The sequence below is a fragment of the Tubulanus polymorphus genome, chromosome 1, assembly GCF_964204645.1.
Source record: "Tubulanus polymorphus chromosome 1, tnTubPoly1.2, whole genome shotgun sequence".
In the NCBI taxonomy this organism is placed as follows: Eukaryota; Metazoa; Nemertea; class Palaeonemertea; order Tubulaniformes; family Tubulanidae; genus Tubulanus; species Tubulanus polymorphus.
This window is the reverse complement of record NC_134025.1, coordinates 17,310,629-17,429,126: the sequence shown is the minus strand read 5'-3', so window position 1 is coordinate 17,429,126 and position 118,498 is coordinate 17,310,629. Positions and strand designations below refer to the sequence as shown.

The 118,498-nt window shown below is 36.4% G+C and overlaps 1 protein-coding gene across 2 annotated transcripts; it reads left to right on the top strand.

Moving 5' to 3' along the window:
- Window positions 1-13,586: 13,586 nt before the first annotated feature.
- On the top strand, window positions 13,587-90,197 carry LOC141905046 (ras-related protein Rab-21-like). Of its 2 annotated transcripts, none has more exons than XM_074793784.1 (7): window positions 13,587-13,822; window positions 29,409-29,592; window positions 60,851-60,910; window positions 63,261-63,368; window positions 77,060-77,178; window positions 89,579-89,667; window positions 89,789-90,197. In XM_074793784.1, the coding sequence occupies exons 2-7, from the start codon at window positions 29,443-29,445 to the stop codon at window positions 89,914-89,916; spliced, it is 654 nt and encodes a 217-aa protein (XP_074649885.1). In that variant the 5' UTR covers window positions 13,587-13,822; window positions 29,409-29,442; the 3' UTR covers window positions 89,917-90,197. The 2 variants fall into 2 exon arrangements, with proteins under 2 accessions (XP_074649885.1, XP_074649877.1); XM_074793776.1 differs by having other exon boundaries at window positions 13,587-13,851.
- The last annotated feature ends 28,301 nt before the right edge of the window (window positions 90,198-118,498 follow it).

Here is a 118,498-nt window from a genome sequence, read left to right as displayed (position 1 = left end):
ATCTCTACACAAACTCCAACTTGTTGAACAGTCCACATTAAAATTAGGGACCACTATTCTTGCTCATCTCTGGCTACCAATCTAACAAAGGATTGAATTGAGTGTTTGATGTTATAACAAATTCAAAATTCAAATTCAAAATAACTTTATTGATCCTTAATGTTCAACATATACATCATTCATTATGAGAATGCCGGTTTGCTAGCGTATCTATTTAACACCCGTATTGCTCGGGTTAGTTTTACTATCAACGGGTGGCGCTGTATGTAAATTTCACATAAATCAACGACTTTCGGCTATTAGCGGTACTTAAGACCACTTGAAAACATCATAGTCAATTACGGTAGTAGTGAACATAAAAAGATACAGTACAAATATACAGTACGGTGTACAGTTAAGGACATGATTCCATAGCACCCATACCAGAGACATTTTGTTCAGACAATGACTATTAGTTAAACACTAATCTTCATTTTCAGCAATTAACGATCTGGTGAATTAATTAGTGATTCGGTCTTTCGGTGGTTCGAGATAAAATGCCCGCAAAATAAGAACCTAACGAACCAGGGCTGACCACAAATTGCCCAACAGATAAATTTTCGAAACGACACAATCCAATCATGTTTGGTAACAAATGTGGCGTGGACCATGGTCTTTTAACTGACCAATGCATGACCAGTACTGACCATATAGTAAATTATTTGTTTGCAAACAATTAAGTTGTTTGGTGTCAAATAACTAGATATGATGTGGGCATTAATCTAAAAATTGTTTAACTGACCAATGCTTGACCAGTACTGACCAGTTACCAGTGCTAACCAGAACCCCCATAAGTAATTTATATGTTTAGTGAATCCTTCGTTGGTACTACTAGCTCTTACATTTAAATGTGTCGCTTGAAAAAGTCTTGTCCGATTTTGTTGTATGTAGCGAGCTAACTTTGAAATTCCGCTAAAATGCTTAAGATTTTTACGTAGGGTTTTGAACGAACAACGTTTCCATTTGTAATTGTAACGTGCGCATTTGAGCCTGTAACGTGCACATTTCACTCGCGTGAACGTGCGTATCGGTACCAACATGCGAGACTTGTCAAACTTTTACGATCAAGAATTTTAAACTGAACAAAGAAGATATCATATCATATTATATATACATGAATAGATGGAATGATAATGTAGTAGTTTTAAATGTTTCGTAGCTGCTGTCCACTGACCACAGATCAATGCTAATTGCCTGATATGAAATATATTTTTGTTATAGAGATGTAGTAGATCAGTGAGAATTCAAACTTATGGTTAATTTTGAGTGATCACAACGCTAACCAATAGAGAAAGCTAAGGCCTAAGAAAAGATGCATTAAGTATAACATATCTTTCAATATAATGATGAAGTATTCAACTGGCCATCACAACAATAGTTTGACTTATCTTATTGAAAAAACCGGAGTGTTAATGGGAAAACCGTGAATTCAAAACAATTCCACACTCAATCGTTTACTTTGAAAACACAATTTGCATTTTGTGGACATGTATTTTTTTCTGCACCAAAAGCATGAAGTATATTATCTTTGCTTGTAAAAATTTGAAATTTTGGGGAAGATTTTTGGCCTCGTTAACCTGTGAACACGTCCTTCGTATATTTTCTAAGACCGACCCTTGAAATAATGCTGAGAGTTCCGAGGATAATTTTGGTAGGATGTAAACTTAGGCTGCTTCGTATCCGTGGAGGGTTGCTAATACACAATAATCATAAGTACCATGAGATTCGATAGAATATCGTTTTTCAATCATACGTACACGAATTATCGCGATATAAAGATAAATAATATGTTCATATACTTTTTACGTCTTATACTGTATATTTCTTTAGTAGTATAAATAAAGAGTGGATCAGCAGGTCACCTGAGACCATTCCACGATCTAAGGTCAGTTGCCAAAAGTTAGTAAGTTTACCAGTGCGACAAACAGCTAGTGCAAATAGCTAGAAAAGGTAACAATAGTGCATTGGCAAACTTAGAGCAAGCGTACATTGGTTGTTTAGGTTTTTCGAAGGGCAGAATTTGTGGGAAAATTAATCATTACTGAGATATATCCGTGGCGAGCTTTTCCAGGGATTTAAAAAGTTGAGCTGTACACAAGGAATTTTGTGTAGTCCAATATCCGTGATTACCTCTGGCGTGGAGAGATACAATCTAAAACCAACCCTAGAGTCAAATATTTTACCACAATTTTTTATGATCAATAAAAAGATTGAGTAATAGACATTCAAACAGTATTATCTAAATTCCACTCCATTTTAAACTCATTCATCTCTTCACAAACTCCAACTTGTTGAACAGTCCACATTAAAATTAGGGACCACTATTCTTGCTCATCTACACTGGCTACCAATCTAACGAAGGATTAAATTCGAGTGTTTGATGTTATAACAATATCAGACTGAAGTATGGATTCGGTTTCTACTTTTTAATTGAACATTTATATCACATATTGGGCATCATTTTTACCAGTATATATTGAATAACCTATCCATATATCATCTTCAATTTTATAAAATCTGACTTTTGAGATGTCATTCAATCAATGCATTCACATGCGGTCGTCGCTTTCAATAGCCACCACGGACTGGCTCCTTATTATTTCTTTGGTGATACCATTGGCGGACGATCCCACACGTTTCTTGCTCCAGCCCTAGAATGCTCAATATTCGTCATGAACCCCGATTTGAGTTTAAATTCAAAATACTCCTAAAACACACCTGTTAACTAGATTACTCTAAAACACCTTTATGTGCAAGAATCAGTGAAATTGGCGCTTTATCAGTTGTATTCATCATTCGTACCCACGAATCTCGTATCGTATCCTATTAATGTGGAGACCCATCCTCGTAAAGAGAATGAATAGGCTCTGTTGCGTTCATATCATTTGATATGAGGCTACGTGTCATCTTCAATTGAAATCACGTTGTTTTTTTAAAGGGTGGGCGAGAATATATTCTTATGTTTTTGTTTTTCTGAATGTTGCTATTTAAGAGTTCAATAATTTCAGTCTACCAAACAAAGGATTTTCCGTATGTTTCGTGACATGTTTTTCCATAACCCTAGGAGAGCATTTTAGGTATTTTTTTGCGGATGACCGAAAGCTGCTGTCCCTTTCTAGTAATTTGATGATATCCGTCGAAATCTAAATTCTAAAAAGGAATCAGGCATATCTTCTTTATTGACTAAATATGAACTCAACAACAAGTGACACTCCCTTCGAAGGCGCCGAAGTAAAATCATGTGTCGAGTGGAGATGATATTGTGTCAGAATTTCTTCAAAATCGGAGAAAATTGAATATTTTAAAAATAATCATTTTACATGTATGTTTAAATCCGTTATAACTGGAGCAATTTTCATGAAAAAATATCTATGGAATCAGCGAAATGTAATTAAGAGGAATACTATGTTTAAAAAGTTATCAAAGACATTTGAAAAAAGTTTTCTGAATTCGTCAACTGTTAAACTAGTAACAACCAGATGTGTTCCCATTAAACCACCGACCGCGAGCCGAGTCGATGTGAGATGTGCCCTACACTGAAAATCTCAAGTGCTATACAACCGGTTTTTTAGGTGCCTCTGAATGTCGGCCGTTAAAGAACTGAACAATTCCCATTTGGAAAGGGCCTACGTAGTTAGAGAAAATTCAAGATGTGTATATCGTGTGAGATACAGGCTCCATATTTCATGTGCGTTTGGAATTTAACCTTGTTTATAACGAAACACGCATGTATTTATGCTATTTTAGATTTAAAAAGAGCGCACGAAAGTGTTTCATGAGACCCGCAAATAACGTCAAGTTATTTATGCATTTTTGATTTATATGAATAAATTTCGCTTCGAAATCTTTAAATTTCTCAGGTGGATTATTCAATAAATTCACAACAGTCCATTATGGATTAGTTTGACGCCAATCGTTCTTTTAAAGATCTTTCTTTCTCGAAGAAAGATTTTCTTAAAAACTTTGATTATGGCGAATCTTTTATGTGTCCGATAGTTAAACCTTCGAGTATTATACTAGAACACAAATTTTTAAAGATATTCATAACATACTGAAGGATATCACAGGTGATACCCGAACATATACAGTTGGATAGATCGTTTTGTTTCGACTCGCATGCGACAGTAAAAACGGTACTTGATATAATAAGTGAACTTCATCATTGATATTTTCACTAATCTACTTGAATTCCAAAAAAGAACTGACAATGAAAAAGGGTTACAGCTGTGACTGATATCGCTCCAAATTTCAATTCCTATGAACACTTTTAATGTAAAGACAACTATTAACGAAACAGTTTTTAGAGGCGAAGAATCCGCGTTACCATCGAATTTTCAAAACTTGAAGGAATGGTTAATGCCTCGGTGACCACTGGTCTAGTACGCGGTTTTCTGAAATGAAAGTGGCCAAGTCTAAATAACAACTATTGTATCACATGATTTCAAATATTAGGAACCCAATGCGTTTAATGATTTAATTAATTGGTATCGCGCAGATTGGTTGAAAGACGGGTGTTAGTCACCTTGTGATTTAATTGTTTTTCATGCATCGATTAATTAATCTTATTATAACTTATTTGTAGGCGCTTCCCGCAAACATTTTCTATTCGTTGAGTTTTCAAACGCAGTACTGTTCAGATGATTCGAGTCAAGTAGTAAAAAAGTTTATGTATTAGCATTACTATGCAGTGAAAATAACGCACTGCGGCAAGTGAGGTGCTGTGATCCAGATGTGTAACCCATTTATGGGTAATAAATTTCCATCATGTCAACGCCATTCAAAAACAGTAGCAAAACTTTCTGCTGGTTTCTAGAAATAGCAATACGACGACAAGCACTTTCGAATTCGACCACGATATTTGAGAAGTTTCGCTGGTGGTCAGTGATGGTCAATTTATGAATTTTAATGGCGAATCCTTTCTAGTTTCACACCAAAAGCGGTACCGGTATATCGTTCTTTCAAGAAGTTTCAATTGGTCAGTGGTGGTCAGTGATGGTCAATTTATGAATTTTCAATGGCGAATCCTTTCTAGTTTAACACCATAACGCGGTATATCGTTTTCATATTCGAGAAGTTTGAATTGGTCATTGGTGGTCAGTGATGGTCAGTGATGAATTTGCAATGATGATTCCTTAGAGGTTTGAAAACAAACATTACATGATAAATTTCCGAAATTCGAAGTCAAGTGGTCAGACTTAGGGATATCTCAATTGGTCAGTTACTGACCATCATGGTGTCACCATTGTGGTCTATAGCTCAAATGAAACATGTGGAACCGACGAAGGGGCCCAAAAGCGTTAAGTCATTTCCTGGAGTGACGTGATCCTAAAATGCCCTAACTGGAAAAGGCAGTCTCTCAATTGGATGAAACCAAATCGGACAGGACAATTAAAATTTGGGAAGGCCACAGGCAGTGGTCTTTCTACGAAGCCCACGCGGTGAGCGTATTATCATGAAATCTTTTTTTAAACCACCATGTACCACGAAGTAATAAGCATCGTTGTAAGCACTTGAAACAGCCATTAACCACTTGAAACTGTCAGATCAAACATCATACCGCATCCCCGCAAAGAGGGGTGGTTCAGCAAACCGGAGTTTTCATTAGCCTCTCTAGACTACCCCGCCAGTACGGGTAGCCGAGCAAACCGGAAAACTCATAATGTTGGATTGACATTTTCAATAAAGTGGACAGGACAAACAAGAGACATGGAGAATAGAAAAAAAACAAAAATAATACAGTATAATGGAGCAGTTTAGAAGGAAATTTTAACATAATTAATGTAACAGAGAATAGGCTATAAACATATATACAGTATCATGAATGGAGTAGGATAAGAGTATTAGACATTTATTAACTACAGCCTATATATAAACTTACAATGAATATATACATATTCATACACATACATACATACAAATATACATACATACACATATACGTATACATCCACATACACACATATACACACACATACATGTGTATCTATATAGTCCACTCAACCCAGAGTAAAGCGGTATCTGTATCCGTGTTTAATTAGAGTTGTGACGAAAGGTAGCTAGATCATTTACCAGGTTACATACAACTTTGCCTATTTCAGAATCATTGTTATAATTAAAGAGGAGGGCGAATTGTTCATCAGGGTTTAGGGTTGAGAAGGAAGGGATAATATCATTGATGTTGGTGAGATGTTTAGTACGGATTGTTGAGAGAGCAGTGCAGTCGAGAAGGAAATGTTTTTCGTCCTCAATTTGATTTGAGTTGCAGAGCTTACAGGTCCTGTTTTCAATGGGGTAATTGGGCGGATGTGACGACCAGTCTCTATGTGAAGTGAGTGGTTAGAAACTCTTAATTTTGTGAATTGCCGTCTAATGTAGAGGGGCTGGGACATAATGTAATTTTCCGTGTAGAATGCAGTTTTGAAAAGTTTATAACTACGGAGTTTAGAATTGGAGGGGTCGTTGATGAATTGGAGCCATTTGTCTGAGTAAAGGCGTTGTGACTGTAGTTTTAGAGTTCTTATTGTGCTCGGTCGGAGACTGAAGCCTTGGTTCAGCCAGGTATTCTCAAGATTGAGGCAGTCAAGTATGAATTTGATGCCCGAGCACCAGTTAACAGTTGAGTTACTCAGGCAGTCAATATATGCTTTCCTAATGAGAGTGGAGGGGGAGAGTTTGCATATACGGAACCAATAATTAATAAGCTGAGGGATGACAGACAGGAGAATGGGAAACCGGCCAAGTTCTCCTCTGGTTGCCGCATTTGAGGTTTTCCTGTTTACACCTAGAATGAATTTGTAGAAGTTTAGGGCTGTTTTTTTCTGCAGGGAGGGAATGACATATAGCGAGAAAGTTGTTTTCATCAATTTTAGAAAGAAAGAATGACCCCCATACTTCGCAACCGTAAGTGAGGATAGGTAGTACTAACATGTTGAAGAGTTTGAGGGATGTTGTGATATTATCACGAGTGTTTAGGGATTTGACACTGAATAAGGCCTTATTAGCGAGCTCGACAAGTCTGTCGCAGGCGTTCTTAAAGTTGCCAGATATACTAAATACAATACCAAGATAGCAATACGAGCTTACGTTTTCAATGGGTACGTTATTAAGGTGAAATGTTTGATTTTTTAGAAGGCGGCCGCTTTTGTTGAATACAATGACTTTGGTCTTGTTCAAGTTGATAGCAAGACCCCATTCGAGGCAGTAGGAGTGGAGTTTTGAGATGGCCGCCTGGAGGCCTGAGGCAGATTTAGATATTATGACGAGGTCATCAGCATATAAAAGGGAATTAATATCGACATCGGAGAGAGAGATTGGGTCACAGTTTTCTAAAGCTATTGGGAGATCGTGTATGAAGAGGTTAAAGAGAAGGGGGCTGAGAACGCAGCCTTGTTTAACACCGACTTCGGAGGAGATAGGGGGACTGCAGAGATTGCCATTCTTGATTGAATAAAAGATATTAGAAAATAGGCTTTCAAGTACTGATAAAAAGTTGCCGCCGACTTTTAGCTTCAACAATTTATATAGAAGGGCTTTTCCGGTGGACTGAGTCGAATGCAGCCTTGAAATCTACAAAACAGCAATACAGACGTCCTTTGCACGTTTTGCTAATATATTTGTCTATGATAGCTTTGAGAGTCAGAATGTGGTCAGCAGTGCGTGCATTTTTCCTGAAACCTATTTGGCAGGACGGGATGAGGTTATGTTATAACAATACCAGACTGAATTATGGATTCGGTTTCTACTTTTTAATTGAACATTTATATCACATATTGGGCATCATTTTTACCAGTATATATGGAATAACCTATCCATATATCATGTTCAATTTTATATAATCTGACTTTTGAGATGTCATTCAATCAATGCATTCACATGCGGTCGTCGCTTTCAATAGCCACCACGGACTGGCTCCTTATTATTTCTTCGGCGATACCATTGGCGGACGATCCCACACGTTTCTTGCTCCAGCCCTAGAATGCTCAATATTCGTCATGAACCCCGATTTGAATTTAAATTCAAAATACTCCTAAAACACACCTGTTAACTAGATTACTCTAAAACACCTTTATGTGCAAGAATCAGTGAAATTGGCGCTTAATCAGTTGTATTCATCATTCGTACCCACGAATCTCGTATCGTATCCTATGAGTGTGGAGACCCATCCTCGTAAAGAGAATGAATAGGCTCTGTTGCGTTCATATCATTTGATATGAAGCTACGTGTCATCTTCAATTGAAATCACGTTGTTTTTTAAAGGGTGGGCGAGAATATATTCTTATGTTTTTGTTTCTCTGAATGTTGCTATTTAAGACTTCAATAATTTCAGTCTACCAAACAAAGGATTTTCCGTATGTTTCGTGACATGTTTTTCCATAACCCTAGGAGAGCATTTTAGGTATTTTTTTGCGGATGACCGAAAGCTGCTGTCCCTTTCTAGTAATTTGATGATATCCGTCGAAATCTAAATTCTAAAAAGGAATCAGGCATATCTTCTTGTTTGACTAAATATGAACTCAACAACAAGTGACACTCCCTTCAAAGGCGCCGAAGTAAAATCATGTGTCGAATGGAGATGATATTGTGTCAGAATTTCTTCAAAATCGGAGAAAATAGAATATTTTGAAAATAATCATTTTACATGTATGTTTAAATCCGTTATAACTGGAGCAATTTTCATGAAAAAATATCTATGGAATCAGCGAAATGTAATTAAGAGGAATACTATGTTTAAAAAGTTATCAAAGACATTTGAAAAAAGTTTTCTGAATTCGTCAACTGTTAAACTAGTAACAACCAGATGTGTTCCCATTAAACCACCGACCGCGAGCCGAGTCGATGTGAGATGTGCCCTACACTGAAAATCTCAAGTGCTATACAACCGGTTTTTTAGGTGCCTCTGAATGTCGGCCGTTAAAAAACTGAACAATTCCCATTTGGAAAGGGCCTACGTAGTTAGAGAAAATTCAAGATGTGTATATCGTGTGATACAGGCTCCATATTTCATGTGCGTTTGGAATTTAACCTTGTTTACAACGAAACACGCATGTATTTATGCTATTTTAGATTTAAAAAGAGCGCACGAAAGTGTTTCATGAGACCCGCAAATAACGTCAAGTTATTCATACATTTTTGATTTATATGAATAAATTTCGCTTCGAAATCTTTAAATTTCTCAGGTGGATTATTCAATAAATTCACAACAGTCCATTATGGATTAGTTTGACGCCAAACGTTCTTTTAAAGATCTTTCTTTCTCGAAGAAAGATTTTCTTAAAAACTTTGATTATGGCGAATCTTTTATGTGTCCGATAGTTAAACCTTCGGATATTATACTAGAACACAAATTTTTAAAGATATTCATATCATACTGAAGGATATCACAGTTTATACCCGAAGATATATATAGTTGGATAGATCTTTTTGTTTCGACTCGCATGCGACAGTAAAAACGGTACTTGATATAATAAGTGAACTTCATCATTGATATTTTCACTAATCTACTTGAATTCCAAAAAAGAACTGACAATGAAAAAGGGTTACAGCTGTGACTGATATCACTCCAAATTTAAATTCCTATGAACACTTTTCATATAAAGAAAACTATTAACGAAACAGTTTTTAGAGGCGAAGAATCCGCGTTACCATCGAATTTTCAAAACTTGAAGGAATGGTTAATGCCTCGGTGACCACTGGTCTAGTACGCGGTTTTCTGAAATGAAAGTGGCCAAGTCTAAAGAACAACTATTGTATCACATGATTTCAAATATTAGGAACCCAATGCGTTTAATGATTTAATTAATTGGTATCGCGCAGATTGGTTGAAAGACGGGTGTTAGTCACCTTGTGATTTAATTGTTTTTCATGCATCGATTAATCAATCTTATTATAACTTATTTGTAGGCGCTTCCCGCAAACATTTTCTATTCGTTGAGTTTTCAAACGCAGTACTGTTCAGATGATTCGAGTCAAGTAGTAAAAAAGTTTATGTATTAGCATTACTATGCAGTGAAAATAACGCACTGCGGCAAGTGAGGTGCTGTGATCCAGATGTGTAACCCATTTATGGGTAATAAATTTCCATCAAGTCAATGCCATTCAAAAACAGTAGCAAAACTTTCTGCTGGTTTCTAGAAATAGCAATACGACGACAAGCACTTTCGAATTCGACCACGATGTTTGAGAAGTTTCACTTGGGCAGTGGTGGTCAGTGATGGCCAATTTATTAATTTTTAATGGCGAATCCTTTCTAGTTTCACACCAAATGCGGTACCGGTATACCGTTCTTTCAAGAAGTTTCAATTGGTCAGTGGTGGTCAGTGATGGCCAATTTATTAATTTTTAATGGCGAATCCTTTCTAGTTTCACACCAAATGCGGTACCGGTATACCGTTCTTTCAAGAAGTTTCAATTGGTCAGTGGTGGTCAGTGATGGCCAATTTATTAATTTTTAATGGCGAATCCTTTCTAGTTTCACACCAAACGCGGTACCGGTATATCGTTCTTTCAAGAAGTTTCAATTGGTCAGTGGTGGTCAGTGATGGTCAAATTATGAATTTTAATGGCGAATCCTTCCTTGTTTCACCAAATGCGGTACCGGTATATCGTTCTTTCAAAAAGTTTCAATTGGTCAGTGGTGGTCAGTGATGGCCAATTTATTAATTTTTAATGGCGAATCCTTTCTTGTTTCACCAAATGCGGTACCGGTATATCGTTCTTTCAAGAAGTTTCAATTGGTCCGTGGTCGTCAGTGATGGTCATTTTATCAATTTTCAATGGCGAATCCTTTCTAGTTTGACACCATAACGCGGTGGTCAGTGATGAATTTGCAATGATGATTCCTTAGTAGTTTGAAAACAAACATTACATGATAAATTTCCGAAGTTCGAAGTCAAGTGTTCAGACTCGGGGATATCTCAATTGGTCAGTTACTGACCATCATGGTGTCACCATTGTGGTCTATAGCTCAAATGAAACATGTGGAACCGACGAAGGGGCCCAAAAGCGTTAAGTCATTTCCTGGAGTGACGTGATCCAAAAATGCCCTAACTGGAAAAAGCAGTCTCTCAATTGGATGAAACCAAATCGGACAGGACAATTAAAATTTGGGAAGGTCACTGGTCTTTCTACGAAGCCCACGCGGTGAGCGTATTATTATGAAATCTTTTTTTAAACCACCATGTACCACGAAGTAATAAGCATCGTTGTAAGCACTTGAAACAGCCATTAACCACTTGAAACTGTCAGATCAAACATCATACCGCATCCCCGCAAAGAGGGGTGGTTCAGCAAACCGGAGTTTTCATTGGCCTCTCTTGACTACCCCGCCAGTACGGGTAGCCGAGCAAACCGGAAAACTCATAATGTTGTTTTGTTATTCACGAGGAGCCCATCACACTTAGGGCAGTAACATGGCACTTGACGACCCATTTCCTGCAAGGTGAGCTAAATTTCAATTCAACTGAAAAACGATTTTTTATGATCGTATACGTTCTTTATATTTTTTCAGCATTGTTTACTTAACATAGGTGCATCTGCCTATAAACAAACCACATAGGTCAGTATCTTCGTTTTCCTTCATGCCTTGATAATTTATATTTTTCATTTATATGTTGTTTTATTTGATAATGAATAGTTTAACAAATGAAGATGATTAAATAACGGAATTATGTTCAGTGTGTTTTGTCGGAAGCCTTTGTTCTGGGTTTGACCCATTTCCTGCAAGTTTTTAAAATTAGCTCTTAGTTAACATGTGGAGGATGTCTTACAATCGATTTCTTAGTATTGTATCACAGTGGCAGATGGCGAAGCTATGCTCATAGAAACCGGCGACAGACCACCATGATCGATATCTACAACTTAGCCCCGGGACCTTATTCGCTAACGTTACGCAAGTTTGCGTGGATGAATTGGGTTGCGAGACCATTTGCGATGAAAATCAGTGTGCGTTGCGTGTGGTATTCACGATAGTGATTCGCAATTTTTACGCAACGGGAACCAGTCCAATAGTAAAACCTCATTGCAGATTGATATATTGCGTCAATATAATACTTAAACGTCTCTATATCTGGATTCTTCCTCCTCTTATTTACGTGGATTTTAGTGTATACAGAGATTTTTTGCAAATTTGGTGGTACTCGAGGATTTGCGATGAAAATTGCGGTGCGTGGCGTTCGTGAAAACCCTAGTACCCAAACCCTAGGTAGCATCACATATTTTCATCCCTACTCATTACGTTTCAGAAGATTATTGGCAATAAGGCTTTTACATTCCAGTACCCAGGGTTCACAACCCAAAAATGCCCACAGTCGAGACTAAAAATCATAATAAGACTTGAATAATTTTTACTTTGAAAATCTTTATTAAATCATTACACATAGAATTCCCATTATTAGGCTAGGCCAGCCTATGTCACTACTAAGGTTGCTCTTTGTACTGCCATACTTTATAATTTTCTTAAGGTCCCAGTTGATTTATCTCATTTAATACGCTTCCAAGGCTCGTCGGGATTGAATTGTTGTGGCCAGGTCCTCTTACTGCGTGCGCATTCGGCAGATGTTGACCATGACAGGCTCCTGAAATCAAATCAAACTATAGAGCATTACCATACCTAATGAATCATGAGGCTCCTATGTAAAATTCCTTTTTCAAGCATAATTTCATCAAAACACAAGTGTAGATGGTGAAGGTTTTTTCGTTTGTGATAACATGATTAAAATTGTCAGGATTTCTGGATGAATTTGAGCTGAAAATGAGCTGAAATAGAAGACACTGAAATTCCAGCACATTTTCAGCTCATTTTCAGCCTTTTGTTGCCAGGCATAATTTGAGCTGAAATCTGGCTGAATTTTCAGGCACTTATAAATTCCTACATATTTCAGCTCATTTTCAGCTAGACAACAATTTTCTGCATATTTCCATCTCATTTTCAGCCCATTTTCCGCTCATAATTCAGCTATTTTTTCGCTCAAATTCAGCAACAGGCTGATAATGAAATAGACATTAGATCATCTGCATACATTAGACAGCTCAGATCTGTATCGTGTAGCCTAACTAGATCAAATTCTTGAAAAATCGAGGGCAAGTCCCGGGTAAAAGATTAGTTAGAAGAGGACTTACGACACAGCCCTGGTTTACACCAACATTGGAATTAATGAGTGCACTTAAAGCCGTTATTACATTTAACCATATATGAAACTTTAGAATACATGTTATGTAAAACGCGTAAAAAATTATCCCCAACACATCTTAAGCAGTTTAAAGATCAGTGCTTTCCGGTTCATGGTGTCAAAAGATGATTTGAAATCAACAAAACCAGTCTAATGCATGATGTATCATCTCGTGAATATATCAAATAGCATATGTTATTTGACCGAGATATTACTTCAGTTTACTCTTCTATGCAAATCGATACCGGCATATCGATAATAATCGTTTCGATTAAGAAATACCGGTACAACAGTAGTAAAACGTAGTAGGAGGCCTAATTAGACATTCCATCACCTCCGTAGCATGCGATTTTCATTTTATGCTCAGCACATGGCGTGTGAGGCCCGAATATCGTGATGATGATATGGCATCGCAATCCAAGTGCCTATGACGCCTTATGCAGCAGGTCTTAATTTATAGTGCCTGAAATATTGCCGTAGCCTACGTCCTAAAGTTGCCTGACACTAATACACCCCCAGTTGTAGCCTGCGTTGTGATTATTAAGTCAGCAGATGTTCGGTGGTCAAATTTACATTTTGAGATTAAGTGTAGGCCTACGCGGGACATTGATTGAACAGTGAGTAAGGCCTTCGGAATTTAAAAAAGGTACCAGTTTGAGTTTGAAACTAAACTTTATATGTAATTAATAGATGAAATCTAAGTGACGGACGCCTCGGTCAATGCTTTATTGAATCTTTCGTAGTAAGTAAGAAATCATGAGCGATTCGAAAAACCAGCCATTCACGGGCGCTATTGCACTTTCGTACGGCAGGGTCTGAAACACGGCCGCGGCCGCGGCCACACACGTCTTAAACACTCTTTTTTTCGTTTAAATTGTCAAATGAAAGAAAAAAGAGATTTTCTACTATCTATCTCTCTTGTTGCAAGTTTTAAGGCCATTAGTTATTCTATATGGTCACCAGGGGGCGTTGAATAATAGAATAACTTAGTATTTCCTTATTATATTGGTAGCTAGGCATATTTTGTTACCATGATCAATTGCAAAGTTGTAGTTCATGACATGTTCTATGACTGTGGTGAGTTTCGAGGTCATTGGGTTTTGAATATGGTCACCAGGGGGCGTTGAATAGTAGAATGACTTAGTATTTCCATATTAAATTGGTAACGAGGCATATTTTGTTATCACAATCAATTACAAAATCGTAGCTGTTGACATGTTCTATGATTGTGGTGAGTTTCAAGGTCATTGGTTTTTGTAAATGGTCACCAGGGGGCGTTGAATGATGAAATTGTTAGATTGTTGAGCATTTTACACCACTTCCCAAGTGGGCATGGTGTGCCTGGACCCCTAGTTTGCTGGGAAAATCAGTGGGAGTCTTAAACTTTGAAAGGTTGGCAGACAATGTCCTTGAAAGTCCTAATTTTTACATTCAGACCGAAATTATCACTAAGTTGTATGACAGTGTGGCGTGTGTTTATTCATTTACTGCAGACGTATTGCGTAGCAGCTGTTGGCGTCTAGCCATACTACGCGAGGCAAGCGTGCGCTGGCAGATAACTAGTATCTCACACTGCACATACTACAGTGACATAGTTGATGCTCGCGTTATGAATACGCGCATTTTTCATACAGTGAAATAAGTTTTTTTGAATGAAGTTAACTTCATCATAGGCTAGATTTTCATTTAAGTTATTATCGGTCACATTACTAAAGAGACTTTGAAAGTGATATACATTGGTCTGTCTATCTTTTTGTACTATAACCGGCCATAACAAATCGATCTGACGTATTTGTTCCTGCCTACCACTGTCTTGAGGCGCCCAGTTCCACCGTAGTGTCCAGGGCAGTTGTGAAGCGAACAGATGAATGATCAATGTAATATGTTTTCATTGATATTATAAAAAAAACTTTGCCTCGAGAGCACAGGATCGTTGAGGAGAGAATCCCACAATGATAATAAAAAGTCCGAAAATGAAACTTCGAGATAGTAGTTTATTTCAACGTTTCGACTATATCCTAATAGTCATCTTCAGGAATAATGAGATACTACAGAAATTATGAGATATATATACAATCCAGAGACAAAGAGACTAATTCACGTAATCAGAGATGATACAAACTAAAGGAAAATTAACGTAGAAACAGTTACACGCTAAAATAGATTAAAGGGAAGCAAACTAAGGGGTGATTATAAACAACAATAGTGAGTATAAATATAAATGAAACTTAAAGTCAGTAGTAAAAAGAAAGACAAACTAAGGGGCACTTAAATTAAAACAAAGGTGAATACAAGTTAAGTCAGAGACGAAATTGATGAGAGAACAAATAACAAATAATCAAAGGGGAAATCAAGTGTTGAGTTTAACCAGTTTACAGAGGAATTTTGATATAAGTTTATTATGGGGTGAAAAACCATTGTTAAGGTTTACAACGTTGTTCGAATTTTCAATAATTAATGCAGATTCCAAAATATGTCTTCTAGTTTTATCGCTGCAAGGGTAAACTAATTCAGCATTAGCAAAATCAAAATTGTGTGAAGTCTGAAAAACATGACTAGCAACTCCGCTTTCAGGTTTAAAGTTTTTTACATCTAATTTATGCTCTTTTATGCGTTGATTAAGATTCCGATCTATTTTAGCGTGTAACTGTTTCTATTTAATTTTCCTTTAGTTTGTATCATCTCTGATTACTTGAATTAGTCTCTTTGTCTCTGGATTGTATATATATCTCATAATTTCTGTAGTATCTCATTATTCCTGAAGATGACTATTAGGATATAGTCGAAACGTTGAAATAAACTACTATCTCGAAGTTTCATTTTCGGACTTTTTATTATCATTGTGGGATTCTCTCCTCATCGCGTCAACACGGATATTGTGTTCTACCTATCGTGATCACAGGATCGTTGGTCCTCTAGATGAATTATCTTCAGTAATTTTCGAGATATCGCAAATTGAAGTTTTAAAATTTGAGCGAAAAGTGTCTTCATGTTTCAATACGCAAAAACTGTAATCTAAGAAGGCAATATTTCATGTAAACAAACTTCAATATCTCTTAAACTAAAAGAGATACACTAGAAATTTAAAGAGCAATACACTCATAGCACTTTCAGGTGCCAGTTGAAAGACCCGAAATATTTATCCGATCCCAAATGTATATGGTTCCCATGGAAACCAGCCGAAAAATGGTAAAATGATGAAAATATCAATGTTAGATCAAAAGTTATGATGTATAAAGGGGATAGAATACCTAGTTATCAATAGTTTATGTTTGCCCTAGTTTATGTTATGGCAACGATTGCTCAGCCCCGACATGAAATAAAATCATGGGGTTTTCAGTTTTGAATTTTAAGGTCCTAAACCTTTCGATTCCTGATGATTCGTCTCTTATTCCGGGTCCCAAGCTGACGAATTTTGTTCTTGAAAAAGGGTATTTTTTCGATTTCTATTTTCTTCGACTAAAATGTGGATTTATACTCTAAACCAACCCCCAAGTGATAAAGATCGATCTTATTGGTTGATTCCAAAAGATTTTGGCTCATTTGCATTGATAGACAGGTTTTATGAATGATTTTACTACGCAATGTCAAAACGCGTAGTAAAAACATCGTCACAATCCATAGTGGCGCCCCGCGCGGACATGAACATACCTACCAGAGTTAAGGGGTGGCTGGAAAAGAAGATGGAACTGTAACTCTTGGGTTGACTCATTTCTGAAATTTGGGCTTATAAGATGAGAAAATTATGAGGAAACAGATCAAATGAAATTAAATTTTCTGCGAGAAAAAAACTTGAAAAGTGTCTTAATTAGATATAACCTACCGTATTTTCCGGTGTACAAGTCGACCTGGTGTATAAGTCGAGGTCAAATTTTCAGTTTAAAAAGTTGTGCTAGGGCTATAGTCAGTGTATAAGTCGAGTCGCTTCTTCATGTGTTTACATATGTCACATTGAAAACATTGCCGATGTCATTCTCATAGTAGTTGAGAGTCTTTACCACTGTTTGTATTATTAGATCATTTGGATCTGTTGTTTCTGATATTAAATTACTGGATTAGTGCTCATTGTTTGTATCCACGTGTTGAATGTATAGTGTATACGTTGAATGCCGCGCGCCTGTAGTCTAGTATTAGACTGACTGTGTATTGATTATTGGCACGTGCCACAGCATCGCAGCTCATATAAACACTGTACAATGAATATACACGGTTTTCTTTCTCTTTGATTTTTAACATTAGTTAATTTTGAAACATTTCCAAACTATAAGAAACTATTTTTATCAACATCCTAAATTCTAATTGGTATATGAGTGTAGCCTAACATAAATTAATATTCCATTTCATCATGGCGACCTTGAACTCGAAACATCGTCAGTTTAAAACAATATCAAAAGTGTAGCCGGTGTATAAGTCGACCTACGTTTTTTGGACATGATTTTTGGTCTCAAAAACTGAACTTATACACCAGAAAATACGGTAGGTCTCTTTACCACTGTCTGCTAAAAGATTACTAATTTGATTTAAATTAAGTGGATTAAGAATTTTCTAATGGTACGGTAAGGGAGCATCTCAAAATTTCGAAGTTACTTCAATTAGAATAACTCGCGGAAGGGGGTGGGGGTTGAGGTCTTCCGCGGATTCATCGCGACTGCCGAACTATCGATTTATTGCAGTGCAATAAAGATAACATTGAATTGCAGTTTCAAATATATATATTACAAGTAGTAGATTTTGCCGTCTCTTAGGCCTATATGCTTTGGTTGTTTAAATAGGGCCTATAGGCCTATTTGATTTTGTTTATAAAGTCTATTAGAGTTAAATAGGTTTTCCACTTTTAATTTTGCTAATTTATTTTTCTGTGGTCTCTCATAAGAAAATCAATAAAACCATTTAGACAGTTATTCTAATTGAGGGAACTATTGAAATTTTGAGATGCTCCCTAACCTTGAAACCATAATGTACTCTATGGTGAAACTGAGAGGGATTTGCAAGATAGAAGAATTTTGACCCGGTAGTAAATTTAGAAATAAGCTCCATTTGAAAATAGAAGGAAGACGAAAATATTACAACGCATTTCTTAATTACGTACATTCTAAGTGAAAAAAAATGGAATAGGCATGTACGCGGTTAAAAAAAAACCGTTGCGAAAAATATTCATTTGTTTTTAATCCTCCGGAATATCGAGTACCGGGAATCTACAGCTCAAAATAAGCAGTGCTCATCGCCAGCAGCAGTACCGAATTCCTTATTTGGTGAAAGGGGCGGAGGCTAATGTTTTTGCCGACCGTGATGTTGCTGCTGCTCGGAGCGAGACCGTGCCAATCCGGTCATTTAATTTAAACAAATAATAATTACGTATTTCAGTCCTGTGGCTGGGGTTGACTGCTGCACGCGTAATTCTCCAGGATTCGAAACTGTGGTGCGCGATGCTGAACCCGGGCGTGTTTGTTATTATGAATTTGCTCCCGTTGCTAAGGGAATTTCAGCTATTTTCAACTCGTTCGATCAACGCGGTTCATTGTTAAACTATTCATCGACCCAATCTTGTTCGAAATTTCATAAAATTAATGAACTCTGAAATAACCTGGTCCATAAATTGCCTTATTGTATAGTTAATGGGCTGCTGGATTTTAGCACGACATAGGCCTAATTCTACTTCCGATTTCACCATAAACTTCAAACCGGATGTAATCTGACGTCATTTTTAGCCCACTTGGGACTTTAGTCCCAGCGGGCTATTGCGTTCACTTTTCGTCCGTCGTCCTTCTGTTCGTCCGTCCGTCCGTCCGTAGACGGAATCCATTTATTTTGGGAAGTTTTGAAGACGCTTCAAGGTAATGTCTTGATATTTGGGTTACACATGTATCTACCCTAGACACATCTTCAGCCCAAAAACTGGCCCTGTCAGAATCAAGATGGCCGACTGGCAGCCATTGTTGTTCGCCAAAATCAGCACTTTTTACACATTTTTGAACTTTTGAGGGAAATTTTGAAGACGCTTTGATCAATTACCTTGATCTTTCGGATATATGTGAATTCCCCCAGGGCCCATCAGCATAACAAAAATTGGGTCGATCAGATTCAAGATGGCCGTCCTATGACCTTTTTAGTGCCCAAAAACGTTAATTTTGGCCCAAATTCTGAGTCCTGTAGCTTCCTACTGGTTTATCATTTCTCATTGCAATTTGTGATAGGTATTCTTTGGAAAGGGATGTTTTATACCTGAGGCAGGTATTTTTCATCAGCCAATTATGACGCAATTGGCGGCCATCTTGGTGTCAGCAGTACTCATTCGTAAGGGGAAAAAGTTTTTCGACATTATATTGATACATAAGCGTATTTTGTTACCACAATTAGTTAGAAAGTTGCAGCTCATAACGTGTTCTATGATTGTGGTGAGTTTCGAGGTCATTGGTTTTTGTTTATGGCCACCAGGGGCGTTGAATAATGCAATATCTTAGTATTTCTATATTAGGCCTATATTCGTATCAATGCATATTTTGTAACCACAATCAATTGCAAAGTTGTAGCTCATGACATCATCTATGATTGTGGCAAGTTTTAAGGCCATTAGTTATTCTATATGGTCACCAGGGGGCGTTGAATAGTAGAATAACTTAGTATTTCCTTATTATATTGGTACCTAGGCATATTTTGTTACCATGATCAATTACAAAGTTATAGTTCGTGACATGTTCTATGATTGTGGTGAGTTTCAAGGTCATTGGGTTTTGAATATGGTCACCAGGGGGCGTTGAATAGTAGAATAACTTAGTATTTCCATATTAAAGTGGTAACGAGGCATATTTTGTTATCACAATCAATTACAAAATAGTAGCTGCTGACATGTTCTATGATTGTGGTGAGTTTCAAGGTCATTGGATTCTGTATATGGTCACCAGGGGGCGTTGAATATTGAAATTGTTAGATTGTTGAGCATTTGGAACCACTTCCCAAGTGGACATGGTGTCCCTGGACCCCTAGTTTTCTGACTTCGTCAGTAAGTCAGATTCGGTAAAAAAAGACACTTTGTAGTATCCACATATACGCATTTACCAAAGGGACGTCCTCCGGGTACCTGAGGCGCCCGGCGTCCGTCTATTATTTAGGCAGTGGATATTTTGCCAATGCGGCATTATTAGGCCAGCCGTAGGCTGAGCCTATTACTATACAAATGGAGCGAATTTAAATGACATGGTTTCCACACAAAAGGCTCTTATGCTTACCAAGTGAGTTCCTTTTCGAACAAATCACTTATTTAAGCGTAATCCATTCTCGGAATCGTAGCGAGCAGAATTTTGAAATAGGGTTTCATAAAAATGTTTTCTGCATTTTTCACGAAAGTTAAATCGGGAAAATTTCAATTTTTATCAGCCAATCAGGAAGTTGTGTCTTCTCTGTGATTGGTTTATCTGAAAATATCAGCAGCTGTTCACGTGAATTATCGTGATTTCATTACTGGCGCTTTTGCGCATGGCATCATGTATCAACACGCGACAATACTTCCGCGTTCGCTACGTGTTCGCTGATTGGCCCATTTACTGGGAAATTCCACAGAAGCCTAATGTGGTTTGTTACAAGCGCTGTGATTGGCCCGACCTGATTCTGGCACGGCTTAAGCTTAGTGGGTTCGAATCCCTTGATGGGTGAAGATGATGGATCCTATCAATATCTATTGAAACAAATAAGTTTCCCCGTTGGGCAGCCGCGGATATCTACCGGAAGTGTTCCGGTTCGATATTTCGAGGTTTCTTTGAATTTTGGAGTGATATTGAAATCTGGTAAATACCGGCGGTAGATTGTGCCTTTGTGGAAACCCATTGCGTGATATTTGTATTACTTAATCAACCAAAAGCGTCGGGGCCGCGCCAGGAGTTTTCGCGATTCAAGTAGCGCAATAGCCTACTTCTTCGTGTTCGTTGACCTCAATTTTCACTCCGCCGATCTCTGACGCCGTCGGCGCTGTGATTGCACTTTCGTACCACCAAAATTTTTTATTTCTATATCGGGGAGGTCTAAATTTGGATATCACATAGGCCTGATTTCATCGAATAAGTCGACCATGGTCGTTACGTTTCCGTACTAATTACCACCTAAAACCGTCTGAACAATTTTGTCACAACCAACATTTCGTTTACAGAAATCAGGTGTTCACGTGAACCCGCGGTATCGTCTACTGTTTTACTTCCGGGTTTTATTTTAAGATTTGAAATTGTATTTCAAGATCGATTTCTATGAAATCTTTAGTTGATTTGGTGTTTGGGAGGAATTTTTTTTGCTCTACAGAAAATTCATCCTTGACAATTGCGCAAGGTTCGCGAAAAAATATGTTTTACCAAATCGGGTGTATGACCTTGATATGCTAATTAGCCATGTGCTCGAATTGCAAATTCAATCAAATTTTATTCTGCCAAAAAAATGTTAAATCCAATTCGCTTTCGAGAGTTAATGGTATGCTGTATGGAACAAAGTTGTTTTGAGATGGGTCTTGAAGCTATTGAGGTCGAGAGATAACCATCTAGATAGTTCGTGAGAGTTCCAAAGTTTTGAAGACGCTTCAAGGTAATGTCTTGATATTTGGTTTATACGTGTATCTACCCTAGACACATCTTCAGGCCAAAAACTGGCCCTGTCAGATTCAAGATGGCCGACTGGCAGCCATTGTTGTTTGCCAAAATCACTTTTTACACATTTTTGAAGTTTTCGAGGGAAATTTTGAAGACACTTTTATCAATAACCTTGATCATTCGTATATATTTGTATCCCCCAAGAGCCCATCGGCATGAGAAAAATTGGGTCGATCGGACTCAAGATGGCCGTCCTTGACCTTTTTTGTTCCCAAAAATGTCAATTTTGGCCTGAATTCTGAGTCCTGTAGCTTTCTAATGGTGTGCCATTTTTCATTGCAATTTGTAATGGGTATTCTTTGGAAAGGAATCTTTTATATCCGAGAGGGTATTTTTGACCAGGCAATTATGACGCAATTGGCGGCCATCTTGGGGTCATGAGTACTCATTCGTAGGTGGAAAAAAAGTTTTTCCACATCATATTGATACTTAAGCATATTTTGCTACCATAATCAATTGGAAAGTTGTAGCTCATGACATGTTCTATGATCGAGGTGAGTTCCAGGCTCATTAGTTTTTGTTTATGGCCACCAGGGGCGTTGAACAATACAATAACTTAGTATTTCTATATTACATTTGTACCTATGGATAATTTGCTACCACAATCAATTGGAAAGTTGTAGCTCATGCAGAGATGCTAGTTTTCCGGAAATATCCGGAATTCCGGAAATTTAGTATCGCCGATGTCAATTCCGGAAATTGGGTGAGAATTCCTCGCGGCGACCAGTAATGGCACGGACCGTAAAAGCGTTCGTTTGCTTGTACTCGTCGTCGCTTCTGTGTTATTTTATCTTGGTCCCTGTTTCCGAGGACGTTCTGCTACAATATATATATGTGTGCTTTTTGTGGTATCTGTGCGCGCGCATAGGCGGAGCGCCACTGTTGTGACGCCATTTCCAATTAATAGTCAATTATCTTTACGCGCCGTTGTACATCGTCCCGCTGACGGCCAACAATGTGAAGATGTACGTGGTACTAATTAAGATGATATCTAATAAATATCATCTTAATTATTACCACGTGCGTGCTATGTCCTGAGGCACGCAGCTTTGAAACTTTCTTTTTGCCTGCAGCTGTCAAGCGGGACGGTCTGCAAAATGAGCCCGCACAGAAAGATTGTCAGTCGGGAGTCGGCCGATATAAAGGCAATTGACAGCGGTATAACAAATAAATTTAACTGGCACTGGCTAGAGTGTAAGGACAGTAACGGGGACTACATATCGAACTACATTCGTAAGTTAGACTTAGCTGGCGTGGCGTACTGCGTCGTTTGTAAAGACCAGGTCAAATACGGTAGTGGCGGGAAAAAAAGATATTCTTCGTCACCCGGATAGCGCGGGGCATAAGCAGTGAGGGATGTGAAGCACAACGAATGCCTGCCGTCGTATTTTCAGATACCCAGATCGCTCTTGAACGCATTTCCGGCGATGCAAAAACGCAAAAACACCCCCGTTCTATATTCCGGAATTTTGGTACCTCTGCTCATGACATGGTCTATGATCTTGGTGAGTTTCAAGCTCATTTGTTTTTGTATATGGCCACCAGGGGCGTTGAACAATACATTAACTTAGTATTTCTATATTACATTCGTTCTTGCTGTCTGTGTTAACACACGATTTTACTATGTAAATGATATTGAGCAGGGAGTGTATATTGATAAATATAACCCACAGATTACATCATTTATAAAAAGCAAATCTGACAGGCTGGCCATTGTGCCCCTTGGGGCTCTTGTTCCTGTTAATGCTATTTTGCCAATGGCGTGTTCTGATTGGCTAATTGACGCCGCGCATGCGCACTGAGGTGCACAACTTTGAAAATTCAAGGAAAGTGTGGAGAACAGAGTTAGAGAAAATAGTAGCATAGAGCAGGATTCGAACCCGGAACAGAAGATTGCTAGTCGAGCGTCTTTCCACTAGACTATCGGGCTCATTGTAATTTCTTGTGACCTGAAAAGCAGCAAACTATAGGTATAGGTCGAGGTCTGAAAATTGAAGTGGGAAATTCCAGGATTTAAAATCATCCAATACTACGCCCCGTATTCCCGTCAAAAAACCTCTAGCTTTCAAGGTAAACCACACTTTGCCCATGGGCAATTTATTTATCCTTAGAGACCTATGTTGTACAGTAGGAGTCTATTTGAGTCACTGGGGAAAACCCACTGTATATTCAGGATGAATCATCATTCAGTTGGTGCGATTACTGCGTGTAGGCCTATAGCGTTTTTCACAGAGATGATGTCAATTGACTTGGACCATGGATCCCCTCTGAAATCCCGCCAAAACATCTGGTTGAAAAAAATTATTGATTTCTTAAACACACGGGGAAATCCCTGGATATTTATAGGATCTACCACTGGCAGTTCAGTATGCGCTCCCGCGAAATTATACAATTGTTGACGTATAGAGGTTACTAAGTAACTATGAGATTGTGTTTTATACAATAATTGATAGCGGTAATGAAATTGAGCGTGTGAACCTGACAGTCTCAGAAAGCCATAGTAAATAAACTCCCGATCATTTTTAGCCCACTTGGGACTTTAGTCCCAGCGGGCTATTGAACACTTGAGCGAGGCGTGTAGGACGTGCTTATAAAATCTTATCATAGAACAGCGGAGCTGTATCAGCCGACAGGCTGCTTGTTAAGAAATTTGCTATTTTTCGAGCCAGTAACCAAATGCCTACACTAAGGGCCTTTAACCCTTTCAATTGAACACTTGAGCGAGGCGTGTAGGACGTGCTTATAAAATCTTATCATAGAACAGCGGAGCTGTATTAGCCGACAGGCTGCTTGTTAAGAAATTTGCTATTTTTCGAGCCAGTAACCAAATGCCTACACTAAGGGCCTTTAACCCTTTCAATACCACACACAGAGCTGCCAACCCATACGGTTTCTCCATATTTTCATGTGGCAGTGGCCTATTGTGTACGCTCTATTTAGTATGGTCTTGAATAGAATTCTGAAAGTTGATAAAATAATTGACTCAATAGTCAATAGTGGGCCTACAATTAGTAGTGGAATGCTATCAGCTATTCATCTTATCAACAGTCATTATTCCAGTCAGTATTGTTTCATCTTTCAACACCTGTTGGCAAGCAGCCAGTGCAGTGTTCAATGCTTTTGTAATACTATAGTCTCACACACAGACACACTTCCCTGCTGTAGTTGCAGTGATCAATAGAGAACATATATGGCTTTTAATACATGCGCTGTATCGTAACACTACTGAGACATGGCGGAGAGCTCTGGCGCGCGTCTTATGATTTAATTCAAGGATAATAAAAGCTTTAAATTACGAGTAAAATAAGACCTTTATGAATCATAAACTGTAATAAGGGGCTATGAATTAATAGAGCAATTAGATTTAGAATAAGAACCGCTATCATTAGGACCAAAAACTAAAATCTTTGATGATCATAAAAACATCAAGAAAATACTGACAAACTCAAAAAATTGTACTGACAACATCTTTCTGAAGTTGGCAGCTCTGCACATAGTGTCTCCGCTGCTGTACCGGAGGGAATTTAGGGGTTTATAGGCGGTTCCTGAACTTCGCTGAAAAAGCTGAAACACTGAAAAGCTGAAACGCTGAAATAAAAACGCTGAAATTTCAGGGAATTTCCGAAAAACGCCGAAATTTCAGGGAATTCCCGAAAAACGCTGAAATCGTGCTAGGTACATACAATACACGTTTTGAAATTTTTTCCGGGCCGGTGTCCGCTGATGAGTCCTGAACCGTGTTTTATGCTCTACCTTCGGTTACAGAGACATGCCTTAAGGTCGTCGTCATGATCGACTTGATCGATTGCGGATTGCGTGGATTGTTAGATGTGTTTTTTGCCATAGTTTTATGTGCATATACCGGTACGATCTAACAATGAAGTTATCACTTCATTTGAATAAATTCTTAATCACAGTAATATTAATTCACAATATTTTTTCTTATGTTTGGTGATTTCTTGCAACTTATCATTACCAAGTCTCATACAAGTAGTAGCTGAATGAAAGTACAGTTAGGCTGAACCTGATAACCCAAATTAAGTGCTAGCATGGAACTAATGATTATTTTGATTCTATTTTCGGTGTCATTGAAATTCGTTAAGAAAGGTTCAACCGTCATAGTATACTGTACTTAGCATTGCTACAATTGGGTGCCATATTTCTACAATTTCTACAAGGAGGAAGGAATCTTTAAGTGTCTTTGTTCCCGGGTAGGGTACAGGGTAAAACCTGGTTCACTTTCTCTTTCGACTTGCCGGAGACTACTATCTGCAATGTATTGCATGCTTTGATGTGTCTGGCCTATAGGAGTCGAACGATATTTTTTTCCCATACACAGGCTTGGCTTTAGTGTAGATGAAGGCTAGGCACTGCACATTGTGGATTGACTGGAACTCTTAACTCACAAAATTAAACGAGTCAACAAGAAAGATCCAATAATTGGACATTTGTCTAACTATATTATTTAACAGCTTGAAATAAAACATAACACATTCTGCAAGAGTATACAAAGGAAATCAGTTCTTACATTATATCAGAATCAATAGTTCGCTTAACTCTGGCTAGAATTCTGGTTCCATTGCTTCATATTCTAATGAAATCCACTAGTATACCTTAGAATATCGCTTAGCTTAAGACTAAAAATTTGGTACCAGGAAACAGGGAAGAAAAGTGGGTGTACTGTACATCCGCAATTGACTTATTTCTCTCAGGTTGAATCAAGTTATTATTGAAATAGCATTCGAATAGCCATTTTATTTTTAAAAATTGTGTCGTTCAGCTATCCTGCTGCAAATTTCGCAGTTGAAGTTTACTGGTGCCATCTGATTTCTCAGTATCTCAAAAAATTTGCACATTCTAAGCCTGAATCTAAAAATAGAAAAAGGTGCATTTTAGTCGGATATAAAAGAATAGTGGCTAATACACCCTGGACTATATAGCCTATGGGGTGGGCCTAGTTTGAAAGCACTGAGGTCCGAGAGAACAGCACTTAGTAAATAAATACTGAAATTAAACTTACAAAACACCCAGTACTTGAGATGATGTACTTGACAAGAAGTGTCACCAGCTAAGCAAATCAACTTTGTCTATGACTCCTCCTTTTATAGATTCAGTAGTAGTCTAAAAATAAGAATCGGTACATTTTTCTAACAGTTGGTATGTCATTTCTTCAAAAAAACTAATTATTATCACGCCACAGCAAACAAATTATTCACAGTTGTTGAATGGTTAGCCCGATTTAGATTAATTGGTTGACGCTAATCAGTATGACCCATACGTAGGGGCCTACTGCATGCCATTGGCGTCAATCCATTCCATTCCATTCCACAGTGAATTAAAAAGAAATTTAGTTAGATCCCTTTTGTCCAAAAGCTGCATCATTTATATAACTAGCCGTCAAATTTAATTTACCTCCTTCAGAGAATACCATAGTGACATAGTCCGTCGCCCATCAACGTGTTGACAAAAGAAAAGTTGCTGCATGTTTTATACATGAACGTTCAAATAAGATATTTTGCGTCTTGCAGGGAATATTGAGCATAGTGTTTAAGTTGGCTTGCACGGTTTGTGAATGGTTTTTCCTCATTATGCTGCCTGTATGCATTAAAAATCCGGATTTCAAGCGAATTAATTTGTCCAACAAGTGGCCCTCTAGAAGTATACTCCACACATACTGTCCATGCATGTCTCTGTAACCGAAGGTAGAGACTAAAACACGGTTCAGGACTCGGCAGCGGACACCGGCCCGGAAAATATTTCAAAACGTGTATTGTTGGTACCTAGCACGATTTCAGCGTTTTTCGGGAATTCCCTGAAATTTCGGCGTTTTTCGGAAATTCCCTGAAATTTCAGCGTTTTTATTTCAGCGTTTCAGCGTTTCAGTGATTCAGCTTTTTCAGCGAAGTTCAGGAACCGGTTTATAGGGGTATATTTGAAACTTCATAGAATAGTTACCAAGGTATCTGACAAAGAAAATTTATATAGCATGTTGTTGATAACTTATGGGCCAACGATGTAGACATAAATAATTTGGATATAAGTGAACTTGAAGTTCAAGGTCACATACTCCAAGATGGCCGCCTTGAAAAAAATTCACGAAAAAGTTTCAGATAAACTGCTCTGTCTCCTAGCAAAATGCACTGATCTATTCAATTCCAACTGAAATAGTATGCCATATATCCTTACTTTATGTAGTAAAAATTTCTAAGCAATAGAACAACTAGAAAATTTATTTTTTCACTCATTTACCAACTTCTCCACCGATATGTCGGAAGGCCGGATGTAAGGGGTTTCATTGGGGTATAATTTCAGGCCTCAGAAAATTGTAACCTATGTATTTGACGCTGATACATTGTATACCATGGTGTTGATAACCATTGGGCTTACGAATAAGACAAATTATTTGGATATATGTGACCTTGAGGATGGACAGTTTCTGGTTCTTCATTATTGTTAATGGTGTCCGTTGCCATGACAACCGTATCAACAGGGTCTAAAAAAATTGTCACTGATTTCATTTTTCATCATCAAAATCATAGCCGGCACTATAAACCTATTTTCTGACTAAGTCTCATCATCTGAACTGCTGCTATCATATTCGTTGTCACTCTCAATTTGTTCACTACCAAATTCCAAGTCGCAAGCATCACTTTCAGCATCATATACGAGCGGCTGAACCGTTTCATCCAGCCAAATTGTTTTTTCCTGGCTGTTGCCATCTTGGATTTTATGCAGATGGCAGCACCGGCTGATACTGATAGATATGCCCTTCTGGAAGAAGGGTTAAGTGATACCGTATCACATAAGGTAGTGGTATTGTAAGGGTTGAATTGGTTGGAGTAGGCCTACTGATTTTACCAGCATAAATGAAAGGTTGAAGGAAAATAGAATATACAATCGTATATAAAATATATTAATTTTTAAGATCAATCAATATGGAAGTGATCATAGCTTCCTTGAGTATTTTCCAGAAAAATACAGAATGAAAATTGGATTTGATTGAATTAAATGTTTGGAGAAAACTTACTTTTTTTCAAATGATTAACCCATTAGCATGCAGGAATTGTAGTGTGGTGACCTGGGGCGTATAATAGTACTTAGTATTTCCATGGTATCTCGGTATATTTTGTTAGAACAATAAATTTCAATATTGTAGCTCATGACATGATTGTGGTGAGGTTCAAGTGAAAGGGTTTGTAGCGTATATGGTCACCAGAAGCGTTGAATAGTAGAATAATTTAGTATTATTATCTAAAATTGTGGTTACTCAAACGTCATTGATTTCAGTATATGGTCACCAGGGGGTGTTGAATAGGCCTATTGAATTCTTAGATTGTTGAGCATTTGAAACCACGATCCAAGTGGACATGGTGTTCCTGGACCCCTAGTTCAAATCTTTTTGGGGGCGAGCCGAAACCCTACTACTGGGGCTTTGCGCCTGTGGCGCTTGCTGCTATGTTTCTGTGTGACAGAGATTGAGATCTGCACTAATTATTATCTCCTGCCCCTGAGAAATCAATACAATGGAGAACACTGATAAGGTGCGTGACAGTAAACTGATTCCTTAATTTCACAGGCCTAAGTGACTAGTACTAGTAGAGAAAAGAGGTATGGCTAATGCTGCTGCCAGTTCCACGGCCAGTCGTGCGAGTTTCTCTTTCAAGGTCGTTTTACTGGGTGAAGGAGCTGTTGGCAAAACTTCTTTGGTGCTTCGTTATGTGGAAAATAAATTCAATGACAAACACCTTACAACTTTACAGGTAAGCCAAGCATAAAATCGTGGGGTGAAAGGTGTAGACTGGTACCTGGGCCTGGATCTGGGAAACAGTCTAGATCCGCTCCACTAATAAATGGTGCAATCAATTATATTTAAACTAGCTAAATACCCGTCCAATGGACGGGAGTTTGGATTGTAATGAAAGAATGAGATCTAGAAAGCAGTTCTGAAGGTAATGGAGATACGACATAAGTGTTTGAACAAAATTATTATATTGATTTTATTTAAGATTGAAACAAACTATCATTGAAAACGATGTTAATACAATGTATGCAATGGAATAATTAATCGAAATAATGCATTGCGTTGAGATGTAACACTATTTGCTAAAATTCATAGATAAAAAAATGAGGGCATTTGGGTAAACATCAGTTAAATTAACCATCTTATAGAAATATTTCTTGGTAAACGACATTTCGAGTGTAATGGCTGCTGTTAGATGTAGTCTGTGGCTGATAAACTGTTATGGCAGAAGCAGATCCTACGTGAGAAAGAGCAACATACAGCATACCATTAGAAAAGACAGGATGCGAGAGGTCTAGGCCAACATTTTCAAAAGTTTGGCCCTGAGATTTGTTTATTGTCATTGCAAATGATGAACGCACAGGAAATTGGAGACGTTTGAACTGAAATGGAAGATCACCGACTGTTGGAATAAGTGGTATTCTGGGAATGAAAGTATATGTACCAGCTGCTGGGCCTGTTATGATTGTGGCTTCTATAACATAAGGCAGTATTTGTCTCACTACACACCTAGTGCCATTAGTGGGTTCAATGACCTTAAGACAATAATTGGTGAACCTGTCTTCAGAATAAGTATGTGTGGAGGTATTCCAGGTAGATCTAGAGTGTTTAGAAACTCAACTGGAGAGTGTATTGCCTCCTCATCAGTTAATGCAGTGTCTATAGAGTCATAAGATATAGCTGTTCCTGGTAAAACTGCTGTCACTTGGGCATTAATCTCATCGACAGTTTCATTAAGAGGAGCAAGTATAGCTCTGTTGGCAAGCCAGTTTGGTTTTTAGCGAACCTATGGTTCGCTTCTTATGCCAACGGTCTAGTTGGTCTTGTGCCAATATTGCTAGAAAGTGATGTTAACAAGCCACATTTTGAAACGGTGATAGACCCGGTCGTATTTCTTGTTGCAGATGATTCAAATAGCTTAACACTCGCTATTGTGCAAATTTCGTTGCGATGTGATTGATCTAAGCTGTAAATTTTTAGATAATTAGAAAATTTCCTTAGCTTTAATATAGTTTGACTTGACCTGGAATGACCTAAGTCATGAATAATCATTAGCAGATGCGCATGCGCCTTACACTGCGTAGAATGACAGGTGGATCCTCGCTAAAATAGATCCATTTCGTAAAATATCAAGCTGTGTATTGACGATTACTGTTAAGAAAACAAATGGCGGAAAAGCACGTTACATTTTTATACTTGGTCACTGACTCATGAAATAAGAGCACCGTCGACGTCAAGATACTCGAAGAAACCGTAGTGTATTAACTTCCACCAGTCGTCGGGTATGGTACATGTACGAGGGAGGGAGGTAAGTCTTCAGTTTCTCCTGATGAATTAACGAATTACAATGTATATCCAATAAAAAGACCTTCATTTTTTCATGACTGGACCTCGTTTGTAAAAAATGCCTGCTGAATCGGAATACAAACTTCTTTCAGCTATATCGTTTGCTACTATAGGTTATTAGGAGAAAGAAATTATCTTCCACCCCTCCAATTTTTACTCAATGGATTTACTGGCCTTGCGATTGCGCAATACCGATAAATGATGGCAGCACCAGCTTGCCAATTGAGCAAATGAGAGCTCTCCACATTTTCGGCTGTCCCTGAAGCTATTTTAGCGGATGTGCAATTACTGAATTATTTCCGAAAAAAGTTATAACAACATAATTAAAGACCTGATATAGGGATATGAACGGTGGGTTGAATTGCTTTGTCTTCTTATCTGTCGCTACAATGCGTGTTAGTGCATGAAAACAGTTTCTTCAATGATTTTGATAGTAGAACATTGTACAGGCGTCTAAAACATTTCTTGAGCGAGGGTGGCCAGGCTGAAATTTCGAGATGATACGAACGAACTTAATATTTAGCGTAATTTAGCAACTCGCGATGTTTGGTCATTAGGCTAATTAGTTTGCTAGGGCAACGGAATACAGAAGCATCAGTAAAACATATATTTTCTCTTTTTTACCTTCAGGGCCTCTTGTTTAGGTAATGATCTGGCGAGTAGCAGTCATTAAACTTATAACAAAAATTACGACGTTCACGGGAAACCATAACCTAGATACATGTACAACGGAACATCTGAACTATTCAAGATTCAAGTTATTGTAAAAAAATTAGCTTGTTATCTTGCGAAAAGATAAAACATTTTATTTTATATGAAGTGTTACCTCTCCACCTCACGGTTCTTTGTCAACTAAGCTTTGATTATTACCCCCCCTCCACCCCAATTTCAAATGCAAAGTTCAATGTTGTCACAGGATTGACTGGTAAGATCAACAATGCCAGGCTAAATCTCTCGATGAGATCTTCCTGACCAATTACTTATTGGGACCAGGTCAGCAACCACTTCTTTGAAAGCATATTTCACTTTCTTCCTTTTACTTCTCAGATTATCATGTCGGTGAGCTTCTGGGCCGTTGGTCCTTTATTTGTAGTTAGCAGCCAGGTACGGATACACACTGTTGATGAAATTATCATGCGATGAAGTCACGTTGATATCAAGCCGCAAATGAATGGTGTCAGGTGGAGATGTTACTGGGTACGAACCAGATCCAATTTGTAACAGTATATTTGAAAAAGATTCAGCAGTTGCGCTGGCTGATGCATGAAGATTTGGTTCTGTTTCACGTCCATCTGGTTCTGCGTTTGGCGCTGCTGTAGACTGACGAGATTTGTTAGATGTTGGACAGTAGTTTCACAACGCGATTCTAGTGCAGGTTGTGCTATAATAATAAAGTGATCGATGTGCTTCAGAAAATCTTTGTGTATTTCGTTTTCTTCTAGAAAACAGGCATCCTCGTTGTCGATTTCGGTTTGTTCGGTCAAAGATGACATCAGTTTTTTATGGCTGCTAGTATATCTTTCCCATGCGACGACTAATTCTTCCCTATAAAGTTCGATTCTTTCCTCTTTAAGTAAAGTCTTGAGTTCGTTCCGCTTTCTGGTTACACCAGAATGCTCCGAAATTGCCTACGAAAAAACCCTAACCGGAAGTTCTCAGTCAGTAAATCTCGTCAGTATATTACTTAACCTGGCAAAAATGACGAAAATATTCAGTAATTAATGATATTCAACAACTGAAATTAGCTGTAGATCTTACTGGAAATGCGTACATGTTACACGACGAGTTATTAACGGAATTTGAAGACCACAGAATAATAATTAATTAAAGGTAAAACTTACGACACGTTATGATTTCGGGATAACAAAATTTACCAAGCAGCTCCTACCGCCACTTGCACGTAAATGAACGAGGTAAGGGACCGAAACTTCCGCTGTTACTAAAATCACATGACAAGTACAATGCGGTCTTCGAAGTGTTGTAAAGACTTGGATACATAGGTCTATAGGTATAATACAATTCCAATAACATGTGCCTGTTGAGTATTAAGTTTAATTCCATTTTCCTGCACATATTTTCTTTGTTGAATTTGATTATATGATATCTGTTGTATATAGACTCGAGGCAAAGTAGGCAATACACTGTCGGGAATGGGTAGGCCATAGTAGTTCGGACTTTTATTAGAAATGCGCAACACCAACACAGCAACATCATGCAAAGCAGCACAGTACATGTGCAATGCATAAGGGAGGCCACTGTTATTTGTTGTGTGTCGCTCCCGGTTGAGGATATCTTCGGTCATATCATCACGGAACTGCTGCCAAAGCGCATTTGCATCACTAACGTCGTAAGAAGTGACCATTACAGCAATAAGTGTACGTAGTCCTGATAATGACTTGAACGAAGTTGCCTCTCTAAAGCAGTGCACTAAATGGCTGTCACTCTCTATGAGGCCACGCTTCAAACACGTTTCACGATAGGAAGGATATGTAGTGCCGTCGTAGTATTGGAGGTCTGTGAAAGACTTAGGACCACGGACGTGATGAAGCAGCAATCGTAGGAAGTTGCATTCCTTAAGTTTAGGGCTAATGGTAAATACACGGCGGATACATGGGGCATAAAATATTCCCGGTTTAGTGGCATGGGCAATTCCGTGTTTCCTTCTAGACCATCTTTTAGTGGATTTGTTCCATGTGTAATACTGTGGAACTTCATTGTAGAGTAAGGTTTCAGCAAATTGATCATTAGAACACAGTGTGAAAAATTCTGTGAGGGTAGTATGGGGAGGTCCTTGAGTTGCAATATGTTGTGCATTTTTTTCAGTGAAGTAGACTCTCTGACCATTTTTGAGGTGAACAGCTAATTGATATACAGGTGGGAAATGCTCGTGTATTGGGTAATTGAAAATTCGCCAGGCAGCCTCAATACTACCAACATACCTTCCATGTTGGTAATTAGATATTTCATATGTAGAATTATGAAGTGAAAAAACTGCTTGGTCGCACCCTTTAGTAACGTACTTTAGAACATATTTGATACTTTTGACAGACATACAGAGTTCAACATTTACATGTGCATTGACTTGTTGCAGTAGCCAAGGATTACATGGCACCACCCATCTGTTGTCAATCTCAACTAAATGCGAGTGACTAAAAGATTTCATAGTTATATGAGCTGTGTGGCCACCTGCTTCAGGAGGAAGGCGGCGGTATTTAGGGTATTTCGGTTCCCTGTTCAGAAGCAGCAATGAAATTCTTTGGGAATTTTTTAGTGCAGCATTTGTCCGCCATACAGGGTGAACCTTGATTCAGGCTTCCACATGGCCCATGAATCATGTGCTTAATGACTATGTCGTGAAGTGAAGGATCTTGAGATTTCGAGGGTATTTCAGCTGAAACAAAAGCATCGATATCATCAGGCCGGATTTTGCTAGAGGGATGCAACCAAATTAGAATGTGAGCATGGGGTAGGCCTCGCTTTTGGTACTCAATGGAGTAAAGCCATGCATTGACTTGGCCAAAAGCGGTGGTTTTCAGATTAAGCATTACTTCTGCAATTTCAGATGGAAAAGGCGGGCAACAATATCGGGTCGATCATTTGCCGTTTGTTAAACAGGAGGTGATCTCGGGCCATTTTGGATTAGTGGTCATTGTAATAAAAAGATCTGGTTTCCCATACTTTGGCACATAAGCTATGGCGTCCATTTGGCGCTCATGCATATACCTGGGTCCACCCGTAAACGTGGCAGGTAAAATCACGTGGGCACCAACATTTCGGGGATGACCGTCAGAATGTAAAATGTTCACGGCGTAGAAATTGAAGTCGATTTTACAATAGATATCCACCAGAAATTGCTGGAACAATCTGCGACAAAGTAGGAGATGATTTAGCTGTTGATTCCCTGCCATCAAGTGGTAGCTGTAGTATTGTGATTGTGAAACCTTCCCAGATTCATTTGTAATGTTGATATTATAGCCATTCGAACCATACGGGAACAGAATTGGGTATTGAAGGGAGTTGTATGCATGGTGTAATTCAGAAATATGTTGCAGAGGTCCGGCTCTCTTACGTATTGTGATGTCTCGACAGTTGGTTGGCTCATTTGGCATTAAAATAGCGACTTCCTGGCAGGAAGCTGCATTGAACCGACGTTGATGCTCACCTGTCGGACGTTAATCTTCCCAAATAACTATACAAAATTCATCACAGAAATCAGAAGATTTAAGGTACTCATAAAACACATTATTATTCGAAAATGGAATTATTAAATTCATGGAATCAATTGTAAAGCTGAAAAAAGAAAAACGGTTATGCTTCGGTCAAAGGAATGACAGATAATTTGTTACCTAGCAGCGCGAGTTTGCGTAGAACGTGTGATTCAGCTGTTAGCACTGACTGAGGCTACAATATTGTAACCTAGGTCGGTTCACTGCACAACTTTTTTTTGTAAACACTGACTGAGGCTACAATATTGTAGCCTAGGTCGGTTCACTGCATGACCTTTGCTTGCGATTACTGGCCCAACCCCAGTCGGTTGTTTTTAATTGGATGTTACCTTAAATAAACAGTATTTTGAAGATGTGGTGACGGAGAGAATCTGTTTTTTATTTCGTCTTGAGAAGGTCCTACTGTTCGCTATTCTGATTCGAAATATGAATTGAAATATAAAGGATGGAGTTAGTTTCCTTTCCCGATACTGTATTTATGCTTTTAATCATGAAGGATAATTGTGTTATAGCAATTATAGTGCTAACCTACGACAGTTTCAAATTCACGTATTAGAAAACGACAATTATCTTTAAATTCCAAATTTCATTTGGAAAGCGGCGTTTATGCGCACAATTCCTAAAATGTCAGAATTCCGAAAACTAGGGATTCACACGGTTAGAATGTTAACTAAATAAGTTTCGTCCGATCAAATGTATACTATAAGAAACTAACGGCGAAACTTCATGGGTTGGTGCGGTCTGTGCGCTGCATGAACGGGTTTTTGTTATCAAATGTAAAATACCGGCCGTGTACATGTTTGGATTTGTACCGATACATTGAGTTTAGTTCAATTTTTGGATCATTATAGTTTAGGAGCTCTGTGTGACGTCACTGAGCGCGCTGATCAAAAATAGCCTGCACACTGTGAGCATCATGTTGCTTGGACAGTGTGCTAATTGACTATACATGAAAATGGGCTTGACCAAAATTTTCTTCCTGACAGAGGAATGTATAATCGCACTGATATAGCTGTCTTGCTAGGTTGAAGGGTGTTTGAACTTCGCCGAATTCAGTTAAAATTCAATTAAATACCATAATTAATAAAATCTTATCGACGGAAATTTACCGCTATATTTTGGTTATTTTTCAGTGCGTTTCAAAATTACATTGAATTCATCGTTCGAGGTCAATGATGGCGCACAACAATTTAAATTGAGTTCAGTTGGGAGAATATTCCCTTACTTTAGGGTGATTTAGTATTATGAATCAAGAAATTATTTACAATGGACTAATTTTCCGCTAGCAGCAAAACAACACACTGTTATCTGAACTGTCAATCATTACGTCGTGTCTAGTTTAACAAGTAGATATAGACTAAAAGAATATGCGTGGTTTCCACGTGAGAACCATACAAGACGGTTGTTAGTAGACGTACTCAAGTTGGATGGTCAGGCGTCAACAACGGTTTAGATAATTTATAAAAACAGATGTAAGCAGTTGTAAACTTGTGAACAGAGGAAATATCAACATATATACACAATTGTGTCTAACTTTCTCCTGTCTGGTTTTATGTTAAATATATCCCGAACAAAGATTTTGTTTGAATAAATATTCAAATATCGATCCGGAAGAGCATATGCGGTCAACAACATTTTATTTTGAGTTTGAAAAAATGACCTGTTGACTTGGTAAGACGGCTGTTCGATTTACCGGGTGCGCACTACTATGTTTTAAATGGCTATGAAAACGGTGTCGAACCAAGAACAGCAATTAAGCTTGATGTCTCGTTTCCCTCACAGATGACAAATATCAGAATCAGTTTTCTCAAAATCTGTTTCTTACCGAAGTCCTTGATTCATGCTTGAATATGTACATAAGATTTTACAAATGAACACAAAGATATAACAAGAGTTGAGGTCTTGGTTATTCGGTGAGAGTCGAATCGTTTGGAACTAAGTAAAATCCTCAGACTTAGAAAAGTCTGGCTTAAGTTGAATTTCGGAAAGTACGACTACTAATTGTTTCTGTTATCGGAAATTAAATCAACATCTACACCTAATGTATCTATTGATACGAAACGGTTTTAGGACCGTAGATTGATTGAAAGGAGAGGGAGGGGTAGCTCTATCGCATTAAAACATTATTGCTCAGTTATACATATGGCATTCATCCATTTAGCTCAAACAACAAACACACTTCTGCGCAGAAAAATACCAAGGCTATATATGCTTAATTATGTATTTTATTGATACAGACAATGAAATCGCTGTCCGCGTTTTGTCCCCTTGCTTAAGTCACTTACGTTTGTTGTCTAATACAAATTAATACAGGTCAGCAGAATTTAAGGGCTTTCACCGTTGAGTAGTAGCCTATCTGTCATGAGGCCTGATCATGCACATGCGTTATATTAGAAATACACTATGACTTTTGAATGTTTTAGGCGAAACGTTGCCTTAAATATATTCCCCGCGTCTTGATTTTTTTGAGGGATTTCTCTTGTTAAAACAATATCAAATCATCCTTTTATCCGGGAAGGATTTGTTTCAATCTCACTTTTAAGATATTAACTATGAAAAGTAACGGTATCAAGTGATCGCTGGCAGATTTAGCAGTTAAAATCGTCACATTTTTTTAATGTTTGCGTTCATGAAGTCGATTAGAGGGACACATGGCATCCACTGCTTATAAAACAGTAGATAGATTTCCGGAGATTTAAAGTTTGGATGCTCTGATGAACTCTATCAGCTGTTGGTTGGTTAAAGCATAGCAGTGCTAAATTTCTATGGTTATAGTACATTGCAGGTGACCCAAATGATTCGCCTGCTGCCTGGATACTATAAACCCGGTACCTACGAGCATGGACTCGTTTAGATGGATGTCTGGACGTTATAGTACAGTGTTCATGACTATAGACCCGGGTGACCCGAATTCCCCACCTGCCTGACAATCTCATAGCGGAGGTAACGCGTATATCTTTGCTGCACACCGATCTCCTTGAAAGGTCAAAATGCTATTTTTGTGAAGAAGTACACGGGCCTCTCCATCTGATACTTTTAACACAGGGTACATAAATATTTAACTTATACTTTTAAACAAGATTTCTTCAGAATAAAAACTACGTCCAAATATCTGGCTAAAGTACTCCCCGGCTCTGGGTACTTTTTCTGATTCTGACATTCAGCACAATATGGATCTTTTAGACAAACTCAAAAATCTCAAACCTGATGGCCAAAAATTTATATCTTTCGACGCTATATCCTTGTTTACAAATATACCATTGGAACCAACTCTCAATTTATTAAGAAGAAAACTCCCGGACTCCAATCTTGTTTTCCCGATTCCTGTAGATTGCTTACTTGAACTTTTGGAGCGCTGTAAAAAATCTATACTTCCAATTCCAAGACAAATTCTATGAACAAATTTTCGGTTTCGCTATGGGAAACCCATAATCCCCCATTTTGGCTAATCTTTTCCTCGAACATTTCGAATCCGAAATTCTTCCCAATTACGCTGGCTCTAAACCTAACTTTTGGATTAGATGTGTTGATGACATTCTGTGCTTAGTTTCTGATGATTTTGATCTTAACTCTTTTATTGACTTCATCAACTCTCAATATCCATCTTTGAAATTCACATTTGAATGCGAACAAAATGACCAAATTCCGTTTTTAGCCCACTTGGGACTTTAGTCCCAGCGGGCTATTGCGTTCACTTTTCGTCCGTCGTCCGTCCGTCCGTCCGTCCGTAGACGGAATCCAGTTATTTTGGGAAGTTTTGAAGACGCTTCAAGGTAATGTCTTGATATTTGGGTTACACATGTATCTACCCTAGACACATCTTCAGCCCAAAAACTGGCCCTGTCAGATTCAAGATGGCCGACTGGCAGCCATTGTTGTTCGCCAAAATCAGCACTTTTTACACATTTTTGAACTTTTTGAGGGAAATTTTGATGACGCTTTGATCAATTACCTTGATCTTTCGGATATATATGAATTCCCCCAGGGCCCATCAGCATAACTATAATTGGGTCGATCGGACTCAAGATGGCCGTCCTATGACCTTTTTAGTGCCCACAAATGTTAATTTTGGCCCAAATTCTGAGTCCTGTAGCTCCCTACTGGTTTATCATTTCTCATTGCAATTTGTGATGGGTATTGTTTCGAAAGGGATGTTTTATACCTGAGACAGGTATTTTTCATCAGCCAATTATGACGCAATTGGCGGCCATCTTGGTGTCAGCAGTACTCATTCGTAAGTGGGAAAAAGTTTTTCCACATTATATTGATACCTAAGCGTATTTTGTTACCACAATCATTTAGAAAGTTGTAGCTCATAATGTGTTCTATGATTGTGGTGAGTTTCAAGGCCCTTGGTTTTTGTATATGACCACCAGGGGGCGTTGAATAATGCAATATCTTAGTATTTCTATATTGTATTCGTATCAATGCATATTTTGTAACCACAATCAATTGCAAAGTTGTAACTCATGACATCATCTATGATTGTGGCAAGTTTTAAGGCCATTAGTTATTCTATATGGTCACCAGGGGGCGTTGAATAGTAGAATAACTTAATATTTCCTTATTATATTGGTACCTAGGCATATTTTGTTACCATGATCAATTACAAAGTTATAGTTCGTGACATGTTCTATGATTGTGGTGAGTTTCAAGGTCATTGGGTTTTGAATATGGTCACCAGGGGGCGTTGAATAGTAGAATACTTTAGTATTTCCATATTAAAGTGGTAACGAGGCATATTTTGTTATCACAATCAATTACAAAATCGTAGCTGCTGACATGTTCTATGATTGTGGTGAGTTTCAAGGTCATTGGATTCTGAATATGGTCACCAGGGGGCGTTGAATATTGAAATTGTTTGATTGTTGAGCATTTGGAACCACTTCCCAAGTGGGCATGGTGTCCCTGGACCCCTAGTTAGATGTTCTAATCCACAATAAATACTCTCATTTGTTTTTTACAGTCTAACGTAAACCGATCAACGCTAAGGCATATCTCCATTTCTTTTCGTTTACTGCTAAATCAATCAAAATTGGTCTCGCTCAAGGCCTCTTTCTCCGTGCACTGCGTATCTGCGATTAAACCTTCCTTTCGGCTGAATTTGAACATATATCCAACTCTCTTAGAAAATTGGCTTACCCTGATCACATTTTGAAAATCGCTATTTCTAAGGCTAGACGTACTTTCTTTAACTCTAAACCTCCAGAAAATAAAAAACACATTTCAGAATTCATTGTAGTTCCGTATGTACCTGTTTTGGAAAAGTTTCGTCACTCTCTCCCTTTAATGGATAAACAAAACATTTTCACGTATGAAAACAAAATTAGCAAGACTTTGGTAAAAAACAATCAATCTGAACCTTTGGACTGCGGAGTTTATGAAATTCCATGTTTTGGCTGTCATAAAATGTACTTTGGAGAAACTGGTAGTGATTTAAAAACTCCAATTTCGGAACACAAAAAGGATATAATAAATCAAAAACCGGCTAGTGGCCGATCACGTTTGGAACACTGATCATCGTTTTAATTTTGATTAAGCCGAAATTATTAATACTTCCAGCAATTACACTAAACGCCACACAGTTGAGTCTGCCCTTATTACTCGTCAGATATTAGTACCAATTTAAATAATGGCTTTTCTTCCAACAATTCCATTACTCCATGCCATGCCAAACACTAATTAGTTACTCACTCACCAATTTACTCAATTAACCTGTTCTCCTCTTTATATATATCTTTTATACATAAATAAAAGCCAGCCTATATAGGCTTACAAGACAAAAAGTTCTGTTGGTTAAATGCATGATGGCGGTGCATTACGCAGAATGGATGCCTCATTTACAAACTTACAGGTAGGTTCCGCTGGTAGGTTCCTATACCTTCCTAGCTCTATGTTTATCGGATAAGATCCGTTTCTCAGTCTTGCAATAGTTGATCTATTTTTCCTTGATACTTTTCTCTTAACATACTTTTCAGTGCCAAATGTACGTTTGAATAACCTGTATGTTCTTAATTTGGGTAGAGAGGCTACCTCCATAGACCATATAGAGGCATGATTTCTACACAAGGATTCCTTAGCATCATTAGAAATAGTTTTTACATGATACGGGGTTAAGCTACATAAATTAATATTATAATAAAAATAGTCCATATGACGTTCGGCGAAGACATTTTTCGCAAAACTACACCAATTAACTTTACCGATAAGAGATTGTCTATAATCATACAGAAATAAATGTTTAGTAAGCCTATCATCAGGCATCCCATATAAGCGAAACCACATACGTAAAACTTCGATTTTGTGTCTGATACAGGGTGTCCCATTAATTACTATACATAAAGAACTGCCTGTATCCTCCACATTTCTTAATGAAATGTTTCGATTTTCCACCAAATGATAGAATACAACGGTACTTTTTGATTATTATCGTGGTTGCTATGGTAATTTGCTTAGTGATTTCCTAGCAACTGATTACAGTGTTGTAGTGATTGTTGTAGTGATTGCCTAAAAGAGGTAGTCTCAATCCAGTGTGGTTCCAACAGGATGGTGCGCAATGTCTTTCAGCCCGCAAAACAATTGATGTTCTGCATAGGCATTTCCGTGACTGAATCTCAGCACTCCAAACGTAAACGACTGGGCCCCATACTCGCCTGACCTAAATCCATTGGATTTTCACTTGTGGGGCTAGCTGAAGGACACAGTGTACCAAAACAAACCAGAAATTATTGATGATTTCGAGAGAAACATCTGCGATAACACAGATGATTGTCAATTTTCTGAGAAATTTCAACAATAGACTGAATCATGTGATAAAATTGTAAGGTTCTCCCATCTAGCATATTTTGTAAATTAATTTGATTTTAGTAAAGTAATTTTCTGTGGTGAAAAGTATTATTGTAGTCCATCTCCCCTGAAGATTTGGCTGATTTATCTCAAGCGGTTTGAAAATGGCAGTTCTTTATGTGTAGTAATTAATGGGACACCCTGTAGAAACAGAAGTCCACCCCATATCACCTTCAATACTGGCAAGGGAGAAGTGTTTCCCGGTTCCTAAAAAACTTCGCATGGCCCTAAATTGGACTTTATTACAACATTCAAAATTCCTTAAATATTTATATATCCTTAAAAATTATATATACCCCTGTTTTTAGTCAATATCTCACACGTGACGATGATCTCTAGTGTGAGATCGAGACGTCGCGTTCTTAAATTTTAGATTGGTTAAATAAATAATTCTCGATTTTAGATTTCTTTTAATTTTTAAAGAGTGGGTTTTCATCTTACGTCTGATAATATCATCATTTTTTATGCATGTTGCTTGCTAAAAGTCACGAATTATGTCATCTTATATGTACGCAGCTTAGTAAAAGTCACAGATTATTCAAGATGAATGTTGGGAAAAACGATTTAAGCTTTTCAAAATCAGAATATTGAAGTATTTTATTAAATTTTGCTGCTAGCAAGGGGGACATTTGCCTAGAGGAGATTTTTACCGGGGGGGGGGGGGGGGGGTATTTACTGGGGGATTTTTCCGAATATAAACCATTTTAATGGCAAAAATAATCAAAAATAGCGTTGACCTATACTTGAAAAAGCTGCATTTCTTAATTAATTTCTTAATTAATCTTAAAACTTCAAAACTTATCACATTATACAAACAGATTTAGCTCGATGGTTATCGGTTAGAGTTTTATCGCTCATATATTTCACATCATCAAAGAGCATATTCAGAATCTTTAGATTTTAACTGCCCTGAAAACTATATAGCGTTTGCATACAGTTTTGCATTGTATTGTTCTCTGAATCCAAGAAGATGTCTATCGCACATTTGAGCCTAAACGTCTACTTTTACTTAGTAGCCACTTAAGATTTGCGGTGATACGTGACAACATGAACACACTGAGAAACTAGTGGAAAATTCTATTCTCACGCTATAGTTTGGGGTATAGTTGTATTTTGAGTGACTCAGTTAAGCTCTGAAGATAGTCTAACCAATAAAAATCGAGATTGGAGTAAATTAGTTTACAAATTGTCATTGGTTATGGAGTTTTACGATGAATCGAAATTTCCTTCTTTTTATGGCGATATTAGTTTAATGAAGAATTCGATATTAACAAATGCAGCTATTTTCAAGCATGTCTGCATTCATATTTTGATTTAATTTTTAAATTAGAAGCGCAATCATAAATTCAGGCTAACCTCTCATTATTGAAATGGTGGTTTATTTTCAATGGGGGTCTGGATGTCTTTGCATCATAAATTAAGATGTGCATTTTGGAGTGTTCGAACCTCCCATGATTTTATATTAATTTCGCTGAATCGTTGATTTAAAAAAATTAAATATGCTGTATCTATAATGGATTTATGTAGATCTATCAATGCATTCTAAAGAAATCTTCCGAACTGAGGCCGTATTTAATAGAAATAAGAAATTTCGTATAGTATTCCAGATTTCATTTGGATAACGGTAACGGCCTTAGGTGATCATCACCGTGGGGTCATGAATGAAGAAATACCGTAATAGAACTCTTAATATGATAACATGTGTTGAGATGAAACCGCAACGTTTTGACTGTTGACTAACAGCCATCATCAGGTGGAATGTAGACATTCCAGTGATTTGAGCTTTAAGTCAGATGGCAGTCACTGCAAATCCGAACGTTGTTGCGGTTTAATTTTGATAATTAAATGTCATTGTATAAAATTTTATTGCGGAATTTCTTCATTTATCGGATTAGTGTTCTATTTGACTACTTCGGGTAATGTAGTCGTTTAGATAGAAAATTATTTACCTGTCGCCGCGGAAGGTATATGCAACCGTGTCAGTCACTACGGAAGAGATTCTCTGTATATCGGCATCTTAAATTGGCACCTTTGTTGGTCCTAGCCTGCATTCACTTCCAATTTAACGTATTGGTAACGTTATTCTTACTATGAATGCACTTCTGTCGTAGAATATGGTGCCACTGATATAAAAGTAGTTTTTATTTTACGATAATTTGAGAAAATGAGTTATATTGGAAAAAAACTGATAAAGCACCTTAAAATTCAGCGATTCATTGGCATTTTATTTCATTGGCATCTTCAATAGAGTTTTGTGGTGCTAAGTTAAATACTATTAAGAGGTCATTATTTTTGGTGGTCATTGCAGTTTGTTTATTCGTTCATCAATCACTGTCTAGTTAGCCAGTGTAATTCACCTGTTGACTGATAGCTGCTGCTGGGCTTTTCATAACCTATACAAACAATTTACTCAACAAAGTAGGAAAGCATGTGAAACTGAAATTTCTGCCTTGCATTCTTTTACTTAGACCAGAGGAGGTTTTTTATCAAATTGAAATAACTGATTTCAAAACTACGTGAACATCTCAACTGAATTTATTTCAGTATTTATTCAATCAATAATGATAATTGTTAGGCTCATTCTCACTAGCATACGCTCAGTAAGTAATGGGTATTAGATTATACTATAATGCACTATTATTTTGATCTTATATTAGAAGTTGTAATATCATTTCAACCAAACTGTATAACTATGAAATGAAATTTCGGTTAAGGTATATCAATTATAACAAGCGATAAAAGGGTTCAATATTCATAAACGAACAAGCAGAGAACAGCGTGACAAAGTGAACACCACATGGATTACTTAAAAATTGATTGTATCGAAATAAACAATAATTGTAGGTTAATTCTTAGTATTTTAGATACATTGTTTGGGAAGATTTTTTGTAGTCTTTCATCCAAGTAAAGAGATCTAAAGACATAATCCATTTCATGAACATATGATTGTATTTGTATTTTCGTCTCCTTATATCCTTGAAGACAAATTCATTTCTGCAGAATCAAAGATTTATGACAGTATGAATGCACCAGCATGTTTTATAATCGCAAATATAAAACAAAAATCATAAAATTCCAAATTAGATTTGGCACAATACTTGTTTTAACGGATTTAATCCATAATGATGTTATATAAATCAATAGTTTTCCTATTGGTTATTCCCATTTTGTTGAGCGTGATATAATTTAGGGGGTTCTTAGCAACTCAGAAACTAGGATTTCTATTGACAGAACTGTATTCAAAGCATACATAGTTCTGTATACAAAGCATATGGGGTTTAACAGTACCTTTGACCCTGTCACGTGTCACTGCAAATCTTTAACAGATGTGGCTATTTTGAACAGGAAATTACCGTGCTATCTCAAAATGGTCATTTTTCACTAGTTGACTTTTAGAAACGATGTGTTTTGAGAGTAGCTATTGTGGTAGGAGTTACTATCAGTCGCTGTTTACAATCGGTTGGTAACAGTCACATCTACTGCCAGTGTGCACTATCAAAATGCTAGCACACTAGCACATCAGATGTTTTACAACAGTCACTTTTCAGCAGTAGACTCTTTCAAACAGCTTCTATGGAAAACCAACTGAATTGAAAGGTAGACTATTTCGGCGTCAGTATATTTGTTATTTGTGATTACATCCAGCAGTCAAATGATTTCATTTCAATCGTTGCCTCAACTTACAATCGTCACGATTTTTTATATATTTTTCTGTCATATCTGAAACTCGGGTCCCCAGGGCGAATCCCTATTAAAGCCTTAAGACTACATCGAAGTACCGATGACGTAAGCCGTTACCGCTCTCCGCAAAATAAATTCTTTACCGTAATCGAACTGAATTTTTATAGAATATATGTAACGAAATTTATCAATGAATTGGTCAAATGAAACATTTTCTTTAGAATATGTAAAATGTGCATGGATTCAGCATAAATTCAAATCAGTGAAATTAATATAATAATCAACGATTCATTGATTCAGCGAAGTTCGAACACCCCAAAACAATGCACATCTGACTCCAATTCTATATAAATTGTCATCCGATTCTAGAAACGTATCAATCATGGCAATTGCGCAATATAAGTATAAGGCTTTCACTTAAACTTCTTTTAAACCCTTAATTTGGAATGTGAACGATGTACATTCCTAACTGTTCAAGTCATTCCTCAATGATAGGAGACGTTTGACTGAAACACTTTTGGATTCCTCGTTAGTCAAAACTACAAATCAACCGACTGATATCAGACCAGCAATAACTTCAAAAACTGATCAAGTTAACTGACTGATCTTAATCTTGGATTAGTGAATACTGCAAATATAATGCAGTAAACCGACCTAGGTTACAATATTGTAGCCTCGGTCAGTGTATGCAGATAAATCCGCGCAAGTCAACCGACCTAGGTTACAATATTGTAGCCTCGGTCAGTGTTCCACTGATGAATCATACATTTGCCTCAACCTAGTCTGCCAGGTTACTTATTGCTTTGTCTTTTTCCTGGCCCAATCATAACCGTATTTCTTTTTTCAGCTTTACAACTGATTCCACGAATTTAATAATTCCATTTTCAAATAATAATGTGTTATAAGCAGAAATAAAGTCGCGCCCATAAACATTGTACAATTCCAATTTTTTGGTCAAATTGTTAATGATATCTGGTTTAAGGCAATCAGTTATTCCCATGCGATATTGTAGTTGACTATGCTTATTGTCTACAAAGTATACTTGTAGAAATTTTGGGTGATCGTCTACTGCGGGGTCATGCGCAATTGTAGGAACGTATGTTGCTGAGGAAATGATTTGAATATTGGTCTGTTCCATTGATCAAATTCCTCAGATAAGTGGGAGGTTCTGGATGAAGAGGCATTGATTCTTTTCCAGACAAACAACATAGCAAGGAGGTTTCAGCGGGTAATTTTTTAGCCCCACACTGTTTACACATTGTTGTCATGTTACCAACAGACATCAAACCTGTGGCTTGTGATCATGTATTTTCGCAAGGGGTTCAAAAGTCTGATTACTTAATGTGTGTACTAGTGCCTCAGTGTTTTGTCCCTCTGGTTCATTCAACTGCATTCGTCTTTTTCTGCTCCTAGATGCTGTTCCATATCCAATTCGTTTCCGCGTAGGCGTTTTAGGCATTGTGAAGCAGAAAGATTACTTAAACTGTAAAAAGATTTAGAACAAAGGATGTTGTAATCTATTAATGTCATCTACTCGTATTCATTTATTGGAATAAGGCTTAAAATTCAGAAGTATAAAGATAAGAAAATTGTAAAAAAAAAATAAAATGACATAAGGTGATTATGAAAATAAGTTTCACAAAATGTGTCTGGTTGATCGTTAATTTTTTGCTTCTTCACGGTAGTTGAATGATATGACTCAGCAGCCTGTGAAGCTGCGCACAAAGTGAAGTCATCGAAATTGTCATCGTCAAACAGGAAAGAAGTGCTAGAATGATCAAGCGCCGAGCTGTTGGCAAGTTTGGTTTTCAGTTTCGCAAGTTTCGTATCGTATCGTATCGGTCACAACCAACAGGAGGCATTATATGCCTATTTCTAGGTTTCGTATCGTATCGTATCGGTCACAACCAACAGGAGGCATTATATGCCTATTTCTAGGTTGTCTCGTTGTATCACTCGTTGATTGTTGCTAGGTTTGAAACCAGCTGTGGAATAGAGTTTTTAAAAGCCTGGATTCTGCTATTGTGGTCGTATTTCGTGCTGTTTGTGTTGCCAGAAGTTATCGAGTCGCGCTTTGAAACTGTCAATGCTGGGTGCATTAACTATATGTTCTGTTAGGTTATTCCAGTTATTTACAACACGTTGACTGAAAAAGTTCTTCCAGATGTTTTTCCTTGATCGGGATTTTGCCTGCTTCAGTGAGTGCCCCCTAGTTCTGCGGTTGTGGTTCTGTGGTATTAGTCGCTCGGAGTTGATACGGTAGTTCCCGTGTAGGCAGTTGTAGACGGTGATCATGTCACCACGTGAACGTCTGTAACTCAGCGATGGTGGTTTGAGTTGCATCATCCGTCGTTGATATGATGAGTCTTTTAGAGTGGGGACTAACTTTGTTGCTCGTCTTTGGACTTTTTCGTAGGAATCCATGTCTTTCTTCTGGTAGGGACTATAGGCTGGAATCGCATACTCCAATATTGGACGAACAAGTGCTTTGTACAGAAGGTTAAACGTTTTTTTATGTCTTTTTCTTCGGTTACTGCTCTGAGCTGGTGGTTGGTGTTGTCGACTATTATGCTGTAGTTGTGACGGTTGTTTCTCTTCCCAATATGCATTACTACGCATTTGTCAGGATGGAAATGCATTAACCATTTCTCTGACCAATTGCAGAGCCTGCTCAAATCGTCTTGGAGTTCCAGGGCATCATTGCGTGTTTTTATCGTTCTGTATATCTTTGTATCATCTGTGTAGATCATTATTTTGCTTCTTATTCCCTCGGGTAGGTCGTTGATATTAATCGCAAATAGGAGCGGTCCCAGTACACTACCTTGTGGCACTCCACTTGTTACTCGCTCACAGTCTGAAAGTGAGCCCTCAATGTTGACTGATTGTTTTCTGTCTTTCAGGAAGTCACTGATCCATGTGTAAGGTTTTCCGCTGATACCGTTAGCTTTTAATTTCTTCATTAGTCTACAGTGTGGTACTTTGTCAAATGCCTTCTGAAAATCTAAGAAAATCACATCGACGGCCAGGTCTTGGTCAGTGGATTTTGTCCAGTCTTCAAGAGTCTGTAATAGTTGTGTTGTAGTTGATCTACCTCGAACAAAACCATGCTGAGATTCTGTGATCAAATCAAGTTTTACAAGGTGGGACATGATTTGATCTCTGACGATTGATTCTAAAATCTTGCATGCTATACACGTCAGGCTTATTGGCCTGTAGTTCTCAGTTTTGTTCTTGGCCCTTTTTTGTGTATTGGGGTCACGACTGCAGACCTCCAGTCCTCTGGAATTCTTCCTTCGTTCAATGATTTCTTGAAGAGAATAGTTAAAGGACCAGCCAGTTCGTTTCCTGCCTCTTTTAGGATTCTTGGGTGGATATTGTCTGGCCCCATACTTTTATTGACTTTCAGTCCAAGCAGTTTCTTCTGGACTATGTCGCGAGTCACTGTTATCTCGTCGAGTGCTTGAGTGTTTTTCCTTGTAATGATTGGATCAGGAATGTTGTTTACATCTTCAATATTGAATACTTCTGAAAAGTACTTGTTGAAAGAGTCTGCTTTTGTTTGTTGTCAGTAATCAGTTCCGCGTTTTGTAACTGTAGGTCGGGAATTCTACTTCTGACACTAGTTTTGCTTTTGCAATACCTCCAGAAAGCCTTTGGGTTTGTTTTCGCTTCATGTGACAGGTTCTTTTCGTACTCTCTGACAGTCTTTCTGGTTTCGCTTTTTGCTGCATTATTGGCTATTTGGTAAATTTCTGTAATTTTCAGGGGTTTAATGTTCGAGATACCTTTTCCATGCTGCATGTTTTTTCTTGACTTTACGCATCGCGTTGCGAGTCATCCATAGTGGAGAATGTTGTTTCCAGCGAGGTGCGTGGTATTGAGGGATGTGCTCTGCCTCCGCGCATTTATTTTCTCTTTTATATGGTCCCAGCATTCATCCAGACTCATTTCAGCCAGGTTATTCTCCAGTAAATTATTCCTGAGGAATTGTCTTTCGTAGTTTCCTCTATTATAACTTTTTCTTCCTAATTTTATTGCAGTGTTGAGCTTGCATACATTTTCAATGTGGAATAGGAGACAATCATACAATCATAGTGGCTTGAGCCGATTGGGGCAAGGTGTTTAACTTCCTCTGCTAGGTGTGGTTCATTTGTGAAAACCAGGTCTAGAATATTCTCTTTTTGATTGCCACGGTGGTGCGTGGGTTCCTTCACATGTTGCTCTAGGAAGGCATCTATACTAGTATCTAGTATTTGTTTTGAAACATGAGATCCAGTAGTTCTGCAGTTGTTGTTTGTCCAGTCAATTTCGGGCAAGTTGAAGTCTCCACAGAGTATTATGTTATACCTGTGGACAAGTGTGCCTAGTGATTCTATCATTCTGGTGAAATTTGTATTGTTGTCATGATCACTGTTTGGGCTCCTGTAGGCACATCCTATTACAGTGGGTTTGTCTGTGGCAGTGTTACGTGGTAACTCGACCCAGATGACCTTGCTTGTTTGCTCAGAACATATCTTATCAGTTGTCTCGAGAGGAGGGAGACAGGGCTTTAGTTCCGCATGGATATACATAGCAATCCCTCTCCCTTCATTCTCAATGATGGTGAAGGTTTCGTAGTCACTAGATATCGCTATGTTTTCTAAGGACAGAACTCTGTTTTTCCGTAGTTTGATAAACCTGTTGAATATTATTTCCTTGTCGAATTCCGTTGCTAAAATGACGCATAGAGGTCTAAGTTTTCCCTGGGCATATTTCCCAATTCGGTTGATCAGTTTGGGCTTTTCAATTTCATTTAGACCGAGTCCTTGACTGATAAAGGTCTGGAGTTCGTTCCATTCTTTTTTATGTCACATTTTGACATCCTCCTCGTTGGGTTCAACGAGTCCATATATTATGATGTTTTTTCTCCTCAGTTCCGTTTCCTAGATCTCACATTTGACATCTTCTACCTCTTTTTCGAGCGATTGTTTGACAGATTCGTTATTTCCATGGGTTAATTGAGTTTTTACAGCGTCATTGACCATGGTTTGAATCTTCTCATCGTCAACTTCGGGATTCAGGTTCATGCGATCTAGGCGTTGTTTCATTTCTTCAAGTTCCGTCGATAACCCGTCTACTGTTGACTTGTCTGCTTTTGCTTCTAAATTCGTTATTAAAGCCTTCATAGTCGAGTCATATTCTATCAGAATTCTTTCCATTCTGTCCACATATAGTGACATTCTGTTTTCATCAGATTTGGATTTTTTGCACGTGGAACATATTATAGATAGACAACTGTGTTCAAAAATATTTGAATTAAGTGGGGCATGATTGTACAGTTCGCACATATTTCCTGACCACAAAGGCTGCACGTTACAGACATGTTTTCTTGAATGGGTTTTCCACATTGACAGCATATATTTTCTTGTTCAGTTGAGTCTAGTGATTTTTTATCTTCCCGGTTCTGCTTTTATTGTTAGGCGAGTATAACCATCAGGTGCTTTTCCTCGGAAAATAGTGCTGTTGTGGTCTGACCGTTTCCTCTTTTGAGATATTTCAGGCGGAAAAATCCCGGCTGAGATTGCGGCTTCTTTCATCAGATCTGCCTGGTTTGATCCCTGTTCCGATGCCTCATGTCTACTTTTCGTATTAAAATCATCGTTAAAATCATTGTTAGTAGTAATGTTAGTAGAAAATGTAGTTAGACCTATAGGCCTAGTGGTAGCCGAGCTTTCAGTACCATTAGTGTGGTCTATGCGTCAACAGCTGTTAGTGGTATTAGTAGGCCTACCATCCATTCTCACACTCATCACGCTGTTTCCTACTCTCTGGGATGAGGACCACGATGTTTCATAGTCGTCGGAGTTCGAGTCTGAGTCGTCCACCCAGCTTTGATGCTGGTTAGGACGTCGAGACATTGTGGTGTTAATATCTGTTGCTGGAGGCGAGCCAACTAAATTCTCGTCCAATGTCGGCCTTGTTTCTTGGTCTCTTTCTCCTTTGTTTACCTTGTTTCTTGTCACTCTCTTAGTTTTGAGTAAGCAGGTTTGACTCACCGATGGGTGTGGTGGTATATTCTCTGAGATTTCTGCTTGAAAAGCCTTGAATTCTGCACTTTGGTCTTGAAAATTGATTTTAAGGCCTTGAATTTCGAAAATGTTGGAAATCTGTAGATTTATAAATGATTTTTTGTAATGATGGAAATTTTGACAGCTGACAATGTCTTAATGCATGGTATATAAATCGCATTGATTTTTTTGTCCTTGGAGAGACCTATGTTGTACAGTAGGTGTCTTTTTGAGTCATTGGGGAAAACCCACTAAAATGTATATTCATAATGAATCATCATTCAGTTGTGTGTGATTACTGCATGTATAGCAGCGCTTTTCACGGAGATGATGTCAATTAACTTGGACCTTGGATCCCCTCTAAAATCCCGCCAAAAACATCTTGTGTTTTCATCAGGTTTAATTAAGAAAAAAAAAGTTTTTTTCGTGATATTTCCATCTTAATTATTTGCAAAAAGTAAGTTTTCTCCCATCATTTGAATTCAACCAAATACAGTTTTCACACTTATTTTTTCTGTTATATTTCCAAGATTTTTGTGGAAAATCTGTCTCGAGTGTATGAGTGTAGTAATTGAGTGTAGTAATTCGGTCAATGCCTCAAAATTATCAAATGTCTTAGGTTGCTGTAGTTGCTGTGTCAGTAAATATCAGTGAATTTGGGTCAGCAGTGGCAAAATGAATTATGTTAAAGCTGTTTTGATTGTTTTTGAATGGATGAAGCGAGGAAATATTGCCATAAAAATATTTTTCAAAGGGGAAAATGCCTTGAATGTGCTTCTAAAATGGCCTTGAATTTTCGTTGGTCTTGAGGCTATTAATCCTGGTGATAAGTGGGGTTTACGAAATATTTTTTAAATTCAGAATAATTGTGCATTACTACGTACATGTATCTAATGTCATGGATGAGTTCAATGGTAATGTAGGTCATCCAAGATATGTATTACGATAATTATTATCGAATTGTTTAATTAACCTATAACATAACAAATGAAATGCGGTTACAAGTTATTTTAGTTTTGGCAGTTTATGTCCCTTGAAAACAAAATCGTCCTCCAAACCAGATGGCAAATAATGTGCCTGTATGCAACAAACAGTACAGGATGGAATGACAACTCTGATGTTTTTTTCCGAGATAATGCCAACACCACATGATGAATTGGCGATATGCAACATGTCGATACTTGGCATGCTGCGGGTCTTTAAAGGCCTTTTTTCGATACTACACGCACATTGAAGTCCCTATGGGTTGAGACACACGATATTAAACCCAGCGTGATGCGTTATACAAGTTATACGAGTTTCTCCATATAATTCGCCAGCCTCTTTTAATTTGGCAACAACTTCGGACACCTCTTGGCAGCAAAGACAATCTCTTGCCGTGTTTAGTGGCTGACAGTGATTGCTGGTACAAATGAAAAAGATGTTCAAATAGTACATTGCTGGGCGCATGATATTTTCTTTGGTCGAGCCTACTAGAGATTTTGAAATTTAGCTTATATTCTAATTGTTCCCTTAAGAGATAGAAGGAATATGAAAAAACTTCATGATACAGCCTATTTGGCCATTCCCTACATGTTATATTTTATGAGTGTAAATAAAAAGGTAAATAAAGTAAAAAGTAAATAAGAAATTGAATTGAAATTTACACACTTCCAGCCATGTTTGGGAGCATCTCTATTCCACCCAAGATACAAGATACACCCCTTACACGCGTAATCGAATGTATGTTAATCACAAATCATGAAGAAACTGACGGTGAAGTACCTTATAATGATTATGATGGATGACTTTTAAAATTTGCTTAACTGTAAAGACTTACCAGTTCCCTAAGTGATGAACATGTAAACGCAGGACCGCCTCATCGACATCGTCAGCAGAGATATTTTCCTCGTCAGAAGACGCATCCGGCTCGAACATGTGTGGTTCGAGAACGAAAGTCTCATCTTTCAATGGTTCCCGATCTTCAACTTCGCTAAATAGAGCCTCAGACCCTGAACTCTCACTGTTGTGATCGCTGGAACTGGAGCTATGAACGGAATCGCTCGCCATGATTGTTGCTTTTGGTGTTCTGTAAGTGACGTCACACTGCCGGGTTCATCGAATTTTCACTCGTGAATTTTAAAAATTGTCCTCAATGATCATTTTATAGATTTTTTCCACGAAATGTTGTTTAATATGACAAATGAACATTATTTTTTTTTCAAAAAAAATATTTCAGTAATTTGTTGAAAACTCTTATGACCCCTTCAATTGTCTTCCTGGATGTTTATGCTATATACAACGAATTGCAAAAACACAGCCAATATCAAAATTTGTGTCATGCTTCCCAGAGCCCTTATAGTTTTCTGGACATATTTACACCAAAACTAACATTCACGCAAGTGGAAATCAAAATGAATACATGTATAATTGTACGTTCTTCTAGATAGTGGAAAGGTAAACCATTTTGCCTGTGGCAAATTATTTTAAGTCAAACCTTAATTTGGTTTGGCTTGATCTGGATTTTGGTCTAATCCCAGACCTGCCAACATACTATATTGCCATAGTTTTTACGAGAATTTTGCTGTCACTACGCTAGTACTGGCAGTAACAGAAAAGTGCGATTTTAAAAGCTTAGAGATGTTAAGTTGCTGGAATGCATATGGCAGATTACACGGTTCACTGCGCCAATGTCTAATATTGTTGGAAACAATTTTTTTCAGTAATTAACTATTTTCTTGTGCTCATGAATTTGATAACAATGTATATTTTCTCTTTTAGCTGAAGGCAAGATAAATAAACATGCTTTTTCACAAACATTTTTTGTTTTAATGTCGGTAGTCGGTTCCAGTAATTGAAACATGCACCTGTTTGACACGACGATTATAATATAATACCTCCTTAAACCTACGAAGTGATTTTTAGCTGAAGGCATGCTTGAATGTGATATATTAGTGCTATGAATTAGCATTTTTGATAGCCATTGCTGATTTTTTGCAATGGGCCAATGAAATTGTACTGTAAAAAGAATGAAAAGTAATACAATTGTTTATCCTGACAGCTAGTTATGAAGCCAATGCCAATAAATTTGTGGAAAGTGGAGCGAATGTATCTCCGTGGGTTGGATATGTTCGCATTACGCGTCGGAAATAGCACTGTGCTAAGTTCGCCAAAGAACTCAATAATGTAATAACACTTCACTTCATGTAAACTCGTGAAATAGAGCTAAAGCAGCTCCTTAAGAATAGTCGTATCGCACACAAACAAACAACAACACCACGATCACATTAAGGAATTATTAACCTTTACATCAAGCTCTACCTTCATTTAATTCATATACTAGGAATTACAAACCTTTACTTATAACAAGTTTGACCTACACTATAATCTGTCGCACTGCAATCAAACCTTTACTTTTCTAAAACTTGCAACACGCTAAATTACAAGTTACAAAATTCACTACATTATTACATTGAAAAATCAGGCAATGACAAAGGTTACAGCAAAATTCAAGAATCCGGTTCGAGGGGTTTTAAATTCGGGACAAATCACTACAGATCAGATCCTCAGCACTTGATTCAACTGCGCGACAAAATTAACAAAATAGTGATTTAACTAAAGCTACTCAATTTTAATAGCGAAATGATATAATTGGATAGCCAACGATACAATTCAATTCGAGTGCGCGTTCATGACATCTCCTCCGCACGCAACGATTCACTCCTGTGAATTTACTGAGCGAAAAACCTCTCCGCCTTGTTCCATAATACGAGAATATTACACAACACTCATGATCTTGGGACGAATTCCACACAGGCGCATGCACGATACGCTGGCGGACACGGACGTCCAACTGATTTAGAATAAATTTCGGAATCCACTCCTGTGGAATGAGCACAATCTAAACGAATCAAGGATTTGGATATCAAACGAATAAGCAACATTTCACGCAGGAGTCGAACTATGCATCTATGACAGTTGCCTCATCCAATTTCTTCATCTGCATTTGTCACCAGGTCGATTCAAATTTGTCAATCCACAGATCTTTCAGGGCTCAAGTCCATTACAGCATTAAATAGTTCCAGCAGAGACTTATACAGGGATGAGAATTCCCCGCGGATCCGCGGTTTCCCGCGGATTTCAGTATTGAAAAATATCAATTTTCCAAATAGTCCAAAAATGATGTAAAAGTATGGGGGGGGTGATGATCTCACTCAATTGGTCCGGCGCGATCGGTAATCAGGTGAACCGTAAAAGCGTTCAGTGCCTGTTTTACTCATCGTCACGTAAAAGTATCGTATTTCAATGCATATTCATTGCAACACAGTGATTTTGTATGTACATTTGTACTGCGATGAGTGTGTATGTATTTTATCGATCGGTTGCAGACACGCACGCACGGCAACAGTTGTTGCTGCGTGTGTGTGGCGAACGCCTTCGGATATTATACACTACTTGGTGATGATTTTTAGTGAGCATTCATCGGCGCATTTTTACTGCAATAATTCAGGGCTCGACCCGTAATGCATGAGATGCTGAATGTCATCAAATGAGGATGTACCACATTGGAACTAGCCATTACCTTCCAAAATATAATAGTCGTTCATGGGTTCAAGATCGCTCTAAGTGCTCGGAAAACGTATTTAATTTCTAAAATTTTCTTGGGGGAGGGCCCCCAAACCCCCTCAAATAGCTTCGCGCCTACAGCGCTCGCTAGTGCTGCCGGCTACGCCGTCAGCTGGTTCGCGTATGTCACTCAAGAAAAATAATCCGCGGATTTTGCAGGTCGGCGTTCTCATCCCTGCTTATAACATCGAACCGGTATTTGAAATTAATCCGCCAATATTGGACTGATTGAATCTTACGATGTTACACTATAGGGACGTGCGGACAAACCGACATACTGACATACCGACATACTGACATACTAGGATCGAGGGACAGGGTTTTTCCGTGGATTACCCGTGGCTGGATCGAGGGATAAGAGTACGGTTTGTCGGTAAGTCGGTTTGTCAGTATGTTTGTTGAAAACTGAGTGCGCAGCCAAATTACTCCTTTTCTAAAAATGTATCTTTGGGCGGGAACAATTCCTCGCTATACTGGACTTGAACTTCTTTCGGTCACCAACTGGTAGTACAGCACATTTTTAAAAGTAGGAAACAATTCCCAATAAAGATTCTACAACTTTACAGAGCCTTCATAAAACACAGGCTCATCAAGCTACCATCTTGTCATACGTGGCAAAAATTCAACCTAATTCATCCTACAGTATCTCTATAACTACAGACTCACTTCCCTGTGGAAAATTTAAGAATAGATTTAAAAAAAACTAATTCATTATTTCTACTTATATGGCAGCACGTACCAGAACATATGGTTCTCCAGGAACGCCATGTAGTAAACGCTGGAAAACACATATTCATCAATATCGACTAGGCATATTAAGGGATTTCTAAAAATTGATACACATGTACCTGGCTATGAAATACAACAATACATAATTAGTTCCCATTTTACCCACTAGTGGGTGTTTTTGAGAAATCACTCCAGCATCCGTTTTTCGCATGTAATTCAGTGCATTGTAAAAGCAAAATCACAAAACTGCCCTTTGCCAACCTGCATGATTAGTTCATACAACTGCTGCCAGGGGACTGTGAAGGCACCGATTTTTAGGCCATCCGGAGGCTGAGCCTATTACTATATAAATGGAGCAAATTTAAATGACATGGTTTCCAGAGTAAAGGCTCTTTGATTGTGCAACTGAGCATATATTCATACAAATTATTCATTAGAGCAATATCCATCCAAAAAGTTTCTGCCTTCATGTAGTAAGAAGCTACTATATCTTAGTTTCATTCATCCCTATTTGACCTATGATTTACATAATGGGACCCATTACTTTCAAAGAAACATCAATTTTCAAATTACAGAAAAACGCCATACGTTACATCGATAATGCTTCTTACAATTCTCCCACTACACCTATTTTAGAAAAATATGAAATTCCAAAATTTGATGATATTATCCAAATTGAACTAGCAAAACTTGGTTACAGCTTCTCAAAACAGCTCCTGCCTGAACCCATTATACATTTTTTTACAACTAACTCCTCAAATCACAGGTATAACACAAGATCTCACAATTTCCCCAAAACGAGGCATCATAAAAGTACAATTTTCAACAGCTCATTTTGAAACAACCATTTGGCAAAATTCAGATACTAAAATCAGGAATTCAAGAACTACCAGCCCTTTCACTCGTGGTTTTAAACATCACTTACTGACAAAATATTAAAACAATCGCCCTACAACCAGCTTAACTCTATACATGTATATCTAGTTCATCCGATTATTCTCTAATTTCCTTATCATTCCATCCATACATCCATCCATCCATCCATATCTTATCATCATCATTATCCTTTTCAAGGGTTGGCCCTCGCTTTTGTGATACGGCCTTGAGGCTTTGGGTCATGTCCTTCATAGAACCATTTATCTCCTACTTAATGTATTAAATTGATATTTTCAATTAGTATTTAATGATTCTTTTCTCTGTATTATTGTATATGTTCTATGTAAATAAAATATCAATCAATCAAATTCACCAAACCCTATGAAGCTGAATTTTGAAATGAGCCTTATAAATTTATATGAGCTTTTTCATGAAAATCTGAACACAAAAATATCTTCTAAAAAGCCAGTCAGTGAGCAAAGACTCCTCTATGATTGGCTTAGCCGCAGAGATCAGCATGTGCTTACGTGAACCCGCAGTATCGTCTAACGTTTTACTTCCGGGTTTTATTTCAAGATCTAAAATTGTATTTCAAGATCGATATCTGTGAAATCTTAAGTTGATTTGGTTTTTGAGAGGAATATTTTTATTTGCACTACAGAAAATATCATTGACAATTATGTAAAGTCCTGGAAAAGTAGCTTTTTTCTCAAATCGGATGGATGTCCTTGATATGCTAATTAGCCATGTGCTCAACCTGCAAATTCAGTCAAATTTTATTCTGCAAAAGAATATAAAATCCAATTCAACTTTACTTTATTGAACAAATAGAACATCAAATCCAATTCAATAATTTTGTTTTATTGAACAAATTTCAGAAAATTCAATTCTATTCCACATTCAAATCTACAAGACCAAGGGAAAAGATTTATCTGTGGTATTTGTTCCTGCCAGCTCCAGTTACTGCCTGTGCTACTTATGAAAACACAATTGTATTGTGTAAATTAAAGGTATCGACTCTGAGCTGTGAGTTTGACAAATATAATCCACAGAATGAATCATTTGCCATTTTATGAAAAGCTGACAGGCTGGCCATAGTGCCCCTTTCTGCTCCTAGCTCCTTAACTGTTGGCGAAAGAGTGGTACCATTGACGAGACGCTCGTAATGATATATGATTTGACTAGTTATCTTATATGGTTCTCCAGGAGCGACACCTACAAATCACTGGAGATGCATTATCATTGATATCTACTAAGCCAATAATGGGATTTCTATGAAATTGAATAACCAGGGCTCGTCGTGGTGCTTGAAAGGCTTGAAATGGCTTGAATTTGAGAAATGCTATTCAAGCACTTGAAAACGGCTTGAAAATAGATCGAATGCTTGAAATAATTATTTTTGACTTGAAATGAAAAAATGGCTTGAAATGCTAGATTATCACAAATTTCCTTCCTTGCGAATTTGTTTGGAGACATGAAAATATGGGGAAATTTCAGTCATGCATGTTATCGAGCATTGATGTAAAATGGCATTGAAATCCTACACCAGGTGTGAGAGCCATGTTAATGCACAGCGGCCTCGTCAAAGTCATTGAACATTACACATTTCGTATTAGGCCATCCAAAAATGATGGTCTGTTTGCCGTCACCTGAACGACCCGACTTCAAAGGTACCGAGTGGAAACTTTTTTCTTGGAATCATTGAAATGAATTTTAGTTTTGATAAAAATGGCCGACCCACTACCGATGTATGAGCTACGTATGTTTGAAGTCAAGTGTGCATCGTGTGAAAACGTGGCTCGACTATGGCATAGTTGAAGTTTTCCAGGGAACTGGCAGTGTTCCAATGAGCTGCCATTCATTATTATTGACTATATTAAAGCTGGTAATGTTATAGCGCGCATATATTCAATCTACTGTTGCATTTTGAACGCATAGATGACGCTCAGGAATAAGTTAGAATTTTAAAATTTATTCTTAAAATCTTAAATTATTCTTGAAATACAAATTTCCCTTCCACAACGCAGATTTGGGGTATTGTTTCCACTAAAAGAGGTGATAAATTTGTTGTTTTTTTTTTGCCCCAAAATTTTGCAAAAAAAATGATTCTACCTACCTACCGACTTATCCCAAAAATTTGAGTAGGTGTAACGGCAAAACAGACAATTTATTTGGATGGCCTAATATCCAAATCTTGATTGATATGAATATTTTATTTAGGAAATGCTGGAAATCATTGTGATAAATGCGTTTCATCTCTAACACAATCGTATCAACTCCAGATTCCACTAAAAAATGAATCGAAATTTTACCTCTTTTTTAACATTTTTATATAAACCTGTTAAAAATAGGCAAATTGGCTGCGACTATTGAAAATTGTTTCCAACGTGCCTGAAAAAATAGCTTGAAAATGGTATAAATCTAGCTTGAAATGGCTTGAATTTCACCTGAGCTTGAGACAATGATCCCTGGATACACATGTACCTGGATATGAATTACAACGAACCCCTCACATAATTAATTCCTATTCTAACCATTAGGGGACCTAAATTTTGAAAACTCATTCTTGCATCCGGAACCATTAAAACGTGCAAAACCATTGGAAATGTATTAAGTTCATTTTGTTTTTGAAATTTTTCAGGCATCTTTCCTGAACAAAAAGCTTAACATACATGGAAAGAAGGTCAACCTTGCAATATGGGTGAGTTGATTAGATAAACCTGACTTAGACTAAGCAAAGCTGCACATTGTTTAGACCATGAAACTAATGCCATTCATTAAAGGCCGAGTTAAGATGGCCGTACCCATGAAGCCATTGTGCAGTGAATAGCTCTAACGGTTGAAACTGGAATTTCCCTATTTCCTCTGTCAGTTAACCGATCCTACTTTTTGTCAGACATGCCGATCCTACTTTTTGTCAGACATGCATCAACCCTTTTACTATGCACCCTCTTCCACGAAGCTATCAAAACATATACTGAATATACACACCCTATCTATCATGTATGTTTTGTCCAAATTTCATCGAAATCAACTGAAAATGAATGGTCTTCAAAAAGTAAGATTTCTCCAAATTCTTTAAGGTTGGTCCTATTTCTACAAAAATGATTTCTAGCTTTTGATTTTCATTCCAATTATGACTAGAACCATTTAGATCACTTGATCACTTGAAAGTCACTTAAGTTCTCATGAACTTGATATGAACACATAAATGAAATTGTCAAATTTTACTGTGGGTGACATGCAGCTAATTTGTGTAACTGAACTTAATATGAACATTATAAACAAAATACTGTAGTCAGTAGAATGATCGATCTCAAGTGATTGCCACTTGGTTAACTAGCCTCCCTACTCCTCGGCCTTTATCTCCACTGTGAAGCTCAGTAAAGCTGATAGGTTATGGGTATACCCATTGTCATTTGTCCATCAACTTAGCGTCATCAACTAGCGATTTAACTCCTACACTTATTGGCGAAATCAAGATGAAATAAGGTACCAGTGATCTGTGGGCAATGCCTAAAACAATGTAGCTGGTTTGAGGCTCGAACGAGTTTTAAGGTCCCTGCACATGAGGCGAATGTTGCGTACGCAAAGTGCGCCAGCGCAGGTTTTGGCTCGTGTGCGTGCGATTTTTGGAGCACTTTTTGTTGTCTGCCAAATATTTGACATGTTTGATACATTTCGGCCCAGCACAAGGTGCGGTCTTGTGTGCGGGCAACTCAGCGCATTTTGCGCTGCATTCATTGTCAATGCGCATGCTTCATTACTCAAAAACAGATGATATTTGTTAGTATAATGATATCAGATTAGACAAACATTGATTTATGGCGTGAATATCACTTTCTGTATGATATGGGATTACTCAAATTATCAAAATCATAATTTTCCCCTTGCAAGACTTTCAATCCCGATGTAGATGTAATAAGAACAGACAAATATCTTTATATTCAAATAGATTTGACAAGGGAAATAAGTTGCGAGTAAATGGTGCAGATATGCAGTAAATATGGTTGTATAATGCATACTGCTTGCCAAAGCTCCCTTTGCGCATTTTTCGGCTCGTTTGGCGGGCCCTATATTCTGCGCTAAATTATTTATTATTCGCTCATTGTGCAGAAAATTATAGCAATTTATAACAGATAATAAACAATTTATAAATTATGATATTTTAACACTAATTAAGTATAGATTGGCATTATTTATCAGACGGGAAGATATAAAATAGCATAGCTTGTAGGATGTACCAACCCAAAAGTGAACTTTTACATTAGAAAAAGAGGCATTAAAAAGGGTTATTCACACTTCCATGCACTCTCGCACACATACAAAAATGAAAAGTCACTGCAAAATTCATAGAAAACTATAAGCGGGTCACCAAAAAATCTGTGTATATCTAATCAATAGGAAGAAAGCAATTTGTCCTTTAAATGTGTTTTAAAGATTTTGATGGATGGCAGGGTTTTTAAATGAAGTGATAGATGATTCCAAATTTTGGGTCCATTTACTTTTATCAGGGATCCCAGAGTTCTGCGGATCAGAGGAAATCAGCTGTTTTGCTCGCGATTTTGTAGTCGCCGAGAGCGATGTAAATTTGATGTAAAAATAAATGGGGGTAGGGTGAGCTCACTTGGTGCCGCTATCATAAGCGCGATCGTTGTTCTAACATCAACATTAAAAAAATCAATAGTGCAATCTAGAAGGCAAGGTGGAGTGAACGCGGATAGTGGCGCCGTACGGTTAAGAAGATACACATGCCTTTAGACAGGCAACATGGTAGTGCAGTATAGATAGTGTTATACTATGATGATTTCAGGAACCTCCACAGAAAAATGTGCGCTTGCTGTGTATGAGCGCTTGGTTCTGAAGTAGCCTACTTATTATTTATGAATATCAAAATTAAAAAATGGCTTGAGCAAAATATGTTTTACTTTTCAGCATTTGACCTTTTCCAAGTTCCTAACTTGTTGATCCATGGCCAGTAGCTGAGCTGTCAATTTGATTAGGAAATTTCATGCCTGACTTTGTCTTAATGATGTTTCTTTAATTTGCAGGACACTGCAGGTCAGGAAAGATTTCATGCATTGGGGCCTATTTACTACCGTGATAGTAATGGTGCTATTTTAGTCTATGATATAACTGACGAAGACTCTTTCCAAAAGGTAATTTCATGTAAAGTCATAGGCAATTTTGTTACGAGCTCTGTGCAACTGGGTGTAGAAGCAAGTATTTGAATGTATGCAGATTTTGAATTTGTTCAATAGCCATGTAACTCAAAAAAAGAATCAACAAGCATGGGTCTATTTTTGCGCTCTTCGGTTCAAGCTAGCTTCTACGGTGATATCCTAACAAGGAAGATGGTTGCCATTTGGATGTACGTGAAACAGGTAGATGTATTTAGCAAACGAACTTTGTCAGTGTGGAAGTGTAGGGCCAATGTTGATAGAATAGTGACTTCAAAATACAAAAGGGTAGCATATCCAAACAGTCATGCCCGCTGTCAGTCCAGTCAAAGGCCTGGAAGTTAATTTAATGAAGTAGGGACTGCCGTAGAGTAACTTACTAATTAAGACATTGAATGCTAATTGTCATCTCATAGTTTATTCATTAGAATGATTTGTCATAAGCTTTTTGGTTTTCTTACACGTGGCTTCGCTGACTCACGCAGGCCTTCCTTGTGTGCTGTGTATAGTGTGTTCATATACTAGTGTACTGACAAACATACCACGCCATGTGTTTAAACTACAGTAGGCACGCGGCAGTTTGTGAAAGTCTGGTTGATGTCTGAGATTGATTTACAAAAAATTATATTGATTTCTACATTTATTGATGTTTTATCATGCTATTATTAATATTTTCCATTAAACTCAAATCTCGTTAAGTATTGTTTAATCACTCGCATTAGATGTGATAGCATGTGCCATCAATCAAGGAAATAACATAATGGACTAACTTATAGACGATTTTCACCTGATTTTCTTTGTCGTTTAAAAATCTTCTCTGAGATATGATACTGAAAAACTGAAGTTGGCTTTTACACTAGGCACCACATGAAAAACTATGAATTCTTAGGCCAACATCTTGACTTAGAGTTTTTGCTTGCAACAGGAAGGGATTTCTCCAAAATAAATGAACGTTTCTCATGATGCTAAAAGGTCATGATCGTGGGTTTTACATATCCTTATATGCTTACCTTAGATTTCCTAATGTGACAAGCTCCAACGGTGTATAAAACACATTGTAACCTATTTGTGTTATGATTATGCATGAAATTATTTGGCATGGTTTTAATTTAAGTTTGTCAGCAAGATTTTGAGTGTCTGCAGTAGACAGTGAATGTGCTTTCTGCTCACATGTACTACTGCAAAACTGGATTGCTGAGAACTACCTTGAAAATGTTATTCCACCAGCATAAACATTTCTTTGTTTCTTTATTATGTCCCCTGTATCGGCTGCCTGTGCAGTTGTTAGAGACCGGATGCTATGTGTATATTGCGGAATTATCTTCGGATCGCGCAATTCAAAAAATTTGAACTTCGTATAATTCAAATTTCCAATTAAGTTTCAATAAATTATTCAACTATTCAACTTTTCTGAGGAGTTTTTCCTGTTGCTGTTATCTTTAAGGGGCTTTCAGTGATGTCAAGTTGGAATGATAAGATCGAGCATCAAACATAAACCTAAAGGAATAGTTAACCAGTTCTAGCGGGTTATTAGCCCTGAAAAAAGAATTTTGGGACTTAATTTGTTTCCTGTCTCGGTCGAAATAATAAAGTCTGAGTGTGTTTGCCCTTCTACAAGGAAAGAAAAACACATGCTGGTGAAATTCCGTTACGTATAGCTAAATGTCACTCCGGTCCTATACGTATTAAAATTACTGTTTTGAAGCATTTGGTTCTAATTAGAAAATAGTTTTTTCCGATAATTGTCATGTCACCTAGTTATATCATCACATCATAACCGAAGTTTCAAGGCCCATGGGCCTCTTGTTATGGTTATCGTTATTATTAGGATTTTGCAGAAGCCCTCTTGTAATTCCAGTTATCGTTGCCATGTCTGTCAGTCCGTCTGCATCTGCTTGTGATCGCGATTCAGGAAAAGCCAATAATCACCGGACAATGATATTATACAGGTTCAAAGTTCAAGGTCACTAGAGGTCATTCATCTGAAACCTACTGAATGCGATGCAAGAAACTATTTATTATTGAAAAGCAGTAGATAATATGATGGCGGTATTAATAGCTGAAGGATAATCGACAGTTTCGTAAATATGGGAGAATCATATTCTTTCAGGGTGAAGAGTGATCATTGAGAGGCTTTTTGAGAATTTTGCAAGACTTGGCGCTCAATTGTTTTACATATCCACAAGGAGACTGGTTTTATCGATGGAGCAAAGCTTGTTTACTAAATTAAAGGAGTACTTGCGGGCTGTCACATTGAAATGTTTGAATAGTGGTTTGAAGAAATTTTGGTGCCTAAATTACCCCAAATTCAGTACTAGTGATGAACAATCTCCTTCTCGCAGATCAAGGTTTGATCGGGAGAGGGATTACGATCGTTATTGCAGGAAGTTTCGCCGTTGGTCTTCTCATCGTTCGTCGACGTCGTTTAGCGATGAAGGCAATTCTTCTAGTAGGTCCCGATCCCGTTCGAGGGACAGTCACCGAAGTCGGCATGATCGTCGGGATACGGAAAAATTCTTGACTCGGATTTCCATGTATTTGAAGAGAATATCTTAAACTTGTTATCGTCGTTGCAGCAAGTCGCTACAACCTCTACAACAGGTAAGCCTATTCCTGATTGTCTGGTAAGAAGTTTGCAAGCCCACTCAGTTGTTCGGAATTCTGACGCTGAATTCCTGGATGCTGGGGTAGGGTCTGATTTCAATGAGGATCCGGTCCCAGAAGCAGCAATTCCTTCTGGGGTCGTTCCTGTCGCAAGCAATTTTGGGTTGCCCCATACGATGGGGACTTCCCTGGCTCGCAATGTATCAGCGGGGGACATGCCATATAGAGCAATGATTAGTGAGTTTTTTGTCAAACACGGGGCAACTCACGCAAAGCCCACAGCAGCTCCTCTGGTCGGTGAGTCAATGGAAGCTTATCGCCCTCCGGACTCCGATCTTAACGTTTTACGGGAATCGTCAGCGGTTTCAAGAGAATGGGCTCGATTAGATACGCAATTATGGGGTGAATGTCGTCCTGGAACGTTTTCGTTTCCCCCTCCAGAATGGGGTATGAAATCTGGGAAATATTTTAGTTCAACCGATCCACCTATAGGCGCATTTCGCTCGGCGTATTACGCAACTCCAGGTGCTGTGGATCATAGTCATAGCTGCCTGGATGCTGATTATACTTTGATCAGCCCAGATACTGTTTCAGCACAGTCGGGTATTCGTTTGCCTAAGTCTGGTTTGGTGGCCATGACGTCAATCCTGGACAATCTTACCAGGGTTGGTTCGTTTCAGGATATGGCACTTAAGGTGTTGACGGTTGAGCTTCGCGAGACTCTCGCCGCAGTTCATGCGGGCTCCGACCCAGAGTCAGTTGCCCTAAAACTGGAGGGAATGGACCGGATTATCCTATCTTTGGCTTGGTCTATTTCACATTTAATTCCGTTGTCGGTTCGGGGTCAGGCTAATCTTGTGTTAGCCTCCAGTCAGTCAGTTATGGACTCCAGTTCCAAAGCTCGTCTACCGGATATGGTGTCCATTTCTTTGCTGAGAGCTCCATTGGGGACGTCTTCACGTCTCTTCTCCGTTTGCTGCGCTCCTGTTTCCGCCGAGCTGAGGAAGATTCGGGAGGTCCAGACCAAGTCCACCGTCCGAACTCTGTGGAAAAAGTGTTCTGGTCCTACGCCGGCGGCGCAAGGTTCGGCACGGACGCAAACAGGACCAACTCAAACTTCAGCGCTTTCTCAGGCGGCTACGGATGCCGGTTGGAGAACTAATGCACAACTTCAACAATCGCGTCAAGCCTCGTCCAGTCGTAACAGTTCCGGTTCGTATTGGGGCAAGGGGAAGGCTCCAAAAAGGGGCTCTTCCTTTCGGAAAACCTCTAAATGAATTCTCGGGACCTGTCGTCGAATTCTACAATTCAGTTCTTCCCAGGAAATCCATACTATAAACGACGAGACGTCCGCTCGGTTACAATTTATTAAACTGACCAAAAACTACTCGTACGTGCACCCCCACGTGACACGTGTACAATAGAACGATAAAGCATTATAATAAACGGACTGTATCAAAGAGAAATTGACATGCACGTATAATTCTGCCGTATAGGCATACATTTCACAACATCCTCGGGGGCTGCAACAGTAGTACCAATACTGAAAAGAAACTAACATTATAATATCAACAAACAAGCAAACAAGAATGTCAATTTTTAATCAATGTCAGATTCACTGGATAACTGTTCACGAATTCTCTGTCTCGCAACAACTGCTGCTCCTCTGATCGGTCGCACCTCAGTAACTTCCTGAATTTCTCTTTCCTCCCGAATGTCAGCGGAATCCGTGACCGCAGTGACCTCTAGTGGGTACAACTTATTTAACGGACGATTTGTTATTCCTGACGGCGTCCTAATGGTCGCAGATCGAACCTGCGAGTTGCAGCCGGGATGCAGTTCGATAATAACTCCTAAACTCCATCGCAAACGAGGAACATTGTCCCCGTGAATTAACACAATATTGCCCTTTTTGCATAGGGGTATCTATTACTTCCGACGGTGGACACCTCTCCCGTAAAGCGGCGAGGTATTCTTTAGCCCATCTACTGCGGAAGTTACCTATCAGTGCGGCACAATAATTCGCACGCTCCACAACAACATTTCTATTCAGCGAGAAATCCGGGTCTGCTGGATCCGTATCCTGACAACGGTACGGTAACCCCGTGATCTTCGGCCGCAAACAAGATGAGAAGGCGTAAGATTGATACGTAAGCGGTCGATCGTTTAATGTTGCTTCCGTCTCCGTAACGACAGTCCTAAATTTGTCCAACGACACTCGCGCACGACCAAGAACACTTTCTAACACTTTTCGTAATTCCAACTAGGCGCTCGTAAAACCACCCATACCAGGGGGCGCGCTTCACAGTAAATTTTCACTCTACTCCCTTGTTAGCCAAATATTCTCTCACTTCGACAGATTCAAAAATAGAAATCAACTCATCGGACGCAGAGTAGAAAGTACTCGCATTATTCGAAAGTATTTTATGGGGTAATGAGCGTTGTGCTGCAAACCGGCGAAACGCCCGAATGAAAGAACCCGTACCTAAGTTTTCAACAACTTCAAGGTGTAAAGCGCGACTAACAGCGCAAGTGAATAGCGCAATGTAACATTTTACCACGAAATCCCCATCAGACAAGGTAACATTGAAATGACCCCAAAAATCAACCCCTGTGTGCTGGAAAGCGGGAACATTGACAACCCTAAGGGCAGGTAAGGGCGGTGGTTCTGGTAACCCATACGACCTTCCGTCTAATTTTCGACATTTACAACAAGGACCAATGACGCGTTTTAGGATTAACTTTCAAATGTTTCACTTTAACGTGCGAAGCCCAAACAACCAGATCAGTCAACCCTGACTTCTTGGGTAACAACATCGGACTACGAGCCGGTTGCGGCAACTGAGAGAAATCAAGTCTTCCTCTACATCTCAGTACACCGCTATCATCTATATAAAAACGCAATTGCGTTACAATAGGAGGCGATTTGCCTTTGACCTTCGATAAACTTTCAAAAACATTTTAAAACACATCATGTTGCACGCATTCAACCCAAACGGTCTCTGCGTTTTCAATTTCACGAGGATGCAAGAAATCACCACGGTTTCTCCGTTTTAAACAGACATCAATGAACCGCAAAACATAAGCGGTAACACGGAGTAATCTTGATAACTTTGAAAACCTGGTGATGTCCACAACCGAATCGATTTTACAGTAATCAATCGAACTCTCGTCCGAATTTTCAGTTCATAGATCAACATTCACAAGTAAACTATTTACAACAGATTTAGGATCCCACTTGGGCCAGTCCCCATCAATTAACCAATGGGGCCCTTTCCTCCATAAATCGCTAGACACAATATCATGGTAAGAGCAACCACGCGATAACAAATCAACTGGGTTCGAATCAGAAGGACAATAACCCCAAGAATCGGATCCTGTCAGATCTTTAATCTCCGAAACTTTTCTCTGTTCGAAGGATTTGAGTGATTTGGAATTCAACATTCGATACAAAACCGATTGATTATCAGACCACAAGTGAAAATTACAAGTGGGAAAACTTTCACGTAACAAACGAGCTAATCGTGCTGCGATAACCGCCGCCATCAGTTCAAGCTGCGGGACAGTCAACGGTTTTACAGGCGCAACTCTCGATTTAGAGATAAGCAATCGCGATTCACCGTTAGACACTATATAAGCCACTGATCCATAAGCCTTTTCACTGGCATCAGCAAACAAGTGAATCTCACAATCATGGAGAGAAACACCAACCTGGTCGAAATACCTACGAGAGAATTCAATAGATGTCGCCCTCGAAATATCACTCGCTATCGAAGCCCACTCTTCTTGAAAATCCCCTGTGATCGGCGTATCCCAATCAAGCTCCTCTTTCCAAAGTCTTTGAAGTAAAAGTTTCGCCTTTAATACGACGGGCGATATCCAGCCGAGCGGATCATACACTTTGGAAGAATCGCTTAAAATCGCACGCTTCGAAACGACCTGTGCGGGATCAAGAGTAATATCTAACGACCTAAGTTTTATTCTATCTTGCGAATGCCAGATCAAACCTAAAAATTTAACCGTATCCGTATCCTCAGCCGCTCCGTCGACGGATGCAGCTTTCATGAGAGAATCGCTGTTGCTGGACCAACATCGCAAGTTGAATCCACCGGTAGACATGATAGCACGAGACGCGGAATAAAACTGCAACATTTCGATCTGATTATCGATACTGACACCGCAATTGTCAACGTAAATACTCTTAGCTATAAATCGACTTGTAAGAGAATCATTCATGCGCAAATGTTTCAAGACTGTCGCGTTTAAGATAAAAGGCGAACAAGTAGCGCCGAATAAAACAACTCTGAACCTATAAGTAACAAGTTTACTGTTTTGATCGGTCGGATCTTCAAGCCAAAGAAACCTAGTAAAATCACGATCTGACTTATCTAACTCGATTTGCAGAAAAGCCTTTTCGATGTCGGCTACAGATGCGAAACTGCACAATCTAAAACGGAGAAGAATGCCTAGAATATCGTTATGTAGCCGCGGCCCTGCAACGAGGCAATCATTAAGACTAACCGATTCTGGAGTCTTACAACTACAATCAAAGACTATTCTCAACGGAGTATTTTTAGACTCCCTAAAAACCGCGTGATGTGGCAAGTAGTGACACTCATCGGCTGTCGAAGCATCCGGAACCTTCTCTATAAAATTCCGCTTTTCTTGATCTGCAAAAAGTTTCGCGTATTCACCAACATGCCCGAGTTTGTGAAGACGCTGAACCGTCGAGATAGTCCTTCGCTTACACGTCTCAAAATTGGATGACAGACTAACATGGTCGGACTTCCAAGGAAGCTTGGCAATGTACCGAGTGTCCTCGAGCTTGTCGACGGTAAGCGAAGGAATCAGCGGATCATCATCTTGGGGATGCTCTATACCTAACGTTTCGAGGTCCCATAAACTGTTCAAATCTAAAGTATCCGAACGACCAACTAGCACACTGAGCATGGTTACATCGCGATTATCTCGAGTCTCCGGAGTACCGGACCAGATAAAAGATAACCTAACCTAGAGTCTACAGCTACAGGACCGTTACCTGATGCACTTCGAACAATGCTATCTAAAACTATATCATAATAGTAGTCTAAGCCTACGAGAAGAGAAATATGCAACGGATCATCTGTAACATGATTAGCGAAACGTAAGTTGCGTAAATAATCATAAAAAGCCACATCAATGCTCGTCTGGATAGGTGCCGCGATTTCAGGAACAACTAAAGCCTCAATATCGAATAAAGATTCATCCTTACAACGCAGTTTGAATTTAACTACATCCAAAATTCTAATACCGGACGACTGAGACCCAAAACAAGAAAGTCTAATGGACTCTTTCCGAAATGGCACCAACTCCAGAGCATTGACAAGTGACTGCTTAATGAAAGTCCTTTGTGACCCGTCGTCCAGCATAATACCACAATCAGCACAACTATCATTAGAATGATTTACAATTTGAGAAACGGCGGTTTTCAATAAAACGCCACAATTCGACGTCTGCGCATGACAGTTTTTAACCGTAGTTGTTTCGGCATTATTAGACTGAAGCGATTGGTCAACATCCGACTTCTTATTAGCTGGGCTGACCGCTGAAGTACTCTGCCCGTTACCCACAGGTGGCGCTGAAGTTTGCGTTTGAGCGGGACCTACAAAACTAACATCATCGGACTTTACCCCCGTTGGAGGTTCTAACAATTTTTTACATAACGAAGGATGGTGCTTAGCACTGCATTCGCGACAACCGCGCGTACTAGCGCAACGTGATGTCATGTGCGAACGCGCCAAACAGTTATAACATAGGCTTAACTCTATCGCGAGCGCGACGAGAATCGTAATCTTTGTATGTGTCACACTCTATGGCTATGTGGCTACCAGAAGCACAATAATGGCATGTTTTCGGTTTGGGCATTGGAGGCCTAGGTCTACCGGTATTTTTTGCGAGACTGACAGCGACCATGGTTGACCCTGGATCATCACACTGTTTGAACTTGGAACCCGGACCTTCCCCAGCATCCAGCACAACAATATCCTGAGCTATACCCATTATAACTTCACGCAGCTGATACTCACGATCCCCATAAATGCGAACTAAACTCTTTCTAGCATCCGGAGGGAGCTTACCCAGTATCACTGGAATCAAAACTCCACCAAAAAAATCGTCGTTCTTTCCGAGAGTCGATAAGGAATGGACATACATACATAATTTATCATGAAAGCAACGCATGCTTCCGAGAGAATATGACGGCTTCGGGAGATCAAGAATAGCTTTAGTGTACGCACTTATCACTTTATGCGACTTCCCATAGCGAGTTTGTAAAATTTCAACAGCCTCTTTGTATCCCGTGTCCGTCAAAGGAATGCCGGAAACACACTCTAACGCCTCCCCAGATAACTGACACTTCAAGTAATTGAACTTATGTACGTTGGATAATGTTTTTGATGAATCGATAGCAGCATGAAATGAGTCCCAAAATCCTTGCCACTCCAAAATCACCCCCGAAAATTTCGGCAAAACTATTTTAGGCAGGTGAACTTTGGCTTCCGCCTGTGGGTTGGGTTTAGGCAATTCACGAGAAACATCTCCGATTTGGCGCCTCATTTTCTTGACTTCTATACGCCACGCAGAAAGTTCAGTCTCCGACGGCTCAAAAAATTTAACGAACTCATCGTCGTCTAGACCGTCAGCAATGGCTGAGTTTAACTTAGCAATGAGATCAAGGCGAGATTCTAGCTCTTCTAAATTGACGTTGGCGGACGCAAAGTCCTGGGCAGGAATAAATGTTCGAATACTATCAAAATTTACCTTTACAAGGCCTCTATGAGCATTACAGCTCCGCTGTTGCTTATTCATTGCTGTCTTTTCGTGTTCCTTGATCCGGCTCGAGGGACCAAAAATGTCGTGGAATTCTACAATTCGGTTCTTCCCAGGAAATCCATACTATAAACGACGAGACGTCGGCTCTGTTACATAGAATTTATTAAACTGACCAAAAACTACTTGTACGTGCACCCCCACGTGACACGTGTACAATAGAACGATAAAACATTATAATAAACGGACTGTATCAAAGAGAAATTGACATGCACGTATAATTCTGCCGTATAGGCATACATTTCACAACAGGACCAGTGGGGCAGCAACCCACTGGTCATACCCTTTCGGAGACGGTTGGGCCTCCCGGGTCGTCTCTCGTGGCTACCGTCTCCGTTCCCTAAGGCGACTGCGCCTGACGAGGTCACCTCCCGACATGCGGCCAAAACCGGGTCAGGGGGCCTTAATCTCTCGGCTCTCAAGGAATTGGCCGAGAATGGAGCGATAGAAACAGTTTGCAACGAAACTTCTCCCGGCTGGTTTTCTAGAATATTCATGGTACCAAAGGCCACAGGGGGTCAATGGACGGTGATAGATCTGCATCCCTCAATCGGCACCTAGACATTCCAAGGTTCCGGATGACCAAACCCAAGGACGTGATTCAAGGGCTCCGTCCGGGTCAATGGGCGGCTTCATTGGACCTGAAAGATGCTTACTTTCAGGTTCCAATTCATCCAAAATCTCGGCGGTTTCTCAGGATAAAGTGGAAAGGCCGCCAGTTCAAATTCAGGTCTCTTCCATTTGGCCTCAGTACGGCCCTGTGGGTTTTCACCAAGTTGGTCAAGTCAGTTCAGAAGGTACTTCAGTCAAGGGGTGTTCCACTGTTTGTTTACCTCGACGACTGGTTAATAGTCACGAACTCGGCTCAAGAATGTCGGGAAGCAATGACCTCAGTCTTGGACTTAGTCCACCAGCTAGGGTTCCGCGTAAACAGGGAAAAATCTCAGTTGACGCCGGCCCAACAGTTCACTTATCTCGGCATGAACTTCGATCTCCGAATCGGCAAAGTCTTTCCGTCTATGCCTCGAGTAGCCAAACTTCAAGAAGCAGTAGCGGGGGGTCCACAATCCCGAGAACAGCTCGTTACTGGTCACGGCTTCTAGGCTCCATCAGCTCCATGGGTCTGGTGGTGCCCTTAGGCCGCTTAGAAGCAGGCGCTTGAAACAATATTGGAAGGTCTTCTGGTCTCAGTCGAAGGGCAACTGGGAGACCTTGATTCCCGTACTTCCAACCGATCTAAGTCCGGATCTTCATTGGTGGGCGACAACTACGAATCTTTGGCGCGGGGTGTCACTAGCCCCGTTAGAGGCTCCAGTTCGTGTATTCACGGATGCCAGTCACCAAGGGTGGGGGGCACATCTGGAGAACTGTGTCAAAGCCGGAAAATGGTCTCGCTACGAGGCCACCAACCACATAAATTTCCTGGAAATGCTGGCCGTGTGGAAGGCCCTGAAGTTCTTTCACAGGAGAGTGGAGGGCCACCACGTTTGGTTTGCCACAGACAATTCAACATCAAATAGAGAGATCAGTCAATTGCAACATAGTTCTGGTAGCACCATGTTGGCCGGCTCAGAATTGGTTCCTACCACTTCTCAACCTACTGTGCGACAACCCCAGGATTCTTCCGAATTTCCCATCGCTTCTGTCTCAAGGGAACTTTCGGCATCATCCAAACAGCCAGTGGTTAAATCTGCTCGCCTGGCCATTGTCCAGCGATCCTTGTCAGCTTCAGGCTTTTCAGAACAGGCTGCCTCCTTCATCGCAGGATCTAAGCGGCCATCAACAAGTACCATTTACGATGCCAAATGGGGTCATTTTGCGGATTGGTGTGCTGCAGGGGAAATTGATCCATGCTCACCCTCTGTAGCTCAATTGGCACATTTTTTACTGCACCTATTTGTAGTAAAAGGTTTGCAGGTTATAACTGTTAAAGGTTACCGCTCCGCGATCTCTCATACATTGCGTGCTTCTGGACGGCCAAATGTAACGGGATCATCGGATATCCCAGCTTGTTGCAGGGTTTTCTATTTCCCGGCCTCGGGTACCGGGGATAGTTCCACCATGGGACCTGTCTGTATTTTTGAAGAAGTTAATGGAGGCTCCATTTGAACCTCTTTCTGCAGCATCATTTGCGAATTTGTCAAAAAAGTTTGTATTCTTGCTGTTCTTGGCTTGCTTGGCCCGTCGCTCTGAGATTCATGCGCTTTCAGTGCGACATGGTCATATTGTCTTCGGGCCAGCGAAGGAATTTTTTTCGCTGCGGCCTGCTTTGGAGTTTTTGGCAAAGAACCAACGACCAGGCTCGGTTGGTCGTCAATGGCGAAATGAAGCCCTAAAACATGGAGTGGAACCGGGTCTTCCGGACAGGACATTATGTCCTGTGCGGGCGTCGTGTTTCTATTTAGATCGCTCTGCTCCACGAAGGGGTTCGCAGGAACGGTTATTTATTTCGCAGCTGGATCACCTGAAGGGTGATATTTCTCGGGACATTTTGGCCCGATGGGTCTCTTCACTGATCAAGGACATTTTATTGAAGGAGAATCTTTCCTCGGAGGGAGTGGTTTCTCATCAAGTAAGGTCTATGGCTACTTCCTGCGCAGCCTTTTCAGGTGCTCCGTTGGAAGAAGTCTGTCAGGCCGCTTTTTGGAATTCTCCATCGACATTCACGTCATTTTATTTACGGGATGTTTCAGGCCAGTTAGGCTCATTAGCGTCACTCGGTCCTTTTGTTATGGCTCAAGGTGTCCATTCTTTTCCAATCGGACCCTTTAGCGTAGAATATTTATGTTTGCATTATCGGATCACAAGGTGTGTATCCATGTACATAGTTTGGGCTCGCAAGTATTAATTTTGCAAAATTCGGGGGGGGGGGCCCTGAGCTGGATGTACTCACTGCGGCCAACCGGTCTTCCCTGTGCTACAGTGCTCCATTCCCTGCTTGGGTAAGTGCTCTCTTTTTTCCCTCTTACCTTGCGTTTGAGCGGTAGTTTTTCTATCTACCTTTCCCACCATCCTTGTGCTAGGCTAGTCTCGCAAAAACCATTGGAAAGGGTACAGTACTCGACGGAAATATTACAATTTTTGGAACTAAAATTTGTATTTCCGAGTAGTACTTACCCTTTCCTATGGTGGGAATCCCGCCCACCATAGGAAAGGGTAAGTAATACTCGGAAATACAAATTTTAGTTCCAAAAATTGTAATTTTTGTGGTAACATTCCCTTGTGTCCTTATTCTTGTTTCAAAATATGGTACGCTGAAAACAATCTGACTGAAAATTGAATGTGTGTTTGAAATCCGAGAATCTTGGTATCAGTGAAGTGACCATATTCTGGCATAAAAAAAGCAATAAAAACTGAATAACCATGGTTATCAACATGAAATATACTTTATTGTGTAGCAATCATTACATATAAGTGTATTTGATTGAAAATGATCATATATTTGCTTACTGTAACATGATATATGAGTTTGAAATTTCATTTTTCGATTGGAACGGAGTTCGGTGGCCATCTTGATGACGTCATTGGTTGATCTAGTTAATACTGCGTCACTTTTTTTGGTGGGATAAGCTTAGTACATTTAATTTCTAACCATATATAGTTTGCATGAGTTAAATTCAGTAGTAAGAGCCATGGAGCTAATTGTATATATGGTATGTTATACCTACAAAACCACTAATTATAAGTGGCAGGAGAGGGTACATTGATTACAAAATACTGGCAGTGAAAGGGTTAATGCTAAGTTTGTATTTAGACCTTTCTAAGGCTTTCAATTCTATAGACATCGACATCCTTTTGAATAAGTTGCGGTATTTGTGGAGTAGTAGAACAGAACTGGTTTTCAAGTTATTTAAAAAATCATGAGATGTTTTTGAGCTACTGGAATCTATAATATGTCTATGTTTAATATTAATAATGAGGATAAAGAATATTATTATTTTCAAAGTAATCCGTTGCAAAATTGCACCAGAGAACTTATGTGTTTGATGCTCCTTAACCCTTGTCAGTTTTTATAGTAGGCCCTGATAGAAAAGTTTATGTCACATGTATAAGCAATTGTGTTTGTTTGCCTATCCTAATATTAAACTCATCAATGCAGTGAGTCAATCGCCACAAGCCATGCTGTATGCATGGGCACTTATAACCTCATGTTTTAAGGGCGTAAATATCTAATCCAAGGCTGTTGATTTTTGTTGCAGGTAAAAAATTGGGTAAAAGAGCTTCGGAAGATGTTGGGTAATCATGTTGTATTAGTTATAGCCGGCAATAAAATAGATCTCGATAAGGAGCGACATGTGAATGTTCGAGAAGCTGAAGCGTAAGTTAATTATTATTTACTCTATCAATATATACCCGATATAGGAATTATATCTCTTGGCTCGCTGGATACTGTTAAGATATCCTTTTACTCAAAAAGGGTTTGACTCCGGTATTTCGATCAGTTAATATACCTAGAAGGGCATGGTGTTGACAACCGACATAGTCAACTCGGACATCTGGATATATTTTTAGCCCACTTGGGACTTAAGTCCCAGCGGGCTATTGCGTTCTCTTTTCGTCCGTCGTCCATCCGTTCGTCTATCCGTCCTTCCGTAGATGGAATCCAGTTATTTTGGGAAGGTTTGATGATGCTTCAATGTAATGTCTTGATATTTGGGTTACACTTGTATCTACCCTAGACACATCTTTAGCCCAAAACCTGGCCCTGTCAGAATCAAGATGGCAGCCATTGTTGTTTGCCAAAATCAGCACTTTTTATACGTTTTTTGAATTTTTTGAGGGAAATTTTGAAGACGCTTTGGTCAATTACCTTGATCTTTCGAATATATTTGAATCCCTCCAGGGCCCATAAGACTAACAAAAATTGGGTCGATCGGATCAAGATGGCCGTCCTATGACCTTTTTAGTGCCCAAAAATGTCAATTTTGGCCCGAATTCTGAGTCCTGTAGCTTCCTACTGGTTTGCCAATTCTCATCGCAATTGCTGATGGGTAATCTGATATTGTGCGTCCTCAGGGATGTTAGCCCTACTCAGCCTGCCCCCAACCCAAGAACTAGATTGAGCACAATCAATAATTAACAATATAGGTTACTTATCCAGGTCACTCTGAAATATTCTACCTTTTAATTTGATTTATTTTCCATGGCGGCTGTTAATTAGAGTCTACTTCTGAAAAATGACTGTATTAGATGGTTCCAATAGTGAACATTTGCAGCAGAGTCAACTGGAAACGCACCTGTTCTTATGCCACATTGTGGGGGGGGGGGAAATGAGGGATACTGTATTCACTTCGACGTCCGTCCATCTGTCCGCTGTGGTTTTTGTGCCCTAGCACCTAAACTCTTTGGCAGATTCTCCTTAAATTCAACATTTGTGTTGTACTATATTAGGTTGTTAACTGATTAGATTTTGGGTCTTGTAGGTCCATGGTCAAAAACAGGAAGCCATTTTGTAGATTTCATTTCCGGGCTCTAACTCATAAATGGTTTGAGATAACTTTATAAAATTCTTTGGATGGGCTGTGGGTAAGTGATTACATTTTGAGTCCTGTAGGTCAAAGGTCAATTTTTTGGATGGATTATGCTAGAGACCATGAGTAGCTGATTACATTTCGGGTCCTGTAGGTCAAAGGTCATGGTTACTAGGAGCTGTTTCTTTTTAGCCAACTTGGGACTTTAGTCCAGGCGGGCTATTGCGTTCACTTTTCGTCTGTCGTCTGTCCGTAGACGGAATCCAGTTATTTTGGGAAGTTTTGAAGACGCTTCAAGGTACAGAGATGAGAATTCCCCGCGGATCCGCGGTTTGCCGCGGATTTCGGTATTGAAAAATATCAATTTTCCAAATAGTCCAAAAATGATGTAAAAGTATTGATGATCTCATTCAATTGGTCTGGCGCGATTGGTAATCAGGTGAACCGTAAAAGCGTCCAGTGCCTGTTTTACTTATCGTCACGTAAAAGTATCGCATTTCAATGCATATTCATTGCAACACTGATTTTGTATCTTCATTTGTACTACGATGAGTGTGTGTGTATTTTATCGATCGGTTGCAGACACGCGCGCGCAGCAACAGTAGTAATGTACATTGATAGGCCTACTTACTGACGTGTGTGGCAAACGCCTTCAGATATTATACTCTACTGGGTGATGATTTTTAGTGAGCATTCATCGGCGCGTTTTAACTGCAATAATTCAGGGCTCGACCAGTAATGCATGAGATGCTGAATGTCATCGAATGAGGATGTACCACATTGGAACTAGCTATTACCTTCCAAAATATAATAGTCGTTCATGGGTTCAAGATGGCTCTAAGTGCTCGGAAAACACTTTTAATTTCTAAAATTTTCTTGGGGGAGGACACCCAACCCCCAAAATCGCTTCGCGCCTTCGGCGCTCGCGAGTGCTGACAGCTGGTTCGCGTGTGCAACTCAACAAAAAAAAAATGCGGATTTTATAGGTCAGCGTTCTCATCTCTGAAGGTAATGTCTTGATATTTGGTTTATACATGTATCTAACCTGGACACATCTTCAGCACAAAAACTGGCCCTGGCAGAATCAAGATGGCCGACTGGCAGCCATTGTTGGTTGCAAAAATCAGCACTTTTTACATGTTTTTGAACTTTTTGAGGGAAATTTTAAAGACGCCTTGATCAGGGTTCGTCGCGGTGCTTGAAAAGCTTGAAATGGCTTGAATTTGAGAAATACTACTCAAGTGCTTGAAAACAGCTTGAAAATAGATCGAAAGCTTGAAATAATTATTTTTGACTTGAAATAAAAAGATATGGCTTGAAATGCTTGATTATCACAAATTTTCTTCTGCGCGAATTTTTTTCGATGAAATCGCAGACAGAATATGTTCTTGAGTCGTTTCTACGCCTGCATCATGTTTTAGGCATCCATAAAGAAATTAATTGAATTGTATTGAATCGCGAGACTCGCTTGCACTGCGACTTGTGGTGAAACTCTCCGGTGTCTGGAGACTTGAACATATGGGGAAATTTCAGTCATGCATGTTATCGAGCATTGATGTAAAATGGCATTGAAATCCCACACCAGGTGTGAGAGCCATGTTGAAGGCACCGCGACCTAGTCAAAGTCATTGAACATAACAGATTTCGTATTAGGCCATCCAAAAATAATGGTCTGTTTGCCGTCACCTGACCGACCCGACTTCAAAGGTACCGAGTGGAAACTTTTTTCTTGGAATCATTGAAATAAATTTTATTTTTGATACAAATGGCCAACCCACTGCTGATGTATGAGCTATGTATGTTTGAAGTTAAGTGTGCATTGTGTGAAAACATGCCTCGACTATAGTTGAAGTTTTCCAGGAAACTGGCTGTGTTCCAATAAGCTGCCATTCATTCTTAGTGACTATATTAAAGCTGGTAATGTTATAGCGTGCATATATTCAATTTACTGTTTCATTTTGAACGCAGATTTGGGATATTGTTTCCACTAAAAGAGGTGATGATAAATTTGTTGTTTTTTTTTTGCCCCAAAATTTTGCAAAAAAAAATGATTCTACCTTCCTGCTGACTTATCCCAAAAATTTTAGTAGGTGTAACGGCAAAACAGACAATTAATTTGGGATGGCCTAATATCCAAATCTTGATTGATATGAATATTTAAGCTAGGAAATGCTGAAAATCATTGTGTTAAAAGGGTTTCATCTCTAACAGAATCGTATCAACTCTGAGGTTCCACTGGAATCAAAATTTTACCTCTTTTTTAACATTTTTTTACGAACCTGTTAAAAATAGGCAAATTGGCTCGATCGGACTCAAGATGAAGGACCTTTTAAGTGCCCAAAAATGTTAATTTTGGCCCGAATTCTGAGTCTGTTGCTTCCTACTGGTTTGCCATTTCTCATTGCAATTGGATATGGGTATTCTTTGGAAAGGGATGCTTTATACCTGAGATATGTATTTTTGATCAGCCAATTATGACGCAATTGGCGGCCATCTTGGTGTCATTAGTACTCATTCGTAGGTGGGAAAAAGTTTTTCGACATTATATTGATACCTAAGCATATTTTGTAACAACAATGAATTAGAAAGTTGTAGCTTATAACGTTCTACGATTGTGGTGAGTTTCAATTTCATTGCTTTTGTATATGGAATAATACAATATCTTAGTATTTCTATATTTTATTTGTACCAATACGTATTTTGTTACCACAATCAATTTATTGCAAAGTTGTAGCTCGTGGTGAGTTTTAAGGAAATTAGTTATTCTATATGATCACCAGGGTGCGTTCAATAGTAGAATAACCTAGTATTTCCTTATTATATTGGTACCTAGGCATATTTTGTTACCATGATCAATTGCAAAGTTGTAGTTCATGACATGTTCTATGATTGTGGTGAGTTACAAGTTTATTGGGTTTTGAATATGGTCACCAGGGGCGTTGAATAGTAGAATAACTTAGTATTTCCATAATAAATTGGTAACGAGGCATATTTTGTTATCACAATCAATAACAAAATTGTAGCTGCTGATATGTTTTATGATTGTAGTGAGTTTCAAGGTCATTGGTTTTTGTATATGGTCACCGGGGGCGTTAAATATTGAAATTGTTAGATTGTTGAGCATTTGAAACCACTTCCCAAGTGGGCATGGTGTCCCTGGATCCCTACTTTAGATTTCTGGGCTCTTAATTTATAAACTGTTTATGATTACTTAGTGAAATTTTATTGATGGATTACCCTCGAGGCGGTGAATGACTGCGGGGGTTCCTGTAGGTCAAAGGTCAAGGTCACCAGAAGCTGTTTTGTATTTCTCATTTCCTGCTTTCATAAACTGGTCGACATACGCTCAGGGTGTATTTTACACTAAGGCATTCATCTGATGTGGGAATGAGTGGTCCTCAGCGATATTCTTGTTCAGTTTTAGTACGAAACCCTGCCACACTATACTGACACATCTAAGACACATCTCAGTTGTTATATAACAATTAGTTATATAACAACTAAGATGTGTCTGATCAATAAAACGTAACTCTAATTAGCAGTAAATTAATCATTTATTTTTCCTTCACTTTGTGCGTATAGTTCACATACTACCTATGGTGGCGCTATTTATGATGTTATCTATGACAAGCAACACAAGCACGTGTGAGCTAGTTCGTGTAGCCTATGTATAATCGATAAAATAAACATCATTTGATCACTATATTCGCAGAACTACAGCACTACTTACTTATATGCGATATTCATATCATATACAACAGTAGCAACACTATACAATGTAAGAGTTTATATATTCAAATCACTCCCAGAACGATAAAATACTGCATTGAAATGTCTGTGAAATGACTGGCAGCCGCAAGCATTTGTCAGAGATTATGTCAGAAACGCGCACCTGCTAACATATACAACAACAGTGAACACGTGCTAAAATTGCCGATTTAAAAGTCGTATTTCTCAGTAATGGCTGAACTAAAATTCAAACCAGTTCCATATTTGATATTTGTGAATACATCACATTTGAAAATGAATTTTACACAATATTCTATTTTGATTGCATTTGCTCTTAAAAAGTCACAGACCAAAATCGAGTCCATTTTTGATAGATTCTTTTCTTGTTTGATATTCAAAGAAGATGTAGTGTCTTACGTCATTGAATTAGTGTTATTTAGGTTGTTTATGTAGCCTAGTGTAGGCCAGATGTAGTTACGTTGCTGAATAAAGAGAGATCTTGTTGTTTGTCTAACTCTATTTTTCATGTTTTTAATCAGTTGGACGTCACAAATGGTGACGAGGATAAGCTAAATTTGGTATAGACTTTCCTTGACACATTATTAATGTGTAATAATATTTGCAAAACGGATGTCATTCCAATGGTAAAATTGGACTGTGCTGGGGATGCTACGAGCGTTGGACCCAGATGGAAACGGTGTTTCTGTATTACGTCGAAGGAAAGGGTATAGGGGACATGGACCTGAACAGAGCCCTGTTACTCCACTCTGCCAGAATGAATGTACTCGAGATGTTTGTAACCCTCGTTCCCTGACACAGGAGGGTTCGGAAACGGTAGACCAGCTCATTGCCAGGTTACGAAATCAGTCGAAAAACTGTGAGTTTGCCGATTGGAAGGAACAGATCATGTCGTTGAATCATGTAGGTCCTCGCAGCTATGAAAGAAACTTCTTCAAAAAGGCGAAGCTCTCAATTTGAATACTGTTTTAGGTCTAGCCAGAGCTATGGAAGCTGTCGATAAATAGTCTAGGCAGATGGATGAAGTTATCCAGGTCGATAGGAGGAAACCGAAGGCGAATTTTTACAGTAAAAATTATCACTCTGGCGGGAAGTCAGATATTACCGTGTTACCGTTGCGGGAAACAGGGACATATGTCAAAAGATAAGTGGGTCATTTCACAAAGTGCTATAAGAGTAAGTTTTCTGGTAGCGGAGACACAGAAATCAAACAAACGCAGTGGCGAGAGATTCCGATGAGGAGGCCGAATATCCATTCACAGTTGGAGAGGACTTGTTTTCGTTGTGTCCCGAGATGCGCGATGGTGTAATCGATTTAAAATTAGGCAGTTTAGTTATAGGAGCGTTGGTTGACTCGGGTTTAATGTGATTGACTCTGTCCTATACATCAAATTATTTGAAAATGCAGAAAATCTGCTGCACTGTTGTGCAGGTATAAAAAAAACTACCCATACGGCTCAGTAGAACCGTTATCTACAGTCGATAAGTTCGTCACAACCCTCACAGTTGTCGACCGTTCTGTGTTCCTTGTTATTAGTGGTAGAGGTAAATTGCTGATTGGAAAATCTACTGCTGAGAAACTGGGAGTTCTCAAGGTCAGATTGGGCGTTAATACAATTAGGGAAAAACGCATAACAATTGTGGTTATTGAGAGACGATATCCTGAAATTTGTTGAGGGGTCGGTAAACTAAAAGGCTACCAAGCTAAAATCCATGTGGATGAGAATATCAAACCGGTAGTGCAGATTTCTCACAGAATTCCATTCGCTTTGCGTGACAGATTAGAAACAAAGTTTATTCAGCTCCTTGAGGAAGACATAATCAAAAAGGTGGAAGGACCGACACCCTGGGTCTCACCACATGTTATCACGCCGAAACCGTCTGTGTAGATATGCAGCAAACACAGCCGTCATACATGAGCGTCACCCGATTCCGACGGCTGACGAGGTTATTCAGAGCATGAATGGTCTTTAGGAAGATTGATCTAAAAAGTGGATTTCACAAGTAAGAACTTGAAGATGAATCGTGTAGTATCACAATGTTCTCATGTCTTGATCTTTTCCGTTATAAAAGACTTATGCTAGATATAAGTTCAGTCCTGGAACTCTTTCAACATGTCGTTAAGCAGGCTCTTGCTGATTGTCCCGTAGTCGCGAACATTTCAGATGACTTGATTATTGACGGGAAAGGTGACGATGAACTCCTTTTTTTGATTGATATTTTATTTACATAGAACATATACAATAATACAGCGACAAGAATTATTAAATACATGATGAAAATACTAATTTAATACATTAAGTAGGAGATGGTTCTATGAAGGACTGACCCAAAGCCTCAAGGCTGTATCGCAAATGCGAGGGCCATACCTTTATGATAAGATGATATCATAATGATGATAAGATATGGATGGATTGGTGAATGGATGGAGTGATATGGAAATTAATTGGATGAATTAGGTATACATGTATAGCATTATGCTGGTTGAAGCGTGATTGTTCTAGTATTTTTCCAGTAGTTGTTGTTTAAAACCTCGAGTGAAAGAGCTGATAGTTCTTGAATTCCTGATATTAGTATTTAGATTTTGCCAAATGGTAGGAATCTTGTTTAAGAATGAGCTGTTGAAAATTGTACTTTTATGATGGATCGTTTTAGGGAAATTGCGAGATCTTGTATTATACCTGTGATTTGAGGAGTGAGTTGTAAAAAAATTCATAATGGGTTCCGGCAGGAGCTGTTTTGAGAAGCTGTAACCAAGTTTTGCTAGTTCAATTTGGATAATATCATCAAATTTTGGAATTTCATATTTTTTGAAAATAGGTGTAGATGGAGAATTGTAAGACGCATTATCGATGTAACGCATGGCGTTTTTCTGTAATTTGAAAATTGATTTTGACTGTTTCTTTGAGAGTAATGGGCCCCATAATGTAATTCCATAGGTCAAATAGGGATGAATGAAACTAAAATAGAGTAGCTTCTTGCTCCATGAGGGCAGAAACTTTTTCAGATTTCTTAAAAGATATAAATTACTATTAATTTTTGCCCGTACATGCTTGGCATGTTGATCCCAAGAAAGTATTTCATCGATATAGAGACCAAGAAATTTACAGAAATTGGTTGTTTTGATAATTTGATCATTTACTTTAAGTTCAAAATTACGAGTATTCAATGTAAAATTTCCTCGGATGGAAAATGATGAAATTTGATTTATTTAAATTCAGAGTCAAATTGTTCGCTCTAAACCAATCTACAAGTATTTCAACATCATTTTTTAACTTTTCCTGAATATCTAATAATTTTTTGCCTGTAATAAAAATAGTTGTATCATCAGCAAAGAGAATACATTTACAATATTTAAGGGATTGGTAAAGGTCATTTGTATATACAAGAAATAACAGAGGGCCTAATATTGAACCTTGAGGGATTCCATACGCTACATGACCTATTTTTGATTTTGTTTCATTAGTTTTTACGTACAATCGTCTATTTGTCTGATAACTATTGAACCAATTAAGTGGGGCCCCCCTTACACCATATTTTTCCAGTTTAACTAAAAGTTTGTTCACATCTATAGAATCGAATGCTTTTGAAAGATCTAAAAATAGACCCATAGTACAATTTCCCCATTCAAATCCCTTTAAAATATTTCCTGATAATTCCATAATTGCTTGACTTGATGAGTGGTTAGATCTGAATCCGTATTGACTTTTATATAGTAGTTTATGTTTTGAAAGAAATTTGTATAATCTATTATAAACAATCTTTTCTAGGATTTTAGAAAGTACAGGGAGGAGGGAAATTGGTCTGTAGTTGGTTGTTTGACATTTATCCTTAGACTTATAAATTGGAATAACTTCAGCTAATTTCATATTTACAGGCACCACTCCCCGATTAACGATTTATTGAAAATGCTTGCTAATGGTTGGTTGGTGGCAGTAATAATATTTTTTAACAGGGTATTATTTATATCGTCGTGTCCTGAACTGTTTTTGTTTGGTAGCGATTTGACCAGAGTTAGTATTTCATTTGGGTCAGTTGGATACAGAAATATATTGTTATCATTATGAGTCTTTAGGTAATCGGTGAAGGGTTTATTTGAATTTGGTATTTTGTTAGCATATTCTTCTCCAATTTTACTGAAAAATGTTGAAAAATTGTCACTGACTGATTTCGGATCTGATATATTATTGCCTTGAGATTTTATACATTCAACGAAGGAAGATTTATTATTCAACTTACCAATAGAATGTTTCATGAAACTCCACAATTTTCTACTATCGTTTTTGAAGTTAAGTATCTTATTTGCATAAAAATTCTGTTTTGCTAATTCTCTTAATGTAATTAAAATTATTTCTGTAATTTATAAAATTTATATATTTGGGGTTGGTTTTAGGAAGATCTAAAGTTTTCTTAAACAAATTATCACATTTCCTAGAACACTTTAGTAAACCAGATGACATCGAGGGTTCCACAGGTGTAGATTGTCGTTTTTTCACATTTTCAAGCGGAGCATAGTGATTCAATGATGCTTGAATTTTTTTTTTCACTATTAAGTCATAACTGTCATCACACGTCATATTTGATGTTGTGGTCCAATCCACATTGAATAGTTCCTGTTTAAAATTAATTCAATATTAGCTTTATTTAAATTTCTTGACAATTTGGGTACATTTTTGGTATTTGAATTTTGATTAACAATGGAAACAAAACAAGGAAGATGATCTGATAAATATGTAGTGATTATATTAGATTTATAATTATTATGTAATTTAGAGCTTAAGTAGATGTTATCAATGAGGGTTGCTGTTTTATGGGTGATTCTAGTGGGTCAAAATATTGTTGGCAGTAAATCATTAGAAATATTGATATCAAGGAAGTTGGCTATATTTTTATGAATATTTAGTTTTAAATAATCTAAGTTCTGGTCCATACCTAATATGACATTCTTTCTTTCTAGTTTCACTTTATTCAAAATAGTTTCATAATCCTGGAAAAAGTCTAGTTCGTTTGTACCAGGGACACGGTATAACTCATCGCTATAAGATTTTCACTGACTTTACCTGATTTCGATAAGATTTCGACAAAACAGGTTTCAAGTTTACCCTCTTTAAAAATACCTAGGTCATCTCTAGGTTTGAATGAGAGTTTTTTATTTAGATAAATTGCAACACCTCCTCGACTACGAGTGTCTCTGTGTTTTTCTATAAGTTCATATCCTGGTAAATGACATAGGGGTAGATTCTCTTTTTTAATGAAGGTTTCACAGAGAAGTAAATGTATATCAATATTAGCCATTTTAGATTTATGTATCAAAGTTTTTAGCTCATTAAGTTTGCTTGGAACGCTATGTATATTGTATTGTAGGATATTCAAACTATTGTTATCAACTTGCTTCACATTTTGTATTTCACTGTATGGAGAATCATTATTTTGAAATAACTGCTCATCTGTTAGGTCATTTAAATGGAGACTGACATAATTTTGTGTATTGCGTGCTTTTGGTTCAAAGTTTCCTAAACACATATCTGAAAATGATGAACTTTAATATTAGTTCAACCAGCGGATATAAGTGAGTGATGAGATGAGTTAAAATGAAAAGTATTGTAAAAACGTAGATATGATACATAGAAAATATTCGATAAACCTGTATGTAAATACAGAAAAAAACTTTCATAGTGATATATTATCAATAATGTCATGTGATGGTCCGGTTAGACCGGTGTCAACAATTGGCGGAAATAAGAGGCCAGTTGTTGTTGCATTAGGCTATTAGATCAACCTGAAAAAAATCTAATCTAATTTTAAGGTAGGGGCATTGATAAATATATATTGGATATTGGATACAAAATAGGATTAAATTTGTCAGTTAATAATGCAATGAGGAAATTTAGAATTTCACACACGTTGCTGTAATTAAACATTTGTTTATATGCGATACATTTAAGAAAATTCAAATCCTTATTGACACTCAGCATTATATACACTCAAATATACTAGTTAATAATGTACAGTTTAAAGTTGGTTGAATATTCTATATTTTATAATGGACAGTTGAAGACTGCTGAGTAACCTGTGGATATATACTGTAAAATTGATATACGGTACATAAGGTTTTGAAAGGTTTGAGTCAGAATGATGGATATACTGCAAAACTGTTACATAATTTTTTTTTTTTTTCCTAAATATGAGTCCAGTTGACCGTCTGATTATATTGAAGTTCGCTATGGAGTAGTACACAATAGTTCAATTTATATATCAGGCATAGTTATAACAGTCAGTAATTTGAGTTCATTGTTTAATTGGGCAGTGGTTCGTAGAGATCGATACGTTTTTTCTTACCATCTTGTCGACTACTACCAAATACCTTACCATTCATGGTCCAGACTTTGTCGTAGATCCCCGAGTTAATTGCTCTATTAACAAGTTTTCCTATCTCCGGGCACAGATCTTCAGGAATTGATAATCCGGAGTCTTTTAAACGTGCACGTTTCGAAATGATATTGTCTCTAAACCGACTCACTGTGAATCTGTCAAAATGCCACATACGTCGGTCTGCCTCTATTCCGTCTCCCCTCTGGTGTCCATGTGAGTGCTCCTATTGGTAATGTGTTTGCAGGCATACAAAGCACAAACAACGCCATCTCCGTCCCCTACCAGTTGATCTGGGCTTCAGCTGTGAGTCTCTCAGTAGATCTTAGTTACTTATTGTCATTGGCGGGACACCTTGCTTGGAATGCGTCCAGTTTCTTAGTTTTCCTCTTGGTAATCTTCCATGATTTGCGCACTTAATGACAGGACACTCATTGCATTTGTATATCTTGTTCTTAATTATCCAAATGAGCTTCTTGGCTTTCAAATTGACCAGAAAATCTCAAATCGCTCACTAAGCTTGATAATGTGTGCATCTACATCGGATAATATCAGTCACCTTTCAAGGATATTTTGCTGCCGAGGTACACTAAGTCGTTCACCTCCTCGATTGGTTTATCATAGACAGCAATTGAATTGTAGTTTGCTGTGTTCTGCCTTCTCAGCTTAGTCTTTTGGGACGCTGATCTTCAGTCCAATCCTCCCTACGTCGTGTGATGTCAATGCTCTCTTTTCACCGAACAATTATAAACAGAGAGAAAGTAAAGTACCTTTCCGTATGGTAAAGCAAAGTCGTTTCTGTGAAGCAGCAGAAACCCTAATGAAATGAGAATTGATTGTACATATAAGCTTTTTACTATAAAATCTATTTCATAAAGAACAATTGTATCTTATGAATCCATTTTCCTCTCGAAAATCTGATGAGGCACTTAATAACTGCATGGCTATTTTCATGAAAGACAAAGTTTATGTCAAACCTGGATTTGGGAGATTATTTTGGGGATGTCCAGGGGATATACGTGTGCTACCGAGGATAATGCAAAATTCGAGTTCGATCATTGAAATAATAAAAAGTGGTGTTTCAAACAAAGTAACCACTGTAAAATATTTGTATCTTAATCTCCATTTTAGGTATGCTGAATCTGTCGGTGCACAACATTTCCACACATCTGCCAAAATGAATAAAGGAATAGAAGATTTGTTTTTAAATTTGAGTAAATGTAAGTATTTTAATTGTTCTGCGCATTAAAATTGGGCATGTTAACGCTAATGGTGCAAGTTTCTACACCAGTTGACAAAATAAAAATTCCAGTCCAAATAGTATATCTTATTTTCATTTAGCTATGATGGATCAGGCTGGAAATGAGGACCTGCAGCAAGGTTGTCCATCAGTACGCAATAATCGAAGGAGTGTTCAAGTAATTAATGATGTTGATGGAAATCAGCGAAGTGATGCGGGATGTTGCTAGATACTTCATTCAAATAATAGCTTGACTGTGATGTTTAAAAAACCAGGTCCACTCCTGATTCATATACGAATCGGGTGATGTAAATGTTATTGGTGGACTTCTGGATGATTAAATAATTGGGCAGTTAAGTAAAAAATCATATAATACCTAATAATGATTGGATGTCCGTACTTAACAGTGCTCGCTAAAGTCTCAGATTGGACAGAGGATGTTCAGGACATTTTTAGAATTAGTTATTATATAATATTGAAATTAAATAAACAAGAATAAAGATTATGTTGTGTATAAGTATACTTTGACCTTGAGTAAATGTTGTTATTGAAGTAGGTCAGAGCATGTAAGTTTGGCCTGTTGATGGTAATGATGTATGTAGCATTTGTTTACTGGATCCCCTGCCAGTCCAATGGGAAACTATGCCCTTGTGTAGTTAACTGGTCCAAAACTCTTCAGGTAAATGATAGTGAAGAAATCTCATTTCGAAAATTTTCAAATCTTACACACCTGTTTACGTGGAAAATTGATAAAATCTTGATTTTGTTATTTGTGGCCAATCATGCTGTTTTAGCTCTGAGGAATGAGAGAGCTATTATAAAGATGTCTGGAAATCGATTGTGTATGTAACCTGTCAAAGTATCCATTGTAATCAACGGCACCTATTGAAAACCAACCGGAGCCGCCTGGAACTGACTAGAACCGACATCAGAGATGAAGGTCTTTCTTCTTGTTTTTCAAGTTCAGAAGACAAAAAAGTAGGGAGGAAAGTTTTCCGGATTTTTCAAGTCCGATGTCATTTGTCTGAAAAGCCTAAAAATATTAGAAAATGTGAGGGGGGTAGTGTTTATTCGAAAGTTTGTCGGTACCGATGGCCATAAAAGCGCCGCAGACCAGACAATATTATTTTGTTTTACGTTTAGCTCCTATTACTGACATTTAAAAAGTGTAATAATTTCCTTCTGTTTCAATTATCGATCTTTCTACGATAGCAGTGCAACTGAGTGACGTGACCTCATTTGTACGCGTAGGCTATTTATAGCTGCCAGTAGTAGTATGTATTGTGAGAAAACGTACTGCGTGAGTAATAGGGAATAAGTTGTTTTAGATCAAAGGTTGAAAGGACGATCTCATAAAAAATAATAAATGAATTCTTGCAAGCTTGAATTTATTTTTTATATTTTATTCTCTCAACCTTTCAACCTGAAATAACGTATTCCCTATTTCTTTAATATTTTACATATGCATATTTATTTAAATATAATAATTTTGATTTTGATAAAAAATGATATATTAAAATGGAGAGTAAACAATCACAAAACAATATAAACTTTATTAAAAGGATTAAAGATACTACAATTGTAAAATCAGTAGATTATAAATTTAAAAAGTTAACAGTATTAAAAATTCATAAGAAATATTTGATTATCAAATATTACAACAATTACTAATGGGATAAATTAGGTATACATTTTGAATATGAAGGATTAAAAGGAAATAAATGTAAATTCAGAACCTATTTACCAGATAGATTTCATAGATTATCTAGTAAAGACATTGAAGAATTATGTTCTGGTGATTTCTATTTCATGTATAAAGGTAAGAATGAAAAAGGACACCGTGATATAGATTTTGAATGAAAAATATTTGAAATAAATGCAAGATAGATTGAAAGAATATAGACTATTTGTTGATTCTGTTGATTTGTTACAAATCATAAATCTCATAATTTAGAAGTATAATTAGATAGAGAATTTAAAAATTGTATTGATTTAAAATTAGTAAGTGATAGTTTATGTAACTCTTTTTATAATGTATGGGATAAAATTTTTGGACATAGATTGTTTATGATTCATGATAGAAATAAAAATAAATGGTTACATCTATTTTTAAAACCGGGGTTAAATAATTTAGATACATTATCTCAAGAAATTAATAGAAGAGCTCGGTCAAAAATGGGTGCATCTGCTAGATTTGGATTAAGAATCATTAAAAGTGATAGCTCTGATAGGATAAGAATAAAGCTAGGTAATGATGAACAACATCATTTTTAGTTAAAAAACCTTAAGCTAAAACTCTAGGAATAAACCTAGATGTAAGGATAGGTAATGTTGATACTACACCAAATTTGATACCTTTTACGCATTTTTATATTTATTGCAATTTAATAGATCCTACAAAAACATTTGAAGCAAATAAAAGTACATTTTGTAATTCTAGTATTGTAAATTTTTTACCATTGAAGAATGTTAAAGAATTCGGAACATTTAAAGCGTGAAATAATGGAAAAGTAATAATAATAATAATAAATCATATGAAAATACTAAATTAGCTATAACTTATATTGGAATTGTAATTGGTGGAACATTAATTTAAAATGTATAAAATTTGTATATATAAATGGATGTAGAAGGTGGTGAAGAAATTGGAATGAATACTTTCAATGAACCTGGTATAACTGATGAACAACCACCTGATTTTACTGACACAAGTTTTAGTAATGATAACGAAACAGCATATAATTCTAATTTAGCAGATAGTGGTTCTAAAGGACCATCAACAGGGGAGTTTGATAGAAGAGCCAAATCTAGAATAGATGTTGAAAATGAAAATCCAGATTTTTTTGATTTTTTAAATTAGAGTATAATTAATCTATGTATAAATAAGAGCCTGTTTTAAGGAATTCTGGATATAATATAAATGATAGAGGTACTAGACATTTAGTAAGAGAATTGACATTTTTAGATGGCGAATATTATTATCGTTTGCAAAGATGATTATTATATTAATATCTTATAAAAATCAAAATAAGATATTAGCAGAATAAACTTTGAAAAAATTAGAACTACCTAGAATTAAAAGAATAAGTAATTGTAATGAAATAGAAAATGTTACGGACACAGAAATAAACCAAAATTAAAGAGTATTTAAACAAAGAATTGAAGACTTATTTGAAATAATCAATAATAATTTAGAACCAGAAACAATTCCTAAAGAATTTGTTAATTCAAAAACCAGTAAACTTAAATCAATGGAAGTTCAAACTGAAAAACTTTCACCGGAAGGATTATTAGATGCAACAGATCAAGAAATAGAATCTTTAAAGAGCACATGCCATCATCCTGACTGCCCATAGTTTCTTTATCATGTGTTAGGTATATGTTCAAAATATAAATTTCGTGTGTGAAAAATAAGTATGTCATTTGAAAAAATGGTTTTAAATCTTGTCTTCAAGCCTCAGATTTTCTGCTAAAAATAGCTGTGTAAGTTCCCAATTTTCACCGGAAGATGGCGTGGATTATGACGTGATTGGTGCTAAACAACCGTAGAGTACCATTCATTATACATCTTAGATTGTCATTATAAACGTTCTTAATAAAAGACCAAAAGGTTCAGTGATTTGAAGTTCACACCGGTGGATAATATTATCCAACCATATATATGTTTGAACTAGTCAATAGACCTAATTCTGACAACAAAGGCGGCATTGAATCAAGTTCATCTGACTATAGTAGTAAAAGTAAGTCTATCCCAGTGGTTATGATCGCGGTATTTCATTCTCAGAGCCAGTATCAACAACGATTTAAATGATACTGACAGCTGTAAGTAGCCATACTCCGAGCTAGAAAACACTGAGCATCGCTGCTTCGCTGGACCCCAGCTGCTTGTTACTAACAGGCAAGAGTGAATAAAGAGCACAACTTTTCCAATCTAGCACTAAGAATGCAATGAAAAAGTCAGCTTTAAAGTCCTGTTGCATTCGCGAGTATGTATATTCCGAGGATACCTAAGTCACTGTTGACATTAGAAAGTGTCAGAACTAATTTCCAAGTTGAAACATTATATTTAGACGGTGTTTAAAGCAAAATAGCAGCACACAACTCATGAGATAATAAGTAAATCCACAAAATAGTCATTTCTTAACATATTTGTCATTTGTTAGCATACTCTAGCTTCGTTGTGCACAAGATAAGAGATTAACCCACAAAAACTTGAATTCCATGCTTAAATTTAAATTATTTTAAGTTATCAGTGTTCTTTTAGAATTTATACAAGAAAACAAATCCAGAGGATTAAAGAGAAGTGTATGACCAGGATGGGAAAACTTAAGTATTATTCGCTCTTGAATGTAGTAGTTGCCTGACCTCAGTTACAGAAGGTTTGAGGGCATGGAAACCACAGGGTTCCAGATCTGCGATGGTATGAACTGTTTGATGCACCGCGATCATAACCACTGAGATGTTAAGCACCTATCACGTCACTGATTCTGTGCTGCCATCTGTCAAGGAAAGCTAGCATAGAAAATAATGATAGCAACATAAAATAGCTTACAAATTACCTAAAACTGTAAAAGAATTTTTAAAAAATTGCTCAGTTACTGTTCATTGATAGGTGTTCTTTCCAACAATGTGAGTAATTGGGAAATGTGGGTTTCATACCAGAGGGCGAGAGGGCGACACACCACTCATCACCACAAGTAATTTCTTTTTCCTCACTCATCACCACAAGTAGAACGATAACCACACTCAAACGTGGTGAACGGATAATAAGACAAAATCCCACTATTTACAGATTAAAAGAATTTATTTATTCAATCTAAAATATATATAAGACACGACGTTTCGATCTCACTCTAGAGATCATCGTCCCCACCTTTTGGGGAAAACCATATTGAAATATTATATTTTGATTCTGTAACAGCTGATACTCCAATATTATTAAAATACAATAATCAAATATTAATTAGAAAAATTTCAGAAATAATTCCTAATCAAAATAAATCTTATATTTCATATGGTGAAAAAGAATTAATACAAATAAATGGATTAATGGATGTTTGGACAAGAAATGGATGGAAAAAATTAAAGAATATTATTAGGCATAAAACAAATTTAAAAAAATTATAGAGTTAGAACTAAATTAAGGTTTGTAGATATTACTGAAGATCACAGTTTAATTAAACAAAATGGTGATGAAATAAAACCAATGATATAGAAATTGGAGATGAGTTATTACATAAAAGATTTTACCCAAAAATGAATCATTTTTCATTATTCATTACATAGAACCAGAAACATTAGAAGAAAAAGAATATATTATTAAAGGATGTTTTATGGGAGATGGTTCAGCAGGTGTGTATAATTATGTTAGTGGTAATAAATATTGTTGGTATTTATGCAATCAAGGTTTGAAATTATTAGAAAGAATATAAATACTGTGAAGAAGTTTATCTTAAATAAAACATTTAGAATCGTGGATATCATATGAAATCATCGGCAGTTTATAGAATACTTGTGAATAACCCTAAAGATTTTGCTTTAAAATATAATGATGAATTCTATAATCATGCAATAGTGAAAACTAATACTTCAACAAAAGAAAAGATAGTTCCAGATTATGTATTAAATGCAAAATATAATTTAAGAAAATGGTATTTTATAGGATTCTACGCAGCAAATGGAACAAAAAAATATACAAAGGATAAAAAGATAACATTTGCACAAAAAGGAAAAGTTGCTATATCAGGATTAAATATATTATGTAATTCATTAGGTTTTAATCATCCTCCCTCTGCAGGGACTCGAACCTGATGGCATCGCTACACTCAGCCACGGCACGAACCCCTGCCATAGACGACCTGAACGAAAACTGGCGGCACCAATCAGATTGCTCGTTGTATAATCGTTGAGGCAAATTTCAAGGAGGAACTATAATGGGAAAACCCGGGCTAAAATAAAACGGGATTTGTGATTGGCTAAAAATCACATCATCTGAACTGCGCATGTATCTGCGCACACGGTCGATTGTGGCAGGGTTTCGTGCCGTGGCAATCTCGATGCCATCAGGTTCGAATCCCTGCCGGGGGAGGATGGGTTTTAATATGATTGGATTGATTAAATCTAAACCAAATTGTTTTAATCTAAGGCATGCAGAAAAAGAAATAACTGAAGAAGTTATTTATTTGAAACATCCAACCCAACTTACTATGTTTATGATTTGTCAACTGAAGATGGCACATTTAACTATGGATTTCCATTAATTTGCTTAAATACTGACAGTTACATACTAAAACCAAGACAAATGACGTAAGAAAAGATTTAAAAACATTTAAACATCATTTTGATTTTAGAAATTATCCAAAAGATCATGAATTATTTAGCAATGGTGATAAAAAGCAGCCTGGTAAATTTAAAGATGAATTAGGGGGTGATGAAATGATTGAATTTATTGGGATAAGAAGTCAAATGTATAGTTATAGAACAAAAGATCATGAAGCTAAAAAGTTAAAAGGAATAACAAAGCATGTGGTAGACAAGCATATAGAATTTCAAGATTAAGTGTTTATATAACTCAATTGTAATGAAACATAAAATGAATTGTTTAAGATCAGAAGAAAACGAGGTGAAAATTAATGAAGTTGAAAAAACTAGTTTGAATCCATTCGACGATATATTTTGGGTGATGGAATAAAAACATTACCTTATGGTTATTAAAACAGAAAATCAATATCATCATACTCGAAATCACTATTGGTTTCTTTATTTTCATCAAATTGATTTTCTATAATTTCTTTAGGTTCTTCCATTTCATTTTTCTCATTTAGATGAAATTCTATATTATTCCACATTTTCTCTCGCTTTCTTTTTGTTTGTTAATTCATCAAATGTAATTATAATATTTATGTTTAAAAAATTTACAATCTTATTTTAAAAGAATTCATAATTAATTGAATCTGTTATTTTGTTATCCACATAATATTTTAATGTTTGTGAATGTTTATTTTATATTTTCCATATCTTCTTTTGTTAATTTAGGTTTTTCATAATGATCGTTAAATAATAAATATAAATACATTTTCTTTTCTTTAGTGTTACATGTTGATGGAATAATTGTTTTTATTATATCTTTCTTAGTTATTTCACCATTTTTATTTTCTATCATTTTAATTTTTTCAAGCCATTGCTTATATTCTGGTATGATCTTACGTAGAAAAATTTCATCTAGATATTTTAATTTTGGTTCTAAACGAAAATCTCTAGTTTTTTCATCACCGCATAAATTTCTTTGCCATCCACATTCATTACAAAGTATCACAGAATCTTCTTGTCTTAAGTACTCATAAATACATTGTGGGAATTTTTTTTCTATCATATCTTGGCAATAGACCTTCATTAAGTTGTTGGTATTTTCTTACGTTTTCTTTATGTTTTATTGTTCTATTATCTAGATTTGAATTACTTGTTGTAATAATCAATGTAAAATATTTACAATAATATGTTTTTCTTACTAATTCATTATATTGTTTTTCTAACTTTTCAAGTGTTTCTTTATTATCTGGAAACGTTTTCTCATGTTTTATTTTTTCTAATATATTATTTTTTCTTTCATTAAATTCTGCTTCAAATTTATTAGAAATTTTATCTATATGTGCTTTACGAAATTGATGATTCTCCCAATCTTCTATATTTTCAGGGCTATATTTTATTTGACAAGGCTCACAGAAATGATCTTTTATATTATTCTTGTCATAAAATAGAAAAGGTCTTTTCCAAATCATTTCAGGTCTTTAAGATTTTATGAATTAGATGAAGATTTTATCATTGATGATATTAAAAAATAACTGAAATATATAAAAATGAAACTAATAATATTATAAATGTTGAAATGATTATAAATAAGATAACTAAATATTTTGAAGATAGTGATTTTTTTGGATAATAGTGGATAATAACTGGTTAATATAATGGAGCATTATTATCAGTGGGAACTGTTGGTTATACAATGGTATTAAAAAAGTATTTAAAATGGGAAGTATTTATGTTGATAGATTTGATATCAATGATATTTTGAAATTAACATTAGCAGTTATTTTATCTAATTAACAATTGATTATTTAGAAAACAAAAATATATTCCTCCTATTGACGCGTAATTTTTTTGTTAAATAAATGGCATCTGCAATTATAACTATTATAGGATCGGCAATTGTTAACGCTTTAGCATTTACTGGCGGGGGATATATATTTAAACATATTGATAAAAATTGTTCATTAGCAGAAGAAAAAAGACATAACTTAGAGTTAGAGAAATATAATAAAGCTGCAGATGAATATAGAGGAAAGAGGCAAAATTATATGGATTATATAAAGAATTATATAATCAAAGAATTATAACTATAAGAACAAAGAATTATATAATCAAAATATTTCACATAGAGATTTTAAGTCAGTTGATGATGCTATGAGTTTATATTACGCAATAACAAATCGTGAAAAAATTACATCTATATAAACCTAAAGTATCAGATTATTATACCCCAAGTAAAGAAAAACAACAATATGAAATAATTTGGATTTTATGTGGAACAATTATTGTATTATTTGTTGCTTATGAATTTACTAATTAGTAATTTTTTTACAAAATAAATGGATGATAAAGTTGATAATATTGATATTATTCCTCATGATATAAATAAAACTAAATAAAAATTATATTTGGAAAAACAAATATTAGAATTTGAAAATGATTTAAAAATTAAAAAGAAAAATATTTAAAAAGTAAAATTATATATTATTTTATTATTAGTAGTTCAGTTGCAATTAGTTCTGTAATAACATTTCTACCAATATTCTTACCATTAACACCTTTAGCTATCTCAATTGGAGCTTTAGGTTTAAGTTCAAGTGTATTAACCGGCATAAGTTCAAAATTAGAAATAAAAAGTAATAAAGAAAAAATAAAATCTAATATAAAAGAAATTAATAAATTGAAAAAAAAATTAGATTATATTATTAGTTTAAATGGTAATATAACAATTGAAGAACAAGATAAATTAAAAGAATAGATGAATTATTAAATTTTTATTATATAAATGGCAATAAAAGCTTTCCAATATAATAAATCAATTAAATATAATATTCCAGCAATAGATTTTAATAAAGATATTTCATATAGAAATGAAGTTTAAGATTCATTAATTAATTTAGATATTTATGTTACTGAAACTACTAATTTTAATGTTAAGGTGGAGAATATATTCAATATTTACGTAATTAATTTTAAAAATTTTAATGAGGCAAAACAATGGTTATTAAAATATAATATGAAGTATTGACAGAACCAATTAAATTTTGCAGTTTATTGCGCAACACCAGGATGTGGAAGTAGTTGGAATGATCATTTGAATAATTCTAAATATAAATTAATTTAATGTTTATTTAGATTTCATACATACTTTCCAATAAGATTAATATTAAATGAATTAGAGTGTCCTTAACCAGGATCTAGATATTTTAAAGAATTAGATAATAATATTAATTTATCAAAGTTTTATAAAATTTGTAATGAATTTAATATAAATAAAAATAATTCTGATTTTAGAACAAAAATTGGAACAATAAGATCACTTCCTTGCCCTAAAAATAGTGCACAATATTGTGCACTTCCCTTACCAATTAATAGTTTTTACAATATATATAGTCATAAATTAGGTTATGGTAAAATAGAAACTATGGATTTAAAAACATTAAATTTCAATAAATTACCGAAATTTTATGATAATTTAAAACAAGAAAATACTAATGGTTGGGTTTATTTTATTTTAGAAAATAGTGAAGGATTTACAAAATCAGGTATACAGCGAATAAATCAATCAATTAGAACTTATTTGATTTGTATATTAGGATCACAGGTTGAAACGAGATCCCCGATAATTGGAAATCTAAATACATCATTTGATACACAGAAACAATTCAAGTAATATTTGTTTGTAATATTTTGTAAAAGTTTCAATTCATAATGATAAAAATAGATCAATTCCAGAAAATATAGTAAGATATCAAAATTATTTAGATAAATCACATATTAGATTAAATTATTGTATAGGTTCTAATTTGTTAATTATTTCTGATGATTTAATATTAAAGATGGGAAATATAATTGGTTATAATAATTCAATTAAAACTGCAACAATAAATAATAAGTTTGGATTAAATGATATAAATAAAAAGATTATCCCTGCTCCAAAACTAATGAAAGGTGAAAAAATTAAAAACCATTTTCAATCAAGAGAAACTAAAACAAAGAATATTAAATTAAATAATGATTCTAAAATAAAAGATTACCATACTACACAAAATATAAAGACTGATATTATTCAACATGAAATAATTAAAAGTAATAATGATAATAAATCACATGAAAATACTAAATTAGCTATAACTTGTATAGGTATTATAATAGGAGGAATATTATATTCTAAATTTTAATTTTTTTATTATATAAATGGATGTAGAAGGTGGAGAAGATTATGAAATGGGTACTTTCGATGAACTTGGTATAACCGATGAACAACAACCTGATTTTAGTGATACAAGTTTTAGTAACGATAATGAAACAGAGTAACAGAAATAACAAAATAATTTGCCACAAGCTAAATGGTTTACCTTTCTACTATCTAAAAGAACGTACAATTATACATGTATTCATTTTGATTTTCACTTGCGTGGCTGTTAGTTTTGGTTTTAATATGACCAGAAAACTAAGGGCTCTAGGAAGCATGACACAAACTTTGATATTGGCTGTGTGTAGCAATTCTTTGTATTTAGCATAAAAATCCAGGAAGCCAATTAAACAGTTCCAAAATTCTCATCTTAAGCCTGACAGCTCATTTTATTCCTGATGAATGTGGCAATATTTTCCTTTAGGTTTAGATTTTGTTCAATGCTCTATCCAATCATTCCAGGAGTTTCAAACAGCATCTTGAATGCAGATAGGAATAGATGATGAGGCAGCACAAATACTCATCAGAAAGTGACATACCATAATTTATAGACTTTTTGAAATTGCCACTTAATATATTTTTAGAACAAATAAACGTTGAATATTTTATCATGCGGGAGTCCCCTACAATCTTGAGGTCTCTGAAAAATCTCAAGCTCAAACATTCTGAACTGAATATTCCTGAAAATAGATCAAAATGCAGGTTAAAAAACAGAAAATATCAAAACTTAATTGGCAATTAACCGTTTTTTAAAACGGAAAATTTCCCACTCTTTCTTAGGAACAGACAGCGTATGACAGTATTTATAATACGCGCTAGGAGAGCGAAGAAGTGCAGCGCGAGTGTATGCACGTGAATACAGAGCGTACATACACTTTCTATGTACGTATGTTAGATATATGGATCAGCTGATTTACGTAGTGCGCGGATTTTAACGTGTATGCGCTGTTACGCGAAGAATGCCATTATACCGCAAAAACATCGTCAAACACACTAATTAGCCTATGGCAATTGCAAATGAAAAAGCGCACACAACTGTGTGGACTAGTTAACTCTCATTTCAACTCAACGATGCCAAACATTTGTCGACTGGCCTTTCTCCAAAAACGTTGTTATCACCGCCGGCTCGGGCTGGCGCCATCGTCTATTACTTTTTCAAAGAAGGAATGTATTTTGTAGTCAAAGCCAAGCTAGGACTATAGAAATTGCCACACTTACTAAGTTCGAGACGCTAAATTAGATAGCCGACTCCATTATAATCCTCACAAACGAACAAACTCTAAGCGAACTAAGCACGGCACGAATGTCAAATGAATTGCTCACCATTTTGTGACTCCCAAAATTACGTCAGATGTGCCGAAATTCCCGGAAATTCTGAGGATTTCCCGTATTCACGTCGGAAACACAAATATAGGTCAACACAAGTAACTTGTAGAAAGCGAAGAATTTTCGATGTTTATCGCGTTTTTCTCGAAAAATATTGCATCAGCCGTTCGAAGCTTACCGGCCTGACCTCAGCGCATCAATTCTACTTGCTTCACCATAAAAGACAACGCCGTAAGTATTATCAATACATTTTGTGCCGCGATTTAACATACTCTTGGCAGACTGCCAATCAACAGCCATAACATAGGTAAACCAAAAAGAATTAGAATATGATGAATTAATTGAAAAATTTAAACCAATATTTAAAAAATCTGGATTCAAGATAACTAATAAAGGTGTGAATTATTTAGTAAAAGATTTGGAATATCTAATTGGTGATTATTATTGGCATTTGAAAGATGACTATTATTTTAAGATATCTTCTCGTAAAAGTCTTAATGAAATAATATCAAAACGAACTTTAATTGAATTAGAACAATCTAGAATTAAGAAAATCAATTTTGATGTTATAACTGATGTTACAGAACAAGAGATAACTCTAAATAAAAGAGAATTTAATCGAAGAAATGATGATTTTTTGAAGATAATGAAAATTTAGAACCACAAACAATTCCTAAAGAAGTTATTAATTCAAAAACCATTAAAATTAATTCAAGAAGAGTTCAAACTGAAAAACTTTTACAAAATGGACTTTTGACGCAGTATATCAAGAATTAGAAGATTTAAATATATTTTCTGATAAAGCAGCTGATAAAATTGCACACGATAAAAGTATAAGAGATTTTGAAATTAATAGAAAAAGAATTATCTAAAGCAAATGAAGAATTAAAGCAATCAAAATCAGATTTAGATCATCAAGTAATTGATGAAATGGAATAAAGACAAAAAGAATTAAGTTGATTAAGTAATTAAGAAAACTTAAGAAAAAGAAATTGATGATTTAAAATATAATTTAGAATTACAGAAAGAAGAAATTAAATTATTATTAAAATCATATGATTATAATATTAATAGATTGAAAGTTATTTTTAAAGATTTGTTAATAAAACCAAATTCTGAAATATCATTGAAAGATAGAAGAAAATTATTATTTAAGTTAGAAGGTATAACAGTTCTTTCAATTCTAACAGCTGTAACTATGATATTTACAACAATAGGTTTAGCTATTTCAAATTCATTAAAATCTTCACCAAGTCTTAATAAACTGGATAAACCTCCAAGTCATAATAATTCTATACAGGATGAAGTTAAAATGGTTTAAAGAAATTAGCAAAATATTTATGGGAATTATCTAAAAGATCTACTGCAGCATTTGATTTGATTTGATTTGAACACTTTATTTTTCAAATATAATTTACAGCATAGTGTACAAAGCATAATACAAAAATACAGTAAATTAGACCTGGAGGGGCCTGTAGAAACTAAGGAATAGTTTGTATAAAACAGGTCCCTCAAAAGAGAAAAGAAAAAAAGAGAAATGCAATAAAGAAAATAATATGCTCACAGTCAACCCTTAACACACAAAATGCAATCAAAGTAAACTATGATAACAGCTTGATTAAGATATAATCATTTAATAAGCCAGTAGTTTTCTGTAATATTTCAAAAACAATAATTTTATTTCGAATAACTCTATGATAAAATCAAGCACAAAGTAGCTTTCTATAATTTCTTAGGAACAGTTTAGAATTTTCCATGTTTTTTAGATTTTCACTGATGTTATTCCAAAGTAAAGGGCCGGATACTTTTACTGAAAATTTTCTTCTTTGACTACTGAAAGAAAGTGTTTGTAAATCCTGACGTCGCCGAGTATTGTGACTGTGGATTTGAAAATTTCGGCTCCAATAATTTTCGAATGATTTCGGTAATTCGGAGTGGACAGATCTGTAGATAAAAGTACCTAGCTGAAGTTTATTAATATCTTTGAGCTTGAGGATATTAAACGATTTGAATATAGGGTCAGTGTGCGCGAAATAATAGGAATTAGAAATTAGCCTGATAGCTCTTTTTTGCAATACAATTAATGGCTGATGTTTATTTTCGAAATTTCGTCCCCAAACTAAGTTACAATACTGGAGGTAAGGATCAATAAGCGACAAATAAAGGGTACGAAGAGAACTCACATGCAGCTTATATCTTACTCTATTTATTATACCAATGCTTGGAGAAACTTTTTTTTCAACTGATTTTATTTGATCGTCCCAGGTTAGATTTCTGTCAATAAAAACTCAAAAAAAATTTGTGACATTGACTTCTTTGATCTCTATGTTGTTAATTGATATTCTCAAGTTATGTTTCAATAGTTTACCGAACACCATAAATGACGTCTCCTTTACATTTAATGACTGCTTGTTTGTTTGAAACCAGGTATACAATTTTGATAATTCAATGTTTACTGTACGTACCAATCTGTCTAAGTTAATGTCACTATAAAAGGCATTTGTGTCATCGGCAAACAATATAAGTTTTAAAACCTTAGAAAATTTAATAAAGTCGTTTACATATAATAAAAAAAGCAAGGGACCTAGAATTGAGCCTTGGGGTACTCCAGTTTTAACGGTACATAACGAGGATTTATAATTTTGAATTTGAACAAATTGTTTTCTATTCTTCAAATAGTTTTCAAACCAGTTGTTAGAGATGCCTCTTATTCCAAAAAAACATAATTTTCTTAATAAGATTTCGTGATCAACAGTGTCAAAGGCTTTTGATAAATCTAAGAATACCCCAATAGTTGATTTGTTTTCTTCTTAATTTTAAATTTCGTCAGTTATCAATGTTAAGGCCATGGCAGTTGAATGGTTCTTTCGAAAGCCGAACTGGTTTGGTTGAATGATATGAAACTTGTTACAATATTCGGTTAATCGATTATACACTATCTTTTCGAGAATTTTAGAAAAGCAAGGCAGTACGGATATCGGTCTGTAATTATCAAAAGAGTCATTATTGCCAGCTTTATAGAGTGGACGTATTCGCACTACCTTCAGTTCAGCCGGCACTATACCGGAATTTAAACTACAGTTAAATATATGATTTAGCGGGTATTTTACAGAATCAATTATTTTCTTAACTACTTTTACAGAGAAACCATCAGCACCAGCGCCTTTGCTGGGTGAGAAATCATTTACAATCTGACTGATTTCATCTGGGTGGGTCGGGAAAAAGAAAAAGTTTTCATTTACTGGATCTGACAGATATTCACTGAAGTGGACACCTGTATCTGGTATTTGATTGGCTAGGTTGCTACCAATATTTACAAAGAAAGAATTAAACTCATTAGCGATATTTTCATAGCCGTTTACAATGATACCGTTTCTTTTGAAAGAGCAAGGTAATCTACTCCGATCATTGGAAGATTTTCCAATTAGACTGTTTAAGATATTCCATGTTTTTTTCATATCGGATTTGGCTGCAAGTTATTTTGTCTCATAATACTTTTTCTCGGAATATTTGAGTGTACGAGACAAGGTACGTTTGTAATTCAAATAATTTTTCAAATGTTTTCTATTACGCAAAGATTTTCTGTACAAGGGATTTTAGTGTTTAATAAATTTCAATAATCCAGATGATAACCACGGTTTATGTAATTTATTTTCGTTTACTTTACGGGGAGTTGAACAAGGAAAACATTCATTATATAATTCCATGAATTTAGTGTTAAATGCGCTGTATGCGAGTTGCGGGTCTGCATTACTATAGATATCCGACCAATCATTGGCCAGAAGAGCTCTATTGAATTCGAAATGTTACGTTCACAATAGTTTCTCTTGGTCAATTTTGGACTCAACGTGATTACAGACAGTAAAAATAGGAAAATGATCCGAAATATCGGTACAAATAATACCCGTACTAAACACATGGCGAATATCGTTACAAAAAATATTATCTATAAGCGTCGAGGATGTGGGTTAATTCTTGTAGGTTTATCAACTAATGGAATGAACCCAAATGAAGTCATATTTTCTAGATAGTTATCAGTTGGTCTGTGGACGTTAACTTGTAGTAAATCGATATTGAAATCGCCCATAAGATAGCATACTTTGTCTTCTCTATTAAGTTTCACTAAAAGTGGAATTAATTCATTATTAAAGCCATTTATGCTTAGTCCGGGTGGTCGATAGATCAGACCAATTAATTTATTTTTTTCTTTTTCAAGAATCAATTCAATAAATAGACATTCAAAAGTATTTCTATTCTCGGATAGATCTGGTCTAAGTTTTACATTAAAACTTTCTTTGAAAAATAGGGCCAAACCTCCTCCCTGACAATTTTTTCTACACTTAAAAACACTTTTCATACCTGGGAGATTGTACAGCCTGCCATTATCATGAAGTTCGCTAGTCCAGGTTTCAGTTAACCCGAAAATAGAAAAGTCATTTTTTAAATTGCTCAAAAAATATGAAAATGTATCAAAATTTCTGTTACAACTACGAATGTTTAAAAGACAGATTGAAGAATGTTGCTTTTCATACTCTACAGTAGAGTTTACATCAAAGTATTGACATTTGTTATTACTGAAGATGTCGATGATGAATAAGTATAGGGTAGATAATACTCGTTAATAGGTGGCATTATTAGACTGGTGTTATCGGTAAATCATCCGGGACTGAAATTCTGTCCTTTTTGGCCATAACCGGAATTATTGCATCAATTGTTAGTTTTGTTTTAAAATCTGCTGGAAACATTATTAGTTTTGCTGCTGAACATATAATTTTGTTTTTGATTACAGTTGTAAGTGCAATTATTTTTGGATTATAGTGAATATGATTAAAAATAAATAAGAAAATTTCATTTCTTAATAAATGAGTGGGAGTTATATAAATCCTTCTAAAAATTCTAGAATATCTAATGCAATTAAAGCAGAAAGATCTTATCATATCATTACTCATAACCCTTCTAATATTAATCCCGATGAAACTTTATATGTTAGAATTCCTCGATTAACACAAAATACTTTTTATGTTCCAAATAGTATTCATCAGCTGATATAAAAGTAACTTGTCATGATAATAATTATGTTGTAGATAATGTTGGAAGATATTTAATTAAAAACTTTATTATAAAGATTGGACCAGAAACAGTTTTTTCATTAGATGATTATAATTTATTTATGCATTATAAAGATTTATGGTTATAAATATATATATATATCAAGAAAATAGAAATAATATGATATTTCAAGGCATCCAATCCTTAAATCAAAATAAATTAAGATCAGAAGCTAATGACGCAATAGTAACTAATGCTGCAGATAATCTAATAAAACAGATCTACGGAAGCAAATATAAAATTCCATTAGACTTCGAATTGATAAATAATAATGCACCTTTATATAAATATGCTATACAAGAAGATATTATATTCGAAATAACATTTGCACCTGTTAATGAAATTGTATTATCTAGCGTTGTTAGGGATATGGGTTATAAATTATCGAATATATGTTTAGAATATAATACAGTAACTGATGAAAATATTGCTAACACAATTCAAACTAAATACAATCAAGGATTTTCATTATTATATGATTATATTGATTATATTTAAATTTAAAACTGTTACTATTAATGCAAATGATGAAATAATCAATTAGAATATTAACTTCCCAAGAAGATCTATTAAAGGTATATTAATACTTTTTACCACTGCAACATATATTCTAATGGCGCAATAAAAGTTTATAATCATTATAATCCTGAAAAATCAGAAGTAGAAATAACAATTGAAGGTATAGCAAATAAAATATTTTGCCAGGTAATGAGAATGATAGATCAGTGGCCAGAAATTAGAAAACAATTTATGAATGAAAAGAGTAAATAAACTGAGGATTGTAATATAAACCACATTGATTATTATACCGGTAATAAATATGCATTATGGTTAGATTTTAGAATAACTGAAGATAATTTATTACATGGTTCTGGTAAAAAGCTGTAGAACACTAAAGATAGAATACAATCATTCATGAAAAAGAAAAATGGAGGTTTAAATCACAAAATGCATATATATATATATATATATATATATATATATATATATATATATATATATATATATATATATATATATATATATATATATATATATATATATATATATATATATATATATATATATATATATATATATATATATATATTATATATATCTGACGCACAATAAAATATTATAAATTCTCAATTAGATAGTATTCAATATTAAGAAAGTTAAAATTAACGATATATAAATGGGGAATAAAAAAACTCGTAATACTAAAGAACAATATTTAAGAAATTTATATTATAACCCTGAGTGTTCGGTTGCTTATTCTTCTACCAAAAACATATGGCGCCAAGTAAAACAAGATAAATTAGATAAGATAATCCCACGACATTCAGTTAAATATAAAGATATAAATCATTTTATGTTAGAACAACCAACATATACAACACATTAAAACATTGTTAAGAATATAAAACTCGTAAAACTATGGTAAGTTATGTAGATCAACAGTGGCAAGGAGATTTAATTGATATGAAAAATCTTAAAAAATTGATTATTGGTGGATATTAAATATAATTGATATTTTTAGTCGTTATGTTTGGAGTTTTCCACTATTCAGAAAAGATGCTGTACAAACTTCAAATGTTTTAAGAAAATTTCTTTCAGGTGGTAAACTAAAGCCAGAAAAAATACAATTTGATGATGGAAAAGAATTTGGTAATTGATCTGTTCATGAACTCTTAGATTATCATAATATTAAATATTTTTCAACAAAATCGGATAAAAAAGCAGTTGTTGAACGATTTAATAGAACATTAAGAACAAGAATGTGTAAATATTTTACAGCAAATAATACTTTTAAATGGATTGATATTTTACCAAAACTAATTGAAGGATATAATAATTCTTATCATTCCTCTATTGGAATGAAACCTATTGATGCTAGAAAACCTGAAAATGCTGAAATTTTTTGGAATAATTTATACGGAGCATTTCTTGTAGATGTAGCTGATGATTTTGGTGAACCTAAATTTAAATGTCAGAATTTCTTAGTATAAAAAGATATTTGACAAAGGATACGATCGTAATTTTACTAGAGAAATATATAAAACTAAAAAGGTAATAACAACAAAACCATCGATTTTGATAATATAGTATTATTTTGCCCAACGTATAGATTTAATCAAACTTATGATAGATATATTACTGGAAATAATAAATTTATTCTATTAGACCCTTACACAGATTAAAACAAATTTAGATAATTGTATTAAAATAGCAATTGATATTTATAGAGGAACAAATACATTATTTATTATCGATGATTGTGCTAATTTACATGATTCAAAAATACAAGAAAGTGAATTATGTTATTTAGCTTTTTCTGGGAGACATTTTGGGATAGCAACGTGGGTTTTAAATCAAAAATATAATTCAATTGATAAAGATTTAAGAGAAAACAATAGATTTTTAGTATTATTCTACAATAAAGATAGAAAATCGATGAAAAATGCACTTGAGGAAAATGATATTATTCCACATGATTTACAAAATGAATATATGGATAAATTGAAATTACTATTTCGATTACAACACCCATTTAAATATGAATTTATTTAAATTCAACTAGCTTGTTAATCTAGTATATTTTTAGTTACATTCTAGTTACATTTTAGTCATTGGTAGTTGAAACAAAAATCAAATAAAATTCAACAAGAAATAAATAAAAACAATAATATTTCAACTAGCTTGTTAATCTAGTATATTTTTAGTTACATTATAGTTAATGGTAGTTGAAACAAAAATCAAATAAAATTCAACAAGAAATAAATTAAAACAATATTTCAACTAGCTTGTTAATTTAGTTTATTTTTAGTTACATTCTAGTTGAATTCTAGTTGCAACAACACAAATTATAATTTTTGTTATATAAATGGTAGGTGAAAAGAAAATAAAATCTAAAAATAGTGATGTTCCAATTGAAAAAACTTTGAATGATTTGGGTATAACAGAAACAAAACTAACACAAGATAATGGTGCTTTAAATGATATTACGACGAATAATAATTATGAATATTATCTTTAATGCAAACATCACTTAGAAATATTTATTGCATCTAGGAAATGTAAAAGTTTTATTAGTAAAAATGTTACTTATAATGAATTAGATACAATATAATCAGACGAAATGATTAAATTACTTAAGATTTTTGAAACTGCGAGAATAGCTAGAATTAATGATGCGATATCAGAAAATGCAGTAAGGGTTATAGTAAATTATGTAATTATATGCTACCAATTCAAGATGAAAATATATTATATTCCGATTTAAAAAATGATTATTTAGTTATGACTGAATTAAATAAATGGTTTGGATATTTATCATTTCAATTAGGTGGATTTATGACATTATTATCAACTGGAGTTATAACATTTTCAAATATTGAAAGTAAAAATTGTTCTACAATAAATGAGCGAGGTGGAAGAGGTGAAAGGATTAACTGTGAAGAAAAAACCGAGATCACAGAAACAAATTGAATGGTCTCGGCAATTAGGAATTAAAACACTAGAATATAAAAAGCTAAAAAAGATAAAATAAATGATAAAGATGTTAATAAAAATGGTGAAAATATTGTTATTTCTACTCCTTCTAATAATAGAATATATGATAAATATATATATTTTACAACTGGATTTGTAATTGTATTCATTTTGATTGGATGTAGTTGGTATAAAAAATCAAATAAAATTTATGATACTTATAAATCTGAAACTACTACTGTTGAAATTCCAAAGTTCACTATAAAAAAAATGGATTAATATTTCAGAAAAAAAAGCAAAAAAATAATTTTATTTTTAATTAATTGAATATCTCACTTCTTTTGTCCATCTATGCGGAGCAATTAAACTGTCCAGATAAGTCATTTCGGATTCTAGATATTCATTATTTTTATTTTTTTTAATTTTATTAATTTATTTTTTTAATTATTTCGTTTTTTTATTTAGTAAACAATTTCTAAATCATGATGACCACCTTCATTTTTTCCATGATAGATTATTTTAAATCCTTCTAAATCTTTTAATTCCTCTGTACACAATGAAACCCATTTATCATGTAAAATACTTTAAATTCTCGCGTTGTACTAACATTACAGTAACTTCGCCCTCTGGTATGAAACCCACATTTCTCAATTACTAATGTGGTTTTAAAAAACGGTCATGCATGATGGCATGTGCTCTTTAAGTATGTTTTCTGGAAAAGCAATTAGAGAAATAATAAGTATATGAAATGAAGCTGAAAAAATTGCGCACGAAAAAATGATTAGATATCATAAAATTAAACCTTTAGAAAATAAATTATTTAATACCAGAAAAGAATTAGAACAATTAGAATTAGATAGATGATTTAAAGTTGTTGAAGGAATTGAATTTTAAAAAAATGCATATTTAGAAAAAGAAATTGATTATTTAAAATATAATATTGTATTTCAGAGAGAAGAAATGAAATTATTATTGAAATCATATGATTGTTGTATTAATGGATTAAAAGTTATTGTTAAAGATTTAATAAAACCAAATTCTAAAATATCATTGAAAGATAGAATAGAATTATTATTCAAATTTGAAGGTATTCTTTCAACAATTCTTTCAATTCTAACAGCTGTAACTATGGTATTTACAAAAATAGGATTATCTGTATCAAATGCTTTAAAATCTACACCAAATCCTAAACCACCTGATAAACGTCCGAATAATAAATCTATAGAAGATAAAGTTAAAGGTGGTTTGAAAAAAATTAGCAAAATATTTATGGGAATTATCTAAAAAAATCTGCTGCAGCTTTACCTGGAGTTATAGCATCAATTGTTAGTTTTATTTTAAAATCTCCTGGAAATCTCATTAGTTTTGCTGCTGAACATATCATTTTATTTTTAATTACAGATGTTAGTGCTATTGTTTTTGGATTAGTTAATATGATAAAAAAATAAATAAGTAATATTTTTTTAGATAAATGAGTGGAAGTTATATAAATCCTTCTAAGAATTCTAGAATATTCTAATGCAATTAAAGCAGAAAGATCTCATCACATAATTACTCATAACCTGAGTAATATTAATCCAAATGAAACTTTATATGTTAGAATTCCGAGATTAACACAAAATACTTTTTATGTACCTAATTTAATATATTTATCAGCTGATATAGAAGTATCTGGTAATGATAATAATTATGTTGTAGATAATGTTGGTAGATATTTGATACAAAAATTAACTATTAATATTGGACCAGAAACTGTTTTTACATTTGATGATTATGATTTAATTGCACATTATAAAGATTTATAGTTAACAAAAGAGAATAGAAATAGTATGATATCTAAAGGAATTCAAACAGAAAACCAAAATAAATTGAGTTCAAAAGCTAATAACGCAATAGAAGATAATACCGCAGATAATTTAATTAAAATGACCTATGATAGTAGATATAAAATTCCATCATATTGTGAATTAATGAATAATAATTCTCCTTTGTACAAATATGCAATACAAGAAATCATTATGTTTGAAATAACTTTTACACCTGTAAATGAAATTGTACTATCTAGTGTAATTAAAGATATGAGTTATAAATTATCAAATATATGGTTAGAATATGATACAGTAAAGGCTGGTTTTCATGATTTTATACAGCATTATATTATCGCAAAATATATCTGACGTTTCAATCAATTCATTTTAGTCTGATTTATAATACTTATTTATATTTACTCCTGAAATATCAGCTAAATTAACATTCACAGTTAAATAATATAATATTGAATTTATGTATTTTTTTTTCATTTCTTTCGCGGGAACTTTAATTAATCTTGAGCACATTTATATATCAAATTTTTATTAAAATAAGTTGAAAATTGAAAAAGAGTTAGAGTTCGCTGACACCTTACGCTTTAAAATATTTTTTTACCCTTATTGGTTGCTTCGAATGTCTCTGTAGGGTCAATTAAATAGCAATAAATATTAAAGTGTGTAAAGGGTATTAAGTTTGGTGTAACATCAGCATTACGTATCCTTACATCTGGGGTTATTCCTAAAATTTTAGCTAAAGGTTTTTTAACTAGAAATTGATGTTGATCTTCATTGCCTAATTTTATTCTTACTTTATCAGAGCCATCACTTTTAATAAGTCTTAATCCAAATCCAGCAGATGCACCCATTTTTGAGCGTGCTCTTTTATTAATTCTTGAGCTAATGTTTCTAAATTATATAATCCTGGTTTTAGATTAAGATGAAACCATTTACTTTTATTTCTATCATGAATTAAAAAGACTCTATGTTCAATAGATTTATCCGATATATTGAAAAATGAGTTACATAAACTTACATTTACTAATTTTAAATCAACACAATTTTTAAATTCTCTATCTAATTGTACTAGTAAATTATGTGATTTATAATTTGTAAGTCTTCTAGAATCAACAAATATTCTGTATTCTTTTAATTCTACCATTTATTTTACATATTTTATTCGAAATCTTTTTCATGATGCCCTTTTTCATTCTTACCTTTATATATGAAATAGAAATCACCAGAACATAATTCTTCTAAATCTTCACTTGATAATCTATGAAATCTATCTGGTAAATATGTTCTGAATTTATATTTATTTCCTTTGAATCCTTCATATTCTAAGTGGATAACTAATTTATCTCCATATTTGTTAGTAACTGTATCAATATTTGTAATTAAATATTTCTTATGAATTGTTAATTCTGTTAACTTCCTAAATTTATAATCTACTGATTTAGCATTTGTGATATCTTTTATTCTATCTAGAAATGATTTGTTGTTCTCATCGTGTACTTGTTTACTCTCCATTTTAATATCAAATTTTTTATTAAAATTGATTTTAGAAGTGATTCATGTATAAATGTTATCCATTTATATGTTATTCATATATATGAATATTAAAGTAATTGGTAATATGGGGGTTCATAACAAAGGTCGAAGGGTCGAACTCATAAAAAATAAAAATAAATTCGAGCGTGAATCTTCCTCAAAGAAACCAAGTTTCCTCACCACCATCAAGCAATCATCATCTTCATCCTCCGAACAACTGCTGTCTGTCTTACATTCTTCTGGAATCTCACCTATCTCCGGGTCCCCTCGACAAAACTCCGGTTCCAGTGGCAGAGGTAATGGTTCCAAAGATCTCAGAGGTTCGGCTAATGGCAACAACAGGTTCCTATGTAGTGAGTTTTTCCCGTCTCGACGTTCTTCACCATATATACAGGCACATCCCCAGCAGGTTTCAGCACTACGGTGTACGGAACTTCCTACCATCGATCCGCGATTTTATGTCGACTCGAGAATCCAACCTGTTTCACTAAAACCAAATCCCCTACATCGATAGCTCCTCCTTTAACTTTCGCATCATACCTGAATTTGCTATGCTCACCTGCCTCCTTGATGTTTCTTGCTGCAACTTCCCAAACTTCCTCTAATTTCTTCCCAATCTTTGTGCCATATTCTGCAGGTTGATCTGTTCCATCTGAAATACCATAGTCAAATCCACTGGTAACCGAGGTTTCCGGCCGAACATAAGATAATACGGCTCGAAACCCGTAATACGATGTGGAGTGCAATTGTACGAGAAAACAACCGCTTGGAGATACTCACGCCACTTGGTCTTCGACTCGTTAGCTAACGTACCCAACAGACCGATCAGAGTCTGATTAAATCTTTCACAGTGACCGTTACCCATAGCGTGATATGGCGTAGTGCGACACTTCGACATTCCCAATATCTTGCAAAGTTCAGCGATCACTTTCGACTCGAAATTTCTCCCTTGATCGGAATGCAGTACGGCAGGAATTCCGAACTTTGTCACGTAATGGTCATGTAAAATACGAGCTACACCGACGGCGGACTGACTTCGAGTTGCAAAAGCTAACGCGTACTTCGTGAAAATGTCCGTGACCACGAGCACATCCTCGTAACCACCCGAGGGCTCCAATTTTATTTCCAAAGTCAACGCAAACCATTTCCATAGGATATGTTGTCACTATCGGAACTAGAGGTGCAACTGAAGGTGTACTTTGAACAAGACACAGCGCGAACACGTTTTGAGGTATTTCTCCACATCCGACTTCATCCCTGGCCAGAAAAAATCTACTACTTACAAGTGCCATAGTACGATCCCGACCTGGATGTGACATCTCACCATGCAACAAGCGTAATACCATCGGGTGCTCGGACTTTGGTAGAACGATCTGAAAGAGTATTTGTCCATCCATCCATTTCTTTCGACACAACACACTGATCCGCAGCTGAATTGTACTTTCAAAAAGATCAAACGATTTATATACGTAGGTTTCTTGGCATGTCCTGGGAGAACACACGCATTGTTCGTTATGTATGATAATACATTATCCGCCTTAATGGTTGTTTGTCTGAAACATTATACTTGTATCAGACGAGCATTCTAAATCATTTGAAGGTAATCACGGCGCTGTAGTCATGAGAAGAATTCGTGGAAATGAGCAATTATGAAATAAACTTATGAAACACTCGCTGACCCTTAGTCTGATAAATCGATAATAAGGAGTAATATTAAAGAATAATATTGAAAAGTAATATTAAAGAGTTTTATTATTTTAATTAATAAGATTTTGTGTGTTTAAATTTGAATGTACTAATAATGATAAAGAATATAAATAAGAAAGATGATATTTCGGCTTACATTGTATATTACTAATTAGACAAAATTAAATATCGTTCATTATGGGAATTGTGTTCATTGGATAAGTTAAAATAAATGAGTTCGAGGGTTGGAAAAATAGTATATATGTAATCTCTTCGGTGCGGTTGAGAAGGAGAGCAGACCGGCAGGTATCATGACGTCGAGGGTCGGGTTAAAGTTAGCAGCGAATGAAAAGTCTTAGAATCAGGACCCCAGCTCTGCGTTGTGGTGCTGCGTTGGTTGCTCGTTCCCTTTTACGGCTGGCCGCAAGCAGGGTTCTGGATTTTTCTTGGGTGTGGACGCAGCCGTATAAAAGGGGCCGCACCTCGAGAGAGAGCGAACTCTTTTAGAAAGCATTTTCAGGGGAAGCATTAGAAGACTATAGAACAGATAACTTTCGGCTATCCGGTTGAATTGCATCTTCTTGTGTGCGGGATTTGTAACAAAATTCTAAATTAAAAGGTAGGGAATTTTATATAAATTGTTGAGCCTAAAGTTCAGTTTAAATTGTAGAATAAAAGTTGAGTATTATCATATTTAAATCCGGAGTTCCTTTTATTCCTTGGTTTTCGGGTTTCTGTGTTCGTGGTCGACTTTCTCGCCAGGGACCGGAGTTTGTAATAGAGGAAAAAGACAATAGAGAAAGGGACCGCGGAACATATTGGTGCCGAAACCCGGGAACTCCGAAATAATATATAATAAATTAGCTACTTTAAATTCCAATTTAAATAACACAAAAAATTTCTGAATTTCTTATACGATAGTATTATATATAATTTCTGAATTATGGATGAAGAGATCATAGAGGCCCAAGAAATGATTTTCTGTTAGAAGTATTTACGGATGGCCTATACGGTCTCTATTGGGCGGAGCAGGATGCGAACGCATCCGGTGACGAGGAAACATTTGAGCTTATTGTAAATGCTCATGGGCCAAAATTAAGGCACCTTCAAAATTGCCTCGTAGAAACCGCGGAAGTGCTGGGAAAAGAGCACAAGGACCCCTCATGGGCGGAAAGCTCTAGGTTTTATGCGATGATCTTTCAATAAATTTCATACATTGGCATTATTCATACGAATTTTAGGGATAATAATAATAATAATAATATAATAATAATAATAATAATAATATCAGTTAGAATATCGGTAATAGTAATAATAATTTTAACAATAGAAATTACAGCCTCCTTCCGAAATTCACAGGCCGGGACAATCAAGATGTGGATGAATGGTTTAGGGGATTTGATAGGCTTGCTGACCTCAGAGGCTGGACCGCTGAGGTCAAAAAGAAACAGATTTTCTGGTTTCTGTCCGGACCAGCTTTGGTCCTTTTCAACGATCTGCACATCGATCAAGAGACTGATGCGGCTGGCAACTTAAAAATTACCCCTTGGGATCATATCGTTGCTGCTTTCATAAAACAGTTTAGCCCGACAACTTGGGCCATAGTCAGGGAATCTGCCCTGACAACCATGAAACAGGGGGAGGGGCAACCGCTTGACCAATTTGCCGAGGACATCGATCGGTTGGCCTCTAGCTTAAAGTTCTCTGATCACCAGAAGAAAATGTTGTTAATTAACAACTCGAAACCGGAAATTTCCTTTTATCTGCTGTCCCAGCGGCCCGCTACTTTTAGAGATGCCTGGGATGCCGGTAGGATGGCAGAACACATAGAGAAAAAGAAGAAAACTGCCCCCTCGGTTAATCAGCCTGAGGCAAGCCCGAATCAGGAGGTACGAGAAGTCATGGCTTAATTGCGTGACATGTTTAAACAACTCATGTCACTTCAGAATAGGGATTCGAACCCTAGACGCCATGACCAGCATGAGAGGGAGTATCTCCAGATGAAAGGCGATTTCTACAGAGATCAAGCGGAGGGAGCGTGATTTGTTACCGCTGCCACGCCCCGGGACATTACGCCCGTAACTGCCCTACCTGGCAAGTGGATCAGGGATATCAGAGGCGCCCAGATGACATAAATCTTAATAATTCTAGCTCGGCAAACTCTAGACGTTATTACAACAATAGAAGATTTAGCAAACAACGCACAGGTTTGAATTGGCCAAATCAGGGAACGCCATGGGACCTCATCCTGTAGGAGACCAGCAAGGGTGGGGTCGAACCACCATAAATGGTCGCCCCACTGTAGCCAACGAACATCCTATGAGGAATGGCCGCCCAGTGACGAATCGACAATACGGCCCGCCGTTACCTCTGTTGGGTTTATAAGTACGAATATAAGTATATAAGTATGAATATTTTTGTATAGATTTTGTATCTGTATTATGTCGTCTATTGAACGGTTTGGTGTTTGTCAGGGTTTACGCCTCCATAATTCTTATCTGTCAGGTTTGGTATAAATGTGTGCATTCCCTGACCAGTACCAGTTAGTTCACGCCGTTGCCACATTAAAGTTATATTGAAGTCAAGTCTACATTCGTCGTTTTGTGTCGTTTGTCGTTGAGTTTGGTGGATTTCGACCATGGCTGAAGGAGGCCGTAACAGAAAATGGGGGCTCGTCCGTATTCATTGCATGCGAATGTGAATGATATTTAGACCCGAGTTTCGACACAGTTTTACTTCAAATATCGTGGCAGAGCTAACTCATGAAGCGAGATTTGTTGTTTTTCGCGGCGTCAGTGTTGATAGCGCTACTGCTTATATTTTCAAGGTACTGTACCTGTTCTTGTTTAAGTTCTCTTCGTGATTAAAATGGCCACTTCGTCATTACAGACGTTTATCGATATACCTAGCCGAGAAAGTATTAATGTTCTAAAAACGTCCGAGTTGCTTAATTTGGCAGTCCATTATAACGTATCTGTTAAAACGTCCCAAACAAAAGCGGATTTAAAGGACGTAATTGTGCGACATTTGATTGAATCTGGTGTAGTTAGTAATGATCAGTTTGAGTCAGTTCCAGCTAAAATGTCCGATGTTCCGGAGAGTGTTATCATTCGACGTATCGAACTGGAGTTTCAAGAGAGAGAAAAAGAGCGAGAAAGGCACTTCTAACTATCGTTACAGCGGATGGAAGGTGAACACAGAGTGCGGATGCGTGAATTGGAAATCAGTGCGTCTACCAGTAGATATCGAGATAATGAAGTCGAATTTGACGTCACCCGTCACATCAGAATGGTACCCAGATTCCAGGAGTCGGAAGTAGATAAGTATTTTCGTCACTTTGAGAAGGTAGCGAACAATCT

Coding starts and splice junctions, on each gene's coding strand:
- LOC141905046 (XM_074793784.1), top strand. CDS start 29,443: ATGGCTAATGCTGCTGCCAGTTCCACGGCCAGTCGTGCGAGTTTCTCT. Junction 60,911..63,260: donor AGGTCAACCTTGCAATATGG/GTGAGTTGATTA, acceptor TTTAATTTGCAG/GACACTGCAGGTCAGGAAAG. Junction 63,369..77,059: donor ACGAAGACTCTTTCCAAAAG/GTAATTTCATGT, acceptor TTTTTGTTGCAG/GTAAAAAATTGGGTAAAAGA.